At 30.0% G+C, this 124002-nt stretch overlaps 1 long non-coding RNA gene across 1 annotated transcript; it reads right to left on the reverse strand.

The window, feature by feature from the left end:
- Positions 1 to 15843: 15843 nt before the first annotated feature.
- LOC147807338 (uncharacterized) lies at positions 15844 to 104374 on the reverse strand. Its single transcript, XR_015435775.1, has 2 exons — positions 103202 to 104374; positions 15844 to 17704 (listed from the first exon to the last, which is right to left on the reverse strand). It is a non-coding gene; the product is annotated as an uncharacterized LOC147807338 (long non-coding RNA).
- Between the last annotated feature and the right edge of the window lie 19628 nt (positions 104375 to 124002).

The raw sequence follows: 124002 nt of genomic DNA on the forward strand, positions 1-124002 counted from the left end.
ATTTTATACTTTACAATTTAAATTTTTTCTTTGTCCCTTATTAATTAAAATAGTAAATATGTATTGAAATGGTTTTTGTAAGAAAGCTAAACGAATTATACAATTGTGAGCAAAAGTGTCCTTTAAAAAGTTCTTGAAATATGACGAAGAACACAAAAATTAAAATAAACATAAAGGAGTCTAGACTTAGAACCGCTCTCCTGACGAAACTATTGGGACCATATTTCCCAGGTTGCGACTACCCCCTATAATTTGGGGTTCAGATATCCGAAATTTGCTTTAAAAATATTTTATTTTCCTCCTCTTTGTTATAAATAATCTTTGGTACAATTATTTCTACTTACTTTTTTGGGCCACGAAGAAGAAAATTAAGTCATTAAAGCGGGCACAATATTATTTTATTTCTTTGTAGGTGTGGTTTTAAGTTAAAGGAACATAATTACAATATAATTAAAAAGTATCTTTAAAAAAAGCCTGCGGTAATTATTAACTGTCTTTTATTTATTCCCATATCAGGTTTTTTGTAGTAAAATTACGAAATTTAAATAAAATCTGTTTGTAATGTCGGTACTGCGGACCATTGACAAACCAGCGGAAGTGTGTTAGTATGTTTTCCTTCCGCACCGATAACTCTATATTCCGATTCACTTCTAAAAAAATTCAATATAAAACTCATTTAATAAAAAATTAAAAGTGGTGATCCTTCTTCACTTCTTTTTTTCCAACCAAAAGGATTTGCCGCTCCATCCCGCAATCAAATCATTCCAACATTATAACGCTTTCACTAAGCAAAGTTCAAATTTTTTGCTACATTTTGTACTGAAACACTGTTACATGTTTAACTTGATAAAGAGCAAACAATCGATGATTAAGTTCATCTTTTAGGATGTTCAAAATCTTGAGGAATTTTTCATCTCTATATTGGTTGCTATGTGATTTCTGATAATCATCCCTGGTTGCTATGTAGTTAATAACTGTTTAATTACTTCGCTGCTTCCTTATCGGCGAAAGCTGTGTTTAAAGATTTAGTTGATTAAGATTGGATGTCACTAGGTTTTGATTGAATCAAGTATTATAGCGATTATATTCCCAGATTGAATACATATTTTAAATCAAAGAAAGATGATTTAGTAAATTGAAACGATATGCCAGTTTTTTGTAAAGATTAGGCAAAAACAATTTCCAACTTAATTTCAAAAAACTGTAGAATGCATTGATACAAATGATATTAAATTTATATCAGAGATTTTTGAAATGATGCACATCACTTTCAAAGGACTTAAAATTTGGGAACAATAACGTTAACATCAGATAATTCTGAAATATTTTATGCAATATACAATTTATATACGCTAATCGTATATATAGTAGGCACTGGATGTTGTTATATGCACTAGATATATGTTATATGCACTAGATATATTGTATGCAAATAGATATATTTAATATGCACTAGATGTTTTTACATTCACTAGATGTATATTTTATGCACTAGACATATGTTATATGCACTAGATATTTGTTATATGCACTATATATATGTTATATGCACTGGATATATGTTCACTAGACATAATTACCGTGCTATTTCTTTTCCTTTTTTTTAATTATGCTATTAAAGAGCAATATATAAATTTTTACTTTTATCAATTTCAATTTGTTCCTTCAAGTGTTGCTTCATACTTTACTTGCCTTGTTGATTTTTTCCAGTACTTTAATGTCTCTTTTTTAAATAAAAACAACACTTATTTTTTTTCTTTTTACAGTTTTATTGCGTTAATAAGCTTTAAAGGTTTATCTCACATTTATTTAAACAATAAAACGTGATATCAAAGTAATGCGAAAATGCCTTTGTCGTATCTCCTAATTAAAAAATGCCATAAATTCTATTTTCAACCAAGAAATGAGCTGCGAGAGCAGTTCCGGGGGTTGGCGAGCGCCAGCGAGCAGGGGGCGAAGCCTCCTAGTTTTTATTTATTCTTTCAAGTGTTGCTTTATACTTTACTTGCATTGTTGTTGATATTTTCGAGTACTTTATTTGAATAAAAACAACACTTATTATTTTTTCTTTCCCATCTCTATTACGTTTCTAAGTTTTAAAAATATCTCTCACACATATTTAAAAAAAGTAAAACGCCACGCCAAATATCGCGAAAACTCCATTGTCATATTTTCTAATAAAAAAATGACATAATTTCTATTTTAAACCAAGAAAAAGCCCTAATATTTTAGTTTGTTTGCCATAAGTTGATTTACATACCATTCAAATTACATGAAGCGTATTTGACATATTGGCGCACTACGCCATCCATAATTCCAAATGCATTTGGCGAGTTTCAAATTCAACCTAATAAAATATGACAGACCTTACTTTCGTAACTATTCATACTTCAAAAAACGCACAGAACTGGAAAAAAAATGAGTCATGATTCGAATATTTAAAAAAGAATTCATATTTTGACAAAGTAAGCGGACACATTTTTTTATCGATTTTAGTTCTGATGAAAAGTAAGATATTGGATTACGGTATAATGGAAATGTTTTTCTTTGAATTTTTACTCGCAAAAAAATCGACTTTCTATAATTTTTTTTCTTTTTAAGAAGAGAAAGATATGGTTTATCGACAGTTACCACGGTAATTCAAATTGAAACTTTAAAAAGTGTATACCTTTAAATTGTCTTGAATTTTATTTAGAAAAGCGTCAAAGAGATGACTTTTAATAAAGATCAAATTTCCAATCATATCAAACTTTTCATGGCATGAAAATTGTGATTACACTTTATCTTCAAAGTACCCTGTATTTTTATTTTACTTTATCAAGGACCTTATTCCATTTTCACTTTTATATTTTTTTGTAACTTTTAATATTGTATTTTTATTTCATAATACTTTTATTTTGTATTAAATATTTCAGTTTTTTCTATAAGCGAAGCAAATGATCTTTGAAATATTTAAACTTTTGGCGCATATAGGATACTGGTGTCCTTTTCATAAATGTTTTTTACTGACGTTCCAATTACAAGTAAAAATATATTTTGGTATTTTTTTAATAAAAAACAACCGTGGTAGCTCAGGGGATAGAGCGCTCGCCTCCCAATGATGTATCCCTGGTTAGATTGACAACGATGGCTGATCGATACGAATTCCGCACCCGGCTCTCACCGACCCACAGTGCAGTGAAGAATTATTTTATATATTATTTTATATACTTTATTTTTTAAACATATATCAGATATATTTTTAAAACTTAGAAAAGTAATAAAAATGGAAAAGAAAAATATTAAGTGCTGTTTTTACTTAAAAAAAGACATTAAAATACTCGAAAAAATCAACAACAATGCAAGTAAAGTATGAAGCAACACTTAAAAGAACAAATAAAAATTGATAAAAGTAAAATTTTATGCATTGTTGTTTAGTAACATTATATCAAAAAAATAACACAGTAATTATAGCAAAACATTGGTGTTAATAATACTAATAATTCGATAAAAAAATATGTCCGCCTACTATGTCAAAATATGAATTCTTTTATAAATATTCGAATCATCACTTCCTTTTTTCCAGTTCGGTGCGTTTTTTGAAGTATGGATATTTACAAAAATAAGGTCTGTCATATTTTATTACGTTGAATTTGAAACTCGCCAAATGCATTTGGAATTATGGATGGCGTAGTGCGCCAATATGTCAAATACGCTTCATGTAATTCGAATGGTATGTAAATCAACTTATGGCAAACTAACTAAAATATTAGGTCATTTTCTTGGTTTAAAATAGGATTTATGACCTTTTTTTATTAGAAAATATGACAATGTCCTTTTTGCATTATTTTGGTGTGGTGTTTCATTTTTTTAAATATGTGTGAGATATATTTTTAAAACTTAGAAATGCAATAAAAAAGAGAAAAGAAGAAAAAAAATAAGTGTTGTTTTTACTTAAAAAAGAGATATTAAAGTACCCGAAAAAATCCATAATGCAAGTAAAGTATGAGGCAACACTTGAAAGAACAAATAAAATTTTTAAATTTTAAGTAAAACTTTATATATTGCTCTTTAATAGCATAATTCAAAAAAAGGGAAAGAAAAGAAATAGCACAGTAATCGTATCTAGTGAACATATATCTAGTGCATATAATATATATCTAGTGCATAGAACATACATCTAGTGCATAAAACATACATTTTAGTGAATGTAACATACATCTATTGCATATAAGATATATCTAGTGCATATAAAATATACCTAGTGCATATAACAACATCCAAAGCGTATAACATACGATTAGTGTATATAAATTGCATAGTGCATAAAATATTTCAGAATTATCTGATGTTAACGTTGTTTTTCCCAAACTTACTACTCAATTTTGCCCACTCTTAACCCGTATATATATATATATATATATATATATATATATATATATATATATATATATATATATATATATATAAAATATATATATATATATATATATATAAAATATATATATATATATATATATATAAAATATATATATATATATATATATATATATATATATATATATATAAAATATATATATATATATATATATATATATATATATATATATATATATATATATATAAAATATATATATATATATATAAAATATATATATATATATATAAAATATATATATATATATATAAAATATATATATATAAAATATATATATATAAAATATATATATATAAAATATATATATATAAAATATATATATATATATATAAAATATATATATATATATATATATATATATATATATATATATATATATATATATATATATATATATATATATATATATATATATATATATATATATATATATATATATATTAAAGTACATAATAATTAGAACCATTTTTGGATAATTTTCAAAAGCCAACATTTAATAAATATTTAATGTTTAAAATTCGTATTTTACAGGGACTTTGAAATGCAAATTATTTTTCATTGAAATTTTTAAGCTTAGCGTATTATGTTATTTTACTGGTTTGTCAAAATCTGTAGAATGCAAGCCAGCTTTCTATTATAAGACGAAGCTCATTTTAACTAAATTATTTAACAACAAAAAATATTTTTATAGTACATTTTACTTCAAAATATTTTATTATATATTTTCACTTCCGCCGAGAAAAGTTTAAAAATTACATTTCCTTCAGGATGCGATGGTACTAAAGATAATAACCCCTCAAATGATTTATTGGTTTTTGCTGTAAACGAATTTTTTTTATCATTTTCGAATGCAGCAAAACATAGAGTAGCTATGTCAAGCATACTTAGTTATTTCCTTACAGACTTTTTTTTGCGACTTCACATATTTTTATTTTAAAAAACAGAATCTCAAACTTATTTTCTTTACCTTAATATTCTTCATTGCCTAACTCATGAACTCAAAGAATCTTTCTGAACTTTCACGCGTTTAAGTTTGTAGCAAATTGTTTTTCTTTTAAAAATTAAGTTAAAAACATTGGGGAAAAATTTTTCTGATTTCTGCGGTTTATAAGAAGTATTTCTCTTGCCTCTGCAGAGGAAAAAGTTTTAAAAATAAATCAACTTGCCATGCATATTTAATGTTTGTTAAATTTTTAAGAAAAAAAACGTTTACCAAATAAACATAACTAAAAAAACTAAGTGTTTTTCTTTCAATTCTTTTTAAAAAGTTTTGAAAAGTTATGATGAAAAATATCATGCACATCTTTGGCTTCTTCTTTACTTGACGTTGCAGAGTTATAAAGATGGTGAGTATGGTGCAATTTTGTTTAATATGCAACTTTATTAATTTCTTAGGCATGATTTTTATCTAAGTTTAAATTTTAGATCTGGTATAAGGTAGGAAATTTTAAAACTTTTCTGGAATCAACATTTAATTGGTATCATAGATATAGTTCACAAGAGTTAATAGATAGTTCACAAGAGCTAATAGATATAGTTCACAAGAGTTAATAGTCATAGTTTACACCATGCTATGCAACAATGCTATTTTTAGACATTTTTAGTTAAAATTCGTATATTCGAGTTTTTATTTTGGATGATATGATTTTTGACCGATTCCGTTTTACAAGAAACCTTATCTAACGAACGTGGCATCAGTCCTTATATTGTAAAAAAGAAATCGGTGTGTAGTTTCCCCCACTTTTGGTGGTTAAGTAGATTAAAATGTTTTACAGTGCATGCAGTCACATTGTTATTTACTTTTCACTGTTATAGTTATGTTAAATTATTTAATTCATTTTTGTTTGTTTGTTTGTTTATTTATTGACAACACATGTTTCATGACCCTTAGAATCACGTTCTCAAAAAATTTCCTTTAAAACACAACCAAACTTTCAGTTTCACAATAATTCTTTCAAACAATTTATTTTGTTAATTTTATATAATTTTTTGCACGATAACTACAGTTCCAGATTTAAAATTGTATTAAGTTCATCTCGACGCAAAATTTGTACCAACCAGTCATCACTGGGATTCGAACTTTGGTCACCACAATGGAAGGGGAAGAATAAATGGGAGGTATCCATTGAGCCACCACGTTTCAAGCTGATTTCGTTTGATCTGAAACTGAATAGACTTGAAGCTATCACTGAGATTCGTTCACCAGTTCTTCACAACAACAGCTCAGTAACTTAACACTCCGCTATCTAGACTCAAGTTCTTTAATTATTATTTTAAAATATACTTAAGCTGGAACATTAAACTTTAATCCATCAATATAAAAGTGTATGGGCTTCAAGCCATCACAGAGGATCGAACCGTAGTCTTTCACAACAACAGCTCAGTGATTCATGGCTCCTCTATAAAGACTCAAGCTCTTTACTAAGTATTTCAAAATATATTTAAGCTAGAACATTAAACTTTAATCTATCTATCTAAAAGTGTATGAGCTTCAAGCCATCACAGAGGATCGAACCGTAGTCTTTCACAACAACAGCTCAGTGATTCATGGCTCCTCTATAAAGACTCAAGCTCTTTACTAAGTATTTCAAAATATATTTAAGCTAGAACATTAAACTTTAATCTATCTATCTAAAAGTGTATGAGCTTCAAGCCATCACAGAGGATCGAACCGTAGTCTTTCACAACAACAGCTCAGTGATTCATGGCTCCTCTATAAAGACTCAAGCTCTTTACTAAGTATTTCAAAATATATTTAAGCTAGAACATTAAACTTTAATCTATCTATCTAAAAGTGTATGAGCTTCAAGCCATCACAGAGGATCGAACCGTAGTCTTTCACAACAACAGCTCAGTGATTCATGGCTCCTCTATAAAGACTCAAGCTCTTTACTAAGTATTTCAAAATATATTTAAGCTAGAACATTAAACTTTAATCTATCTATCTAAAAGTGTATGAGCTTCAAGCCATCACAGAGGATCGAACCGTAGTCTTTCACAACAACAGCTCAGTGATTCATGGCTCCTCTATAAAGACTCAAGCTCTTTACTAAGTATTTCAAAATATATTTAAGCTAGAACATTAAACTTTAATCTATCTATCTAAAAGTGTATGAGCTTCAAGCCATCACAGAGGATCGAACCGTAGTCTTTCACAACAACAGCTCAGTGATTCATGGCTCCTCTATAAAGACTCAAGCTCTTTACTAAGTATTTCAAAATATATTTAAGCTAGAACATTAAACTTTAATCTATCTATCTAAAAGTGTATGAGCTTCAAGCCATCACAGAGGATCGAACCGTAGTCTTTCACAACAACAGCTCAGTGATTCATGGCTCCTCTATAAAGACTCAAGCTCTTTACTAAGTATTTCAAAATATATTTAAGCTAGAACATTAAACTTTAATCTATCTATCTAAAAGTGTATGAGCTTCAAGCCATCACAGAGGATCGAACCGTAGTCTTTCACAACAACAGCTCAGTGATTCATGGCTCCTCTATAAAGACTCAAGCTCTTTACTAAGTATTTCAAAATATATTTAAGCTAGAACATTAAACTTTAATCTATCTATCTAAAAGTGTATGAGCTTCAAGCCATCACAGAGGATCGAACCGTAGTCTTTCACAACAACAGCTCAGTGATTCATGGCTCCTCTATAAAGACTCAAGCTCTTTACTAAGTATTTCAAAATATATTTAAGCTAGAACATTAAACTTTAATCTATCTATCTAAAAGTGTATGAGCTTCAAGCCATCACAGAGGATCGAACCGTAGTCTTTCACAACAACAGCTCAGTGATTCATGGCTCCTCTATAAAGACTCAAGCTCTTTACTAAGTATTTCAAAATATATTTAAGCTAGAACATTAAACTTTAATCTATCTATCTAAAAGTGTATGAGCTTCAAGCCATCACAGAGGATCGAACCGTAGTCTTTCACAACAACAGCTCAGTGATTCATGGCTCCTCTATAAAGACTCAAGCTCTTTACTAAGTATTTCAAAATATATTTAAGCTAGAACATTAAACTTTAATCTATCTATCTAAAAGTGTATGAGCTTCAAGCCATCACAGAGGATCGAACCGTAGTCTTTCACAACAACAGCTCAGTGATTCATGGCTCCTCTATAAAGACTCAAGCTCTTTACTAAGTATTTCAAAATATATTTAAGCTAGAACATTAAACTTTAATCTATCTATCTAAAAGTGTATGAGCTTCAAGCCATCACAGAGGATCGAACCGTAGTCTTTCACAACAACAGCTCAGTGATTCATGGCTCCTCTATAAAGACTCAAGCTCTTTACTAAGTATTTCAAAATATATTTAAGCTAGAACATTAAACTTTAATCTATCTATCTAAAAGTGTATGAGCTTCAAGCCATCACAGAGGATCGAACCGTAGTCTTTCACAACAACAGCTCAGTGATTCATGGCTCCTCTATAAAGACTCAAGCTCTTTACTAAGTATTTCAAAATATATTTAAGCTAGAACATTAAACTTTAATCTATCTATCTAAAAGTGTATGAGCTTCAAGCCATCACAGAGGATCGAACCGTAGTCTTTCACAACAACAGCTCAGTGATTCATGGCTCCTCTATAAAGACTCAAGCTCTTTACTAAGTATTTCAAAATATATTTAAGCTAGAACATTAAACTTTAATCTATCTATCTAAAAGTGTATGAGCTTCAAGCCATCACAGAGGATCGAACCGTAGTCTTTCACAACAACAGCTCAGTGATTCATGGCTCCTCTATAAAGACTCAAGCTCTTTACTAAGTATTTCAAAATATATTTAAGCTAGAACATTAAACTTTAATCTATCTATCTAAAAGTGTATGAGCTTCAAGCCATCACAGAGGATCGAACCGTAGTCTTTCACAACAACAGCTCAGTGATTCATGGCTCCTCTATAAAGACTCAAGCTCTTTACTAAGTATTTCAAAATATATTTAAGCTAGAACATTAAACTTTAATCTATCTATCTAAAAGTGTATGGGCTTCAGGCCATCACAGAGGATCGAACCCCAGTCTTTCACAACAGCTCAGTGACTTAACACTCCTCTATAAAGACTCAAGCTCTTTACTAAGTATTTCAAAATATACTTATTCTAGAACATTAAACTTTAATCTATCTATCTAAAAGTGCATGGGCTTCAGGCCATCACTGAGGTTCGATCACCAGTCTTAACAACAACTCAGTGACTTAACACTCTGCTATCAAGACTCAAGCTCTTTAATTAGTATTTCAAAATATACTTAAGTTATAACATTAAACTTTAACCTGCCAATCTAAAGCTGGATGGATTTCAAACCACCACTGAGGATCGAACACCAGTCCTTCACACCTCTTCTTAACGAGTCATCGTGTCTCACACTCACTTATCTAATCAAAAATAGTCAAAATTATTGGGCCATACTTTAGATTGATGGGCTAAAGTTTAATGTACAAGCTTAAGTGTGCATTAAAATGTTTATTACAAAACATAAGTCGCGATGCTGGAGAAGCCAAGTTTTAGTTGCGGGGGAATAAGAAAACGTAATTTACAATTTTCAAGTATAGCATAGGAAACAAAAAGTATATGGAGAAAAAAATAATAAGATCAAAGTTCACTTAATTATTCCAAAATATTCTTTTGGTATTCAACAATTTGAAGTTAAAATCATTAATGGAAATATAGAAAGAAAAACATTAGAAGTGAAATAACTTAAAAGGGTACAGAAATATTATTTTAAACATCAAAGACTAGGAGGAGGAAGAGTGTTTTCTGATAAAAGGAAATGGAAACTGGTTTTAGAGAAAGTTTTGTCTTTCGTTAAATCAATTACCTCTATGCCACCCGGATTATTTTCATTTTGTTAATACTTCTCTAATGCTATTTTTGCCACGTGAACTGCATTTATTTATGGGAATAAAATGAATCCACAACCTAACACAATCAGATCTAAATACACTGGTTATCATAAATTAAGGAAAATTCACAAAAATCGCGATAACTCAAGAAATTACACATGGAATTTTATGAAACTTACCCACAATATACAACACATAGTAAGGTATTAAACAACATAAAAAGAAATTATCAGACATTAATAGTAGTATAGAAATTAGCACATGTATAAAATAAACAAATTGGAAGTATCGGTTTGCAATAGAAAAAGTACCTTTAATATGGAATATGATTGCCTCTAGAAGCAATACAGCACAAACAGCGATGTGTGATGCTTTCAATTATGCGGTCTATCAGTTCAATAGGAAGTGAGAGCCATTGCTCTTGTAAAGCAGTTGCAAGCGTGGCAAGGGTCTGAGGGGGCGGATTGATGGCAGATACACGCCTCCCTAGAGCATCCCAAACGTGCTCGATAGGATTCAAGTCCGGGGATCGAGCTGGCCACTCCATGCGAGTAATTGTTTCCTGTTGAAGATAATCATCAACAATGCGAGCTCTGTGTGGTCTTACATTATCGTCCTGTAACAGGAAGCAATCACCAATTGCCCCGGCATATGGGCGCACATAAGCATCAAGGATGTTGTCTCGATAAACCTGAGCATTCACGGTTCCCCTTGGAAAGACATGGAGGTATGTGCGCCCTCCTAAGGATATGCCTCCCCAAACACAGACACTGCCTCTTCCGTATGCATCTCTTTCACGGATGTTTGATGGATGATAACGGGTCCCAGGTTCTCTCCATATCAAATAACGTCTACTGTCACTTTCTAGACTAAACCTGGACTCATCCGTAAAGAGAACAGGCCTCCATTGATCTGACGTCCAGTGGACATGTTGTCGGGCCCACTGCAAACGGTCTCTCCTATGGCGTGATGTGAGCGGCACGCAAATGGCTGGTCGTCTCGCATACAGACCACCTTCGTGGAGCCTTCTGCGCACAGTTGACGTTGACACCAACCTTCCGGTGGCTGCAGCAAGAGAGGATCTAAGATGTGTCGGAGTAGCGGTTCTATTCCTGCGTGCACTTAATGTCAAATATCGGTCATCGGCACTGGTCGTAACAGTTGACCGTCCTTGACTGAACCTCCTAGATGCCGAATCTGTGGTTTGAAATTGCCTCCAAAGTCTATGAACCACAGATGGACTCACATTTAGCCATCTGGCCACTTCTGATTGACTCTGCCCTGCCTCTAGTCTCCCGATGGCTCTCCATCGTAGTTCTTCAGGCAAATGATGCCTAGAGGTCATTATTACGAATTGGCTATCTCAGATTTTCAATGTCGCAATCACAGTAAAATTTGTGTGCTTTCTCTCAAACTTGGACTTTTATGCTCCAGGCAGATGACGTAAGCCGAGTGCAGCGCCACTAATTTGCATATTGCAATTTTACTCAGCTACTCTTAGTGGACAACATATGCAAATTTTGCACGGTTTGGCTTACTTTTGAAAGAGTTATCGCTATTTTTGTGATTTTTCCTTAATTTATGATAACCAGTGTAAATGCAAATTGTAATCTAATTTAAAATATAAAATCTGAAAGACCCATTATTATACAATATAGTTTATATTTATAAAGTTATCTACAATTCATTTAATTTCATTTTGATAAAATGTTAAAGGCATTATTGACGCATAAATTTTTTTTATAATTTATTTGATCTTCAAAGTAGTGAAAGGAGCACCATGCTATTGGTATATTAATTGGATTTTCAAGTACCAGGACTGAATCTTAAGGTCTTACGGACGTAACTTAAAATTAGTTAATTTTCTAGAGCAGAAACATTTTTAAGTTACGAAATCGGGCACAAGCCTAAATGGAAGTAAACTCATAAATGCGATTAAAATTATCTTAAAATTATCTTATTTACTAAAATTTTTATTTTTAGCATTTTTTTTAAATATTGTAGATTGCTTTTACAGTGTATTTTCACATTTTGATCAAGAAACGAAATCCAAAAAAAGTTAAATAAGGAGATTTATTTGCCATAAAACTGTCCAAAATACTACTTAAATCAATTTCGTATATTTTGCAACTATAGGTTCCAACAACGTGATTAAGTGCAATTTTATTTTTAGATGAAAATCACTTTGTAAAAGCATACAAAAACAGAAGTTATAAAATATTATTTTCAAGTAATAAAAGTATAAGTAATGTAGTCAAATATATTGAACGCTAAATCTGAGGATGAAATTTTTGAATTAAAATACTTTTAAATTTAATATTAATAAAACAGCACATATACGTTATAAATAAATAAATATGCAAAATTTCGTACTATATAAAGTGACATCGCGAAAATCAGGGACTCGTTTCTGCCTTAGACGTTATTTACTATCTCTTTTTACTTTCTGTATATATAAACAAAATATCCTGATGTTCTCAAAATATTCCGTTTTTGACAGAATTCTGCTTTATAAAAAGTCATTTTTACATTGCATTTTATGAAATTTCTGTGTCCAGTTCACAATTTAATGTAAACAGGAGAGTCTGTATAGACCTGCATTTTATATCAAGATAGTAGTTCAAAATAGAAGAAAATGTGTTGATTTTATCTTCTAGTCTTTTTCATAACTATTTTAATATTTAATATTACTTTTCAATATTACATTTCAACCACAATTTTACCATCTATTGTCAATTGTCATTAAAACAGACTTTTACAGGATTTCTTTGTTTTCAGAAACACACATTTCACCAATATTGAAATGACATTTTATACCAAAAATAATGCTAATTTCTATGTCTTAAGCGATCTCATACTATCCTACAAGCTTGTTAAATCGAGGTTTGATATATAAAAAGCACGTTATTTGGGTAACAAAGAATAACTGTAAAAAAACTTATTTTGAGAAGCATATTATTAGTTTAGTTTTTCAATTTACAAACGGTTAAAATAAATATTTTTTAAAAAAACTTACTTTGGTGAAGCATATTTCTTCAGGAAATCTTTATCGAAGTATCAATTTCGTTCGATCAAATCAGTACAAAAGTTAATCAAAGTCTTGTACAAGTTTATGACCCAAGAATTTAATGGTTTAAGGATCAAGAAAAATCAAAATAACGCTTTTTAAAAAATACACTCACAAAACAAATTCAATACCGAAAAATTAGGTTTTTTTACTTATTTATATATTATTTTAAAAAAGATTTCTTCTTGAAAAAGAATTGCAGAGCAATGTTTGCAAAAAAATGTAAGTTTATTATATCTTTAACAATTCATCTCTTAAGGCTAAAATGCGATGATATAAACAAGCATGCCTGCAATCCTGATTAGGTATATTACTGTTTAAATTCCACCTATTTATTTATTTAATGTTACACATACATAAACAAGCTTGCGTGCTCATTACAAAGAACGGTTTTTAAGCCATTGTCAAGTTTAAGAACAGATAGCACAAATTAGATAGGTAGGTACTTTATTTGCGTAGCACTAGAGCTGCACACTGGGCTATTGGCGACGGTCTGGGAAACATCCCTGAGGATTATCCGAAGACATGCCATTGCAATTTTGATACTCAGCAGAGGGGATGGGTCTTCTCCTTTGATAGAACGACGACCTAAGTGCGAGGTCGAACACTTTACGGCAGAACAGTTTAACGAGGACTGATACCGCGCACTCTCGGTCCCTATGCAGACTGATTGAAGTGGTCACCCACCCTCTTACTGACAGCAGCCAGTGATGCTTGACTTCGGTGTTCCACTGGGAACCGTGTCTTTAAGATCAGTCCACTGTGAGACAGCACAAATGAGAAAAAAGCCTCATAAAGATACGTCAAGCATTACGATGGGATTCGAACCCGCAACCTCCCTGCTACTGAGCATTTGGCGGTACGGTAAGACAACTCAGTCAGGGGAGCACTCCATTTGCTCGTATGCAGACTGGTGTGCATAACAGAGGCTTTCGGTTTTTCCAATGGGTTTCCCTCTTTCATTAAATCTATCTATTTTTTATATTTGAGGAGGGTTTATAAGCCATTCTTTGTATTCAGTTCTCATCCCACATGTGCCTATGAATAAATAAATAAATTTTCACCAAGGAATGGATTATACGCCCTTGTTAAATCAAAAAGAACCATCCGCATTAATTAGAGAAAGATATCACAAAGACAAAGCCAGAGCTACAACAGAATTCGAACCCGCTACCTTCATGGCGAAAAACCCTTCATTAAGAAAGTCCCTTTAAATTTTGTTACGAAATGTTTTCAAACCTTTAGATAAGCTTTCCTTAATTTGCTCAAAAAGGTTGTGAAAAACCAGCGGGTTATATGATTTAAATCTTGTGTTCGAACAAAGTATGCAGATTCGTGCTCCAAAGTCAATAAGGAATTTTAAAGCTTACAAAAAAATTAGCATGCCAACACTTAAGTGGAATTCCATATAAAGCAACTTCACTTAAGCCAGTAACTTTTGAAAAGTTGGAAATTAGAAATTCGTCATCGTTATCAGACCTGCAGTCTCTATTATCGTTCGCACTTCTTTTAGTTTAAAAGCTTACAAGTGAATATTAAAGCAAACATGTAAATCTGAATAGTTAGATACATAATAAATATATTTACACAGTAAGGACATTCTAGTGAATCCCTAAGGATCACGGTGCCCAAGGGACATAAATACAAGTTCCTTAACTAGGCAAAAAAAAATTTAAGTGATATTTAGCGTCAAAATGATAGTACAAATATAGGTTTGAAGTGTATGCATGCGTTTAAAGTAATGCAGTAAACTTAAGTGGCCTTAATGTTTAGACATCACTTTAAGCTAAATATTCCATAAAAGTGAAGTTAGTGAACCATTTGAAGGACACTATCTGCGCATTATATTTTATATGGTACACTCAAATTCTTTTTTCACTCTGTAAGAATTGAGAATTGCATTGCAACCCATTGTTTGTCGCTTATAGCACTTCCCTATTACGATCTGGTTTCCCCTACACATATTAACCGATACTATTATTTACCTAAATTATTTTTATTTTATGTTTGCTAATAGTTGTTTTAAGAAAATAAGCTGTTTTTTTAAAGATTACTGATTTTACGGTTAACTGGCGGTGCTTGCCAACTTGATTACCAAATCAGTAAGTTAAAATAAAATATCTTAAAGCAATTTTTCTTCTAAAATAAAAATAAACGTAAAATAAAGATAATAATGAAACATGATTAATTATAATACCAGAATAAGATTACGGATAATACCTATAAAATAGATTGATGAAAAATACCCGTACAAACGCAGCATTTCTTTGTAAATGAGCTGAAAGAGTTATAAAGCACTGCTGTTAAAGAAAATAACTCTGTTTTCTGTTATATCCCTGTTGCTTACATAATGAAATGCTTGTCTAATAAATAAATTTTAAACATCAGGGGATTATTTACATCGTACAATGCAGCCAGTATATGACAAAAGTCATTTTGATATATTGACATCTGCAGTTCATAGCAAATTTTAATTATAACAAGCAAGAGAAAAAGAATCCGGTAATTCAGTTATTTATTATCCGCAAATTACGATAGGGTGCCAGAAATATTGAGTCATTATTGGTAAAACGAGATGTCCTGTCAAATCCAGTAAGTCAATGTCCGTGAATCAAGCTAGAGTATCATGTCCGGTAGCTCAATATTTGTGAGACAAAATAGAGTCTACAGTGCGTCAGCATTCATGAGAAAATGCAGGGTATATTGTACGATAAGTCGTTATTTGTGAGACAAGATAAGATGCCAATTCCTCAATTCCGGTAAGTCAATATTCGTGAGACAAAATAAAGTGCCAAATTCGGTAAGTCAATATTTGTGAAACATGATGAGGTGTAAAATCCAATACGTCGATATTCGTGAGACTTTGAGTGTCAAATCCAATAAGTCAATATTTGAGAGATGAAATAAGGAGTCAAGTCTTGACAGTCAATATTTGTGAGACTGGGTCAGGAGATAAATCCGGAAAGTTAATATCGGGAGGACAGTATAAGATGTCAAATACTGTAATCAATACTTGCAGGGCAAGGTGGAGTGTCAAGTCGGTCGAGTCAGTTTTCTTTAAAGAAAGGTTGAATATCAAGTCCGGTGAGTCAATTTTCGTGAGACAAGGTAGGATGTCTAGTTTGGTTAGTCAATAATTGTTAGACAAGGTAGAGTGTCCAGTACTGTAGGTCGATTTCAGTGAGAAAAGTAAGGTGTCAATTCCGGTAAGTCAATTTTCGTGAAACAAAGTCGGGCATCAAGTCCGGTCAGTCAATTTTCGTGAGACAAGATAGAATGTCAAGTTTGATTAGTCAATAATTGTTAGATAAGGGGGATGCGGTATTTCAATTTTCGTGTGATGAAGTCGGGTGTCAAGTCGGTTTAGTCAATTTAAGTATAAACAAAGCAAAGCTTTAAGTCTCTTAAGTCAATATTCGTAAAACAATGTATATTCAAGGTATATAACGTAAAACAAGGACAGTTCGAAAGTCACTTTTTGTGAGACAAAGTAAGGGGTCAAGTCCGGTAAGTCAATATTCGTTGAACAAGGTGGGGTGTCAAGTCCGGTAAGTCAAATTCAGTGGGACGCATTAGGGTGTCAAGTTCGGTAGGTCCATTTTCGTGAGACAAAATAGGGAGTCAAGTCCGGTAAGTCAATCTTCATGAGACAAAATAGAGTGTCAAGTCGGTAAGTCAATATTCGTAAGACAAGGTAAGATGTCAAGCTCGGTAAGTAAGTCCATTTTCGTGAGTCAAAGTAGGGTGTCAAGTCCGGTAAGTCAATCTTCGTAAGATAAAATCGGGTTAGTCAATTTCCATGAGACAAAGTAAAGTTTTAAGTCTCTTAAGTCAATATTCGTAAAACAAGGTAAGGTGTTAATTTCAGTAAGTCAATTTTCGTGAGACAAAGTAAGGTGTCAAGTCCGGTAAATCAATATTCGTAAGACAAGGTAGGGTGTTAAGTTCGGTAAGTCAATTTTCATGAGTCAAAGTAGGGAGTCAAGTCCGGTAAGTCATTATTTGTAGATATGCCGCACAGAACTATCTGCCTATATAAATGAGCTCTTAGCTCGAGTTCCATCTTGTGGCAGAAACACTTTTTTCAATTTATTTTGGAAATCAGCAGAGAAAGGCATATCTTTGATGACAGATATCACAGGAGTATTTTTTCCTGTTCCCCCATGTTCCAAAAATATTTGCTCCAAAATTACCACATCCCAATCTTTAATCTGGAACCAATCCTGCATTTCTAAATCGGCTTCAGCCTCTCTGTCAAATTCAGCCTGTAGCTCAGCATGCTTCTGTTCAGCAATAACCATATCCCAATCTCTTGTTTCAAATTCATCCTCACAACATTTTCCACTCTTCTTTCCATGCTTAAACCTAAATTAATACAAAATAATTTATCTAATTATTCACATATTAAATTATTTATAATCAACTAATCATTCAATAAGTCATCTACATTTCTTTAAAAGCTAGCACTGTTATAAAATTTTCAAAACAGTCTGCAATTATTATTTTAGCACAATTCAATAAAGTGCATATTAGAGTTGAGACTCAGCCTTGTGATATTATACATTTTTCTTAAATAATTGAAATGTTTTTCAACTTGATATTATCTTCCTTGTCCCACTAAAAGAAACGTAAAACTTCTCATTTGACTTTTTTATTTTGAAATTTTAAATTTTTTTTAATTGTTGGCTTTATTTATATTTTCTTAAGTTTTAAAGCATATGTGTTCTAATTACATTTTTGTACAATATCCACTATTTATATTTTCTATATGAAATAAGTCTAACTCGGTTTTATCTTTATAAAAACTTACAAAATATTCCTATTTACAGTTTTTAATTCCAGTGAGTTTTAGTTTGATCTTGTTTTATTTGTATGGAATAGCAATAAAATTAAAACTAAAACCATTTTTTAAAGCCAACAACAAGCAAACGTAGCGAACGAAAACGCAATTTGAGTTTCTAGTTATTGGAAAAATATAATTCTAAGTGCAAAGAAGTGCAAACTTTTACCATATATTTTAATTTTAAATATGTTAAAATTTTAAAACTCTTTTACATTGCGAGCGATCCGTTGATAATATTGCTTATAATCATGTGCAATTTTAAATTATACATAAAGATTAATATATTTTCCCGTTCGTATTTTGATGATCTTAAAATTTAGTCGTTACATTTTTTGTATTCATTCAAAAGACTGTCATTATCAGGCTAATGCTTTTGTAGATTAATTATTAATGATAACGGCTTAAAGATTTTTAGAAATAGGTGTCATATTGATTAACTAGATGTAGTGCTCACTAAATACTTATATATTTGGCTGGCTGTTGTTTAAAGCCCAATATCTTTGCCAGATATAACGCTTAAGACATTGTTAAAATGAAACAGGAATGCTTTTGATGGCAAATAATAGGCAACTAGCATGCGTAATTTATACTAGTAATACTTTTAGGAAAAAAATAGGAACGTTTTTTAAGAATTGAGTAGTTGTAACAATGAGCATCAGTTTCCTTCCGAGAGCAAACCAGTAACCTTTCGGAAAAATAAAGAAAACTTTAAACTATTAGCCAGTGCATTTCTACCTTAATGAAGAATTTAGAAGCCTTTCTAGTGAAAGCCAGTAGCATTTCTGAAATAAATCAGCAACTTTGAATTGTTGATGTGTTGTGTTTCTTCAAGTCACATCTCATGACTCGTCTTATGGTTAGTCTATCTAATCTATATAATTTGTCAGTCTACATGTGATTAATCTATTTAACCTATCGATCTATCTATGGTAAATCTATCTGATGGTGCCATCTAACACGAGATGGATAGTACTAAACTTTCTGGTTCAGTGAGTCAAATGGGGATGAGTTGCGCTATAGTGCTGCCATCTGCTTAGAAAATTGCGTTTGCTTAGAGTCTAAGTTCACCAATTGAAAAGTATAAGAAGTATACACTCTTCATGCATATAAAGAATGGAGAAAATGTGTCATGTTCTTTCGAATCGATTCTCCAATCAGGCGGTAGCTAGAATGACATTTTCGCCAACAAATTTTCTTTAGCCTAGAAATTTTTTTGTTGAAAATATAGAATCCGAGTAATTAAAATATCAATCGTAAATATATTGAGGTGTTTCCACACACACGAGGAAAAATACTTATTCACTGAATTCACGAAATTTTTCGCAAAGAAACCGTTTTTCATCGGAATCTGACGAAAATCCAAAACGTTGCTGGAAATGATGAGTGACGGCACGAAATTTGTTACAGTGAAGATTAAAGTATTTGCAAACAAGCTAGTGATCAAAATGCATGCAGAAAAATTATAACATGCACTAAATGTGTAATAAAAGTAACTTTAGTTAAACTTCTAATGCTAAATTGATTTATTGTATTTTGATTATTCTAAAAGTAAGGAAAATTACCAATTAAACATATCTACTAAAAATCTTTGTATTTTTACTTACAGCTTCTTTCTAATGTATCTGAAAACTTTCGCCATTTTTTTTCCTAATCACACTCACTCAAATAGCACTTCAAAATTCGTAAGATTTCTAAAAACTTTTCTCGCACTTTAGAATTCAAACGATTTCAGAAGAATATTTCTTTGAAATGAAACATCGTTTCAACTTTGGTAATTGTTGAAGCTAAATAACGAAAATGCTTATTGTTATATTGAATATTATTCATAACCTCAACAAAGCTTTAATTATTGTTTGAAAAACGCTTTTTAAAATTTAGCTCTTCTGCTTGTTTTGTTTGTCGCTTTTCTGTTGCTTTAAGTATTGTTGTTTAAATTTAATATTTCATTGTTTAACTAAAAAGGATACTTCTTAAAATAGTACAACATTTTAATAATTTTTTTCAACTGTTCTAAAATTCACGGTATTTTAAAAATCACACAACCTGATAATAATAAACTAATATGTTAAAAAACACATATTTGCCTGATAAGAGGTGTATTTAAAGTTTATTAATATGCGTTTGAAGTGAAAAATATTTCCTGTGTGTAATTATGCATAAGTACCTTTTGCTTTTTATGAAAACTTGTACTTCTGCCTATATGCATGAATCCAATAATGACTCAGTTATTAGGAAATATAAATAAAGAGTGTAAAATTTAAAGTACTAAGTAAACTACATTTTTCATTTAATACTAACGTTTTTCTTTAACTTTAAAGTAGACATGTTTCAGTAGTTGTTAGGCATGGAACAACATCCATAATAAATTCTCTTCTAAACTTCGTTGGTACTGCCCAAAAATGTATTACCTGACATAACATTTGATCAAATGATCAGATTCTCACAATCTTAATGGTTCAAGGGCCTGACCTCAAATTTTCTAATAAATTAATTTTGACGATATTTTAAGTTCGGAAATCAGACACTAAAACGCACTTTCGCTGAATAAACATACCTTTTTTCAACGGGTTTGGATATCTGACCTCCAAAATATAAGGAGTAGTCTCAATTTGGGAAATATGGTCCCCATAGTTTAGTCAGGTTAGTCAGGTTTAGTTTAGTACTTTCTGCGTATTTCGCCATATATAGAGAATTTTTTAAACAATTGAAAAATTTTTGCACTCAGTTATAAAATTCATTTTTCCCTAGATAATTCCATGCAAAAATTCAATTTTGGTAAATATTTACTATTTTTGATATTTTATTTAATAATAGTTTTATTTAATAAACATACGACATCTTTAAATTCGATTTCTCAGGAATTATTCAACCGATTTCATTCAAATTTCGTATTTTTCCATGCAAAATTACACACTTAAAAAAGATGTAAAAAATTTTATGCATTATATATCAAAATTTTTCAACTATTATGAACAAAAATAATAAATATTAACTAGCATTTATTTTTTTGCATTGAATAGAAGAATTTTATAATCGTGTACTTTCTTTCTTTATTTAAAATAAATTGGGTGCCTGGGCCGCGCAGCGTCCCCTAACCCATACATCATGAAATAAATTTACAGGGAATTAAAACATTTTGTGTTATGCTACATTATGGTGGCATATGAAAACATAAAATAATATAAAAAGGAAATTACAGGCATTGTATTTTGTTTTTACATATTTGAATATTATTGGAATATGTATAATTATTTATATTAATTATCTTATTTTATTTTGTAGTATTTATTGATATAACATTTATTGGTTTTTAAAGTTCTATTGAAAGTTCGGAGTTTGTATTCTTGATTTTGTATTTACAGGAGACACTGGATTATGACAAACAGGATGATGGAATTCAGGATGCATTGAAGAGTTGATGATTTTTATAATCGTGTACAAAAGTTTCAATTCACTTAAAAAGTTCTCGACATGTGGCGAAATACGCAAAAAGTAAAATTAATATTATGGGGTCCAAATTTTGATTGCTCTCCAGACCAAACTGTGGAGACAATATTTCCCATATTGCCACTACCCCCTATATTTTGAAAGTCAGAATTCCGAATCCGTTGAAAAAACTGTATGTTTATTCAGAGAGAGTAAGCGTTTGTTTCCGATTTTGAAAATTAAAAGATCATCTGCACTAATTAATCAGCATATATGAGGTCACGCTGTCGAACCATTAAGTTTGAGTCCTAGAATGTGAGGATCCAATCATTAGATCAAAAGTTTTTCAGGGAGGTCAGGGAGTTAAAAGTTTTTTTTTTTTGAACTATACATATGAACATAATAAAAAACGGAACAACCTGAATATCTAATCTCTAATCTAATGATCGGCTTTTTACGTTTTACATTATGTTAATGGTTCAGCGGCCTGAAATCACCTGATTAACGAATATGCGAATTAAATAGTGCAAGCGATAATTTAAGTTCGAACTAACTAAGATTTGTTTTGCTTTTTTTAAATTTTCTGTAACTATTTTTAGATACATATGAGTAATTTCAGAAAATACGACGCATATTTTTTAAGTACTAAGCCAGTTTAAACCAGCTTTGCAATATTAAATAAAAAAAATTAAAATTAAAGAAAATGTTGCCTTTATGTCAGCGCAGTGACAAGCAGTTGTGTGTGGATACCCGAAAAAATAAAGTGTAATATTTGGAGAGGACGAAAGGAAATTTTTCAAATTAGAAATAAAACAAAAATAGATTTGAAAATCTCTTTCCCGGATCAAAACCGCAAATAACCAACAAATCAGTATAACGAAATAATGCACAAAACTATAAGGCATACACATGCAATTCCCATTTTTAAGTTTTAATTATTTTTTGTTTACTATTCCAATCTCCTTACGTTATTGGATTAATCAAGACTTGATTTGAAAATTTGAGCTCATCAAAATATAATTTTATTTCAGTAGAGAGGGGCCTAGAATTGACAGTTTGACTTTTTTACGTCGAATGTATCTATTTAAATAAGTTCGAAATTTTATGAGAAACATATTATGTATTTTTCTATTTAATTATTTTTTGTGAACGAATACTGTGATACACTCAGACAAAAAAAATTTTAAGTGAAAAAGAAATTGTCCAAGATCCGTGTATTATCTATTATAATGTGCGTAACTATTTAAAAAATAAAAACATGTAAATCCGTTTATTCATTTGTGTTAATACAGTACAATATTTATTTTAATCAAAATATCATTTTTTTTTAATTTGATGAACAGAAAAACCAGAAAAAAATTTTTTTAGATCTTTATGTTTCCTATCAAACTGATATTATAGATAGAATGTCGTAAATAACTTTAATTAGAAACCCTTTAAACGTAGCTAAAATTGCCATCTTGATTTGAAATTTCTAGTAATTTCCCAGATACTTCTAGAAATTTAATAATCCTTTGATCGTACCTTAATTGCTCTCAGAAAACCTCGTTTGATTTGATAAGATCGTTATTAAATTCTGTTGAAACTAACATTTCAAATTACCTGGTTCCGAGATTATATGGCATGTTGTTGGAAATATATTGGTTTCTTTTTTAGTACTTAGAGTAGAACTGACGAATATTTTGAGAGAATTAATTAAATGTTTATTAAAAATATTTTTAACCATTACATTATTTTTAGAGAAAGCTATCACTTAAGTAGAGTAATAGTTAAAGAATGGAATCGAGATTTTTAAAACGCCATTTTGTTCTCTGATAATTTCCCTGCCATTATCACGCAAATATTACGTCGTTAAAACCTGTGTTTTGAAATTAATTTTTTTCCTTTCCAAACTCAACGTTCTTTTTTTTTCATTAATATTATAAAACAAATATTCTTCGGAGAACAAAAGAACTCTTCAGAAAAGTTTCATTAAGTTTTATGAGTTCCTCAAAGAACAGTAGAGCGTCTATTGTTCTTTGAAAAAATATTTGCGTGAATAAAGGCTTGGTATGACACAAAATTTTATAAATCTTTTCTCTGGTAACTACACTGTCAGTATCGTGCAAATATCAATATTATGAAAGTTAGAATCGTGGTGGCTCCGGGAATAAAGCGTTCGCCTTCCACTGAGGTGAACCGGGTTCGAATCACAGCGATCGCTGGTCGATAGGAACTCAGCTCCCGGCTCGCACTAACCACAGTGCTGTCATAAAATATCCTCAGTGGTAGGCGAATCATCGGTTAGAATCCCGTTGCCGTCAGACTAACTGTGGTTTCTTGATTTTTGTGTGTTTTCGTGGAAAGTTTCTCTTCAAGTAACGCAAATGTGAACGAAAATTCTGCAAACTTTTGACCAAATATTATACATAATAACTATAACCATCTGTATTTTTTGATTACATAAACATCTAAATCAACAGGCTATTTGATTAGAAAAATATTTTTCTTACATCAAAATTGATTAAAATTTGAACATCACCCTTGTACCTTGTTTCATTCATTCAACCATTCACTAATACCCTGATTCCCTCATTAGTTTATTCGCCTATCCACCATTCACTTATACATTGATTTACTCATTAGACCATCCATTAAAAATCTGATTCAGTCATTGGGCTATTCGCATATACCACTATTCACTTGTACACTAATTCACTAATTTGAACATTCACTATTATCCTGATTCACTCATTAGAACATTCACTAATACCCTGATTCACTCATTAGACTACTTACATAGCCACCCATTCCCTTATCCCTGATTTACTCATTAGACTATTCATTAATATTCTGATTCATTCATTGGACTTTTCACATATCCAACTACTTGTACTCTGATTCACTAATACCTTGATTCCTTCACTAATACCCTGATTCACTCATTAGACCATTCACTAATACCCTGATTCCCTCTTTAAACTATTCTCATATTCTAATACCCTGACTAATGCCCCGAATCACTAATACTCTGATTTACTCATTATACTTTTCGCATATCTAATTACTTATTTGTACACTGTTTCACTAATTAAACCATTCACTAATACCTTGATTCCTTCACTAATACCCTGATTCCCTCTTTACACTATTCTCATATTCTAATACCCTGACTAATACCCCGAATCACTAATACTCTGATTTACTCATTATACTTTTCGCATATCTAATTACTTATTTGTACACTGTTTCACTAATTAAACCATTCACTAATACCTTGATTCCTTCACTAATACCCTGATTCCCTCTTTACACTATTCTCATATTCTAATACCCTGACTAATACCCCGAATCACTAATACTCTGATTTACTCATTATACTTTTCGCATATCTAATTACTTATTTGTACACTGTTTCACTAATTAAACCATTCACTAATACCTTGATTCCTTCACTAATACCCTGATTCCCTCTTTAAACTATTCTCATATTCTAATACCCTGACTAATGCCCCGAATCACTAATACTCTGATTTACTCATTATACTTTTCGCATATCTAATTACTTATTTGTACACTGTTTCACTAATTAAACCATTCACTAATACCTTGATTCCTTCACTAATACCCTGATTCCCTCTTTACACTATTCTCATATTCTAATACCCTGACTAATACCCCGAATCACTAATACTCTGATTTACTCATTATACTTTTCGCATATCTAATTACTTATTTGTACACTGTTTCACTAATTAAACCATTCACTAATACCTTGATTCCTTCACTAATACCCTGATTCCCTCTTTAAACTATTCTCATATTCTAATACCCTGACTAATGCCCCGAATCACTAATACTCTGATTTACTCATTATACTTTTCGCATATCTAATTACTTATTTGTACACTGTTTCACTAATTAAACCATTCACTAATACCTTGATTCCTTCACTAATACCCTGATTCCCTCTTTAAACTATTCTCATATTCTAATACCCTGACTAATGCCCCGAATCACTAATACTCTGATTTACTCATTATACTTTTCGCATATCTAATTACTTATTTGTACACTGTTTCACTAATTAAACCATTCACTAATACCTTGATTCCTTCACTAATACCCTGATTCCCTCTTTAAACTATTCTCATATTCTAATACCCTGACTAATGCCCCGAATCACTAATACTCTGATTTACTCATTATACTTTTCGCATATCTAATTACTTATTTGTACACTGTTTCACTAATTAAACCATTCACTAATACCTTGATTCCTTCACTAATACCCTGATTCCCTCTTTAAACTATTCTCATATTCTAATACCCTGACTAATGCCCCGAATCACTAATACTCTGATTTACTCATTATACTTTTCGCATATCTAATTACTTATTTGTACACTGTTTCACTAATTAAACCATTCACTAATACCTTGATTCCTTCACTAATACCCTGATTCCCTCTTTAAACTATTCTCATATTCTAATACCCTGACTAATGCCCCGAATCACTAATACTCTGATTTACTCATTATACTTTTCGCATATCTAATTACTTATTTGTACACTGTTTCACTAATTAAACCATTCACTAATACCTTGATTCCTTCACTAATACCCTGATTCCCTCTTTACACTATTCTCATATTCTAATACCCTGACTAATACCCCGAATCACTAATACTCTGATTTACTCATTATACTTTTCGCATATCTAATTACTTATTTGTACACTGTTTCACTAATTAAACCATTCACTAATACCTTGATTCCTTCACTAATACCCTGATTCCCTCTTTAAACTATTCTCATATTCTAATACCCTGACTAATACCCCGAATCACTAATACTCTGATTTACTCATTATACTTTTCGCATATCTAATTACTTATTTGTACACTGTTTCACTAATTAAACCATTCACTAATACCTTGATTCCTTCACTAATACCCTGATTCCCTCTTTAAACTATTCTCATATTCTAATACCCTGACTAATGCCCCGAATCACTAATACTCTGATTTACTCATTATACTTTTCGCATATCTAATTACTTATTTGTACACTGTTTCACTAATTAAACCATTCACTAATACCTTGATTCCTTCACTAATACCCTGATTCCCTCTTTAAACTATTCTCATATTCTAATACCCTGACTAATGCCCCGAATCACTAATACTCTGATTTACTCATTATACTTTTCGCATATCTAATTACTTATTTGTACACTGTTTCACTAATTAAACCATTCACTAATACCTTGATTCCTTCACTAATACCCTGATTCCCTCTTTACACTATTCTCATATTCTAATACCCTGACTAATACCCCGAATCACTAATACTCTGATTTACTCATTAGACTTTTCGCATATCTAATTACTTATTTGTACACTGTTTCACTAATTAAACCATTCACTAATACCTTGATTCCTTCACTAATACCCTGATTCCCTCTTTACACTATTCTCATATTCTAATACCCTGACTAATACCCCGAATCACTAATACTCTGATTTACTCATTAGACTTTTCGCATATCTAATTACTTATTTGTACACTGTTTCACTAATTAAACCATTCACTAATACCTTGATTCCTTCACTAATACCCTGATTCCCTCTTTAAACTATTCTCATATTCTAATACCCTGACTAATGCCCCGAATCACTAATACTCTGATTTACTCATTATACTTTTCGCATATCTAATTACTTATTTGTACACTGTTTCACTAATTAAACCATTCACTAATACCTTGATTCCTTCACTAATACCCTGATTCCCTCTTTACACTATTCTCATATTCTAATACCCTGACTAATACCCCGAATCACTAATACTCTGATTTACTCATTAGACTTTTCGCATATCTAATTACTTATTTGTACACTGTTTCACTAATTAAACCATTCACTAATACCTTGATTCCTTCACTAATACCCTGATTCCCTCTTTACACTATTCTCATATTCTAATACCCTGACTAATACCCCGAATCACTAATACTCTGATTTACTCATTAGACTTTTCGCATATCTAATTACTTATTTGTACACTGTTTCATTAATTAAACCATTCACTAATACCTTGATTCCTTCACTAATACCCTGATTCCCTCTTTAAACTATTCTCATATTCTAATACCCTGACTAATGCCCCGAATCACTAATACTCTGATTTACTCATTATACTTTTCGCATATCTAATTACTTATTTGTACACTGTTTCACTAATTAAACCATTCACTAATACCTTGATTCCTTCACTAATACCCTGATTCCCTCTTTAAACTATTCTCATATTCTAATACCCTGACTAATGCCCCGAATCACTAATACTCTGATTTACTCATTATACTTTTCGCATATCTAATTACTTATTTGTACACTGTCTCACTAATTAAACCATTCACTAATACCTTGATTCCTTCACTAATACCCTGATTCCCTCTTTACACTATTCTCATATTCTAATACCCTGACTAATGCCCCGAATCACTAATACTCTGATTTACTCATTAGACTTTTCGCATATCTAATTACTTATTTGTACACTGTTTCACTAATTAAACCATTCACTAATACCTTGATTCCTTCACTAATACCCTGATTCCCTCTTTAAACTATTCTCATATTCTAATACCCTGACTAATGCCCCGAATCACTAATACTCTGATTTACTCATTATACTTTTCGCATATCTAATTACTTATTTGTACACTGTTTCACTAATTAAACCATTCACTAATACCTTGATTCCTTCACTAATACCCTGATTCCCTCTTTACACTATTCTCATATTCTAATACCCTGACTAATACCCCGAATCACTAATACTCTGATTTACTCATTAGACTTTTCGCATATCTAATTACTTATTTGTACACTGTTTCACTAATTAAACCATTCACTAATACCTTGATTCTTTCACTAATACCCTGATTCCCTCTTTAAACTATTCTCATATTCTAATACCCTGACTAATGCCCCGAATCACTAATACTCTGATTTACTCATTATACTTTTCGCTTATCCAATTACTCACTTGTACACTTATTTACCAATTAAAGCATTCACTAATATCGATTCACTCTTTAGATCATTCACTAATACCCTACTTCACTCATTAGACTATTCACCCATCCATTGATTCTTTGATTTCCTTTCTTCTCTTGTTATTTATGAACAATAATTCATAGTGACTTTTTGCCATAAGGCCCCATACACAAGAAAATATAATAAATTATTATAATCGCTCTTTTAATAATGATATCTAAAATGCAAATCCCCATTTCTCAATCTAATATAGGTAATAAAACTATAAATAAATAACAATTTATTCAAAACTGTATTTTAAAAAAAGGAAGTGTATCGATGCGCTATTAAGTGACTAATTAACTAAAAAATATGTGACTAATAATAATGAAAAAAATGACTAATTAACTAAAAAAATATAAATTCTTTAAAATGTTAGACGCTAAAAATTACTTATTGTTTTTATTTACTGTCAGACATTTTTATACTTTCAAATAGCAAATTGTGTATAAAAACATTGTTTCATCATATTATTTTTTTTAAAAAGAAGAGAAAAAAAAGAACATTAAATTGTCAACTTTCAAACGTTAAATATTTTGAAAAAAATATATAAAATATCTTTATTAAAATTGCGTATAGGGAGATAAACAGTTTTTGAAGTGCATTTTTTTTAACCACTGGAAAAATTTTAATAAAAGTCACGAAGACGGTTGAGTGCTTAAAATATCTTCAAAACTTTAATTACAATAACAAGTGTCACATTAATATTTTTTTCTACGAGATGATTTAATTAACAACCAATTTTTTTTTTCAGTATGATGTTTTGCAATCAGAAAATTTTAAAAGATATAAAAAATCCAAGTTAAACTAAGTTTATGCATTTTTTTCCTGAAAGAAAGCATTTTTTACCTAATCAATTATTAAAGTCTTCGTTTTCTTTCTACTCTGTTCTACTAAAAAAACATATTCTTCCCCGTTTCTTTGTTACAAAAAAATCTGAATTAATTATTAAGTAATGCTGGTTCATTATTCGTTATGTTCATTATTCTATCTTTATGTTTATTTTAGTGAATTGAGAAGTTAGAAAAAAGATATGAAGAGAAAAACTATTAAATTTTATTTTCTAATATTTAAATTTTTTGGCGTAAGTATAAAGAAAAGTAGAGTTTTTATGGTTGTTTTCCTAAAGCGTGGGATATTGAAATAGTACTAGCAATAAGAACGAGTAGTGTGATTAAAAATAATCTTAACTAATATTATTTTTGGATATTACTGATTAAACACGATAATAATTACTATACCTAATAATAAATCTCTGTATATAGAGTATTCAGTAAGGACAATCCTTAATAAACTCATGTTTGTGAAAATTGCAACACCATGAAGGAATCGTCTTAATTAAATGAAATTTAATACACAGCTGACTAGTAGTAGTATAAATAAATGATTAAATTTTCAAAGCAAACAAACAATAACAAGAGATCAAAATCAGTATTTTGTGTAACCACCACGCGCCGCAATAAGTGCTGTTACACGACGTGGCATAGAGTCAAACAAATTTTGAATGTCTGCCTGAGGAAGAGCATTTCATATTGTTTGTATGCGTACCCAAAGTTGGTCTGTAGAAGCAACAGGACGATGATCACGAGTGAGACGCCGACCAGCGAAATCCCATACATGTTCAATCGGCGATATATCTGAGGAATACGCAGGCCAAGGAAGAAGCTGTACCTGCCGCGATGCAAGGAAGGATTGCACAGTCCTAGCAATATGAGGGCGGGCATTGTCCTGTTGAAATACAGCGCCTGGCAAGGCTTGAAGGAAGGGAACAGCTTGGGGCTGTAGAACTTCACTGATGTGCCGGTTGCTGTTCAGATTACCCACAATTCGTAGCAATTGAGATCGTCCATGAAATGCTATGGCACTCCAGACCATAACTCCGGGTGTTCGTCCACTGTGGCGTTCGATAACGCACTCCGGAAGGTAGCGTTCACGGGCATAGCGTCTAACACGAATGCGGCCATCATGGTACTACAAATTAAAACGGGATTCGTCAGAAATCACAACACGCTGTTGATCAGCACTCCAGTCCCTATGCTGGTTGGCCCACTGCAGACGCAGGCGGCGATGGTTTAGCGTGAGGGGGATCCTGTATAAAGGAGTCCCTTCCGCGCAGTCCACGCTGCAGCAGACGTCTATGAATTGATGAAGCACACAATGAAACACCTGTAGCTATTGACCACTGTGCTGCCAGTTGTCTAGTGGGGGCCGCACGGTCAGTCAGCGCCATGCGGACCAGGTGTCTATAGTCGCGAGCTGACGTGACATTTCGGGGTCCACTCCCGGATTTCCAAGTTGTCTGACACTCGTACGTCCACTACTTCCAAACACGCACCACTGTGCTGCTGTTACGCTGCACACGAGCGGCATCTGCACCATAAGATAATCCAGCTTCCCGAAGGCCGATGGTTCTCTTCCGTTCAAAGTCCGTAAGTTGCTGAAAACTCGCTCTCTTTCGTCGAAGAGGCATAAGTAACGACTAAGCTAACGTTTACCACAAGCAGATTACCACCGATAACCATACACGCGTCGCTACAGCCGTCTATTTATTCGGATCCGTCAGCCGTTCAGAGGGTGCTGCTCAGCATGCGCATGAGGTACGGATCTGAAATTCTAATCATTTGCATAACATGCTCTACTTTCATTTCCTGAAAATTTCAACCATCTCGCATAAGTCCTTCATGGTGTTGCAATTTTCACAAACATGAGTTTATATACTTTTAGATCTTCCGTCAAAAGTTAAGGTTAGAAAGTATGAAATTAGAGGTTATATGCACATTATTACGGGAATTAAACTCAAAAACTCAATAAAAATCCAATAAAACACGATTAAGGAAGGTGATACTAAAATATCATGTAAAAAAATTTTCAATTACCAGAGAAAACAGGGAAGAGTTGAAAAGCGATCATTTATGAACACCTCCAAGTTTCATCAGATACTCAAACTGGTTTTAAAGTTTCTCAGACCGCCTTCCTTACAATTATTCGAGATATTTCGAAAAAGTTTTTACTTCTATCTGGCACAAATACCAATTCACAACCTCTAATGTGTATATTCTATTGAATCAATTGTCACCAAGGATTAAAAATACTATAAATAATAAAGGTGGCCGCTACGAAACAACTTGTCTTTAAGTTATAATTATAATCCACATTTTCAAATTCTTCATTGTTTAGGCAAGCTTTTCATAATAGCTTTTTTTTTAGAAAACCACTATGATTTCTATGTTGGAAAAAAGACGTATGATGTAGGTGAAAGGATGAAAGGAATTTTTAAGCACTTAATTGGAAGCAATATTAAGGAACAGTTTGATGTAAAAATGGTATAATCTCTATTTGGTCCCAAACCCTGCGATTTTTCTTGTTATGTTCGTGATTGGTACGTCAGCTTTACAAAAACAGCAAATTTTATAAATTAAATTTATAAATAAACTTTCACTGTTGGATGATAGTCAGTGGCTGTCAAAAACTGCTCCAGTCACTAACCGTAGAAAAAAATCTGTGCCCGTAAGGACATCATGACCATAAAAATATGGTTCTACCCGTAATTTTTTTGTCGTTAAATAAGTAACTACTTTCCATTGACTCGTTACGCTAAGCTCGTATAAGTTTTCTTCAGTTAGGGACTTACGTTATTTAAAAATTAAGCAATCAATTTTGCGTTGCATCAAAGCGAAATGGTGTAGCAATCCCATTTGGCGAGAAGTGAGAGAGATGCATGTTTGGTGTCGGTGCTCATCAATACAGAGACAGTGCGAGAGAAATATTCTGTGATGATGAGAAATATTCTGTTCAAACCTAGGTCTCAAAATTGTTCAAACCTAGGACCTTTGTCTTCTTAACATGATGCTGTTCCCACCATAAATAAGAGTGTAAACCCTCGGATAAAGATATTAAATTTTAATAACAGTATGAATTAACGGTTACTTAGATTTGCTTAACTTCGTTACAATTACGGGCACTGGGTTTTTTCTTTGAAGAAGGGAGCTGACTGCATAAATTAACGGCCAAATATTAGGTTTTTCATTTTAGACCGTCAGACTAATTTTTAAAAAAGTGCATCGACATTTTAGAACTCTCAATAGAAATTTTTTAAATTTTCTTCTATGGACATCAAAACATTTGAATGTAATAAGTATACTTGGTCATTGAAATTTTTCTTGTTCATCATCAATTCATTCATTTCACGAAAGAAGAAAAAAAATTCTGTCCGAAAAATTCCAAATCACTTTTCCAAAGGATTGTTTTTTTTTTTTATAAATTCATCTTAAAGTAATTTTTGGATTTTCCAAATACCAACTCAGAAATAATTATTCCACTTTTTCCTTATTTTTGTTATTTAAACTTCGATATTCAATTTCTCACCTCGCAATATAAAAAAATTAAAGAAGTTTAAAGGTATTTGCTAATTAAAATTCAGCAAAAAAAAGTACTGCAACAGCTGTTGGGAAACACAACAAGAGCCAAATCAAATCAAAAATCAGAAAAGGTGAGAAATAATTTTACGGTTGGCGGCATTTAATTAAGGATATTTTAAGCAAACTATGTCATTTTTTTTATTTTTTTAAGAACATGAAGTTTGTTTAAACAATCATGTTTTATTTTTTTATTTTCTTTAAACAGCGAAAAACTTACAAGGCAAAAAAAAATCACTTTTCCACTACATGTTAAATAAACTTCGAGATTAATATTTCTTTTGCAAAATTTACTTTCTTTCCAAGTTTCTAGAAATGTTCCTGTCGATTACATCTGCATGTTTTTTTGTAATTGATTTTTGTTGCTCTGTTTATGAACTCTTAGGTTAGAAATAGTAATAGAGAGATTATATCACTGTTAAAGCATCCAAGGACATACTTATAAGATGAATGGAGTGTATATACAAACGTAGCACGTTTGTATAAGTATTCCATATATTATATAAAGGAATACTTACGCAGTATATATAGGAATACTTGCGCATGTATTCCTTTATATACGTGCATATAAACACATGTATTGAGCAATATTAAACTTTCATTCTCGTGATGCATTGACAAAATTATCGATATCTCAACGGCATACCGTGATATTATCCATTTTAATTCATCAATATTAATTTATATTGTCTTATATTTTACCTATTAAAATGAAAAGTATCGTAAAAGATGCATGATAGTATCGAAATCGGCTATTATCGGTTAGAACAATAATTGCTACATTATGGTATTCAATATCCATCTTCGTGAATAATAATCACGATTAAATCGTATTCAACTATTGTCGTTATCAATAATGGGAGCACTTCGATATTTAAAGTTGCGTATAATAATCTCAATATTCTCGCTACCAGTAATTATTGTATATTAATATTTGTCAACATTGAATTCTCGATATATCGAAAATTATTTTCACATATTATTATCGAAATGAGCGAAAACATATCGGTATATACTTCACTATGCATCAATGCATTGTCTAGTTAAAATCGGATAAGAGAAGCTTTATTTGATAGATTTTTTTTTAAAAAAAGGGATATTTTTTATTCAAATTGTATCTTACACGAATTTCCTTTACATTCAAAAACATTTGAACAAAGAGAATAAAATAATATTAATCAAAGGAAAATAATATTGATTGTAATATTATCATGCGAAATGGTATTACTTATTATTCACTGTAAAAAAAAAAAAAAAAAAAAAAAAAAAAAAAAAAAAAAAACTTTGTAAAATTGAATTGGAGCCCCTGTTTCACATGGTTTAGGGTTTTGTGTTGTTCAGTGGAAAGACCAAGGGCGTTAGAATTTTTTTACGAAAATAAAAGCTTACTCAAACCCCATTCCACCTACACCGTAAAAATTGTGGTGTAATATCCCTCCGAATTTCAGGTTGATTCATATTGTTATGTAAAGAAACACTTTTTTTCAAGTAAAAACGCTTTCATAAACAATGTTAAAGAGTATATAGACAAGCTCAAAACACTGAAAATGCAAAAGGCTTAAAATCGAGTTCACTCGTCTTCACACCATGCGTTAAATATTTTCGTTTTTTAAAACTCCATTCTTGGCACGTTTAGATTTCATCTGCAATACTGTTTACAATCCATGAGGAGTTTGCGTCTGTCTTCAATGTTGCTTTTCCTCTGCAGAAACTTGTGCATGTTTGTTATTACTTTAGGTGCAATTTAACATTTGAAATATTTATATTTTTTCACTTAGTTAAAATCTGAGGTCCACGTATGTGTACCGAAAATTATTAGACCCCTTGCAACAAAAATTAATGTTAATTAACGACTTATGGCAGTAAAATAGAAATTCGGAACTGTAAAAAAAAAAATTGCTATATCCCTTTATACTTCAGTAGTGAAGAGGTTAAACAACACCACACATCTGCTGGACATTAAACTGTGTTATGAACTATACCTGACATAAAAAAAGAAATAACTCTGAATTACCTCTTTGATTAAAGTACTAAATATCAGTTTCAAAATGTTACATTTTATTTATTCATTGACAAAAAAAAAACTTTAGACCTTTGTTTAACCACTCTGTAAAAAACATTTCGAGTATCGGAACACCAAAAATGATGACAACTACTTCTAAACATCAAAGTGATATTTCACTAAGTGTTCCACTACACTAAAACCAAGGATAATTCTTGGTGTAGTGAAGCACCAAGTACAATTTAGTTAAAGGTAGCCACCACGATGTTTGCTATTCTGTAACACTAAATTTATAATAGCAGTAAGACATGATACAATGCGAATCATTAAAGTTACTTTCACGATGCAATCTAAAGGAAGAATCATAATTTTAGGATGCATATGTTACCGTAAATGACCGAAATCAAGAGAATGTCGACTTTCACCGGTGAATGTCAACAATCACATAATCGCTTTGACGAATGTCCGAAATATTTGTTATATCCGATTTGACATTAATTTATTAGTTGATATTATTATATGCATTCGATATTTTAATATCTGCTGAGGATAGATTAGGAGAAGAATCAGTGTTCGGAGCATCGGTAAAATGCATACTGGGCAGTGGCACTTGACCTTAAAAAAACATTGATGTAGGGCATACCGGGCAGTACCACTGAACCTTAAAAAACATCGAAGTAGGGCATATCAATTATTAACTATTCTTTATAACTATTTATTAACTATTCTTTATTAAATTATCCGTTTATTAACTATCCTTTATTAAATTAGCATTATTTATTAAGTATTATTTATTAAGTTAACATTATTTATTAACTATTTATTAAATTAGCACTTTTTACTAACTATTCTTCATTAAATTAGCATTAATTTATTAAGTACTCTTTTTTAAATTAACGTTATTTATTAACTGTTCTTTATTAAATTTATAATATTTATTAAATATTATTTATTAAATCAACATGAACTTGAAACATTCAACCGCTCTTCCGTTGTAAGCTGTTTATACCATATTTTCCAGATTCACCATATTTCCCCTCCCCATCCGTATAATATCAAGAACTCAAATCCTTTTTAAAAAAGGGTATATTCATTCAGAGAGTTTACCTTTTTTTTATCTGATTTCGTAACTTAAAACAACATTTTTACTAACTAATTTGCATAATTAAAGTCAATGCATCAAACCAATAGAACTGCATGATGGCAGGAGAAAAATTCAGTCATTAGATCAGAAATTAAAGTGATCTTTTATCGCACTGTACCTACTTGAGAGAAAGGTTTTTTTTTTAAAATAAAATTAAGATAATTTTATGGAGAAAAATAATTTAAATCAATATTTTTACCATTCTCTAAAGTTTAAAAGATAAGTTATGAATATTAGCTGGAAAAAAAATAGTACCCAAAAATAGAAATGGAAAAACAAAATACCGGAAACTTTGAATCTGATAAAATCGGATAGTCGCCATCTGTGAATTACAAAATGCTGTATAACGCAACTATTCTGATATCAGAAAACTTTTCCAACCGAACAAACACAAACTATTTATTCTTTTTTAACTCTTCGTTCGCATGAAGTGTTATCGACACATTGAAAAGAGACGAAAAAGTATGATATATTATAGTATTAATCACAATAGATTGCTTAAGTTTTCAGAGAACTTTTTAAACTTCTTTGATATTTTTGAATTTGACAAAATAGATTTAATGTGTAGGTGGATATTTTATGCCGATGGAGTTTGGAAATGAATTTTTAAAGTAAGAATTATCAATTAAAGCATTATTAATTTTCTGTTCCATTATTTGAACAAAGCACAAAAAGATTAACTGAGCACACTGAATAACTTTTGATCTAATGATCGGATCTTCGCGTTCTAGGACACCATCTGAAAGTTTCGAGGTGGTTGCAACTAGTACAGACGATATTTTAAGTTACGAAATCAGACATAAAAACGCAGTTTCTCTTACAAACATATCTCTTCGAACTATTTTCTCAGAAACATATTTTTTTTCCGACGAATTCGGATTCCTGACCCCTGTAACATAGGGGGTAGTTAATTTTACTCTTTGGATATTCCGCTACATCTTGAGAACTTCCTAAGCGAATTGAAACATTTTTTGCTCACAATTGTAAAATTCGATTATCCAAAGATTATTCCAAGCAAAAAATAACATTTAGTAAATATTTATTATTTTTTTTTTATTTAATAATACTCAAAAAAAATTGAATTGTAAGGTATACAATTTTTACATCATTTTAAGGAATGTAATTTTACATGGAAAAATACAAAATTTGAGTAAAATCGATCAAATAGTTCCTGAGAAATCAAATTTTAACACTTCAACTTTTTTTAAAAATTCAATCCACAGAAACTATTCAACCCATTTCATTCAAATTTTATATTTTTCCATGTAAAATTATCCTCTTTAAAATCATGTAAAATACCTTTTTCAATTAAATTTTTTTTTATTATTATTGAATAAAATAAAAAATATTTATTTAAAAGCAGTTTTTGCATGGAATATCGTCTACACTAATTTGCCATTTTGGAGTCACCCTCTACGAACCAATAAGATTGAGCCCAAGAACGTAAAGATCCGATCATTGGATAGTTATTTAGGGTGGTCTGATTTTTTCTTCTTTTTTGGCGCACTGTACATTAATGGATAAGTTTCCATCTTAAATAAAGAGAATTAAGGTTTTATTTATATTTGTGATTATAAAGTATCTTGTAAAGGTTGGGTCTATACAACTTCAGAAACCAAAAATATTTAAACATATATTAATATTATATTAAAACATGTGCTACGAATGTCATTCATAAAAGTAAAAACAAAATAATATTTTTATTGTTTTAGTTTTTATAAATTTCAACACGCAATTCATAAACAACATTTTGATTAACCAGAATTATGGGGGGGGGTCAGAAATGTCTTTACCATACAGTACGGTAATTTTATCAGAATTTTTCTCTGGGTTGTAAAAGAATATTCTTGGTGCCTTATTACACCAGGACCCATCCTAGGTTCTTGGTGCATTGGAAAAACCACTTTGGTATTAATAGTTGCCACCATTTTTGGTGTTACGATATTTTTATACTTTTTATGAAGTAGAAATGATCTTCCTTTTTTCTAATTTCCTTTTTCCTTTTTTATAATTAAAAACAAATGTTATGATTAATATATGCAAAAAATAAAAGAAAATTAGAATTGTCTTTCAAGATAAAAAAATTTTTTAAAAATATTATTTTAAGAATCTTAATATTCTAATTTTATAAAGGAATCTTTTTTAAATGCTCGATTTTATATTTTTCGTAAGTTTGCCCGAAAAATGAAAGAAAATGATTCACAAAATTCCAATAGATTTCTTTCTTTTTTTAAAAAGAAATTAATTTATTAAACGAATCAATATCTATAGGGTCTAAAAATAAATTTAAAATAATGTTTAAATGAGCTTCTTGGAAAATTTTAATTTTTTTTTTTTTTTAAAAAGATCATAGCGTTGTAGCATTGTAACGAGCATAAAATATTTTACGTAACTCAATTAGAAAAAGTTGTTTCCATCAAATTTTTTTTATTGGTTCATAATGACCTTTTGTTTTCAAAAAGTAAAACTGATAAATAAAAGAAAATTTAATGAAAGATTTATTCAAAATAGTTTCGTTTAAAAAAACCCGTCTCTTCTATAAAAACAAAATGTCACACTTTATTTAAAAATAAAAGAGGGGTTTGTCTTAAGGCCGAAAGAAAACTAATGTCATTGACAGATGCTTTCAATTTTGATTTCATTCAAGATTTCTTTATTTTTTTTTCTTTTCAAATGAATTATGAATTGATTGAAAATGGGATGAATTATTTTGAACATAAGCTGTATTTTCATAAAAACAAAACACTTTCAACGAAAAATTAATTACAGCTTGAGTCAAAGATTATTATTTTTATTTTGTTTATAGCACAAATTTTCCTTTGATGTTAAAGGAAATATATTTTATATTAAGATAAACTATTGCCTCGATTAATTTGATACAAAACTATTTATTTTCTTAAAATACTCAATATTGCATAACAAAATAAAAGAAATATGGTTAAAATATTAAAAAATATTTAAGATAAACTATTCTGTATATTATTGGCAAAGCAGTAAAATATTTCATAAGCACTGGTAAATATTACATAAAAAACTTTTATTAATACAAAAGAATATCGAATAAACATTTATCAAAATGAAAACTGTTATAAAATATAGATAAATCTTTGTCTAAAGCTACTTTTAAAACGGTTATTTTGTCTATAAAAATAAAAACCTATTAATACAGATAAATATCATACAAATATCTGTCAAAAACTGTTTATACAAGAAAAGAAAATTTTCAAAAGTTGTAATTAGTTGTAAAGTAATTTTCAAAAATTGTTATACATACAGATAAGTATTTTTCAAAACACCCATCAGCGCGTATAATTATTTATGAAAAACTGTAATTAATTCAGATAAATATAAGTTTTTGTCAAAAACTGTATAAATACAGATAGATATCTGTATTCAACTGGAACTATAATGAATGACATATAAATATCTTTCTAAAACTTCATTAGAAAATGCTACTCCAGCACTAAAATAAACTATAATTAACACAGATAAATATCAGTATTTGTCAAAAACTATAGGAATACAGATTATCCGTATTTGTCAAAAAATATTATGAATAACAGGTAAATATCTTTCTAAAACTTTAATAGTGAATGCTACTCCAACTCAATAAATTTCCAAATAAATTTTAGAAGACTTGAGAGTGCCTAAATACATTTCATTTTGTTGGCTTTTGGCTCTATCTTCTAGTACTTCCTAACACCAATGGCAAAAGATCATGGGCTATTTTTTATCTCCAAACTCCACATCAAAAAAAAATTAAATACTATCCCCCCCCCATTAGATCACGTTTAATTGTACTGAACAAAATTCAAAGTCAATTGATAATTTTTAGCTCAACTCTCCTACGTCAGAAAATGCAGTTTAGAAAAAACGCGTTTTATGTGTGAATAAAAAAAACATAGATTGCAGATATACAGTCCTCATACATAAAAAAAGTGGAAAAAAACTTTCTCTAAGGTACTAAACATTTCTTTTATTTTAAGTCTTTAGATAAAGTAAATGCATTTTCAAGTACAGAATTGTAGTCATCGTTCAAAAAAATTATACAAAATTGACAAAATAACAATTGGTTGAAATAAATTAAAAATGTGGTTTTGAACAAAATGCAATGAAACCATTGAATTGATTCTAATGCCCATAAAAATATATCACGTCAGTAAACATAAAGAAAAAATATTAATAAATAAAACTATAACAGAAAGAAAGTAAATAAAAAATGTAATACATGCATAATAAAAAATTTTAGTTTATGCCAACAACAAAATTAGTTGCAATTATACACCAAAACAAAAAATTTTACAGTGATTTATTTTTTACAGATCTGAGAGCAAAAAAATACTTTTAGGTGATCTAATTTATCTAAAGTGATTTAAAGAAATATTTCAATAATAAAAATTTAAATAATTATAATCCTGTAAAATATATACAATTTTTAAACAAGATAATCAGGGCAAAAAATGAAATAAGTAAAAAAATTCTATTTTCTATTTTTTCTAGTTTTAAAACTTTGTGTTAAAGAAATTCATGCGAAAAGCAATTTCGCTTATAGCAAATTATCAAATTAAGGTAAGGAAAAAACTAAGTTTAATAAATTGAAGAAACGCGTTAAAGAAATATTGCTACTATTTGAAATTCTCAAAATGTACTGTTTTCTGTATGTCATTTAACATCAACTTCTGCATTTTATTTTTGTGTGATTTACCGAATTTCATTTCGCTAATTGAAAAAAATTCATCACGCAATTATTTTTTATTGCTTACCTAAATTACTTACACTAATCTTTCTTTCCTATAAAATAGTCTTACCAAAAAAAAAAACGTATTTGCGTTTATTCGTAATTGGTAGAACTATTGCCAAACTCAGAAAAAAAGTTTTAAGTCATTATTTATACTTTGTGTAACATGCAGAATATGTAAGGATAAAGAAAAGTTCCAATTAAGAAAGTTTTAAAAAAAAATAAATAAACTACCTTTTACACCGAACTTCACCTGCGATAGTCACTGATAATCAAATACGATGGAAGCCTATCCGTATAAACTGAGTTTTTTTAGTTAAGTTTTTTTCCTTTTGAAAGAAAATAAATTGTGCTTCTCATTTGGGAATTTACTTTCTTTTGAGGCGATGTTTAATATTTATTGCTCTTTTATCAAGTTCGTAAAGTTAATACTAACGTTCGGAAAAACTTTAACTAAAAGAAGGAATTAAAAATATTCCCTTTCTCTACGATTTATCCGAATTTCAAGGCTTTATAAAATTCGAATCGAAAATAATCTAATGTTAAAATATGAATAAATGTAAAATTTTTAGTTATGGTAGCTGCTTGGCTACTAAGTTGCCACCATTTTTTTTAGTTTTAATATTTTGAATGCCTGTTATTATATGCTTTTATTCGAAGATCATTCGAAACGGAAAGTTTTGTTTTACCAGAATGTATACTTTTTTGTCGAGTTATTTTGTTAGTTTTCATGTCATTAAAATAGAATTTCCCAGTTGATAAAAATGAGCATTTTCGACACATTTTTCTTTATGCTTTTATTCAATGTTTCAAGACTTCAAAAGCTGTTTGTGGCATTTGTGCAGTGTACGGAGAGGATACCAAAGCTGAAAGAACCCCTCGTAATTAATACGCTAAGTTTTAAAATGGAAATTTTGATCGCAAAGACGCACTTTTTTCTGATCACCGAATTGAGTTCAAAGAAGAGCGATTTAAAACCAACTTTTGCACGAAAATTCGCTTTAAACGACAAAAGATAATTTCTGTCACTTAAAAATGGAACTAGCAGAGAAAATGGAATGACCTCACAATTTAAATTTGTAAAAAATGTTTATAAAAAATGGGGGAAACTTACTAGCCAACCCAATATTTTACTTTTTTTCTTAAAATAAAAGAAGTCAATACACTCGATGTCAAATCCACTCTTACATTTAGTCATTGTTTCTAAGTAGCCACGAGGGAAAAAATTTATCTACTAAATTATTAATATAATTTTTAATTAATTATTCTCAATTAATTATAATTTATTACTTAATTTATTAATTAAAATATTATATTAATGAATTATATTAATTTAAAAAATTTATATTATATAGGTAATACAAGTATATACAGGTGATGTTATTTCCTCCAAGATTTTCATACAATAGATTCACCAAGATTTTTCTTACAAGAGATTTATACAATTAATTTTAACCAATTTTAAAACAAAATACAATTATTTAGCTTCTAAAAACTACATAACAGAAAATTAAGATACCTAATCGAAAAACAATATATTGTTAAAAACAATAATAATTTCATTGTTCAATTTTAAAACTCATTAATGTTTATCAATATCACTGCTCATAAAAAATATTGTTCGTCTTAAAATGTTCGTTTTAAGAGGTTACATAGAATTGGTCATTAAAAGAGAAAGTTCAAGTACTGAATTTTGTATCATAATGTCATAAGGACATCACTACAAGTCTTTTCCGAACTCTACGGCGCTTTTTATTAATCATAATTTAACTAATTAATTAATTGGCTAATTGGTTAATTAATTAATTGACTAAATAATTGATTGAATAATTGGTTAATTAATTAATTGACTAAATAATTGATTGAATAATTAATTAAAGGACTAATTAATTAACTGAACAATTTTGCATCCTTCGCTTAGGTTTAATTTTAAAAAAAAAATTATTTTAATTCACACATGGGTTTTTTCCAAGGAAAAAGAGTTAAAATCTGGTGTGACAAGCAATAAGATCTTTTTCCGAACTATTCAGCATTTGTTATTATTTAATTAATTAATTAGCCCCTCTAAAAATAATTTTTTGATTAGTTCTTTGTTGATCTGCTCTTTGTAATGTTGCTAATTTGATTAGTTCTTCCTTGATTATTTTTTGGATAAGATATACAGGGTATAACTTATACGAACCCTGTTGGTATTTTAATACAAAAACAGGGTTTTTTTTCGCTCAAAACTAGCTAAAACCCAATAAAAGAATTCAAGAGGCTGTGGAAGGAAAATTTTCAATGTATTTAAGATAGCCCTATTTCTATATATTATAGCCAAATTTGAAAAACTGTGATTTCATGCTTATTCATTTTTTATTTTTTTGCAAAATAACTCATGTTTTTCTCTTTTTATACAAAATCATAAAATGTTCGCATAAAATGAGGCTTACACTAAATCAAATTTACTTTGCAAGGGACGCGTGGAGAATAAGATCATAAAAACTACTGCTACAAAAAACAGGCAGTTGAGGTTGAGAAGAAAAATTCCAATTACAAAAAGTCATAAAACAAATGTCATTTTCAAGATTTCTTTTTACACTGAACTGCCATTTGACTAACTTTTCATCTGCGAAAATCATACAAAATGCAAATGTGAACAAAACTTAACTCGGAGAAAGGCATTCACACTTTGTGTGTGTTTGCATTTTTAAGAGATACCGAACTACAACAAAACCTTTAGAAATGACATTATTTAAAAGAATGCTGAATGTTTAAAGCGCTTTTTTTCCAAGTTCAGAAATAAGACTGGAAAACAAACAAACGCATTTATCAAACCTCCACAAATATCACATTCCTTTGTTCGCAATTTCATACACTGTTAGAATTTTCCTTCTGAAATTATGATTAAATAACCGGCAGCAGTCGATCCGTCCAACGAACCGTAAAGTTAATGGTAAGGAACATTTTTTTTACTTTTACGGTTTTTAAGCCGTTTGTAGTTAGTTAAAAAGACATGAATACAAAAAAATGGTTAAAAAGACATGAATACAAAAAAATGGTTAAAAAGACATGAATACAAAACTGCACAGTATTTTTAACCATTTACAACTACCATGGTTTCAAAACCATAAAAAAAAAGAAATTTGGCTCGACACTGGAGATACTGGAGCAGCATAAAGCTTGGCAGCTTTATGGCACTGTAATCTATACATGAATGCGTGCATCATATTCTAACAGCCCAGGGTCACAAATTGGGGAGTGCAGGACACTAGTAACTCTTATATGTTGAAGGAAAGGGAGGAAATATTGTGGTGTCAACGTTGGGACTCGAACCCCTATTCCAATGGTCATGAGGTTGCCAGATTAGCCCTCTCGGCTATAATATGTACCCATCTGCAAGGAACGAAATGTTTTTCTTATGTGGGTCTATTTGGTGCTATAAATTTCTGGTTGTTTAAGTCAATTAAGTGAAAGCAGTTTTTGAACGGTTTTTCTCAGTTAGTTTGAATACCATCTTATTTATGGTTATTTAACTGTTTTGTTTGAATATTGTAAAATAAATTTCTAAAAAAAAGCTATTTAGCCATTTTTACGATAAAATTCTAACAGTGCAAGATCTCCATCTTGCACTTTCCTAAGGGAAAACCATTTACCTAAACATTTCCAAAAATCGAGGTTCCCTATTTTGTATCGTTAGCTAATTTATTACTTGTAAAGTATTGCATTTAAATTATTATACGAAATTTTAAGTGTTTGAAGAACTACATCAACTAACGTTAACTCTTCCTTCAGACAACACAACATTTTTCGAAATCATTAAATTCCAATTAAGTTAAACACAAAACAATATTTCTCAATTTCTCCCAGGAAAATCCTCAAAAACTAATAATCCATTATCTCCATTTTGTTTAATGAGATTATATAAAATCGAAATTGTATATTCCAATTTCATTTAAATTTTAAATTGTATCATTAATGATTGCGTGATTAAATAGGATGTCCAGTGAGCAACAAAAAAAATTTATCATTCTGAATAACTTTTGTTCAAATAATCAGATTTTCACGCACTAAAATCCAATCTTAATACAGTATGTTCCAAATAAAATGCAACTCAGAAAAGCAAAACATGCACAAGGGAGAAATAAAATGTTTATTGAACACAAATTACAAGAAATATTGAACTCTTGTAATTTGTCAATGGACAAATTAAGCACGCTTAACAAGAATATCTAAAACATGAATCAACATTTAAGGGAAAACATTTTTAATCTCTTTCCCTTCTGTTTGGGTTCTTTTCCCCTTAAGTTTGGTATTAGATGTTGAACAATCTCCGTGCCTTGCGTTTTTTTAAATATCTCCAGAAATAATAGTCCGGACTTTGGGGAGATCACAGTGCGTTGTAAATCATGCTGTCCCCAAAAATCTCGCTAAAGAAAGACACGGTTGACTCAAATTCATGGACACTGAATTTCATGTACACTGTATGTATACTATCTTTTAAAGCTCCTGGCTAGTACCGACCACAGTGCTGACAAAAATATTCTTATTGGTAGACGATCATGGGTTAGGCCGTAGGCTAACCATGGAAGATTTCCGAGGTTTTCTTCTCCATGTAGCGTAAATACCGGTAAGTTTCATCAAAATATCCTCCACGAAGGTAAATATATATATAATATATATATAATATATATATATATATATATATATATATATATATATATATATATATATATATATATATATATATATATATATATATATATATATATATATATATATATATATATATATATATATATATATATATATATATATATATATATATATATATTATCTTAAATTCATAACGGACTAGATGATGCTAATTCAAATGTACATACTTTTTCTTCATTTTTCTTCATTATAACATTCGTCATCCTTTAAAGAAAACAAAATAGCCCCCAAACACTTAAAGGAATTAAAATAAAACAAATAATCGAACAGTTAAAGAGATTTTCCGAAATTACTAATAAAAATTATAAAAGAAAATGATTAAATCATAGTCTAATAAATAGCTAAGCTTATTGCCATATCGGGGCGATTTGCACATTTGGTTATAAAGCGTTTTGCCACGCAATTTTAAAAAATATAACACACCACCTTTTTAGAAACTTTGGCAATCGAATAAAATCTCTATATATATTTCTCAGTAGCTTTTTGATCAACGGAGATACGTTTTTGTGTTCTTTTTCGTAACATGTATTATCGTCTGCTTTAATTAAATGCAGAGTCAAGAAATTGCATTCTAGTGCGTATGAATCAGATTATGAGCTTATAATCTTTTTTTCTTATTTAGCACACATCTCATCAACGAGTTGCTATCACTACTTTAATTTAAACTGCTTAACTTAGCACTCTAAAATATTTGAAAAAAGAATTAATTTAAGAGAAAACGAAAGCTTCAGTATTTTCTGTCATTTATAACTGATAATACTTGTCTTATCTTCATAAAAAATTTCTTTAAATCCATCATTTATATTCAAAGAAAACCTTAGAAAATTTCGAAATCGAAGGAGAAAAAGGAAGAAAAAAAACTCCAATCAGGAAAAGTTCCCTAAAAGGGCTGGTTTTACTTTTTCAAACTAAGGCTATTTTTCACGCAGCCTGTGGTATAGGCGTTGATAATGCAAATACGGAAGAAACATATCCCGCAGTAACGGAGACCCCTTTAATTTTTTCTGTTGAAAATAAAATAAATTGAACAGTTCGTTTTAGACTGCCTACTTTTTTAGGGGATGTTTAATATTTATTGCAGTTTTATCAGGTTCTTAAAGTAGAAAGCTAGTATGCAAACGATCTCTCTACCTTGTTTTATTTTTCTCACTAGAAACTTTCTCCAAAATAGAAAGATTCAGAATTTAAATCGATATTTCATTCTAAGTATTTTATCTTACATATGCATTGCTCATTAGTTGAAGTGAAGTTATAGTCTGAACTAGCCTAGTTAAGCTCGAGACAGAATTTCTTACAAAATATTTTTACGTGTACCCACGCATACAGTATGCTTTAGTATCTTATAAACAGGGGTCTTTTTATGAATGCAAAATTTCTAGGGACCCAGTTAGATTTTTAGAGCTGACGTCTTATGGAATAAAAAGCACCATAACAACTTTTTGTCTTTATGTTACATGTTACGAAAATATTAAGCATAAACTGCGATTGACCCTTGTCCGGCTGAGGCATTTACCTCATACCTTGGTTCATCCGATGTAGCCGCTGTTGGTTTATCAGATGTAGCCATTGTTCCCTTGGCTACATCGGATAAACCAAACGTGCTTCGAACCTTAGATTGAAGGAACGTGATTCATCATCAAGAATTCGATAATTCATTTAATGCGGCTTATTGTTGGAATCTTAATTTAAATTCGATTATGGCAATTCCATTTCTGTCACATCGGCACATATATTGATGCTCTGGAATATTGTTTCATTCCTAAGAATGCAGATTCCCTTCTTAACAATATGAGTTCCTCAACGTCCCCCCATAATGCACAGAAATGCATCCTGTTTTTATTTTCCTCTGTCGACCACCGCAGTTTTTCTAGCTTTGTTTCCTCCCCTTGATTTGTTATTTGTTTTTACCTTGTCATTAAAAGTAAGGACATTTTATTTAGTGTGCATAGAAATAACTTAATTGCAAAAATTCATATATATAATAATGAAATAATGATCTATAATAATAATCCAGCATAATAAAATAATAATAAATTAATTATCTATAATAAAATAATAATGAATTAATTATCTATAATAATGAAATAATAATAAATAATTAAATAATTATCTATAATAATGAAATAATTATCTATAATAATAAAATAGTTATCTATAATAATAAAAGAATTATCTATAATAATGAAATAATGATCTATAGTAATAATCCATTATAAAGAAATAATCTATAATAATGAAATAATTATCTATAACAATGAAATAGTAATCTTTAATAACAATTTATTATAATGAAATAATCTACAGTCATGAAATAATAATCTTTAATAATAATTCATTACAATGAAATAACATTTTATAATAATTAAGAAATGAAGTAAAATATGAAGAAAAAAATGTTAGCAAATATTAAGTTCTGAGCATAATAGACTTAATATTTTTAACCCCATAAAGTTAGAAGAAAATTATATAATGTCACTTAAATTAATTTAGACACTTAAATATCAACTAAGCACATTCTATTAAAAGATTAGTGCATAACAGTGTTCAATTAAAAACTTTAAACAACAATATGACTTCAAAACGATGACGACAAGACTAAAATTAATTTTGAATTATTAATCTTGTTGTAATTGCAAACACCCTGTTTAATTATTTCATTTCCTCAAAACTAATTACTTACCTGAAACGCAAGATTAATTAGAATTATGTTTAGCACTTTAATTTATCAGAAATAGGAATTAAACTGAAAGCAAACTTTAATTAAATAATGCTGATTGGAATTTTGCTGAGGAATGAAAATGAAGTATAAGCTTTCTAAACTCATGATTTGAAAGCTATTAGTAAAAATGAAAGCACCTTAGTTAGGATTCTAAAATGTATGTTTAATTAACAAAATACTGTTTGCTTAAATACGAGGGTTGCTATTTATATTTCTGGCCTAATAATGAAAAAACAAATATGTATGATCGAAATTGGTTTTATTGTTTTTCAAAATATTCTCCATGATGATCAATACACTTTTGCATGCGTTTGAACCAATTTTCAAAGCACTTTTTCCAGTCCGATTGAGGTAACTCCAAAACAAGCGTTTTGAATGCATCAACCGCTTCTTCGGGGGTCGAAAATCGTTGTCCACGTAACTTATTTTTGATGTGTGGGAATAAGAAGAAGTCATTGGGTGCCAAATCAGGGCTGTACGGCGGATGACCCATCAGTTCGATCTTTCGGTCCGTCAGAAATGCCTTTGTTTGAGTCGATGTGTGAGAGCTCGCAGTGTCATGATGAAGAATGATTCGCCTGTTCTTCTGCTTTTTTCGAATTTCTCCGATGACTTCTGGCAAAGAAATGGTAGTGTACCATTCAGAATTGACCGTCCTGCTTTGCTCTAACGCCACTGTTGCCACATGACCGTTAATGCCGAAGAAACAGGCAATCATTTGTTTCGATGTGCTTCTTCCTCGAACAACTTTTGTTGGTTTTGCCTCGTCTTGGAAGACCCATACAGTTGATTGCTGTTTTGTTTCCGGCTCATATGCATAGATCCATGATTCGTCACCTGTGTAGATGTTATACACAGCCTTTGATGTACCTTGAACGTATTTTTCCAACATTTCCTTGCACCAATCGACACGAGCCTTTTTTTGAGCGTTTGTCAAATTATGCAGGATCCAACGCAAACAAATTTTTTTTACGCTCAAATGTTCATGCAATACTTTATTGATGCTTGTCATACTAATGTCCAAAGACGCCTCTATCTCACGGTATGTCACATGACGATCTTGCTTTATCAGTTCACGCACAGCATCGATCTTTTCTGGCACAGCAACGGATTTTGGACGACCTGCACGGGATTCGTCCTGAATCGAACATCAACAACGATTAAATTTGTTATACCAATTTTTTACAGTGCTGTAGGATGTCGCTTTATCGCTGAATAAAGAATTAAGTTCATCGAAGCACTCTTGTCTTGACAATCCACGTCGAAAGTTATGAAAAATAATGGCACGAAAATGTTCACGATTCAATTCCATTTTTTGAAAGAGAAGAACTTTTCAATTTACTGTCAACAACACAAATGAAGCTATAATGGTAAATCGTCTGCTGAATTTATGTTTAAAAATATCAAACTTTCGATTAAAATTGTCTGCGGTCGCCTAGCAACACTTACTGTTGCCAAGGCCAGAAATATAAATAGCAACCCTCGTATTAGCATGTATTTTTTTAACGTAACATATACCTTCTTAAAGTACTCTAAAATAAATAATACCTTAAAAGGAATTTAAGTGATTTTCACTAAATAGAATCAAATATTACACTCTTTTTTTTAAACATTTCACGTAATTATTAGAAAACCATTTAAAACAAACAATACATTAGAATATATTTAAAAAGTTATTTGCAAGCGATTCTGAAAAGAAACCAATCGCCAATTATTTTTCGGTTTAGCACAGACTAAAAATAGTAGTAGTAGTAGTAGTACTTCATTTACGTAGCACTAAAGCTGACAATGCAGCGGTATGAAAAACATGTCTATAGATGATCCAAAGACACGCCATTACAATTTAGATTCTCTGCAAAGGGGATGGCTCCCCCGCATTGATAGCCCGGTGATTCGTGTGGAAAGTCGAGCACTATAAGGCCTCTTTATACGATCCAAATTCTAGGACGAAGATTGATTGAAATTGATGGAAACTTTCTTTTGCTTGGAGCTTGGAATGTGTACAGTCCGCAAAAAAAAAAAACGAATCACCCTGAATAACTTTCGTTCTAATGATCGGATTTTCACGAACTAAGTGTCAATCTTAATGGTTCCAGGGGGTGACCTCAAATATGCTAATTAATTAGTGCTAACTATTAATTAAGTTACGAAATCAGACACAAAAACGTACTTTCTCTGAATAAACATATATTTTTTTTACATATTTGGATTACTAACCTTCAAAATATAGGGGGCAGCCGCAATCTGGGAAATATGGTTCCCATAGTTTGGTCAGGAGAGCGATCCAAAGTTCGTACCCCTTAATGTTAATTTCACTTTTTACGTTTTTAGTCATATTTTTAAAACTATTAAAGCAATTCAAAGAAAATTGCACCCACTCATAAAACTCGATTACCCAAAGATAATTTCATGAAAAAAATAATTTTTAATAATTATTAATTATTTTTTATTATTTAATTAAATTGAGGATGAAAAAATTTTGAATTATAAGGTATGAATTTTTTTATACCATATTAATCTACATGTTTTTCAATTGAAAAATCTAAAGTTTCAACCGTTTTTATTTATTAGAAGCTGAGAAAAATTAAAACTAATTATTTTTAAAAAAATAATTTGGCGACAGTAAAGAAATAATTAAATGGGGCGATTAATATTAAAATGTGATGAACTTGCGAGGAACTTGACTTCACGCGCGTAGCGTAAAATTTCATTCATATTTTTTCCGCTAATAATCGTTTGCTAATCTTCTTACTTTTATTTCTTTCAAACTATAAAATAGGATATTTCTTTTTTAGTCATTTAATATTTAATTTTTCTATTTAGTAAAGAAATTTGAATAAAAAACACTTTATTCAACGAATGTCTAGTTTTATAAAAGCGTGCTTCTGATAGAATATGATTATACACCAGATTGTGCTAATTTAATGTGATTATTTTTTATTTTTTGATTTTGTTTTTCTATAACTGATACAATTTCAATAATATACATACGTATGCCTAGATTTGGAATAATATATTTATCAATTTTTTGAATATATATTTCATAAATATTAATAAAAATACGTAGTCAACATTTTTTAGCATCTCTCACAACACAACATCGCAAATTTCTCAACATCTTATAGGGTAAACTAACCAATGAAGAAACACTTAAGCTTAGCTTGCCATTAAAAAAAATCATAAAAATTTCTAAATTTGTTATTAAATGCAATTGTTTTAAGCTTTTGGTGGTTTAAATAATAAGTAGTAAGATAACCAAGTGAAGGAACAGTTCTTACCAGTGAATAAACACTAAATTTTCAAGTGAATGAATACTTAATTTTGAGAATGTTTGATGCTCGTTAGGAATCCATAGGCCACACAAATGTCTAAAAACAAGATTTTTCTTGGAATTACGACATATAACCATAGTTAATGTGGAAAATTTTTCTTTTTTTCAGTCATGGAATGGAAAGTAAAATATGTTTGAATACATAATTTTAAAAAAATGTTTTTCATTTTTTTCTCACAGTTTAATAGTCCGTTCTAAATTATGAATGCTTATCATTGTGTAATCTGATGATGTTTTTATTATTATTATAATTAGATCACTTTTTTGTTTACTCTTTTCCCCATATTTTTTGAACTTCTTTTTTATCTTAAGTATTTTTTTTCTCTTCCTCATACTTTCTGCTTTAACTTTTTTTCAGCTCTTTCAATCTCTTTAAATTTTCGTTCTTTTTCTGAAGTTAATGCAAAAAAGTAATTTATTTATTTTTCTTTTGATTTAACCTTCCTCTTTTTTCCAAATTTTTGGCCACTGTAAATGTGTCTTCCAAATTTATTTTGATTTTCCAGTACCATTTCTAGAATTTCTCACTGGATAATAAATTAGAAAAAGGAGTTTCGAAGTTTGTGTAAAATCCATCTCTCATTGACTTATATCTAGTGGGTCAACAGCAGTACTTACCATTTACTTGTGGAACCGATTGTTTTTGCAAACTAACAATGCCTCAAGAGGACTTATCTCAAAATCAATTTTCAAGATACTTTCATTATCAATGTTAGTTGTCTCAGCTTCAGTGCCAAAATTTGATTAACCAAATGTTCTTTTAGAAATAAATTCTTCAATGTTGAGAAAAGCACAGGCTATTGGATATTTGGGAGATTAAACTTTTCTGTCAGTGTTCCTTTAAAAATTTGCCACATAACTTGTGAGATTTCCATCTCAAGCTTCTGAAGAAATAGTGCATCGTTACTCTCGAAGCATGTGTTTTGTTGATAAACTGTCTCGCTCATTAACTCTTGGTGTCTGTTTTGCATGCATTCGTTAAACTCAACGTTTTCTACATCAAATGGAAAAATATCACATTTCATAAAAGCATTTTAACTTCATCAGTTGATGCTTCAAAATCTTATTTAAAAATGGATGTAAAAATTTTCTCGACATATTGTTTTACAATTCTTTTGTTTTCAAGATCTAACGGGAGATTTCAATGAATTAGGTAGAAAATTGAACCAGAAAATTTGTTTTGATAAACAAAACTTGCTCAGTTTCAAATTGATGTGAGATTTATACCTATCCAGAACAAGCGAAATAGGGAATTTCATAGCATTTTTAATTAGCCATGAGTAGAAGTATTTACAATATATTTGTAAAATGTTGCTGCCGTCATCGTTTCATTTCATGAATCGCTTTTTCCAATGAAATATATAGCAGGGACTGATTCTGTAATATCTCAAAGAATTCTTCAGTAAGGAAAAGCTACCAAGGGAGGTACTTTTTCTTTTCTGGGTACTTTAGAATATAAATCCTTATAATTTTTAGGGCCAAAAATTTTTCCCGTTTAAGGGCAGTATTCAGCTCTTACTTCGTCCGCATTGTAAATGCAATCACTTTCTAAAAGGATGCCAGGGCTACTTCCCTCCTAAAGATTCTTCTAAAGTTCTTAAAATCAGTATTTCGAATATTATTCTCTAAGGGAAGTTTTGCTTTTTGAAATTATCTTCGCATTGCACTGAGTCATCGGTGGATGTCGCCTTAAAAACCCTTTACCTGGATGATTGTCTTTAAATTGATTTTTCCTACCAGTTCCCGTTTGGACATTAAAGACCGCAATAAGATAAAAATTTGGCTAATTATTGGCACAAAAGCATGCAAAGAAATTTTCCATTCAAGCTTTTATTATTATTTTTAGTCAGTAAACATAGTTTATTAAGGTGTCTAAGGTATGATGTAATAATTATTCACTACATTTACAAAGATAATAAATAATAAAAAGATAAATTTCAATTTTAAGCGGAATTTTTTGATGTCCTTAAATTAAAATGTTAAGGCTTGTAGCAATAAAAAAAAATACTGCATTGATTTTTTTTACAAAGTAGTGAATTGTTATTTTTTCCATCTAAGAACCTGTGTCTCTAACTTATTTTAAACTTATTTTAATATAGAGTGAAATAATTTAATATGTTGTGTAACTAAATGGATAATCCCAAGAAACGGAATCGAAAATATAATAACGTCATTGCTTTAAAAAAATAATGGATGATAATAAAAATAGGCATGTTTTGAGCGTCCAATAATAGAAGTCACAAGTTATTCAAGCCTGACAAGTCTTGAGTATGGGCGATTATATTTGAACGCTCGAAACATGTTGACTTTTGCTTCCCTCTTCATATGTTTTGAAGCCAGTTGAGTTTTTATCGCCAATTATACTGTTTTACATTTGGGTCTTGATCATTATTTTGATAAGGATTTTACACTCGTTAAAGTAAGCATATGCATTTTAATATTTTAACAGGATTTATGTGGTCTTTAAAAATGTAAGAGCATCAATATTGTAAAAGTTATGTTTAACTTTAAAAGTTAAAATTTTGAGACCAGATATTTTGAGTTAATGAAATTAAATATTTTATCTTTTAAGTTTTTGTGCCCCCATTTCAGTATCTTGTACGAGCTCTGTTTAAAAAGAAAGTATCAGATATATGTAAGAAAACAAATTAATCATAGTAGCAGTATTTGGTGGTAAATGTAGCGTATCGTAATTGAAGAATATGCTGTGCGACATTTTATGGTGAATTTGCGAACGTAAGTTTCAGAATGTATCGAAACGTAAGGATGCTATTTGCTAATCATTTTTATCCAAAGAAAACCATGTAAACTAAATATCTACCAGAATGAAGCGATTTTTTAAAAAATGAATCATACAATGTGCAACATATTATTTCAATATCTTATTCTTAAACATAACGTATTTCAATGTTTTTAAAATGGCACTAAACATTCAGCAATTCCTTGAGTTATAGAAAAAGGAAACATCGTAAATTATAGAAAACCTTGTAAATGTGCATTAGAATTACTATACAATCTTTAATTTTATTTTTGAAGTACTTTTTTTTCTTCAAACTTTCTTGCTAGAAGACTCGATTAAAGCTGTAAAAATGATTATCCCTAAAATTTTGTATTCAGCTATAATAAGTTATGTTAATTTAATTTTAGTATGAAATCCTCGAATAAATATAGCAAAAACAGCATAATCTATATAATATCAGATAAAAAGTTCATGTATTTAAATTCTAAAAACTTAGAAAATCATAAATAATTTATAAATCGATACAAATTTTCTTTTCAAAGGGGATTAAAATATTATTTATTTTTTTATTTTTTTTTGCTTTTTGGACAGAAATCAGCTTAAAAATTGTCTATTGCCTAGAAACTTCGAGATATTTACTATTAACAAATAATTAAACCTTTCCCATCAGTCACAAACATTATTTCAATTTTTTTCACAGTCAGAGCGTGGTTGCCTAGCAACCTAGTAAAATTACGCATTCCTCTTTTGAATTAGTCAATGGGTTATCTTAATATATTCATTTGCGCAGGCGACTTTTTTTGGCGGTTTTCTGGACTATCGCCAAATATATAAACCTTTATTGCAACCCAATTTACCACCCAATTTTTTTAAAATTTTGTCTACCCCCCCTAATTCAAGTGTCTAGATTCCAAATATGTAAAAAAAAATATATGTTTATTCAGAGAAAGTACGTTTTTGTGTCTGATTTCGTAACTTAATTAATAGTTAGCACTAATTAATAAGCATATTTGAGATCACCCCCAAGAACCATTAAGATTGACACTTAGTTCGTGAAAATCCGATCATTAGAACGAAAGTTATTCAGGGTGATTCGTTTTTTTTTTTTTTTTTTTTGCGGACTGTACATCCAAGTTTTTTCTCCAAGTCCTTGGATAATAATAGAGCATGTTCTACTTTCCATCCAAGTTTTTCTTACCTTAACCAATCAGCTTCTTAAGTTTTGAGACGTCAACAAGCAGCCATCAGATTATGTCATTTATAATCCGTTTTCATAAATTTTAATCCAAATAAATTAATCTGTTAGGGTCTATATGTGTTATTATGAATTTCTTTGAATTTATTGAGTAATTTTGAATTCATGTAAGTATGATTTTATAATGTTGAATATAAACATTGCGCATGCACTGGTTTTGTCATTCGACCAATCAGTGACATTCAAGAACTTGGATAGTGTCGACGAATCATCCAATTTCTTGGAGAGAGAAATTCCTCCAAGTTCTCGAATTCAAGAACTTGAACCATGTAAACAGGACTTTAGGGTAGAATAGTTTAGCAAGGACCGATACTACGTATCCTCAGTCCCTTCACAAACTGATCAAAGTGATCATCCTCCCGCTCTCAGACAGCTGCCAGTGATACTTGACTTCGGTGATTTACTCGTAATCATGTCTCACAATCAGCCCCACTATTGGACAGATCAATATCAACAAACCAGTAGTGTCAATGTGACATTTATAGCACGATTCAAAGATTTCGTTATTCATATAATACGCATTAATTCGTCGATTTCTTACTCACAAAAATGCATTCAAACGTATTAAAGCCGATTTATTAGGTTGGTTTTTTGCATTCCTTGTTCTTTTTTCTCCCACTGTATCAAGAATTATTCAAAATAATGGTTGCCATAGTGGCGTGAGCATAATAAAGCATTAAAAATTAAAGCGAGACATTTATATCACGATTCAAGGATTCGCAGATTTCGTTATTCATGTAATACGCATTGATTAGTCGTTTGTCTGACTCACAAAATTGCATTTCAGCGTATTAAAGCCGATTTATTTAGTTGCTTTTTTTGAATTCTTGTTCTTTTTTCTCCGGCTGTATCAAGAATTATTCAATAATTGTTGCCATAGTGACGTGAGAATAATACAACAGTAAAAATTAAATCGAGACATTAATATCATGATTCAAGGATTCGCAGATTTCGTTATTCATGTAATACGCATTGATTAGTCGCTTGTCTGACTCACAAAAATGCACTTCAGCGTATGTATTAAAGCCGATTTATTAAGTTGCTTTTTTCAATTTTTGTTCTTTTTTCTCCGGCTGTATGAAGAATCATTCAAAATAATGGTTACCATAGTGACGCGAGCATAATGTAACACTAATTAAAATATTAAAAGCTAGGCATTTAATCACGATTCAAAGATTAACAGATTTTGTTATTCATGTAATACGCATTTATTCATCGATCTGTCGTATTGGTTGATTCACAGATGCATTTAAACGTATTAAAGCCTCCGGGAAAATAAATAGGAATTTTAAGAGAGAAATTAAAAATAAATATGACTTAAATAAGCTAATTAACCCTTTATTTCCAGACTCAATTTTATTCCACTGTGCACGACAAAAATGGTAGCTTATTTGCCTTTGAACTAAGTAGTTGTTGACTATTTTAGACAAATATAAATGTCCTAAAAGTCCCGTTTTATTCGTCACTTACATCCAAATTTGAATGTTCTATTTGATTTTTACACTGACAGTTTGACAGTTTTGATTCAAAATGGCTTCGACTAACATGACGCATAAATAGTGCAAAATATAATGTATATAAAAGTTACGAGAAACATGCTACTTTGTATCATATGTTTCACGTAATTCTACATTTATTAAAATTATCATGTAATTCTACATTTATTAAAATTATCATGGAATTCTACATTTACAAAAATTATTATGTAATTCAACATTTATTAAAATTATCATGTAATTCTACACTTATTAAAATTATGATGTAATTTTACATTTATTGAAACTAATTTTACTTAAAATTTAAATAAAATAAGCTAGAAGGAAATCGAGTGATCCTCATAAAAAAAGGAGCAAGCTTGACACAGTAATTTTTAACATTTCCCGTAAGTTCTAGAATCCAGAATGCTAACGCGCACATTAACTCATTTCGAACATTGCTTTGTGACATGCATTACTTCATTTTTGATTTAAAGTCATAGTAATATACTTTTGAAATCATAACAACTAAAATTTTGTAAGACTTACTCAAATTACAATAAAAATACCTCCCCGCCCCATGACGAAATTTTCTCCACAGCGAATCCTTCAAGTAAAAACAGTTTGTAATATAGAATTATTAATTGATTTAGTTTTTTATTTTTTAAATCCACTTTTCTCTTAAACTGCACTGCGTATTCAAAAGATAAACACTACAATAATTATTTCACAAATACAGTAGAGTGTCCATAAAATGAAGAACTGTGAATGTCTCGTTATAGCGTAATTTTTTATTGTTAAGTCAAATGACAATGCCCTCCATACAACAAAGTGGTTGTCTGAATACAGCAAATTTTTAAAATGTTTATCTTAACGATTTTCATCATTTTTCAGACGCCTGTAACCTCTAACGCCTGTATAAAGAAATGTCCTTTATATTAAATCTTTTTAATGCAACCTATCAATTTCGAAGGCAAGAAACTCTACTGTATACACTTAAGCTAATGGAATATTTAAAGAAAAACTCTATATAATCATTAAAAAAAACCTTTCTTACCATCAATTTTAAAGTCAGTAAATATATCAATTTGGCTTACCCATATATTTATCTCCCATAGCGTGAATAGAAGGCAACACAGCAAGAAATTTATCGTTCGCAATAGGGGGCCCGTTAAAAACTGTAGGCGGTGGCAATAAATTTAATTAGACACGAATACAGCGAATTCATCAATTTGTCAATGAACGCATTTCTTTTAATTCAAATTGAATGATAAAATAATAACAATTTACTGGGAAAAAATTGAAGAAGTTCATTATTCATAAACTGAAGTTGTATTTTTCGACCTTTGTTGAAATCAAATTTTCAGAACTATATTGTTAAATAGATATTTAATTTGAAATTGTTTAAAAAGAAAATACTGGAATAAAATATTTTTTTTAAAACCTTCATAAATCAAATAGAGTAAAAAGGATAAATTAATTTTCTTCTTATCAAACCTAAAGCGGAAAAAGTAAAGTGCATCACTTTCCAAACAGGTGAGGGGATATTCGGTGGTGATAGAAGATGAAAGTGATGCTGCTCATGTTTTACGTTTTATGTTAGAGGGAAAAAAACTAGTTTTTTCTTTTTCTTAATAATAGGATTGCGGAGTTTTCTAGATGTTTTCTTTTATTTTATATTTTTATTCTTTTTAGTTTTGTATCTGTCAGTTTATTTTCGTTAGAAAATGGTCAAAATTACTGTATCAGTTCATTATTGAACATCATATGAACTAATTACTGAACATCATATGAACTAATTACTGAACATCATATGAACTAATTACTGAACATCATATAAACTAATTACTGAACATCATATGAACTAATTAATGAACATCATATGAACTAATTAATGAACATCATATGAACAAATTAATGAACATCATATGAACTAATTAATGAACATCATATGAACTAATTACTGAACATCATATGAACTAAAACTATTTTAAAAAAAGTTATATGCGCTATTTTTATGTGTCTGCAGGCTTGCTTATTATTATGTGCCATATTAGAGGCAGAAAGCGTTAAAAAGCTATGTTGGGTGTTATTTAAAAAACATGCAAATTTCGATAGTTTAAGAACACAGTATGGTTGGCTTTAAACATATAATGTTAATTTGTCCTGTCATATCTTTAAATTAGGAGGTTTCGGTGTAAAAGTAATTTTCCTAATGCACTGATTTCTCAAATACTCTAAAATAGAAATAAACAAGATAGATCTTTAACTTTTTTAATTTTTAGTATGTAAGAAGTTCTGTAGATAACTTTTTCATGTATATAAGCATTCTCATAATGCACTAATTTCTCAAACTTACTAAAACATCACGTAGCATGTTCTTCCACTAACTTTTACGGTTTCGAGAGTAAAAAGATGTTTCGTTGTCAGTGAATTGATGAATCTGTACATTCCCTTGATGCCCTAATTTCTTAATCATCCCGAAAATGTTCTTCCACTTAACTTTTTTCGATTTCGAGAGTAAAAAGATATCTCGTTATCAATGAATTGGTGTATGTGTACATTCAATTTGTGCGCTAATTTCTCAAACTCACTAAAACATCACGCAACATATTCTTCCACTATTTCTTTAAATAAGAGCATAGTTTTCAAGCTACCAACCTTTATTGTAAATAATTTGCTTAAGAAATTATTTAATTTTAGGACTAAGTATAAAAAATTATTAAAAAGTGAATTTTGAAAATATTTGGACGTAACAGAAAAGCTTAAATATTATTTTTACATTTCAAAATTTATAAGTTAAGCGAACAAATAGCATTCAGGAAATAGTTCTTTTTCTTTAAAGCATACATATAAAATAAAAGGAAAACAATGGAAATTTAGCCGTTAGATATGCACAATTTGATCAATTTCAAGGAACAAAATTTAATTATATTTACTATAACAAAGCTAAGACAATCAAAATATGATTTTTAAGAGCTATGAATATTGTTAAATAAATAATTTTTAAAAAAATTAAAACTGTTCATATATATAAGCACAAACACGAATATAGTTTTTAAGTCCAAACTTTTATCGTTATCGCAAAACAATAAGAATTTTATAATTTTTAATTTTTACAATAATAAACTGATAAATTTGATGGCAAAACAAATGCAAGACACACCTTATTTATAAGCTTTATACCAAAAGAAAGTCAAAACTATTCCAAAAGGCACTTAATTTTATAAACTTATAAATATTTCTTAAAAATAATTTAAAGACATTTTCACACGATTAGTTTTTTTTTAAAAGCTCATAAGTTTTTTTTAAGAACTTTATAAAAATTCACACCACACTATAAGTTACTTTTTATAACTATATCTTCTTCAGATTTGCTTAAAAAGTACTTAAAAACAATTGCACACGATTAGTTACTTTTTCTAACTATAAGTTTGTCAGTTTTGTTGAAAAAGAATGTAAAAACACGATTAGTTAGTTTTTATAACTATAAATTCAAAGGTTTTCCTTAAGTAGAAAAATAAAACAATAACAGAATAAAATATAATATACATTATGTTTCTTATTTTTTAATTTTCATTCGATATTCAAGTAGTTTCTAAAATATTCAGATTGTTAAATAAATATTTTAACGTTTCACACATTTTTTCTCATACTTTAAACATAATAAATTTATTTAATCCGAAATAAATACAGTTATTATATTTACATTCATAAAGATTAGGGGGGAAAAACATTTCGAAATATATTATTAATATGAAAAACCACAAAATCCAATCTTTTTATTTTACAATCCGATAAAAGAATTCCATGTCATACCACAAATAGCAACAAAATACCCTGAAAATGTAACAGATTTTCCCCCCATTCAAAATGAAATCACCATCTCGAAACAAAAAACGACTCAATTTCCAAAAAACCGAATAAAAAAATAAAAAAACCTCTTATATGTATTCCACCTCAAAGATGCGGGCCCTTCTTTTTTTTTGCCCGCTTACATAAACTCGTTTTCGAGATGCAGATAGGATTCGGATTCCCTAAATCGGAGCTATCAAGATTTGAAACTTAGTGGCTACCTTTCAAGATATATCCTCGCCAAATAGATAAGGCCTACATTATTCATTTCCCCCACAACATTGCTATCGAAAGTGTAGAAATCCAATTCCTCGCCAAACTCATCTCCAAGTGAAATTGGCCACCGCTATGGCCTTTCAGAAACTCGTTATCATACACTCAGCAGGGAAGCCCCCCACATCTTAAGGATCCTCTAGGAGTTGCAAAAGGCGAGAGGCGGTTCTGTTAAAGTCTGGGGTCGTTTAGATAATCCCTCCGACTAACGAGCTGCTAAATGAAAAATCCCGAACGGCAATTACTCTTCGCAGTTAATTATTCCCTATAGAGAACAGGTGCAACTAAATAAACGTGTTCGTGAGAACTTGCCAGGGAGGTGAACTATTTCGAACTTTAAGACATATTTGTTGTGTTTTTTTTGTTTATTTTAGATCAATAAAGTCATGTTGATTCAGCCTCATTCCATTTCGAATGCTTTTAGCTTGAATTGGAATGCTGTTTAAATGGCATTTTTATTTTTAGGAATGAAACTTCTCGATGTTCGATTGGTTTGCTTTCGTTAATTGATTAAAAAAGGAGAAGACTTACCAAGTCGTTGATGTTGTTTGAAATAAATAATAAAATGACACCTAAACAAGATATATTAGGAAATCTTTTAAACAATAATGTTGCAATCTGATGCTTATTATGTATTCTTTATGCTTATTATGTAAAAAATACTTATTATGTATTCTTTATGCTTATTATGTTAAAAATGCTTAATATGCAATCAGATGCTTATTATGTAATCTTTAAAACAAATAATTAAATTACAAGTGAACAAGATATATAAAGTAAATCTTTTAAACAATAATGTTGCAATCTGATGCTTATTATGTTTTCTTTATGCTTATTGTGCAAAAAATACTTATTATGTATTCTTAATGCTGATTACTTTAAAAATTCTTAATATGCAATCAGATGCTTATTATGTAATCTTTAAAACAAATAATAAAATGACAACTGAACAAGATATATAAAGTAAATCTTTTAAACAATAATGTTGCAATCTGATGCTTATTATGTATTCTTTATGCTTATTATGTTAAAAATGCTTAATATGCAATCAGATGCTTATTATGTAATCTTTAAAACAAATAATAAAATTACAACTGAACAAGATATATAAAGTAAATCTTTTAAACAATAATGTTGCAATCTGATGCTTATTATGTTTTCTTTATGCTTATTGTGTAAAAAATACTTATTATGTATTCTTAATGCTGATTACTTTAAAAATGCTTAATATGCAATCAGATGCTTACTATGTAATCTTTAAAACAAATAATAAAATTACAAGTGAACAAGATATATTAAGTAAATCTTTTAAACAATAATGTTGCAATCTGATGCTTATTATGTTTTCTTTATGCTTATTGTGTAAAAAATACTTATTATGTATTCTTAATGCTGATTACTTTAAAAATGCTTAATATGCAATCAGATGCTTATTATGTAATCTTTAAAACAAATAATAAAATTACAAGTGAACAAGATATATAAAGTAAATCTTTTAAACAATAATGTTGCAATCTGATGCTTATTATGTTTTCTTTATGCTTATTGTGTAAAAAATACTTATTATGTATTCTTAATGCTGATTACTTTAAAAATGCTTAATATGCAATCAGATGCTTATTATGTAATCTTTAAAACAAATAATAAAATGACAACTGAACAAGATATATAAAGTAAATCTTTTAAACAATAATGTTGCAATCTGATGCTTATTATGTATTCTTTATGCTTATTGTGTAAAAAATACTTATTATGTATTCTTAATGCTGATTACTTTAAAAATGCTTAATATGCAATCAGATGCTTATTATGTAATCTTTAAAACAAATAATAAAATGACAACTGAACAAGATATATAAAGTAAATCTTTTAAACAATAATGTTGCAATCTGATGCTTATTATGTATTCTTTATGCTTATTGTGTAAAAAATACTTATTATGTATTCTTAATGCTGATTACTTTAAAAATGCTTAATATGCAATCAGATGCTTATTATGTAATCTTTAAAACAAATAATAAAATGACAACTGAACAAGATATATAAAGTAAATCTTTTAAACAATAATGTTGCAATCTGATGCTTATTATGTATTCTTTATGCTTATTATGTTAAAAATGCTTAATATGCAATCAGATGCTTATTATGTAATCTTTAAAACAAATAATAAAATTACAACTGAACAAGATATATAAAGTAAATCTTTTAAACAATAATGTTGCAATCTGATGCTTATTATGTTTTCTTTATGCTTATTGTGTAAAAAATACTTATTATGTATTCTTAATGCTGATTACTTTAAAAATGCTTAATATGCAATCAGATGCTTATTATGTAATCTTTAAAACAAATAATAAAATGACAACTGAACAAGATATATAAAGTAAATCTTTTAAACAATAATGTTGCAATCTGATGCTTATTATGTATTCTTTATGCTTATTATGTTAAAAATGCTTAATATGCAATCAGATGCTTATTATGTAATCTTTAAAACAAATAATAAAATGACAACTGAACAAGATATATAAAGTAAATCTTTTAAACAATAATGTTGCAATCTGATGCTTATTATGTATTCTTTATGCTTATTATGTTAAAAATGCTTAATATGCAATCAGATGCTTATTATGTAATCTTTAAAACAAATAATAAAATTACAACTGAACAAGATATATAAAGTAAATCTTTTAAACAATAATGTTGCAATCTGATGCTTATTATGTTTTCTTTATGCTTATTGTGTAAAAAATACTTATTATGTATTCTTAATGCTGATTACTTTAAAAATGCTTAATATGCAATCAGATGCTTATTATGTAATCTTTAAAACAAATAATAAAATGACAACTGAACAAGATATATAAAGTAAATCTTTTAAACAATAATGTTGCAATCTGATGCTTATTATGTATTCTTTATGCTTATTATGTTAAAAATGCTTAATATGCAATCAGATGCTTATTATGTAATCTTTAAAACAAATAATAAAATTACAACTGAACAAGATATATAAAGTAAATCTTTTAAACAATAATGTTGCAATCTGATGCTTATTATGTTTCCTTTATGCTTATTGTGTAAAAAATACTTATTATGTATTCTTAATGCTGATTACTTTAAAAGTGCTTAATATGCAATCAGATGCTTATTATGTAACCTTTAAAACAAATAATAAAATTACAACTGAACAAGATATATTAAGTAAATCTTTTAAACAATAATGTTGCAATCTGATGCTTATTATGTATTCTTTATGCTTATTTTGTAAAAAAATGCTTATTATGTAATCGGTTACTTATTATGTAATATCGGATACATAATAAAAATCTGATTATAATCACACGCTAACTATGTAAAAAAAAATGCTTATTATGAAAAAATGCTTAATGTGCAATTAGATATTTATTATATAATCTTCAAAACAAATAATAAAATGACAACTAAACAAGATATATTAAGTAAATCTTTTAAACAATATGTTGCAATCGGATGCTTATAATATAATAAATTTATAGGATGTTACAATATTTAATCTAGAGTTTTTCTATGTTATTTAGTTAAAAATAAGAAGACACTTGCTATCTTCGGACGGTTAAGCATGTATAAGTAATAAAAATATATTCAAATATCGGCGATTTAAATTGAGTTTTTAAACGTGATAATATATAATTAAATACCAGTCATATAACGTGATAAATATAATTGAATAAAAATATAATTAAATATCAGCCATTTAAAGTGAGTTTTAGTACTTGTTTTGACTTTTAGTAAACCTACGTAATGCTTGAAGAGCCTGGTAAAAGATGAGTTTAAATTTTAAAAATCTTTACAAACAGTCTTAAGACTATTAATTCAATACAGTGAAACCTGCAAAGTTTATCATCTTTATAAGAAACCCTCCGTTCTCAAGAACCAAATTTATTGTATTTATGAAAGAGAGACGATTCGTTGTAACTTAACCCCCTGTCTACCCTGTTGACCACTAAAATAAATTAAATTTATCTTAGGAATGTTATTAAATTCGATTCTAAACCCTTCCATAAATTGACCTAAACAAAACCTTCAATAAATTTGCCATGCATTATTTTATGCATTAAAATTTTCCTGGATTTGTAAAATAGTATTAAAAGCTAACCAAAACCCTTTACAAAATGATCATATGGGAGATCAAATTATTAAAGGAACTGTGGTGAATAGGTTTTTAAATATTACAATAGATTTTAAAATGGAAATAAATGTTTTCTAATTACATTCTAAATATTCCGTTTTATTAATATTTTATAAAGGTATTCATAGTAATTATAACTGGTATGCACCATAAACAAAATATGTAAATTACTATTTGTTTCATAAACGAATCACCAGTTTGTTATTAATTATTATAATTAATAATTCATTCTCTCGATAAAAGTTAAAAATGCAAAGAAAATATGGGGGGGGGGGGGGAATTATAAATTTTTTAAAGAAAAGAAAAAAAACTATTAATAAATAAAATATTTCTTAAAAAAATATTTTTAAAAACTTTACAAAAATTTTAAAAAAATTAAAAAGGCAGAAAGCTAAATAAGGAAAAGATATAATCTCTTCATCAGCTCACACGATTATATCAGCTAAAAAGAGTGCTTTCTAATATTGTATTAATATAGATGAAGCAAAATACAACAATACAATAGTGTGAGGAGCACTAAAAAAATTTAAACAAAAATAAAACAAATTAATCAAAAAAAATGCAAAATAAAGCAAATAAAGCAAAAAATAGAAACTAAAAAAGTGAAGAAATGAATTAAATGATCTCGCAATAAGCTAAAAGCATCATTTATGGTAATTAAAAAGCCTTGTCTAAATAGAAAAATTTACGCTTAAACTCGATGTTTAATGTTGTTTTTTTAGTAGATATAGTAGATATCATTTTTATGTGATGTTATTTTCTATTTTAAGCTCATGGCTGCTCATTCACTTGATACTTCAGTTTTCCGCCTATCTAAAGTGACCACAAAAACAGAGCACCACAAGTGATCAACTTACTCAGATTTCACTTTACCAGGAGTCAGACATGCAGAGAAAGAAATGTGGCATCTTCATAAAATAAAGCATTCACAGAAATGTGAGATTTTTTTTCTCACCAATGCGAAAAGGGATTTAGTTATGGACAGGTTTAAGCATGCTTTAATGGTTGTATCCTAAAGCTCCGGTCTGTCAAGGGGACCACCTAAGCGGCTATGTATACAGTTAAAATTTATCAATGTAAAAATGAACTTTAACTTTCTTTGCAGGTACACTATAAAAAATTCTGGATCAAATTACGGTGTAAAGTACCGTCACTTTAAGTGCATTGTCCATATAATACATTGTACCGTAAAATAGTACACCGTCAGTTTTACAGTAATATTTATTCTGTTGAAGTGATTCAGTAATTTTACAGTAATTATTACTGTAAATATTACGATTTATTAGATTTTTTGTTCCGTAACATGTTCCGGTAAAAATGGATTTTACAGTTAAACGTATCGACACCCTGACTACCAATACTTCTTACTGTAATTTTTTACAGTGTACGAACTATGCTAAATTTGAATTGTATGCCAAGTACGAAAAGAAAGAAAACTCAGGATTGTATGCCAATCAGGATTGTATTGAATTGTAAGTAAGCCAAGTAAGAAAAAAAAAACAAAATTAAATGCAATTTAAATACAATAAATTTGCATTTAAATTGCATTTAATTTTGTTCACAATAAATAGGTCACACATGCCTAGCTATAGGTCAAACTTCCTTCAACAAATGAAATTCTGACTCAGTAAGTTTCAACTATGACTTTTTGAAAATTGTTTTTTAAAAGTAATAACTCAAAATATTTATCTATTTTAATTAGGGACAAAAGTATGTATTCGCAGACGTATACATCATAAAATTCTTAAGACAAACGCTGCAAATTTGTTTCAATTTTTTAAGAAACATTAAAATTCGGTTTTCTTTTTTTTTTTTAAAAAACTGTCAAATTTTCTAGTGCCTATCAAGATTAATCCTTTGACGTAGATGGGATACATTTTACGTATATATTTTTTCTGGCGTTTTAATTAACAACTAAAAATACATTTTGGTATTTTTTAATTATAATAAACAGTCTAATAGTTACGTAAAAAATCGGTTGGATTACAACAATTACATTTGTACTAAAATATAAAATCCCAAAAAAGTCGTTTGAAAAATATTTTTTTTATTCATGTTTAAAAATTTGCAAATAATTGATTTTGTAAATTAAAAAAATTGCAATTATGAATGACTGTTTCCCTTAGATAGAAGCTATAAATGAGTGGAAATTTGAAAAATAAGTTGCCGAGTTTGGAAGATTTTACCTTTAACACCAAAAAAAAAAAGACACCGGTGTTTCATGCTGTATTTCATTACCATAAATTAATAAAATGCTAATCTTTCACTTATTTTGACCCAAATTAATACAAAATAATGAAGGATGAGAGAAAAATATGCTTAAAAATTCTGCGTCAAAGGGTTAAAATAATCTGTTACTTTATAAACAACATTTTTTTACGTTCTGAAGCTATATATCTCAATTTCACTTAAAGGCCACTTAACAAGTTTTAACAGTAAGCTCGTCAACTGTAATTAAGAGTTATAACGCATTCTTTTCCAGAACGCTTAACATAGTTATACTTAACACTTTTTGAATCGTCAATCATATCCTTGACTTCTTTTTTAAAAAATAAATTCCTTCATTCTTACTAGACAGTAGTATTAATTTACATTATATCTTACTTTGCGTTAACCACGATAAACCTATTTCAATCTTAATCGGTCAACTTAAAGTCTTTTACAAAGTATGCAGATTAAATAACACTTTTTCTTTGCATTATCTTTGACATGACGTCAGTTTACAAGGCTGGTAATTAATGTTTACCACGACTTTATCTTCATTTTAGTGAGCTCGTTTATTCGCTTCCTCAAGAAAAAGGTTTTCTAACAGTTGACTTTGCAGTGCAATTCATCCTGTCTTTCTCAAAATTATCTCTAAGAGATGATGAGGATGGTGGCAGGCTCTGTTTTAAAATAAAATGTCTCGGAAAGGGAACATTTCTAACAGTTTTAGGAATTTAGAACTTTACTCTGCTCAACTTTAATTCTTTTATATACTTGACTCACTTAGGATTGTGACTTAAGCAAAACAACGAGAATATAAAGAACACATAAATCCAAAAAAAATGGATAAGTAAAGAGAACCAACGGGAATAAATCACACATAAACGCAAAAAATAGATAAATAAAGCAAAACAAAGTGAATAAATCACATATAAATCCAAAAAAATTAATAAATAAAGAGAACCGACATGAATGAGGTACATATAAATGCAAAAAATAGACAAATAAAGCAAAACAATGAGAATAAGGCTGTCACAAAGGTGCAAAAATGGACAAATAAAGAGAAACAACGTGTAGAAAGTTCACATGAAGGAAAAGAAATTGACAAATAAAGCAAAACAACGTGAAAAGCACAGAAATGGAAATCTTTTGATTTATTCATTTTATTTTGTCTACTCGTGAGTAGCACACGACGTACCATTTCTTCATTTGAACACTAAGAATCAATTACCAAATTGGTGGTTTGAATCATTTAAAAAGATTCTAAGCAATTCTAATAATTCTAAACAATTTATTCCTGATTCCGCTAGTACAGTTACTACACATCAGTTCAATCAAATCGATGAATAGCTTGATTAGAATCACTTGTAATCAATTGATGCCATTAATAAATAATTCAGTTTATTATTGCCCGCTTACAAGATATAATCAATAAGATTTCAGAATAATAATTCAAAAATAATGTGGTAAACTGGTCTAGAACTTGTATAAGTTTATGTCTGACAATTCATTTTCTATTTCTTTTATTTGCGTTTGTTAACTAAGATACAATGATGCAAATTTTCAAGTCAGTTTTAAATCATAACTCAAAAAGTGAATTAATGTTACTTTGATGATGATTTTATTGATGTGAATTGATTGAATTGACGGTTATTTAAATGATTCACTAAATTCTGTTTTCACGTGCGCTATTATAAGTAAGCTGAACTTCAGATCTCAAGTTTACTATTTATAATTTTAAATATGAATGCCAAAATCTACGAAATCTAAAAAAATATAGAAAGTTTAACCAATCCTTCGATATAATCAATCCTTAGATCATTAATTAAACAGAAGATATCTTTTTTTGGCGAAATGTTTTTATGCTTTCTTTATTCTCAATAGATAAATCACATTTCAAACTTCAAAGATAAACAAATAGTTTTAGAGCAATAATCATACACTCATTTAAATAAAACGATTATTAGGGCTTCTCTCACCTTGCTAATAGTATTCCATAAAATGATAAAAATATCATTTAACTAAAATACCATTGAAACCAAAAACAGAAATGGAAGCAAAATGTGTTTAAATAATGTTAATAGATAATTTATTTTATCGGAACATATTTCATTAACAATATTAATGATTCAAATCGCTTTTGAAACGACATAAAAAAACAACATAAATTGAATTATTTTATCTTCAAATGCATCTTTATAATAAATGATCGACATCAAAAGTGATGAAGATCAAAAAACAATTTGGTAGCAAATAAAATATGGGAGAAATGTTTTAGTTTATCAGCTATTATATTGACTATGTAAAAAGGAATATTTCTATAATTTGCGATCTGTCTATAACCATGGTAGTTTATTCAAAACTATTTCAGCTTTCGCAGCTAATTCAAGATAGTTAAACTAACATTAGAGAATCCTAACTATATTCCTGTCGGGAAATTTTGTAGTTGTTCAAATTGAAAATACTTAAGAAGCAGTATTTGGATAAATTGCATTTTAAAAGTAGAGTCAGAAGAAAATTAAAAAGTTAAAAGTCGCAGTTTAGGATTTATAATCTTACAATATATTTCAGTTACTTACTTGCTCTCTGAAATGAAAAGTATAAATTTCAGTGATAGCAAATAAACTGTAACTGGATTATTTTCCCTCGTAAAATTCATAAAGAACATTCTTTTGAAGCTAAGTTGGAAAGAAGAATGTAAAATCTAGCGTCCTGCTAAAACTACCTCATATTTTTCAAAACTTTTTCATCTATAGCTAGATTTATTATAAGTTTCGTTCAAGTAAAACAAATATATTGAGAAATTTATGTGATTAATTCGATAAACAAAAATTTATACATTTATACGATTTCATAATAGTACTCATACAAGAAAACGCTATACTATCTGTCCACTCTATCCACACTACAGACAATCCCCTCTGATGTCATCATGAGGCTTTTCTTAAAGTTTCTTCCTGCCGCACGGGCCACTGCGCCCTCTAGAAATACTAAAAAGAAACGGTTAGTCGATGCTGTAAGTTTGAATAGTTTAATATCTATGTCACATAGTTTAATATCTTTGTAATATTTTTGTTTACTCCTGTATGATTATGATTATATTTAGAACAAGTTTAGTAACAGTTTCATAGTTGCTTTATTTATATACAATTTACTGAATCAAGACTGAATTGCGATAATTTCTGTTAGAATAAATTCTTTTATGTTATTCATTTGTGTAAGAACATAAAATGTTTTTATCTTAGATATCAGTTTTATTATTCGTAACAAGTCTTCTCTAATATTTGTATTTGTTTCAGTTTATTTCCTTCGCTGATATGATAAATTCAACTATTAACGGACAAAAGACCAATTTTATTATTATTAATTTATCGAAGAGCATTTAGGTAGTAATTATGAGAATAACGCTTTTCCGCATTTATTCTTCCATAACTTTAAAAAGATTAATACCTGTCGCACGCTTAAATATGTATTTTTTTTTTCAACTTAAAAGTTATATAAGAACAAGAAGAATGGTGGGAAATTAAATCGATGTTAATTTGCTTTACAAAATATTTTCTAAAACGAATCTTAATTTCCTTTACAAAATGTACTTTTGTCTTTATTAACACACTGCATCCTTAATGAATTAACATCTAGAAGCATTTTATAGAACTTAAACAAGACAAATAACAAAACGATTATAAAGAACTCCATATATTCAATGAAAACTGATAAATGAAAGCATTGGAACTAAAACAAAACAAATAACAAACGATTATATAGAACTTCATATATTCAATGATAAATGAAAGCGATAAACTAGATGTAAACTCTTTGTCTAATTAATAGTTAAGCTTTTTACCGTAGCGGGGAGCTGCATTCATTTTAGTGAGAATATTGCCATTTTGCCGCCTTTTGAAGAAAAGAAGAAAAAAACGCTTCGTCTTTTTACATACTCAAGCATTAGAGTGGAAACTCTTTATAAAGTTTTCAAAGACTGCACTGTTTAAACTTAATTGCTGAAACATTCGTAATATATTATGGTTTGGAAATTTCTAAACATGTAAATTTAAATGTTGCCAATAAATTTAATGTTATTATCATAATAACTTGATACTTTGATTTCTCTTCAATAATAAATAACATCATAAAAAATTTATCCTTATAAAGTGGTTGTTACAAAGAAGGGATTTGATTATGGTAATTTTTTTTTCTTCAAAATTTCAAATAAATTCTTTTGTTTGGGTGCCACGAAACTTTCTAAAGCTAATTAAGCTGAAATTACAACACAAAAGCCTTTTCCACACCAACACTTTGGAATTCATCTTTTAGAACAAGCGAAGCGTGTTTTAAACACAAAAGAATATATATTGTTATTATTATTATCCTATAAAAGGGAGTGAAAAAAAAGCATGAATGAATAGCCTTCAGGAAGTCGCTTAAAGTGTAAAATGCTGTAACGATTTTTTATAGAATTTTCATAAAATCTTAATCGATTCTTTGTTTTATTTACTCGATGAATAAATGAATATGTTAAAAAACGCATTAAATAAATAATCCCTTATAAAGTGAGCAGACGATTTACAGAAGCCGTAAGCTGTAAAAACCATTACTGATAAAGTAACGTAAGAAATTATATATTTAAGAAGTTCATAAAAAAAAACTTTTCGTTTTTTTTTTTTTTTTTTTTTTTTCATCGCAACTTTAAGACAAATTTTATGAAAAAAAATGGGACTTAAAAAAATTTGCGTAAGAAATTATTAATGACTAATTTGAGCTTATAAAAATATAAAATTTATTTGATTCGATAGATTATTAATATGAGATATGTAGCTATATATTCATAAGGGTAATTTACGATGTGTTTTTATTTAGTTCTTTTTAATTCGGAAAAATGTAAAAATAGTATTTAACACTAGATTGCCTAAGGAACTCATATTGACTGTTTTTAATTTCAATTGGAAAAACAATGATGTATATAGTGACACAATTTCTTAGAATTTTGTGACGTTCATAATTATTTTTATTGTTGATATTTACTAATAACTTGTTATACAACTGTAAATAATATAAAAAATGTTAAAAATTAATTTTAACCAAATTTATTTGCGCATTCACAATCCAGTCATTTTGTCTGCTTTTTAGGCAATATAGGTATATATTAATTTTCCGTCTTTCTAGTGTTAATCTCACAAGGAACGAAACCGACAAATGCTGCAACAGCTTGGTTTTTACAACAGTTATAATACATCTAGATTAACTAATAATTTTAAATCATGCGAAGTAATAAAAGTTAGTTAGAAATTAACACCTTAACCTTAACGTTCTTCCCTAAATAGGCCTCAACCAGTTTACCCATATGCTTCTTTTGCCATTATTTCTGATTTAAAAAAAATTTCCAGTTGAGGGATTAAATAATAAACTGCATTTGGTAAAAGGAGAGTTAAAACCAAGTATCATTTTCTCCTGGTAAAATTGAATTTAGTTTATTACGGTTTGCATTATAAAAAGAAATCGTGTGTGCCGTACGCAAACAAAACGGACCACCCTGCATAACTTTTGATCTAATAATCGGATCTTCACGTTCTAGAACTCATTGATTCAAGAGGGTAACCTCAAATATGCTAATTTATTAGTGCAGACGATATAAGTTACGAAATCAGACATAAAAACGTATTTTCTGTGAGTAAACATACCTTTTTTAGACGAATTCAAATTTTTGACCCCCAAAATATAAGAGGTATCCGCAATCTGGAAAATATGGTCCCCATAATTTGGTAATTGGGAGAGTGGCCGAAAGTTTGGACCCCTTAATGTTAATTTTATTTTTGCATGTTTCCCCATATCTGGTGAACTTTTGTAAGCGAATTGAAAAATTTTTGCAACAACTATAAAATTTGTTTATCCAAAGATATTTCCATGAAAAATATAACTTTTAGTAAATATTTATTCTATTTTATCATTTCTTTTATAATGGATAAAAAAATTTTGATTTCTAAGTTTTCGTATATATCGTTATAAAGAATGTAATTTTGCATGGCAATATGGAAAATTTGAGAGAAATCAGTCGAATAGTTCCTGAGAAATCGAATTTTAATAAAACCATCTTTTTAAGTAAAACAAATATCATCTGCACTAATAAATTAGCATTTTTGAGGTCACCCTCTTGAATCATTAAGAATCGAGTCCTAGAACGTGAAGATCCGATCATTAGATCAAAGAGCTATTCAGGGTGGTCCGAATTTAATTTTGAGCGCTATACATATAAAATGTATTTAGGGAGAAGATATTTCCTTTCATAATTAGAATGTCAAGACTGAATAACATGGCAAAAATTACTGTAATTTGTGAATTTTAAAATCTAATTTCTATTTTTGAAATGTACCTTTTCTTTAGGTAAACGGAAGAAAGATAGTAGAGAAAACAGCACTGAGAAAAAGCAACAAGAAAGAAGCGCCTCATGAAATAAACAACTGATTCAATTCTGGCAGTTTGGTCGAAATTTAACATAATTAAATATTTATTTGAATAAAATGTGATATTTTTATCACATTGATATATTTACGCTTATTATCCTGTAAAAAGAAATACTATTCTAGAGTAAAGTAAATCTAAAAATGAATAAATCTGAGGTAAACATATTAATACTCAAATTGAACTTTTAATGAATCTTTGAACATTAACAAAACTATATTTAAACTCCTAATGACTACTAATGAAAGCTTTCTACATGAATGCAAAGAATATATCCTTTTCACCCTATTAATAACTTCAACTTCAATAATGAAAGAAGTAATGCTGCTTTGTAGAAGATAAATTTCAAAGCATTGATTTGTTTTTGATGGTAAAAGCTACGGAGTTCGAACTTTATTCCAATTATTCGGAACAAACTCTATTTATCTCGAACTTTGAATACTTCTACAGCAAAGTCTGTAATTAACCTTGCGATTAATAATTTTTATTCAGAATTCTAAAAGATACCATTAACAAATCATTTATTCCAAAAGAAATTATTTGAATAGTTTGCTTGATATTTGTATATATTTTCATATTATGTGCTCTAAAGGAAAAAACAATCATTTAATATTTAACTTACTTTAATATTAAAAAGTATTAGTTTAATATCACTAACTAAAACTAATTATAATTTTTAGACCTATTTAGTATATTAGATTGTGTTATATATAACTTTCTGTGATAAACTATAGCGTTTTGAACTGTAATTAATAAATTATACAATCCTAAATTTGCAAAGTAATACAGATTTAAAGTAATACAGATTTACATACTGTAATCAGGATGTAATTTCCAAATTACATACTGTAATCAGGATGTAATTTCCAAATTACATCCTGATGAATTCGAAATAATACAGACCTTAATTTACTGCACAGTAATTTCGAAAAACAACAGATCTAAATCTACGGCCTAATAGGAGCGAAATCAAACACACCTAAATTTACATGATGAAATTCGAATAATAATAGATCTAAGCCCGCTGCATAATAAAATCGAAAAAGTAGAAGTTCTACTACATAATAAGCTCGATAGAATAAAAAGACAAATCTACATAATGAAGCTGGAAATAATACAAACCTGAATCTACATAATGAAGCACGAAGTGTAAGCCTAAATCGATAGCCTGATAAACTCGAAATGATACAAACCAAAATCTATGCAATAAAGCTCAAAATGTAGACCTAAATCAGTGGCCTATTAAACTCGAAATAATACTAATATAAATCTACCGCTTAATAAGTTTGAAATATTACGAAACTATATAAATCAACATAAAGCTCAAAATAATACAGATTTAAATTTATATCGCAATAAGCACGAAATAATGCAGACCTAAATTATATGCCTAATAAGCTCAAAATAATACAAAACTAAATCTACATAATGAAGATCGAAATATACATCTAAATCCACAGCCTGATCTAAATGATACAGATTTAAATCTGCATCTTAATAAATAATACAGTTCAAATAATACAGTTTTAATTCTATATCATAAGTAAGCTAGAAATAACACAAAACTGAAGTTACATAACAAAGCTCGAAATAATCCACAGCCTGATAAGTTCAAAATAATACAGAACTAAATCGACAGCCTAATTATTCGAAATAATACTGAACTGAATCCACAACTAATTTCTCGAAATAATACTGACCTAAATTCACAGGTTACAATTACTCGGAAAAAAATATATATCTAAATTCAAAGCCTAATAACTTGAAATAATATTGGCCTAAATCCACAGTTAATAATTACTCGAAGTAACACTGAACTAAATACACTGCCTAATTTCTCGAAATAACACTGAACTAAATCCACAGCCTAATTACTTGAAATAATACTGAACAAAATACGCAACTAATTTCTCGAAATAATACTGACCTAACTCCTCAGATTATAATTACTCAATAAAATATATGCTTAAATTCAATGCCTAATTGCTTGAAATAATGTTGGTCTAAATCCACACCTTATTATTACTCGAAATAACACTGAACTAAATGCTTTGCCTAATTACTCGAAATAATACTGGACTAAATCCACAGTCTTATTACTCAAAATAATACGGTATAAAATACACAACTAATTACTCGAAATAATACTGAACTAAATCCCCAACTTATTATTACTCGATATTATACATAACTAAATCCACAGCCTATTTATTCGACATAATACTGAACTAAATCGACTACGTAACTATTCAAACTATTGGCTTAAATCCACAGCCTATAATTACTCGATATAATACTAAACTGAAGTCACAGCCAAAGAAATTCAAAACACATTTAGTTTTTATCGAAGATTAATTATTAATATCTTAAAATTAAAAACTTGTTTGCTTGAAACATAAAAATACAAATAGATAAAGTAACTATTGATGAATCAAATAATTCTTTATCTATAATTTTTTTTCTCGTTATTTAGAATTATTTGAAGAATGTGTAAAATTAACATTTGACCATTTAATTCAAAACATTTTTTTTTCTGGAAGTTGAGCGTTTTCTTTATATATTAAGGTAGAAATTTGATTTTAATACGAATGTATTCATCTCCATGTTCTAATGACATTCTATTAGCATACTTTTAACGCTACGTCTAGAACAACCTTATGATTCCGGGGGGAAATTAAAGCTGAAAAATAGATAAATATTTCATTAATAACAAATTTACAACTCAATGAATATGGAACATTAATAAAAGATTGTTTAAGCTTCCTTTGTTATTCTGAGAACATTAAATATTTAATGAATGCTAATGAAAACTTTCCAAATAAATGCAAGATGGAATATATCATTTGACCTAATTAATAACTTTTTCGTTGGTAATAGAAGAATAATTCTGATTTATTCAAAATGCGAAACATTGATTTGTTTGTGGAGATAAAATCTACAAATATCATTTTTCGTAATTTATGTTAATTATTCGAAACAGCCTCTATCTATCTTGAATTTTCCTGCTACTCTAATTCGTTATTAAGCGAAATACGTAATTGATCTTGCAATTAATATTTAAAAGGAACTCATTAATTAATCGTTTGTTATGAACTAAATATCTTTTTTAAGATTTCTATTTGCGCTAGAATATATTTTTAATACTTTTTATAGTATTGTTTAATGTGAGGCTTTAAAATATTTCGTATTCGGTTAGTAATATGGTTATGGCAGCGTTTTTGCTTTTGTTAAAACTAAGGAAAGTTTAAAGGAAATGTCTAAACATAGTAACGCTTGTACTTAGATTATCATTTAAAAAAACGTGTAAAATATGCTCTTTAGTTGTTATGCATTACATTACATCCAGCACGCTCCCTTAAATTTAAAAGTAAATCGTGTCGGTGAAGAACGCACATTGGCTAAGTTAACGAGCATGCGCAATTACTTCAAAATTTACAAACAAAAGTCTGCGGGATGCAACGTAATAACTGTATAATCACAAGAATTTAAGGAAGACAGTGACGTAACTTAATGCTAGTTTTCAAAGAACAAACAAAAATTTTCTTGTAAACTTAACACGAAGCGTACCTTCACTCAATAAAATCATTCTTCTTAATTTAAAAATTAATCCTAACTATTCAAGACAATTAATGTACAAAAAAATAATTTTAAATAACTAGATATTTTATGAAATAATAAGCTTTATAAACTACAAAAACTGTACCTGATACTTTAATCAAGATATTTTATTCCAAATAAGCTTTATTTTTATAAAATTGAAAATGATTGATATTTAGACTGATTAGAAAATTTAATAACCTTTAAAATTAAAATGTTTGATAACTTAAACTTGCGGTCCATTTTAAAATCCAAACCGTTCTTTACAGCTAGAAAGCACATATAGTTTAGAACTATAACTTATCTTCAAATTAAGAAGCCCAAAATAAGGCTTTTTTTTTCCTTGGCGAAAGAGCTTCAAAAGAAAATCAAATTTTAGAGAATATCCACCAAGTGTGATAACCAACTTCGAATAGTTATGAAGTTGCATGATGTTCTCTAACTATGTTAGATACTGGGATTCTTGTTAATCTAAATAAAGACTAAATTGTCCGACCAAACATGATATTTTTTGTTTCTTTTCGTTAACTCTGTTTTTCGAAGCTTTCTCGCCAAGGAAAATAAAAGACCGTAGTTTAAGTACCTTACACATGAAGCAGTGCGATGATTTTAAACTATATATATGTTTTTATTTCATAACCGTCATTGAACAGCAGATTCAATTTTTGGGTTTACGACTACTAATGTTCAACTCCGTAACTTTGTACCTTTGAACACAATCCAGACGACAAGGTAACTCCTGGATCAAGCATTGGGAGAAATTTGCCTTCGTGGAGGAACTAACCCGCATTTGCGTTACATGGAGAGGAAAACCACTAAAACTTCTCACGATTAGCCTTACGGCAAGGATACTCTAACCCAGGGGTCCCCAACCCTATGCCCGCGGGCACCATGGCACCCGTCGATCGATCTAGGTGCGCCCACTGCTTGTGCCCAACGATAAAATATTTCAGTTTCAAATTGTATGCTATGCAAATACATACTGAGTTACTCTGGCTCAGTAAAGGTAAAGTACTTGATAGATTTCTACATTTAATTGGAGAAATAAAAAATTACCTTGCAGCCAAAAATCAAACATTTTTAGAACTAAGAGATCCTCTTTGGCCAGCAGATTTGTCTTTTAGAACGGACATAATGGAAAAACTAAATAATTTAAACTTGGAGCTGCAGGGAAAGATCAAACATAAAACAAAAATGATAGAGGCTATAAACTCATTCAGAGCTAAGCTAGTTTTGTGGATATCACAGTTGAAAATGAAGTCTCTTGTGCATTTTCCAAACATGAAAAAAATGATAGGTGACAGTGAAATTGACTTATCATCATTTGTCATCAACCTCCAATTGCTTCAAGATCAATTTAAAAAGCGCTTTCAACAATTTAATATTGAGCCTTTGATAACTTTTTTGTTAATCCTTTTACCAACCAAATAAACGTAACCGTAATGGCAACATACGTTTCAGAATTTCTTCAAGTAAAGCGAGAAGAATTGGATAGAAATTGTGGATCTTCGGAATGACATTATTCTCAAAACTATTGTATCACATGAGAAATTCTGGAATATAGTTGAAGGAATAAATTTCATTTTTAAAAAGAGCATCATATTCTCCCAATTATATAGCGCTTGCCAGCGAAATGCCATGCCAAACACCGCATTGACTGCATTTTATAAATAATTTTTATACTTCGTATGTTTTGAAAACAATTTAGTAATCATTTATTTTACACAAGAATATTAATACTAATTATATTCATATGCTAAATTAATTTTTAAAATAAAATTTTTTGTGCCCTATATGTAGTGTGTATTATTACCTTCTACCAACTATAAATTTATCTTGAAAAAATAAATGGTGCCCGCCATTCGACCGATATTCTGGTATTTGCTCTTAGGTACAAAAAGGTTGGGGACCCCTGCTCTAACCCATGATCCGTGTGCCACTGAGATATTTTACGTCAGTACTGTGGTCGGCGCAAGCTGGATGCGGAATTCGTATCGTCCAGCCATCGGAGGGATTCGAATCCGGTCACCTCATTGGAAGGCGAACTCTCTATTCCCTGAGCCATCGTCGCTCAAATATATATAAACTTGCCGTGAAGAATTATGTGGCCTTTAGAACAGACAAATAACTTAAATATTTTAAAAGTTAAAAAAAAACGTTTTGTTTTAAAAAATCGCCAATTTGGTAATAATTTTCCACCTAAATGAAAATTATAAAAATCATTGCTGTATTCTCAGTTCTTGCAAATTTTTATGAGCCTAGATAATGCAGCATTGGAGTAAGGTTTTATATATTGAAAAATTAGACTACAAACGCTTTTCATTTTCACTAAACTGTGACTTTTCCCCATATTCACGTTTTGCACCATTTTCAAAATAAGTGCGCTAGTTTTAGATGGGCTAAACTTGACCTAACAGTCATGAGTAACAGTTGCAAACTCACAACAGTTATAAAAACAGCATATTAATCACACAAAAACATCATTTCATATTACGACGGAGCCTTCAAAAAACAGCCTTAAACAAGCAAAAAAATTGAGTAAATTATGTTCTCTATTTACTTATTTAAGGAAGAAAATGATGTTACTTACAACGATAAAGGCTGGAAAAAAATTTTGTTTTTCTAGAAAATGTAATTTTAAAGTAAATGTGTGTTAGAAGTACTTGATATGGATGAAATATTAAATGTATGGCGTTATGAAAAGTTACAAAATTACGACAACAATTAGTTTTTATTCACTGCTGAAGTTTTACATAATTAGCTCTTTCAGCAGAAAAATAATTAAACAATACTTAAGTCGCAATGAAAAAAAAATCACAATTTGAAACAAATGACTTTTACATTTTTTCCTTAACTCTTGATTGTACACATAATTCATAATTAATGAAAATGTGCATTAATTTTGCAAAATAATTTCGAAGAAATACGAAAAGAAAAAAACAATTAGATATGTAATAATAGCTCTAACTTATCAGGCTGTAGAAAAAAAATTGTGTGATAGCTGTGACTAATAGAGTCTGAACAATTTACTTTTTTCTGTTAACTATTAAATATTTGGTAACAGCTTGTATTAATATCAAGAAACGGTTCATAATTGATTTTTTTGTCGCAGCTGTATTTTCGATATTGATCATTGCTGAATATTAGAGGTTTTATTAGAATTTTAGCTGACTTTGATTTAGAACTTAAAGACATTTTTTAACAACATTAATTTGAATATTTCCGTATCGATACCTATTGATGCCAACTATAATCGCCAAGACACCAATAGGTTTTTAAACTCCCAGAAATTTTTTTAAAAAAATTAACAAATACAAGGGTTTGCAAGGGGGTGGCTATGAGTTATACCCATCAATATGGTCATTTCTATGAATTGTTTCCCCCCTTAGTTTAGTTTGCAGTCTGATTCTCGCCGGGCTTTCATATGGAGAGCGCCAGGTACCCGTTACCACCAAAACAACACCATTGAACGACACCGTTACGGTGGTGCAGGATGGCTCGTTTGGGGAGGAATTATTCTTGGTTCCAGAACTGACCTGCATGTTCAGAGTGTAACGATGACAGGCCATATCTATAGGGATGTCATTCTGGAACAACATGTACGTTTGTTTCGGGGTGCCACGGGTGCTGAATTTCTGTTTATGGACGACAACGCCCGCACTCACCGTGCAAACATTGTAGACGAATGCCTTCAATCGGAGGATATTACCCGTATGGATTGGCCAGCATACTCACCGAACTTGAATCCAATAGAGCATGTGTGGGATATGCTTGGCTGACGAATTGCAGCCCGTCAACCCCCTCCCACCTGTCTATCGGACTTTCGGAGGGCATTGCTTGATGAGTGGTGTAATATTCCCCAAGATCAGATTGATAATTTGATACTCAGCATGCCTAGGCGTTGTACGGCCTGTATTGCATCGTCCGGGAAAAATACTCCGTATTAACCATCATACTAACCATGTTATACTGTTTTTTGTAAATAGGTTCTTTTTTTAAATTTGCTCCAGGGAGTAAAAATCGCACTTTTTATTAATTATGTCAAACATATAGCATATTTTTTGCTCTTTACCTTTTGTTTAATACATAGACTTTACAAATAAGTCAAATTTGTTTGGCTTGTGTCTCTTTCTGTGCCTGAACTTCATTATCCTCAATTTATGGACATGAGTGCATTTTAAAAAATATATAATTTCTCTTATAACAATATCTTATCTACCTTTAAAAAACGGCTCCCAATAAACACTATAATATCAGGATTACAATAAAAAATTCTCACACATAGGAAAAGTACTCTTTTGGTATCTAAAATAATATTTTTATGTCTAATATTTCGATGTTAGTAAATTTACTTCACTCAAAACTGATTGATTTTATGAAAAGAGGTAAATATTTTCTTCATTCCATAAAAATAAATTCATTCGACTAAAAAAAAAGGAATTAATTTTTAGTATTTTAACTCTTGTATCCTGATAATAATAGAGAACTTTTTTTAAAAGAACAAACTTTAGAAATTCAAAATATATTAAACGAAAAATATCAGGATTACAATGGAAACATTTCTTTCTTTAAAATCTGAGAGATAGAAGATTATTTTTCATTGTTTATCAGCTTTTATTTCTAACTTTTCCCCTGAAATCGCATCGTAAAATAACAAAGAAAAAAAAAGAATCCTTTTCTAAAACTATTTCTCCATACAAAAGAACCACGATTACATTTAAAGAAAAAGAAAAAAAAGCATCTAATCCTCTTTCGTTACAAAGCTTATTTTTTAAAAAAATAAAACAAAATAATGTTTAAAAAAAAGGGGGAATAATCCGAAGTATTCTATTTTCTTGTCGTTTCTGACAAACAGGAACTGGAACTAGTAAAGATTATCATTTTGATAAATAAACGCATCGCATATTAAAGTAATCAGCAACCAATGAAAAGTTTAAAAATAAAACACTGTAAACTGATATAATTCCGTTTTCCTATGTGTATTGTTTCTTTTTTAATTTTTAAATTGATTAAATAAAAATATATACAAAGCTCGATGGGGAAAATAATTGTTTAAAGACTATTATGTTGGGACTAGAGGAATAAAAGGGGAAAACAACTGGAATTAAATGCTTTAATTTATTTTGACTCTAATATTGTGAAAAAAAATATTCTACGTTTCTTAAAACAGCAGTTCCCAATTTTTTTTTTCAGCTAACAGAACCCTAAAGGATCGAACTTCTTTTGGCGGAATCCTAACTTATAAAAAAATTCATTAGCAGGTGTATATACTAACAAAAAAAAACACTACACATTAATTTGATGTGAAAAATTAAATTTTTGTTAATGTATATCTCAAAATTAGGCTTCATGTTAGTCAGTTGTTTTCTCGAGTCTGCAGCGGTTTTCAGTTTTTGACGTTTGCATAAATCAAATTGAATAAAACAAAATAAATTATGGTTTTTGAAAAAGAAATCGTATAAACTGTGAGAATGGTTATCGAAGAAAAGTAATCCTTTATTATTGAAATTGATTATTTTATTTTGAACTTTAAAGTTCGATGAGAAATACTGATGCAATCATTTGTAAATGCATATCGTTTTAGCAATTATTGTTGTTGGAAAAAATATCTCTCACAATTTGCTATTACTCTTAATTAATATATTACTTAAATAACTTTATAAAAATTACCTAAATATTAATATAAAATCGATTATAATATTTGTTGGATACAAACCTATTTTGTTTTATTTTATTTTATAATCGTCGTAGAACAGCTGATCCAATTTTGGGTTTATAACTACCGATGTTCAACTCTATAGCCTTGTAGTTTTGAACCCAATCCAGAAGACAAGGGAACTCCTGAATCAAGTATTGGGAAAAAGTTGCCTTCGTGGAGGACTTTTTGATGAAGCAAACACACATTTGCGTTAAATGGAGAGGAAAACCACGAAAACCTCGCACTGTTAGGCTGACAGCAAGGGGACTTTAGCTCATTATCCATCTACCACAGAGGATATTTTATGGTTCATGAGGATATTTCACTGTGGTCAGTGCAAGCCACGTACGGTACTCTAATCGACCACTCATCGCTGGGATTCGAATCCGGGTTACCTCAATAAAATGCTAGCGTCTATCCCCTGAGCCACCGCGACTCATACAAACCAATTACAGGTTCAAAAACTAATTACTTGTTAAAAAGAAATTTTAACTCACGGAAACCTGTGACCTTCCCACGGAACCCTAGGGTTCTGCAGAACACATTTTGGGAATCGCTGACTAAGAACATCATCGTTCTAAAAGTCAATATCTCATTAATTCTTCTACTAATTTATTATTAGATTTTCATTTAAAAGGGAAAAAGTTCAACCACCCCGTTTTATTTCAAATGAAGAATAAGGGGATCATTGTAGCTGAATCGACCTCTATACTCGTAGTGTTAAAAAGTACCATTTTTACGTAACATTTTCAAAGAATTTACAATATATACGGGAACACATTGGTTAGTTTTTAGTAATAATTGCACATCTTTATTAATTTAAAGAAAATTTATTATTTTTAGAAGATATTTGTCTGGCATTATGCGAGGAGTTTCGGAAGAAAAAAAAAGCATCACACAATTATTGCACCACTTTCTGCTCAAGTTGCAAATATCGACAGCCATCGGCGAGATAAGTCATTGAGTTATTTGTTGGCCTTAAAGTTAAAATGATTTGAAATGAATAATTTATCTGAAATTTTAGGCTATTACCCAAAATTTTGTAATGTGGCTTTTCACATTTTAATTACATTCCCATGCTCATGTATGATTCAATCTGGCTTTAGTCATGTTAATTCTATTTCAATAAAGCAGTGAAATAAATTAAATGACAAACTCTGAGGCAATTCGAACAAAACATTTATGGCCTATGCAAAAGGGCCTGAATAGCCTCGTTGGCAGGACGCTATGCTCGTGTTCGTGAGTTCGAATCCAGCCAGCTTTAGAATCCCCGTGTATTAAATGGTGACTGGTGCACGTTAAATTTGTCGGGATCACAAAGTCCTTCAAGTTCCCATAGCAAATCAATACCTTTCGGGGTACTGAATAGGAGATGGATCGTTCTATGGTTCAGGTCAAAATTATGATCTGTGGATGAATGAATGGATTATGATTGGGTCCGCCCTGTAAAATGGGCTATGACTGATGTGTGGCTGAAGTAGTATTCCTGACCGTAGATGGCGCCCCTGAAAAAACAAGAAACGCACCCACTGTCTAGAAAATTCACTTGATTTCAAGCAGTCTTGAATCAGGCTGATATTGGCAAGTGCCATAAGTAACAACAACAAGATATACAGGGTGTTTATAAAGTCCCGGACCCATTTTGATGTTTAATAACTCATAAAATAATAAAGATAGATTAAAATTAATAACATAAATGGTTAGATATACTCAAAAAGTTTCATGATCCTTGTCAATGAACTTCCACGCTTGTCCCCTTTGTCGCACAGAGAATATCGCCATCTACGATAGTCAACTTCAGTCGATAGTCAATTTCACGCCAGGTAGCGGCAAGCATGTCGGCATTCACAGAGGCTATTGCAATTTTCTGAAGCACATAATGTTCTCCGACGAAGCATCCTTTCATGTTTCTGGTATTGTTAATCGCCATAATGTGCGCATATGGGGATCTGAAAACCCCCATGAATACCGTGAGACACAAAGGGATTCCCCAAAGATGTGAGCTAATGCACGACCGAGTCATTGGGTCTTTCTTTTTTACAGAAAAGACGGTCTCATCAGTCGTATACTTAGACGTGTTGGAAAACTTCGTATTTCCACAACTAGAAGAGCTTCAGCCACATGTCTCTTTGCAACAAGGTGATGCACCACCTCATTGGGGTTTCATCGTTCGTAGTTCTTTGAATGACCATTTTACAGGAAGATTGATTGGGCGAGGAGGTCCAATTCCTTGGTCACCCAGTTCACCTGATATAACGCCACTGGACTTTTTTCTTTGAGGATTTATAAAGGACAATGTTTACAGGAGGATCGTGTCGAACATTGATTACCTAAAAGCCAGAATCACAACCGCAATAGCCTCTGTGGATGCCGACATGCTTGCCGCTACCTGGCGTGAAATTGATTATCGACTTGATATTCTCCGTGCGACGAAGGGGGCACACTTGGAAGTTCATTGACAAGGGTCATGAAACTATTTGAGTATATCTAACCAATTATGTTATTAATTTTAATCTATCTTTATTATTTTATGAGTTATTAAACATCAAAATGGGTCCGAGACTTTATAAACACCCTGTATATAATTGATTTGTCTAGGATAATTGATTTGTGTTGATTGATTTGTGTTTGTCTAGGATAATTGATTTGTGTTGAAATTCTATTTTTTTTTTTAAATAATAATTTTAAAAGAAATAGGTACATTTTTTCTTTCTTTTTTATCGTTACCTATAGAGGAAATCTATAAGAAAATTATTTAACTTTTGGGATTGGATGATCGAAAAAGTTTGACGGCTCCTGCTTTAAGCCATTAACTATTCAAATCTAATACAGACCTAAAAATAGAAGTATATAATTCTAAGACAAAAAGAACACGAAACATCTATTTTATAAATCGAATAAAATTGAATTGAATAACCGTTAGCTCCCGAATCAGATAATCAACTTATTCTTTAAAAAATGACCTTTTCACGAGTTGTTATTGTTCTGAATTATCCAATAAAACCAAACGATGCAAATATTTTCAATGGGGATTACAAATCCTCTAGGTATTTGTAAGTAAGTAAATGTTGTTATTGTGTTTTATTTTATTTTTTAAATTAAACGAGTAATTTGATTAAAGGCAAAGCTCTTTAACACAGAAAATAAATATAGAGAAAGCTAGTATGAGGTTAATTCTTGCATATTAAATCGCAATGAATTCATCGAAAATGTAAATTATAATTTTTCTGTCCTCGTGAAATGTTTGTTTTTCTAGAATTCTTAACAAAAGAAGGGAGAAATTTAAATCCAGGATTCTTTTCCATTCAAAATGCTATGAAATACGTCGAACATTCATATTAAAGTAAGGTACTCAATTCGTATGTATTAATGATCCAATTTTGACAAAAAGCGTTTACTATTACAATTATTAGAAGCAAAAATGTTCGAGAATAATTCTTGTTTATCCAAGTCATAGACTATTCGGAACAAGTACAGATCCAAATAGAAAGAAATATGTACGGTATCCCGTGATGCATTGCAAATAGACAAAACGAATGAAGAACATATATTAGAAGATCGAATAAAATTAAATTAAATGGTAAGATCCCAGACTTGGTAATAAACTGATTCTCAAAGAAATATCCTTTTCTCTCTTTTGTTGTGTTCTTTACAATTCAATAAAACTAAACAAAAATACTATTTTGAATTGGGATTTAGAAATCCTGTGATAATTTCACGATAAACTATTAAATTCCGATGGTTATTAAATTTGAAAGAAAATGCTTGATATTCTTTTATGGAGGCAAAACGGAATAGAATCTCTTTTAAAAAAAATAAAAAAAATAAAATTTAAAAAAAAAAAAGAAAAACCTTGGAAAATATTTGTAAATAAATAGAAAAATATTTGTAAACAAATGTGGCTCATTAAATTTGAAAAAAAAAATCTGTTCGATGTTTTTTTTTCTTACCTGTATGTAGGTGAAACAATCGAAATATAATCTCTTCATAAAAAATAAAAAAATATATAAAAAAGAAGGAACATCTAAAAAAACATTGAAAAAATATTTGCAAATAAATCGAAAAATAATATGTATCTATATTCTTATTCGAGAGAAATCCTAATTCCTGAGAAATCGAATGCATGGAGAATTATCGTACCTTAAATTCTTGAAAAATGCATTATTGCACCTTAAAACGTCGAAATTTCACAGAAATACGAGTAGAAATATGACGCAAATTCTCGCATCTGAAATAAATTCATAGTTGAAATAAATTTATAGAAAATAATCAGATAAGGGTAGTTCTTACCCTTAAATCGTAATAAATCTACAGAAAATGTTTATGTGAAGATAATACTAGCACATAAAATCACAATTAATTCATAAAAAAAATTTTATCATTATTTTCCTGTCCTCAGGAAAAAATAGTTTTTCTAGAATCCTGAAAGGGGGGGGGGGAGGTGTTGTACACTAGGGTGCACTGCAAGCTCTTTACTGTCTATACTTCTGGGTTACTGTTTCCGGTATATTTTGAAGTGATTTGGCTCACAACGGGATCATTGTGTTTTGAGATTCTCTTGAGTAGTATTCTTGTATACGTGCGTTCACTACCTGATTTATTATTTGTATTTTAAAAAAGAATTGTCATTTGAAGACCTAATTTCATTTCAAGACGCAAGAAATATCATTTAAAAAAATCGCTATAAAACACTTCTTGTCACCAATATACTAACTTCAAAATTTAAATCTAAATGATAATATATGAAATGAACTTAATTTCGCTGCTCGAACATTATGCTAACACTCAGGGGCGTACGCAAGGGGGGGGGTTAGGGGCTTAAACCCCCCCTTGAGCTCAGACAAAGTGAATTTACAAAATAATACAGACAAAAATAAAAATTTTAGTAGAAATTATGCGGGTTATTATTTTTTAAGACTATATATTTTTATTTGCCTTATGCCTACTTTTTTTTTCTCACGGTATTTCTCAGAATACTGATAAAACATTTACTATAATAGGGTTGTATTTTTGAAACCAAATTCACGTGATACTGTTACGGGCGAGCTCCGATCACTGGCTCTTTTCTGACCTGCCAGTCGCGATAGTTTTCGAGACTGGCTGGCATTCGCGAGGTCTGGAATCCTAGACGTTCTGTCGTCTTTGAGACAATTCGAGAATTTTGTAGATGCGGTTTAAAAAAATTATATGAAAGGGGGTTACATTTATTTTCGATTTTAGTCAGACTAAGAGTTATCTCTGCCGCTTGTCCTTCGGAGTTTGTTTCTAAATCTGTTTTGTTTTGGAGACTCTGTGCTCGTTGAAGTTATTCATTCCAGCTCGAAACTTTGAGATCGTAGCTTAGTGGATATTTCTGTGCCAATATATATGTATATATTTTTGCTGTTCTTGGATCTTTAGGATGTCTAAACGCAAGAATTTAACAATTTTTAATTACTTTGAGAAAAAATCACGACCTGAAATTAGTGAGGTGACAGCATCTAGTACCAATGTAAGTTTTTCGGTTGAACAGAAATGTGATACTTCCGTTGAAGAAAACGTTTCTAGCGTAACAGAATCTGATGAATGTGAAAGCGGCCCTCAAAGTGTTACTTCCCACCCATATGACATTGGACTTTTTTCAGAAGATAATACATGCGAGGATAAAAAACTGGATATACTTAAAAATGTTTGGGAACCCAATCCAGCATTTGTTTTTCCTGAAAAAGGAAAAAGAAAATTGAAATTTCAGTACAAATGGCTTTATCGCTGGAAATGGCTTGCATATTCAGAGGTTAAGGGTGGTGCTTTTTGCAAATTTTGTGTACTTTTCGCCCCAAGTGGTGCCGGTTCTGGAAAGCAACCTTCAGGCCAACTGTGCAATGTAAAATTTGACAACTGGAAAAATGCTGTAGAGCGATTTTCTGAACACGAGAAATGTCTTTATCACAAAAAATCGATCGAAACTGCTGGGACATTAAACGATATTTTATTTGGAAAGATGAAACCTGTGGATGAACAAGTTGACAGTGCAGCAAGCAGAAGAAAATTAGAAAATAGAAAAAACATTACTCCAATCATTGAAACCATCCTATTTTGTGGAAATCAAGGTCTCGCTCTAAGAGGACATAAGGATTCGGGAATAATTGCTGAACAACCAGGTGAAGAGAACGACGGAAATTTTCGGGCATTGCTTCGTTTCCGGAGTAAGAACGATTCGACTCTTAAGAACATTTTAGAGTCAAGCAGAAAAAATGCTCAGTATACCAGCCCTCGATTTCAGAACGAAGTTATTGAGGTTTGAAATATTTTAATCCTGCAAAAACTAGTCAGCAAGATTAATGATGCAACTTGCTTTTCCATTCTTGCAGATGAAACAAATGATATTGCAGGTATAGAGCAATTATCGTTATGCGTTCGATATGTCGATAAAGAAAATTTTAACATCACCGAACAGTTTTTGCAATTCATTCCGGTGCATGACTTAACCGGAAAAGCAATAGCAACAACAATATTAGACCAATTACAGTCTATGAAAGTTGATATAAAAAAGTTACGTGGACAGGGGTACGATGGTGCTGCATAAATGAGTGGAAAAATTAATGGTGTACAAGCCCACGTAAGAAGTATTGTCCCATCAGCACTCTATGTACATTGCTCTGCTCATAGCCTCAATTTGGCTGTATCAAATGCATGCGAAATAACTGGCATTAGAAATTGCTTAGGGACAATTAAAACATTATACGACTTTTTAAATACGCCAAAAAGACAGTATGTCCTATCTTCAGCAATAGAGGAGATGGAAACCAGCTCTAAGAGGGAGAAAATTAAACAGCTATGTGCAACCCGTTGGATGGAAAGATACGACTCAGTAACCGCTGTGGTGGAACTTTTCGAGCCTATCGCCGAAACACTACAAAAAATATCAGAATGGAAGGATAAGGAATCAGCTACCCAGGCTAATTCTTTACTGTGCACAGTATCTAATTGCCAGTTCGTAATATCTCTTTTGTGCATTTACAAAGTTTTCACCATAACAATCCATCTCTGTAGATACCTACAAAAAACAAGCATGGATTTGATAGAGGCAGTGAGTCTTGCAGAAGATGTCATTAAAGATCTAAAATTAATGCGTGAAAATGCCACTGAAACATTCTCTGAAATATTCAGCTCTTCTTCTCAAGCATTGGATCTTCCACTTCCATGCAAATCCCTAGAATAACAGGAAGACAGAAAAATCACGATAATTTTCCCTCATCGACACCGGAAACATATTTCAGAGTTAGTGTTTTTATTCCATTCATAGAAAATTTTATAACAGAATTAAACTTAAGATTTGTATCGCATCGTGATATTTTGAAAGGATTTCAGTGTCTTCTACCTGCCGATCCTTTCATTTGCCAACCTTCAAACAAAAAGGCTTTTGAAGCATTAGTGGAATTTTACGCTGGAGATTTGGATACCTGTAAAGAAAGCCTTAAGTCTGAACTAAAACTCTGGTATAAAAGATTAAAAAGGATTAGTGAAGACGGAGGTAGTGTTCCAAAAACTGCGGCGGATGCTCTTGGAATGTGCAATAAAGATATAACACCAAACATTTTCAAACTCCTAGAAATATTGGTCATTCTACCTGTTTCAACGAGTGCAAACGAAAGATCCTTTTCGACTTTGCGCCGTTTGAAGACTTATTTACGCAACTCAACGGGAAATAATAGAATGAATGGATTGGCGCTCTTAAGCATTCATAGAAAATTTACCCCAGCTGTCGAAGACATTTTAAACGAACTTGCAAAAAAAAACCCGTCGTTTGGATATTACAGTATAAATCAATAAATTTTTAGCGTGTTTGTATACTGGTTTAATTCCCTATTTGTTGGTAAGTCATTTTTTAGTTAAATTCATTGGTTTTCTATGGAATATTCACATTTATATGGTTATTATTTAGGTAGCTGTTACAGTATGAGTAGTTTTTTCTGGCTTGATTTATTCCTACTTTTTAATAAAAATAAAATATTTTACCTCTTATAAAAAAAATTATATTCTTAAACTTAAAAAATAAAAACAAAATTTAACTAAACAATGTTGTCGAAATAAAAAGTCAAAATTGTCTAGCTGTCTAAATTAGGGAAGTAATAGTGCTTTATTACATACTCGAATTTCTTTTAGTAATTTCTGAAAATTATGAACCCTTGAAAAGATTCTGCGTACGCCACTGCTAACACTAACGTATAATGGTGTACGGCTTGCAACAAGAACAAACAGTTATAAACAAGTAAAAAGGAGCCAAATCAGGACTGCCGAAAAAACGAGTTCTTTCTAAATCTAGCAATCATGTCAACTTCTTTAACAATACATTCATTAATATCTAAAACGAATTTTCACTTCAAACTCACCAGAATTACTTAATATCATTAATGTCTTATGAAATAAAGCAGATGTGAGTACAGAAATTATATAATTTACTTATTTTATTCAAAACAAAATTATCTGTTTGAAAATATAGCCTCTCAGAATAAGCTGTAGTAAGCAGCTCTATACTTTCTAACCGGAAGTAGAGCAGATCAAAAGCTCAAGATTGCTGCTGTTGACATTTATTTTGAAGACATTATCCAGAGGGAAAGAAACCGGTGTCTACGGTTCCTTGCACTTCAAATTGTTATGCGAGTTGGAGTGCCAAAATTCGAAAAGTCACATTCATACTAGAAACTAGATTCTTACATATTAAGAGCAAAATCCGAACTTGACAAAACGGATTCATTATTATACTTATTTGAAGCAAAACTATTTTAGATTAATTCTTGTTTGCCAATGCCATGAACTGTTTTAGAACAAATACAGACCCAAAATAAAATATGGTATATTTCAATAATGCATTGCAAGTAAACAAAAAGTACACAAAACATCCGTTAGAAGATCGAATAAAATTAAACTAAATCGAAAGCTCCCAATCAATGCACTCGATGAATTCATGGAAAATTCGAAAAGGGGGACTTTCTTGCATCTTAAATCGTGATGAATTCATAAAAAATGTGAACATGAAGAGAATTCATAGAGAATAAATTCATAGAAAATGTTGATCATTTTTCTTTCCACCCGAAAAAAAAAACAGTTTTTCCAGAATACTAAAATGTCGAAGAGATAAAGGAGAGAAATCGAAGTCAGTTACTTTTTCTAATTGAAAATGTTCTAAAATGAATCGAACATTCATATTACTGTCAGAAACTAAACTCTTGTATATTAAGAGCGATGATTCAAAGTACACCAAAAGCATTCATTATTATACTCATTAGAAGCAAACCTATTCGAGATTAATCCTTGTTTGTCCGAACCATTGACTATTCAGAACAAATACAAACCTGAAAGGAAGGAAATCTGAATGAGTATATTCCCGTGATGCATTGCAAGTAGACAAAAAGAACACGGAACATCCATTAGAAGATCGAATAGAATTGAATTAAATCGTAAGCTCTCAGACCAGATAATAAACTGATTCTCAAAGAAATAGCCTTTTCACTCTTTTGTAGTGTTCTAAACTATCCAATAAAACTAAGCGATGCAACTATTTTCAGTTGGGAATTCGAAATCCTTGAGTTATGTATGCATTCCCATATTTTTATCGTTCTTTATTTCATTTTATTTTTTTAAGAAACCGAGCAATTTGATTTTAGAATGAAGATTTGTTCCTTTTTTTTTCAAACAAAGGGTGTATAAATTATTACTATAGACCTCCTTTCCCCCATAAAATATTGGCATAAAAGATTTTCTTTACTTATTTTAATAGACTCGGCGTTGGCGAAAAGTAATGGCTGGATAAAACGAAATAAATGTATTATGTTTACTATAAAAATGAAGTAGTTTGGCACAAATTTGTTTCATCGCGTTTTTAAATGATAATGAGACTGGGGAAGAGATGCATTTTTTTTTTTTTAAGATTATTAACTTGATTTAATCCTTTCCTACTAAAAAAGAAATTGGGTTTCTTAGAAAGGCGATAGATTGGATATTTATCGAAGATTAGGGGAGAATTTAGAATATTTATGTGTAAACTAATGGCGGTGGTAATAAGGAATGTTCTAGTTTTATCTTATATCCGATTTGGAAAAAAAAACAAGGAAATGTGATATTACTGCTGTCGATAGAACGTAATGATCGGATAATATTTCATATCTTTACAGATAAGTGTGAATGAAGATTTCAAGGATTGATTAAATCAATCATTCATATTAATATTCAGCATGAATGCATATTAAGAGCTTATTTCAATACAATGACGAGCCACGGATGTGAATAATGATAAACGACAAGCAAAGTAATTATGTGCTGCAAAAATTTTAATAAAAATCTGTTTATTAGGAAACAGTGATTAACATAATTTTATAACAATATTTATTTATAATATTCGCGAACACAATGAACTATAGAGGGCGCTGTTATTTGAGGCGAATCACTGCTAGCTGAACAACAAACTCAGTAGGAGATTTCTCTCTCATACTCTGTGGCTTATTGAATTTGCTCTCATACTCTGTGGCCTGTGGCTTATTGAATTTGAAAAAAAATGTGTTTGATATTTTTTTTCATACGCAGGCGAAAACTTAATAGAATCTCTTTTTTTTCTTTTTTAAAAAAAGAAGAAATGTCTAAATAACATTGGAAAAATATTTGTATATAAATAGGAAAATATTTGTAAATAAATGTGGCTTGTTAAATTTAAAAAAAAAAATGTGTTTGATATTTCTTTCTTATGCAGGTAAAAACGAAATAGAATATTTTTTCTAAAAAAAAGAAGGAACATCTGAATAACATTGGAAAAATATTTGTAAAGAAGTAGAACAATAAAATGTATATATATTCTTATTCGATAAAAAACCTAATCCTTGAGAAATCGCTCTACTAAATTTGAAGAGTTGAAATACGAAGAGTCTATTTAAACTTTACATCCCATAATTTTCTGAATCAAATTACTTCAAAAAAAGTATACAGTAATGTACACAAATGTATACAGTAATGTACATAATGCAAATTGTTCATTAAATATGTAAAGTATACGTTACATATGCAAAGTATACAGAAACACGTTATGTTATATCATTTAATTCTGAAGAATAAGTTTTTTGACAAATTTCTTCAAACAATTTAAATTATCTATAAAAAAAATCATTATTTATTAACTAAAAAACATAAAATAAAAAATGCAGGCAATAAAAAAATGATTCTACAAATTCCTCACATTGAAAGGAAAAACTTTCATATCGAGTTGATTTTTGTTTCTCTTAATTAAGTTCTTCTTGTTGTTGTTTCTAATAGCACTTGCCACACGGTCAAGCCTGCTTGGTAAGACCGAGTAAATTTAAGGTAGAGAGTGCGTTTCTTATTTTTCAGTGGCTCCATCTATGGCCAAGAATTCGACTTCTGCCACACCATACGTCGCACCCGTTTATAGGGCGGACCCATTCATACATCCATTCACTCATCCACAGATCGTAATTCTGACCTGAATCAGAGAACGATCGGTCTCCAATCCAGTACCCCCAGAGGTATTGATTTGTTATGGGAACATGAAGGACTTTTACGACTCGACAATTTAAGTTCCTAATCAGACGTAGAAAACCAGTTTCAACAGAACTATCATCAAATTAGAAAGAAAAAAAATTTACAAATGAGCAACCAGACTTTTAATAAACAGGGTTAACTCAAAGGAATGATCGGAATTTTTAAACACTGGGATGGCGCAAATGAATAACAAGATTTTAAAATACAAGATTAGCAAAAATTAGTGACCAGATTTTCAAAATCAATATTTTCGAAAGTATTACACACATTACAATAAGTAATACTCAAAATTGGAGAGCAAATATACTTTTTTTAATGTTAGAAATATTCGGGGTGTGATCCTTTTGTTACACAGCATTCAAGTAATCTGTAATCAAGTTCGTACAAAACATTTTGGAGTTTATTAATGGTGCCTAAAACTGCACAAATGTGTTTTTTTAAGCTCACGTAGGGTCTTTGGTGACATGCCATGGAAAGAAATCACATGGCATAAAGTCCGGTGATCAAGGTGGCCATGCGATTAACTGCAAACTCATTCCTCACCAGCATGCCTAAGATGCTTTTATAAAACCTTGGTGCCGAAAACACAACAAGAACTTAAAAACGCATTTACTCAGCATTAGGAACCTTAAGCAGTGTATATAAACGAATTATATTACAGTTAAGATGTTTGTCAGGTAAAAAAATATAATTGAGCGTCAAACATTAGTGGCTGAAAAAAACGTAGATATTTTTTCTTTAATTTTTGTACATCATTTATTGTAATATGTGTAATAATTTCAAAAATATTATTTTTTTGAAATTTAGCCATTCATTCAGGCTAATTAGTCATGATTTTATATTGGATTAATTTGTTGATAATTTGAAATTTCTATTCAACAAATATCTGTGCTAAAGCCTTTACTCTAAATAAGGAGGGGGGAAATCAACTGAATAAGTTTTTTTGCCAGCAAAGAACAAAAAAATTTGCTCGTGTAATCATGCTGCCAGAGAGTTGGCAAAAGGTATTGTGTGTGATTGGACAATATATGATTCATTAAAATATTTATCACTCTAAAAAAATCATCTTTCATTTTTATTTTTAAAAAAGAAACGAAAATACTTTCCGAACTACCCAATATTTTGAAGGAACAATATACTTGTGGGGAGAGTGGTTATCGATAATGTCAACCTTCATCTATGAAAAAGTACCCCACCACAGAATCGCGTTAACATGCCCTATATACTAATGAATTGGAATTGTATTTTTTGTAGTGGTACAGTAGGGGAGAGTGGGGTCAATTGTAACAGGGTACGATTGTAACAGAGCAAAAATTTCGAGTGTCGTGTTCTAGATTTGGTTCCTAGGTGGTGCACAAGGTGTATTTAACAAATCTACATGTACACCCCTGATGGCAACCATTTTTATGTACTTTTGAAAGAGTTACATCACAAAAGATATTTTCACGTCACGCAAGTACTTTTTTTGGTATTAGAATATTTTATTGTAACAAAGTAATTTTGTTCAAACAAATAAAAATTAGTAACCGAATATGTAAGTGGACACCTTAATTAACATTTCAATAAAAAAAAAGATTAGTTTTGCTAATTAACTAGCATTGTTTTTAACAAATGAAGCTGAAATGGCGTCTTGGGGACAATTGTAACAATAAGTAAAGGGACGATTGTAACAGCTGAAAATAAATAATCTTATGTTTACAAACCATTACTTAACTCTTTAAGAACCACCAATAGTTTCTTATAGCATTTATATTATGCTGCATGTGCATTATTTTATTTGTCACCTTTCACAGCATAAATTAAAATTTTTAACCCCTTAAAGTTAAAAGTTTAACCCTTTAGGTCTCTGCTCATTATTATTTTTACTCCTAAAATATCACTACTATTTTGATCAATAATAAAATATATCACGACTATGATAATATGTATAATTAACTATGTTTTAGTTGAATTTATGAACTGTTACAATTGACCCCGTAAGTGGGGACAATTGTAACAAGTGCACGACTGTCAAAAAATTTTAATAACTAATATAATAATATTTAAAATCAGGTATTTAATTTTTTTTCTAGTAGAGGATAGTCTACTTTACTCGTCTGTCAATTAATACTAATAATATATTGGATTTTTTGTTAGTAAAAAATAGTTAAGTAAAAAATGTTACAATTGACACCACTCTCCCCTACTCCCCCACCAGAATTATAACTGCGATAGAATTCGACGAACGGATACCACTAGTTGATCCATTGCTTTTTGTGAGATGACGGGAGAGCTGTATTGAGATCACCGTATTTTTTGAGTGCTGAACTTGAGAGCTGTATTAAGTTCACGGTCATGGTCTCTCCTGTGTTGCCATTAGCAGTCGAGTGGGTACAGGTCGAAGTTGTGTGCATTCGAGATTGAGTAGCAGCAGCGCGAGGAGGTGGATAATGTCGCAGAGAGAAGTAGCAAGTCAACTGTTCAATGTGGTAGAAGTAGACGTGTTCAAATCGAAGTGGGAGTTTCTGACAAGGCAGGCATGTTCACATCACGTCCGCAAGTCACCAATGGGGGGAGAGTTGTTATCGACAATGTCAACCTTCATCTATGAAAAGGTACACCCCACCATAGAATCGAGTTAACATGTCTTATATACTAGTGAATTGGAATCATATTTATTGTAGTGGTAGATACACTACATACTTATTAAAATTAGAAACGCTGTTTAATGCACAGAAAAACTTTATTTACTCAAATCCAATAAAGTTTTAACTGCTATTTCAAAACGTCAAAGATGTAAAACATAAAAGAGAAAAAGAAAATAATGGATGTTTTTACATTTTTGTAGATTATTTTTATTGGTTTTCAGCGCATTCCTTATTTTGCAACACGACTATTTTTCACTCAATTTCACTTGATTTTTTTCCAACCCACACATTACTTGATTTTTTCCATCTCCCCTTTTACTCCAGATCCTTAGAATACCGATTAACAAATCACAACATCGTAAAAGCTAATCCCCAATCATACTTTAGTTTAAAATGTTTCCCGAACGAAAAGTATTAAGAATAAAGACCCTCGTACCACTTGGAGAAAAAAAATCCGGAAAAAAATATGTTAACCCCTTAATTTGCAAGATTCCCATAATGTCGAATAAACGGTCAGGAAATAAAAGGATCAGTAAAATTCATTCCTTGGGGGTGGGGAGGAACTGTAAAATCTTTATAGGGAGCCCTTGTTTTAAATTGAGTGGATTTCAAATTTGAGGCCTTTTTTATGTCTAACAAAAGAATATATTTTTATTATAGAATTCAATAATCTGTTGGCTTAGGTGTTTGTGATTTCCTAAAAAACATACGATTATGAGTAATAATAAGAATTTGACAAACATTTTATTTTCTATAAATTTCAAACAAAAAGCAATTCTCGAAAATAGGCAGTACAAAATGACAAAGTAAAGTTAATTTTTTTATACCAATTTTCAATAAGTCAAAGAACTTCAAAACACTTACTAGGTATTTTATAAAATGTATTTGTAATATATCTAGAAGATATCTTTGATTGTTTTTTTTTCCTTTATTTATTTTAGTTCTTTGCTACACATTCTTTTGTGTTGTCCGAGAGAAATGTCCGATCTGTTACTGTCGCTTCTGTTACCATAAATAATCATTTTTAAAATTACTCAGCAGATGATACTAACACTTTACTATATTGCTTTCATAATTCAGTATGTGAGAATTATGATTTTAAAAAAGAAACTTACGATGAAAACTAGGGCCGGAATAGTCTGGTCGGTAGGGCGCTGGGTCCATGTTCCAGTTCGAGGGTTCGAACCCCGCCAGTCGAAGATTCCCCGTGTAGTAAAGTGACTGATGTACGTTAAATCTGTCGAGTCGGTACTGGATTGGAGATCGATCGTTCTCTGATTCAGGTCAAAATTACGATCTGTGGATGAATGAATGGGTCCGCCCTATAAAGGGAAAAGACATATGGCTGTGGCAGAAGTCGATTTTTGGCCATAGATGGAGCCACTGGAAACCAAGAACAATCGCACCCCCTCTGCCTAAACAGGCATACTTCAACAACAACACGATGAAAGCTTTTTTTTTTTAAAGATTTTTTTTCTGTTTAATGATAAATTAAAAGATCACAAATCTAAATTTTAGTTAAATCTTGATATTAACTATAATAAAACACGTGCAAGATAATAACAAGAACCAATGTTAAAATCCCCATCAATCACTAATTTTAGTACTCTTTTTAACACGTTGATTGCCGCGTCACCTATATTCGTGGGACAGCAAAGTTTCTGATATGCCCGGGTCACCCATATTGGAGTGACGTTTATTTGACTACTTGCGAAGGATATTCGCATGTATTTGAAAAGATATTTCACAGGAAGTAATAAAACTATTGAATTGTTATAAAAGTAACACAAAAATGATTTGTAAAGAAAATTATTGAGAGCCTCGTAAAAGCTTTCTTGTTCACTGCTATTTGACTCACTCAGAAATAAATTTTCCATTTTTCTTTTCGAACTTTCAACGAATTAGGGTAAAGATTTTAAGTTATTTTCTTCTTTACTCGGAAAAGATTCAAACCGATCGTGCAAAGTGGCGAGATGCGAAGCAACGGACACAAATAAACAGACATGATATACCATGGAAACAAACGGAGCGAGATATTATTCTTGTGACCACCAGAGTCTCGCATTTCTAAAATATCGGGAGTACTTAGAATACGCTTCGTACAGCGGTACTCGTGGCCTGAAGGAGATTTCAATGTAAACGCGTGCTGCAGTCAACGTGTTAAAACGCTTGAGTTTCAAAAATGCCTTAAATTTGAAAATCACCCAATTGCTGATTTGGATAGCCCAGAAAAAATGTACTCCAAGCAGACAACTCTTTGCCTTTAGATTTATAAATCGCACTGTAATTGCAAAATGAAACTGTTTAAAATCGAAATATCAGCAGAAAGGCATGCATGTCGAAAAATAAAATAAAAATGATATTGTTTGATACTTAGAAAAACCTTACAAATTATACTAAACTAGATTCTCATTCCCAACACCGAAGGCATGGGTAGGGTTGGGTATAAATGATATCGTAACATTTTTTTTTTCTTCTTCGATTCGACAGCCCTTGGTGAGTCCCTGCCCTTAAGAATCTTATTTCAGACTTTTTATACAAAATAGCAGTACACGCTTTTCTAAGGCATCTGGCTGCCTCAAATTTGGTCTTGTTTCTTCTTCAATTGCCTATTAGCCTGGCATTGAATTTTTTTTTTTTAGTGGTCCAGTCTTTATACACCCGTATGACAAGGACTGTAAATTTAATTATTTGCAGTTTGAATCATAACACTTTATAATTAAGCAAGAAGAAACTTTCAAAAAAAGTTTTCAGGTTCAGAACCTTAAAACTTAGTTTCTTTAAAGTCAAGTATTGAAAGATTACCATTTGAAAGAAAAAAGATTCTATGTAGAAACAATTTTTCTTTTTAATAATGATAAAAAAAGAACTTTTTAAGTACATGATCGTGCCATTAATATGTAAATTGCACACTCATATTAAATGAATATTTTAGCAAAGAACGAATATAACATTTTGTCTTCCCATGAATTAGAATCTCTTAAAAGAGCTTCTAAGAAAAAAATAAATAAATAAAACTCCATGAAAGTTACAATTTATTTTAGCTTCATTCAATTCTGTTTTCTCTTCACAAATAGTTTTCCAATTTCCCGATGGCTGGGCAAATTTTTCGTCTTATAAATATGCTTGGAGCAGTTTTGTTGTCACATTTTTCACAAATATGGAGCACAGTTTATTCACAAAGTGCAATTTATTTTTGCTATAATGTCGCATATTTTGTCAGCAAGATATATTTTGTTCCATGCTAAATCCTCGAAGCTTTATGTCACTTCTAATTCGCGGATCTTTTTTTTTCCCTTACCATAAAGCAATTTTTTTTCCCTTTCACAAAATACGTAAATAAATTAATATTCTTTTGGTAGAAGTACTTCGACAAAAGATTAATAAAATATGAGACTCTTAAAGCAAAATGAAAAATTGTTTTGATTGCTCTCAAAAGCATTGTTTTCATCAAAAACTTTATGTTTTATTTTATTTTACCAAATAGTTTTAACACCTATTATCATTGGCCGGGAGAGCCTGGTCGGTAGGGCGCTGGGCCCATGTCCGAGAGTTCGTGGGTTCGAACCCAGCCGGCCGAAGACCGTGTAGTAAAGGGTGACTGATGCACGTTAAATCTGTCGAGTCGCAAAGTCCTCCATGTTCCCATAACAAATCAATACCTCTGGGGGTACTGGATTGGAGTTCGATCGTTCTCGAATTCAGGTCAAAATTAAGATCTTTGGATGAATGAATGGGTGTATGAATGGGTCCGCCCTATAAACGGGTGTGACGTATGGGTAAGGCAGAAGTCGAATTCTTGGCCGTAGATGGCGCCACTGGATAAGAAGCACAATCGCACCCCTCTGCCGAAACAGACATACTCGTATGCCTGTTTTCATTAAAAAACGCACATTTTGATACTACATATTTATATTCATATCTGTCGCTATACTAATAATACTTCTACACATAAGATTTCGTAATACAGCTTATGAATAATGAAAGAATAGAACAATTGAGGAAAGAAAGCGTCTCAGTACATCAGTAATGATATGAATCACTTAATAGGCGAATCTGTGAATTGACGAATCGGGATAGAAGCGGATATGTAAACAGGAGAATCTGTGAACAGGTGAATCTCTGAATTGGCTAATCTCCAAGCGGAATTGCGAACCGATGAATCAATGAATAGGGGAGATGTTGAATAGGTTAATCAGGGAATATGCGAATCAAGGAATTGGCAAAGCACTGAATAGGCGAATTAGGAAACTGGCTAATTTGAGAACAGGCGAATCTGAAGCACCTTCAGCAGGCGACTTTCAATGACTGGCGACTCAAAGAATAGTCAAATCAGGAAATTTTCGAATCTGTGAATTGTCGAATCTATGAATTGGGAACTGCTGTGGCTCAGGGGATAGAGCCTTCGTCTCCCAATAAGATAACCCAAACTCGAATCCCAAGTGTCGCTGATTTATATGGATTCTGCTCCCGGCTCGCACCGACCACAGTGGTGACGTAACATATCCTCAGTAGAAGACGGATCCTGGGTTAGAGTCCCCCTGCCACCGGGTTAACCGTAGATGGTCTTCTGGGTTTTCCTCACCACATAACGCAAGTATGGGTTAGTTTCATAAAAAAAAGTTCTCCACGGAGGCTAAATTGTCCCAATGCCTGATCCAGAAGTTCCCTTTTCTTCTGGGTTGAGTTCAAAATTTCAAGGATACAGATTTGATCATTGATAGTCATAAACTCAGAATTGGGTCTGATGCTCAATGCCGGCTTTATATAAAAAGAAATTTAAAAATCTGTAAATTTGTGAATTGGTGAATTGACGAATTAGTAAATCTAAAAATATCTATAAATCTATAACTTGCAGGTCAGCAGTCAACGGTCATAGTATTTTTTTTTAAAATTTTATACAATAATTTTTTATTAAAAAGTAACATAATAACATTTAAAAGTAAAATTTTTTTAAAAAGTCAATATAAGTTTAAAAAAATTACTAGCCTTGGTATTACTCTAAAGCAGCTAATATTTTTGCTTCATGTTCTGTTACCTTTCAAAGAAGAATGTTAAGCAGCTAACTCTTAATTACTAAACTTGTTTTGAGGTCTGATTCCGGAATTTAGTTAATAGTTACCACTAATTAATTAACATATTTGAGTACTCTTTGAAAAGTTTAAGATTGAGTTTTTGGGATTTTAATGGGTGAAATTCCTGCCATTAGAGCTAAAGCAATTCAGCTTGATTTTTTTTTATTTATTTATTTACTGAACAATCTGTAACATAAAATATATATTACACTTAATTTGCGATTCGTAAATGAATATTCTCACATTTTTTTTTTCTTTTACAATTCTTGTTCATTAAGACTCATGGTATTTTCTTAATAATTAAATCGAAAAAAAAAAGTTGTACACTAAATACACTTCATATAGTTACATAAATAGTTATACACTTCAAAAAAATAGTTATACACTAAATACACTTCATATAGTTATATAAATAGTTATACGCTTCAAAAAAATAGTTATACACTAAATACACTTCTTATAGTTATATAAATAGTTATACACCAAAATATAATTTTAAATGACTTACGAGTTTCCTTTGAAAACATCTTCAACCCAAGGAACATAACTTACGATTATTTTTTATTTACTTTTGCGAATTCTTATTGTGCGTACAAAACATACGCAAACAATACATTACCATAGCATCATTATTTATTTTCACAAATTCTAGCTTTGTATACAAAACATACGATAACAATACGCCTTTTTCGTGAAAGTATAACAAATTTTTGCAATTAAGTACTTGTAGGTAGTAACATATTAATATGGTCCATTATATACTGATGCATATATCTGCAGATTTGAATGATTATTTACTTATTTTTATTTATTAATTTTTGTTTATTTATTTATAGTTGCACATACATATGCAGGCTTGTGAAATAAAAAGAATGACTTTGACCACACATTACACTTTGGTGGCCTGCCAGACCGAGTAACCTCACCATTTTACCAAATGCCTGTGTCGTGGAGGAAGCGGGTTCGAGTCCCACATAAACCTGGTATTATCTTAGTGATTTAATTCCCTAACTTGTTCTGTCTGTTCGTAATCTTGACTAGGGAGCCACAGATCGTAAAACACGGTTCCCTGTAGATGATCAAACATCACTGGCTGTGGTCAGTAAGCGGGAAACCACTTTGATCAGCCTGTGTTGGGACCGAAGGTGCGCAATATCAGTCCTCGTTAAACTGTTCTACTTTAAAGTGCTCGACTTCGCTTGCAGGTCGTCGGCTGACTGCTATCGGTAAGCAGGTGGGTGACTACTTTGATCATACTGCGGAAATGTGCGGTTTCGGTCCTCGTTAAACTCTTCTTCCAGAAAATGCTCAACGATGCGTGCTGGTCATAGGGCTACCAAAGAAGAGGAGTCATCACCTCCACAGAGAATTAAAATTGTGATGGTGTGCCGTCAGATCATCCTTCGTCGCCAATAACCCACTGTGCAGCTCAAGAGTGACATAAATAAAGTACTACTACTACTAAACTTGACACGGGCTGACAACCCACAGTTCGTACTGAGCCCACACGTATGCGTACGTATACAATAAAATAAAATAAACATATACTTCATCAAGTTGAAAAACAGATAACATAAATTAGAGAAGGAAAACACAAGATACATCTAGGGTTACAGCTGGATTCGAACTCGCTACTTTCTCGCATCAGGAATTTTTAAGCGAAAGAACAATGTCAAGCAGATCTCGCACGTAAAGGTACTCTTCTACAGCAAACAAATTTCTGGCAGAGTTTAGTGCGTTGAGGAAATGCTAAGCAAGCATAAAGAAAAAGTCATCTTTGAACTAACAAGAATTTTTATTAAGAAATAAAAATCATAACTAAACTTAAACATCATAAAAGATTATAAAAGAAAACAATCCTCGAGAGTAATTTATTCCCCATAACATGAAGTAACTAAATTCACTCCATACAATCATGAAAATCACCAAATCTAATCTTGATTTGTCATATATATACAAGCATATTTATCATCCAATCAAGAAAATAACACTTGCATAATGAGGCTAGAAAACGTAACACTCAAAATTAATAATATGCAAATTCTGTCTTTAAATTATTTTTAAATGTTTGAACTCCCTCTTTCAGTGGTTTTTCGATCTCGTGATCTCTGACTCACAGTTCTTCTTACTCGAACCTTGTTCTTTGAAATTCATAGTCTGACACAAATGATTCTGGGTTGTCCTTTTACTCGAAAAAGCTGTTCTGGAAACAAGCTTTGAAGTCGAGATTCAAAGTACAAATACAAGATAGGATTAAATCCAAGACCTGGAGTAGTGAAGATCTTGCTAATATACCCGGTTGCCCAAGACGTGAGGCAGTGGCATTGTTCCGGCTGGTTACGGGACACGACTGCATGAGTGAACATCTCCATACAATTGGTTCTTTTGACTCCCCTCTTTGTTCATTATGCGATGTGGGAGAACCTCTGAATAGAGCTCATCTGCGTCGAGGCGACTCTGATTAGTGTGGTGGGGTAAGTCTTCTCCTTTCATTGGCTTGATTCTCTGAGACGTTTTCAGACTGCACGCTCTCCGATCTCGTCTTAGTAGTTCGAAATCCGCTTTAATATTCCCCACGTTTTAAAAGTTATAAAAGTTTACAAAGTTATAAAAATTAAAAAAGTCCACATACAGTTGAGTGGCTGATGCAGAGATAGGAGATTACTATCACCATCTAATTTTTGATCCAAATTGTGGCAGGGTAAAGCCCCAAAAGCCATTATTTTCTTCTATACAACATTAAAATATGACTACTAAACCATCGCCAACAGCTTATTGGTGTTGCTCTAGTGTGACGTCAGCAACAAAACCAAAACACTTTTAGAGTGTAAAATATATATTTTGTTTTAGTTTGTTTTTACAAATAGAGTAACTTTTATTTAAAAATTACTTCCATTTCGAGCAGAGATGCTTTAAGTTGCGGATAGAATGTTCACTTTTCATTGCAGTGTTCCTGATTCGTATCCCAACAAGAGCATTTCGGTTTGTTTAGAAAATAAGACTAAAGTAAAATGTTCTTAATGGTATGTGGATCATTAGTTAGAATCCTATTGAAATGTTTTTATGATTTTCCTCTCCTTGTAACGTAAATGAGGATAAGTATTGCTCAAAAAGTTCCCCGTGAAGGAGACTTTGATCCAATGTTTGATCCGGAATTATCTTGTCCTTTGGGTCCCGTAGAAGAAGAAAAAAAAACGAATAAAACTTCTACAAAAAATATATGAATTGAACACTAAAAGCGATTAGTGCCAGTAGAATCTGCTGTTCAGTACATATAATAAATAATTATTTTTTTTCTTATAGTAATTTTTTATACTTGATTTAAAAATTATATGACAGAAAATAACATTGCGTGAATCCAGAAACAGAATTCCTTTGTGAAAACGGATAAAAAAACAAGTAAATAAAATTTTTGAAAAAGAAACAATTTCAAAACAGAAAAACACTTTTGAAATATAAATATCCGTGTTATATCTATCACATTCAAGTGACAAAATTCGAAAAATAGCAACGCTAATAATATCGCATTCAAAATATTTCTACATAGCAATCGAATTTTACAATATCCGTCAATAAAGCGAATTTTCATTCCTTTTACTTTCTTAATCAATTGATCAACTAAACAATTATTTTTTCACAATTTGGATATAACCCCTTCTCTATCAATATTAATTAGTTTTGAGTATCCAGCCACATTCATATCATCTTATCTTGAACATAAGAGGGGATCTACTCTCTATGATTTCAAAGAGTCGGTCTTGGTTAACTGACAGTAGATCACGGAACTATCGCTATTTCTCGTCGCATCTCAAAGATCGAATACGCCTTTCGTTGATAATGTGTCACGCAGCTAACTCTGACGATTCGATATGGTTACAGTTAAACTTTATTTTTTACGAGAAAAAGTTTTCCGGACTAATGAAATACAAAGATAAGAAATTAATTAAGAACAACTGATACAGTTCGGGAAATTATATCTATTATGGTTCTTAAGGTTATTGTCTAATGTACTAGGAACTGTTTTAATTTCATAGTTTCTATTTAAAAAATATATATATATTTATAGATTTCATAGAATTTTCACATTTCGGCTGATCCGAATCTATTCCTTACTAATGTGTTTTACTTTATTCAAAAATAAGAGTTTAAAATGATATTTTTAGAAAGCGATTTCGAAAAGCTGACATCTAGCATTATCGTTTTCTTATTTCTTTTGAGAAAACGATGTTTTTATAGTGTATTCTTTTTCTCACAGCAAGTTTTTATTTTTGATTTCAATAAGGCATATACGAAATGATTTTATGCCTCACAAATTTTGTTACAACCATAGATTACGCAATATTTTATAACGCTGTGCAATATTTGAAAGCTAATTAATTGCATTTATATTAGCCAGAACGATCTTTTAAAATTTTAAATCGAAGAAATTTTGAGTGACTTGTGAAAAAGATAATGTTTATCAATCGTTTCTAAATCTCAATATAACACAAATTTAAATAAGACTTCATTAAATTACTGAGTTAAAATAATTTATTTTTACCTATTTTTACACAGTTTTAACCATTTTTTCTACAGCATGAAAAACGTTTTATAACAATTGGTTTTTTTTTAGACAATGTACTTGTTTGGTAGTTTTATCAGAATATTTTATAATATATATATATTTCTAAAACATTAACTATTAAATTTTTTCATTAAATATATAGTTAACCTTCTCCAGAAATCTTTAATGACCGCAGATTACGGAAATCTATACTTTTATTTTGTTAATTTAGTTTTTACATTTATTTCCAAAAAAGGAATAAACATAAATTAGAAACACATTTTTCCTCAAGTAGAGTCCATAAATACCATTTTTCTTACAATTAAAAAGGTAGGTTTAAGTTTTTATTTACATACATTTAAGTAATGTTCCCACAACGAGTTTTGTATCATTAATTTAAATTAAACCCGTCCGTTATAGTAAAGAAACAAGTATTTTTTGTCACTAAGTCGTTGCCATTAATAATTTAAATTAATCTAAATAAAAAGAGAGTAAGGCACAAACTTAATTGAAAATAATGATTTCTTAGTAAGTTTTTAATAATTATAAATTGAAATGTTTCCTCAAACTATGGAACATTAATTTGAAAAGGAATGAGTGGAGGAAAAAATTGTGTGTGTATGTTCTTTTATAAATGATTTCAAAGGAGACTTTTTTTTCTTAAATTCCAAGTTCTTAACTGCTCTTTATTTCTTTAATGTTCTTAGTAAAGTAGAAAATATAAAGGCTTTTTATCTATCATTTTGTATAGCACAACAAAAATTTAGAACATAATTTATCCTTTCTAAACAGTATTCAAAACTTTTCCAAAAATTTGCAATAAAATGATGGCTTAAAACCCATCATGTTTTCATTTTGCGATAAAATCCCGAATAAAAGAAATTATATTTTTATTTCTCTATTAAATCACGAATAAAAATCAGAAATATTTTTGACATAGGTACAATGAAGCATATCAAAATTTTTAGCATTATTATGAAAAGATAAATTTGCGAATTTTATAGAATACTTGTTACCGGTGATAAAAATGTTATTGATTTTTATTTGGGATTTTATAGCAGAATAAAAATATAATTACTTTTAACCGTCTTTTTTCAACAAAATAAAAATATGATGGATTTTATCCGTAATTGTACAGCAATTGTACGAAAAAGTTTTTAGGGCAATTGTGAAAGAATAACTCCTAAAATATTTCTAAAACATTAAAAAAAATTAAAATGTTTTAATTTTATAAAACTTTTCAACATATTTTATTTTTTTAGATACAATCGGAAAATTAATCAAAATCCTATGAACATAACTTTTAATTTAATAATCAAATTTTTAAGTACTTTTTATCCATCATTTCGTATGTGCTTAGTAACAAGCTTAGTAAAAAAATTTCGCATTATTATAAAATGAGTTTGAGAAACATATCGAGTATTTGTAACTTGTGTCGAAATTATTACACATTTTTAATTCGCGATTTTCCGTCATTTTTTATCGAAATATGTTGGTTTTTTTATCCGTCATTGTAATGCAATTTTTTATAAAAGTCTTCAGTAGTATTATGAAAGAATAATTCTTAAATTTAAATAATATTAAGAAATTTTTTAGATGTTTAATTTTATTGAACCTTTTGATTATATTTTATTTATTTAGATATAACCCGAAACTTAAACCGCAACCAGTTAATATTTTTTTATTTTTAACAATTAGATTTCCACGTACCATTATAGTTTGTTTTCTTATTATAATTTTTTTCTAATAAACGTACACCATTAATAATTTCTTTATATTGTAACCGGATTTCCTCGAACTAGGACTTAATAGTTCAATAGAAATTAACTAGGGGGCTCCGCCCCCTGCTCGCTACGCTCGCCAACCCCCAGAACTGCTTCGCAGTTCCATTGCATATTGCTTCGCAATCTTATAAAAACATTTTAACAAATTTAAATTTTAAAATAAAAATGCCAGATAATGAAATCAATTACTTAATGAAATTTATACGCTTCTCTGCCCCCTTCACAATTTGATTATCTTTTCTTCATGTAGCTGAGAAATTTGGAGCTGTAGCAGAGAATATATCTCAATAAGAAATGCTTTCCCGTTTAGAATTCCGCCATTCATTTCTCTGACGTCTGCCAGAGATATTTCGACGCCTGATAGCAGGCATTTTATTTAGGCAGCAGGCACTAAATAAATAAAAATAGAACTAAATAACTAAGATATCGTTTTAAATCTCAAATCAAAATAATTGCTTGTAGAAAGTTTGTTTTGGTTTGAATATTCGCACGCTTGTTTAGGTTTGAATATTCGCACGATGCCATTGCCATTCTATTGTAACGAAACAAAAAATTTATCATGAGACTAAAAATTTATCAAAGGAACTAAAGATATTGAATTCTTTTTTTAAGAAATTCAGTTCCGTTTTTTTTTATCCACTCTTATTTTTATTTATCAATCTATTAATTCAGAAATGCTTTAAATCAAACGATGCTTACGGAAACAATGCTTATGCGAACCACCCGAAAAATGATTTGCTGAATTCTCATTGGTTGAAACTAAATTATTAATTTTATTAATTAATTAAAGGAAATTTTCATAATTTAGGACCTTATTGCACATCTACATAACAATACCTTTAAAACGACACCTTATTTGTTTAATTCTGTTGCGTAGTTTGGGAGTTTTTAGCGAGACAAAATATTGCTAGCCTATTAATATATAGATTTGTGCAGGCTATATATTTCAAGTTACGAAATCACACATGAAAACTCATTTACTACTGAAACAATTTCTCACAACTATTTTTAAAAAACAGCACAGTCTTTGCAACACGTTATTATCGATTCGCGATCGCAACGAACTACAGGGGGCGTTGTTGTATGAGACTAATACCTGCGATTTCTATATGAACAGTCATTCAGTTACTCAAGAGACGTCGCTAATGTAGCACGTAGCATTGCAACGTTCCTTCTTTATTGTGGCTAATTAAATTTAAAAAAGAAAAATGCTTGATATTCTTTCTTATGCAAACGAAAACAAAATGGTATCTCTTTTTATTAGAGAAGGAATATCCAAAACACATCGGAAAAATATTTGTACATTAACAGAAAAAAATATGTATATTCTTATAAGAGTTAAAACCTAATGCCCGAGAAATAGTTTGACTAAATTTAATGATATAACATGAAAGGCCCATTTAAACTTTACATTCTATAGTTTTAAGAATCATATTACTTCAAAAATTAAAATGAACAAAAAGTATACATAAGCCTCATAATTTAATGAAATTTAATTTTGTAAACAAAGTTTTTTGACAACAATTTTTATCAAAACATTTCAAGTTTCAATAAAAATCATTATTTAGAAACTAAGAAACGTAAAATAAAGAATGCTGACGAAACAAAAACAAAGAAACAATACTTTTTTCTCGCCATTTTTAGTGCTACGAAAATTCGTCTTTGGGATTTGCCAAAAACAAAACAAGATGCAATTTTATTTTTTCAGGAGGGAAATATTTTACCGAAAAAACGAAAATGTGCCAATTCCCACAACATAAAACTTTATCTTGGTAAACGTACGTTTTGGAAATGTTATTTCATTTAGAATCTTATTTACCAGAGTTCATATGGCGATATGATTGTTTTCAATCTATGCTAAACTCTATATCGGCTCATTTTCCACTGAAATCCGATTGACTATTTTGATTTTAAATAAAGTGTTTTATTTTATGATTTGTCGCAATGATTTTAAGTGTAGATTAGCGGCACTTAAAAACCGCCAAATCTGTAGCGGCGGTGGCGTTAATACGTATGTACCGAATTTTTATTCCATACTTTTCTGAATCATATTACTTCAAACATTAGAATATACAAGAAGTATACATAAACACATAATGTTATACCATTTAATTTTTCAAAAAAAGTATTTTGAGAACAATTTTTATCAAAAAATTATAAACTAAAAAACGGAAAATAAAGAATTCTTAGGATAAAAAAACGATTTTAAAAATTCTTTACATTGAAATAAAAACTTTCATATTGTTTCTTTTTTTATTATTCTTATAGTTCTTAATCAGACGTAAAAAACCATTCTGTAGAGAACCATCATCAAATGAAAAAAAAATATTTACAAGCAAATTTTTTATTGTAAAAATCATTGCACTTACCTGATTTATAATTCCCCGAGAATTCCAAAATGATAAGTTCCTTGTTTGAAAACTTTATTCTCAAATAATAGATACATAGTTTATCCCTTCATTACTTTTAGATAACATACTACACAGCAAAATTTTATAATTGATATTAATTTGAATATGTAGCTTAAAACAGAATAGCTGAATTCTAGTTGAACTTATTCTTTCAAAACTAAAAAATACTTACCAAGAAAACGATTAAAATTAATTAAGAATCAGCACAAATGGCACTATTTCAAGTAACTTGGATAATTTTTTATTGTCGTTTTCCGAATTATATGGATACAGAAATATATACTATTCTATAACGAAGAAGAATATGCTATAACTATTACAATTCTGTATGTTCTGAATTCATATTTATTCACTGGAATGACGAAAGCAATGTTGACTTCACTTTAACTCGTAATGAATTGAAGACAGAAGAAATGCATTTTACCTTAATACACACATCTGTAACAGTATCCGAAATCGGAAGTCATCAGTTGCAAGCTTGTTGATAATAGAAATTAAAAATTATTGAGGAATTTTTCTTCAAATGTTTGGCGTGTTCTGTTCCTGAAAGATTTACTAATATTCTGGAGATTTTTTTCAAGTTCTTCGGCCTTTTCCTTAGGGAAATTTTGTTTCTTATTAGCTGCTAAAAAATGGCGTCTGATTCTGTCAATGATTTCGATGGAACTAAATGAAAACGTGATAAATTAATGTCTGATATTTACAGGCTCCCGCTAGACGGCGTACTCGAGCGTTGCGATCGCGAATTGGGAAAATGAGTATTGTTTTAGGTTTTCATGTCCGCACACTTTTCAACTTTATCTACTGAATCAACTTTGACGCCATAATAACAACAAAAGTGTTGCACAAGTCCCAAAAAAATCAGATTAACATAAGCATTGCTAAAAACAATAATATCTATTAGGAAAATCTGTGTTGTTTTTGGTTTTTCATGTCCGCACGCTTTACAAATTCATCGACTGGATCAACTTTGTCACAGCAAAAGAGTTAAAAAAATCAGATTAACATAAGCATTGCTAAAAAACAGCGCAAGATCAAATAAAAAAAAGCAGAAGATAATTTTGGAACTTCTTTGAATTGTTTTCCAGACTGAGTTTTTTCTTTTTCTTTTCATTAGAGGGCGTTTTTAATATTTTTACAAGATAATAATTCAAAGTATTTTATGTTCTTTTTATGATTAATTTACTCATAATTATTGCCTGGACAGCAATTTTAGAATTAAATATGAATACTGAAGAAGAGAAGGAATTTTGTGAAGTCTTAAGAAACGTATATTAGCTGGTATTGAAAACCAATCCAGCCCGGTTCGAATCTCACTCAGGGCATGGATGTTTCTCTCTCTCTCTCTGTTGTGTGAATGTGGCTCACCCTATAAACGGGTATCTGTGGTGTAGGGGCGGAGTTATCGACCATGCTAACCTTCATCTATCAAAAGGTACCTCGTGATTGAATCAAGTTAGCGTGTCTTATATACCAGTGAATTGATGTTTAATATTCGTAGTGGTAGTTACGTCACAGTGACAGTATGGCGTGAGTAATGTTGCTCGCCTCCGTGACTTAGGTTCACAGGTGCCCACTGGGTAACTATAAATGAGAAACACTTATGGCATCTTCCTAGGCGAAGAACAAAAGTTCAATACCTGCCATAAAAAAAATTATTTAAATGTATTATTTATAAAATAATGCATATTTTGATATAAAAATAATTATTTCACTTCATAGAAAATTAGAAATATTACTTTCATAAAATGTAACTGCTGCCATTATCAATTTAAAGGAAAAAAAGAATGTTTACCTGTAACAGTCTCACATTTCCTAGTAAGTTTTTTTTTAATTTCCTAGTAAGAATTACAAGTCATGTAAAGTCATTTATTTTATTAATTACTTGCTCAGTAAAATCTGTGAATAGAGATTAATTATCTTGTGGAAATCTTAAACTGGAAATATCATCCGAAATGGATAGGTTAGTTTCATTTAAAATATTTATCTAGATTTCAATCATATATCGACATAAAATTCTCTGATAATATCCTCCAAAATGGATAGATTAATTTAATTTAAAATATTTGTCTAAATTCTGATCATTTATCAACGTAAGAAAATCCATTAAAAATAGCATCCGAAGATTTTAAGTAGATATTCAAATATCTACATAAAATCTAAGTCAGACGGAACAAGACAACTTGATCGTTAGAATAGGAACAAAGTATAACAAGGCATATACAATTTAACACACGCGTCACGAAATTAGGCAATTTATTCTAAATTGGCTAGATTTTCCTCGAGAGAAGTTGTTAATTATTTTCGCCTAATGAAGCTTTAAATCTTCGTTAATCAGAGGCTAATTACCTCAAAGGAACATTCAAAGCTGTGAATTAGGATTTGTCTAATGAAAATGCATTGGAAGAAATTAACGAAGAGATGTGTTCTTAAGAATGGAGAAAGGGATAAATAAAGATTGAAACGTTGGAAATTATAAAATATTACCATATCAACTTAAAGAAAGAATAAAAATGCCTGCAACGTAACAAGAAAATATAAAGCTTTAATTCTTATTCGTGCGCATAATCTGAGCTTAAAAGTTATTTCGGAATAAAATAACCATGTATAATAGCTCGTGTTTTTTTTTAATTTTTTTTTACGATATTTAAGGGAAGAACCTATTGGAAGAATGTATTGAAATAGTAAAGGGTTAAGGAATAAATAAAGATTGATTCATTGAAAACTACAAAACTATATTATATCAGGTAGCGAAAAAAATAATAATAATTTCTGTAATGTAGTAGAAAAAAATATAAGCATTCAATTCTTATGTTTTAATTCTTTATTAAAAAGCTATAATAGAAAAAAATCTCTAAAAAACTCGTTATTTTTTTATTACTATATTTAATGGAAGAATGTATTAAAGTAGTATAAGATTAAGGAATAAATAAAATGGAATCGTTGAAAATTACAAAATTATATCAGATTAAGAAAAAACTAATAATTTCTGTAATGGAGGAAATATATAAACCTTCAATTCATATTTGTGGATTTTATCTTTACTTAAAAGTTACTTTAGAAAAAAAATTCTGGGAATAATTAAGAACTCAAGTTTTTTACAATATTTTATTGAAGACCTCAGTAGAATGTTTTAAAGTATATAATCAAAGAATAAAAAAACGTTTGAATATGCAAATTACAAAATATTAGTACATCAGCTTAAGAATTATAAATCTTCTAATACTGATTTAAAGTGTTCGTGTAAATGGTTTTTATAAAAAATCATTTTTTAAAAAAATAGATTTAGTTTTTTGCAAAGAGTCTATCCATTTATTTTTTAACATCCCTTTTAAATTGTAAAAATGTCCTAAAAAAATACGTTAAGAAGAAAATCCTGCAGTTAATCAATATTTTCAGCTTTCAACAATTTCGCCATATAAACGTTCATAGCTTACACGAAATATTATATATGATTTCTTTACTAAAACTTCTCACGTTCCTTTTTTTTACCTTCTTTTTTCTTAATGAATTCTTTAACTTTTTTGAAGACTCGCTTGTAAAAACAGTAGGAGCTTCTGCCAAGATACTTAATTTGTCCCCTTAAATTTTCATTAAATGCTTTGAAATAACTTCTTATCTCTTTTTCTATAAGAAAAAGTAATTCTTATTCGAGAGGAGTTAGAACTCAAGTTCACCCAGAGAGCGCAATAAATCCGGTTAAAGAAGACATATATATTTTGTAATTTCTTTTCCTGCCGATGTAACAAGAGCAATCCTTTTAAGCGCTTTCTTAATTTCCGAAAAACCCACGCGAATACTTTTTTTTCCCCTTCAAGATTTCACGCTAATCTAAGAATGGACTAAAGACATTATTTTTTCACTTCACTTCTTTTCTTACAACACTTTTTTAAAGGCATCTCACTTGCTGATTGCATTCCAAACTAAAGTATATACACCGATCATTTTACTTAGATAGTAACCCACTGTTTATGATTCTTCAGGGTGTTTTTCCCATGAATGTTTAAAGTCATTCGTGGCACCGAGCTTTTCGCTCCCTCTTTCCACTTTACGAATGCAAACGATAAATTTCGAATGTTATTTTTACCCCATCATACTGCCTCCAGAACACTTTAAATGAATCATAGAAAAATGTCCGCTTTGATTCATTGCCATTATTTTTTATATTCCCTTTTCTTCCCCATTCAAACTTCCTAACTATGAAAAAGATATGTTTTGACCTTTACTTGAAACCCAATAACGCTGAAGCGCGATAGAATTATATCACTTTTCCCTTGTTAACAGTACTTCCGGGATTTTGCAAAAAGAAAAGCATTTGATAGTTACTGAAAATGTTAAATTGGTTAGTTTCAAAGTAATTTATTGCTCTGTCAAGACGTTTATGAGTATAAAATATTATTTGAATTAACTTCAAGAATTCTTCATAGAAATAAATTATAGCGTTAATAAAAATGTCGTTTGCAATATCTTATAAATGACAGTTGTGATTATCGTTTGAAAAAATGAATTTTTACACAAATTTCAACAACAAAAAATTTTTAAAGTAAAAATAAATGTCATATTCATAATGATTTTTATAATTTTAAACAATAATTGGGTATAATATTAAAAAAACACAACTACTTCCACTTAGTAGGAATAACATTTACCATGACGCAATGCTAAATTCTATGCCACTATCCACATAAATGCCACTATCCACATAAATCAATTATTAATCAAAAATCGAATATCAATTACTTTTCTTTATCTATATACATAATAATAAACGCGGCTGTGTGTGTGTCTGTAATGACAATATATCGCCCCAGAAGCCTCGCCCAGGCACGAAACTCGGCACATAATTGTGTTTTGACATAATGAAGAAGTATTTTTTTTCTTTTTCAAAAATTTGGATTAGTTTCTTAGTTATCAGTCATTTTGTAAGAAAATCTATGCTTTTTCGTCTTCAAAGAGCCATATTCAAGAAACTATTAAAAAATGCATATACTTTTCTCCACTCTTATAAATGTATGCTAATGCGAACCTTACAATTGAAATATTAATTTTCGACAACTTAAACCAATAATATACGAAGGAATTAATAATTTAATTGTAAGGTTCGCATTAGTTTACATTTATCAAAGTGGATAAAACTTTAACTTTTGTACTAAAAATGTGGCAACATATTAGATACGTAAATAGAACGCTACGCTTTGATATATTTATCGCTGTTCATAATTGTTATAATAAGTTTTTCTTCTTCTTTCCACGCTCTTTTTTTTTTCTTAAGCGAAGACGATAAGGGAAAATTATACTTGAGGATGCCCCTTGGCGAAATTGGTGACTTATGTTTGGCGCTATTCCTGTTTGCGCGGAACACCGTGGTAACAGAAATAACGGCCAAAACATAATGATATTTTAAAAAACATTGGAAAATTTCAACAAAACATCGGATAAAGCTTGCAATGAACCCAATAAAAGCAAAATTAATAAATCCAATAAAAAGGATTTTGAATCGAAGCAAAAATTAATGGAGTAGGTGCAGAAAGAAAAGGAAAAAAAACAACTCACTTCTTCATTAAGCTTGAATATACTCAGATTTAGGTGCACAGAATTATCTAATAACAATTAGATACTGTCTAAATTTATCGTGAATAGAATCTGTGTACCTCCATCGTCACATAAATTCGGCGAAATATGAATCGAAAATGGCGTTTGTGGTACCGAACTGGTGATGACATTTTTTTATAAAGTCCCTTTTTATGACTGCCAACATACCTTCGATTTTATTGACCAGAAGTAAAAGTAACCTTACCAGCCGGTATCTAACGAAGAACTAATGGACCTCTGAAATTACGTATACCGTTGAACATTAATAACGCTAAAATCTAAACCGTTGAGAATCACGATTGGGTTTCAACATCGCCCAGCTTGGCGATCAACCGCGATCACAACTTGGCGAGAATCAAGGGGCACCCTCAAATATAGTCTACCCGACGTTAATTTTTGTAGCGATATAGAAATAGAAATTGATACCATAAAAAAATTATAGAGAAATAGATACCATAAAAAATTAATTCGTTTTCGTGTTCTTTTCATGTATTTAAAGCAACTTTTGTATGCTTTTACAATTTCTGAGGCCTTCTTTTAAGAAAAAAAAACAAGTCTCCACCTGATAGTTATATTATAGGTTAGGTTACCATAGCAAAGTTACATCTTCAAACATCCTCAAGAGCTATAACACATCTGCAGCAGAACTGGATATGAAGACAAAATTGCAGGACAGGAACACTTTAATTGTCCACTAATCTTCAGATTTCCTGCTATGTTTTAAAAAAACTTTATTTGTGGAAACCTTTAGCGTGGCGGACAGCTGGCCGCCTTAGGCGGCTAGTAATGCAATAAAATCTGGCGAGCAGCTATTTAAACGATCAAACACTTCGTTTGTTTATTTGTGGCTTGAAGTTAGGCTCGCAGAAAATGCCGTTCATGGGTTAAATTTAGTAGGAATAACACAACCTGTGACGTAGGCTATAGTATACCCAATTACCTTAGTTGCCAATTTAAGAAACTGCTGGCATTTAAAATAATAATAATAGTTACAATATATATTTTAAGACACTAAGAATTCTTTGTTCACACAATTTTTTTTCCAACTTATATGATAGTCTTCTTACATCTTACAAAAATAAGATTTTTAAAAATACTTTTTCAAACTTAGTTCAGATTTTTTAATTTTAATAATTTATAATATTTTAAACATAAGGAATATTACCTAAAGAATTTTATTCAAAATATACGCATACAAAGTATCTAAGTCGATAAAACCAGTACTCCCCCACTTTCTCATCGCCGAGGACCGGTTAACGATTGATAACTTCACGCTGAGGGGGAGGGGAGAGGCACAATTTTAATTTAATTTTATTTAAAAATGTCTCCAAATTTAATTCAATTACTTGTGCAGTATTGGTGCAGCCTTAAGCGACATCTCTCAACATCCGGTTAACCTCTCGTCCATAGAAAGTCGCACGAATTCGAAAGGAATACACCACAGTAAATAAAAGGGAAATACAGTCTGACTTCTATTTAACGAACTTTCATTTAACGAATTTCTCTATTTTGCGATTTTTTTCAAGGAACCAAGAACATTTTGGAAATTTCTTCGTAAAATGACTTCTAAATAGCGAAGTGAATTTTCTATTTAACGAACTTTTCTTTGAGATCCACATTCCCTATTTCCCAAAATATTTCAAACTTGCTAACGCATTTTATGAGGGAAATGAATTTCAATTGATTATCGAAGTCAATTAACTTTAGAGAAAGCAGTAAAATTCCTTTTTGTTTGCATTTCAAAACTTAGACAAAATTAACGAATTTTATCAGCAGCAATTAAACTTAAAATAGCATGCGGTAATGTATGTTTAAAATTACTTTTATAACAAATACAGCTATAATTTTATACATAAATTTAGCTTTTTTAGTTAAAAATGCATGTAGCATGATAGTGTAACACTGGATAATGTTTTGTTCTATACTTGCTTTCCTTGCAAATTTATGTTGTGGTTAAGATTTATATAATAAATAGATTTATATAACAAATAGATTTATATAATAAATAGATTTATATAATAAATAGATTTATATAATAAATAGATTTATATAATAAATAGATTTATAAAATCAATTGCTATTTTAATTACATCTAGTGTTTATGAATTTATAACCTGTTTTGTGTTGTTTAAGTATTTCAAAAGGTTATTTTCGATTAATTTTCCATGTAACGAACTTATTGTCGGGATTTAGCAACTTCGTTAAATAGAGGTCCGGCAATTTAATGTTCGTAGGGTCCAGTACCATTTGATCCACGGACCAGTACCAGTTCAGGGACTGCGGGACACTAGAGCTGGAGACCACTGGATTAAAAGATTGAGAACACCCAATTTGAAGTAAGTTGTAGTCATACATAATTTTTATTATAAGTAGTTTCTTAAAAACAGAAAAATCAAAATGTAAATATTATACCCATAAACAGATGAAAGAAATAAAATTAAACAAATTTATATTACCTGATTTAACAGAAACATATGAAGTGGTGCACTTCCAGAAACAAAAGAATAAATAAAGTGGCACCATACCGCTTCGTGTTGCTTCTTACATTTTTTGGTTCAGTCATACGTTTTTCAAGAGATTCTTCATATTTTTTCATTACTTTCTTATTCCATGTTTTTACAATTACCATTTTCCAAGTAATTCGCCAACAGGAATAAAAGTTGAAGTAATAGACGCAAGCAAGAAGCAACAAAACTCATAATCATCTTTAAGTAATTTTTGTCCAAAGTCTCTTGTAATGCCATGCAAGTAATTTCTCAGATGCAACAGTAATAAAATAAAAATAATATAAAAACAAATTGAGAATTACTGCAGAATTCATTTAAACAATTGAAACTCGATTAAATTCTGAAACAATATCTGATATTAAGGAAAAAATATTTTACAAATACTGTAGAAGTTGATAATAGCTTTATTTATTTATATATTTTTTTTTTGGAATCTAATGATGAAATTTCTATTAAAAACATGTAGAAAAATTTTTTTAGGTGAACACATTAAACATGGCACACAATTAAAATAGGTTTTAGTTTTGAGGTATAAAATATATTCACCTTATTCCTGACTGTGTTTCATGTTCTCCACGGTAGGTGGCAGTATTTGTAGAGGTTGCTTCAACTTTCAGTAGAAGAATTTCTGCTAGTGTAAACTAAATTGCGTAGAATTCGCATCTGAACGATCAAGTAATTGCATATCTATATATTATAATTGTTCAAAGTACTTTTTTTTCATATCTTCATCTGATATTTTAAAATATGAAGACCATATTTTTTCGCAAAAACACGACACAAAACGTAAATCCTGAACCAGAGAGTAATCCGAGTATATAATACAAGCAAACCCGGAACGTCAAAAAGAAAAATAGTTTCGTCAATGCTATGACGTCAGAAGAGGACCTCAAGACTTCCGGTAGAGGGTTTTTTTTAGGATAGATGGTGAATTAAAACATAGTTGTCATATCGAATTGAGTACTGACAACTCGAGAAAAATACCACTGGAATCACATGATTGTGTCTAATCACGTGGTTATACATAGCGTGTTAACGTTACAGCTAATAGGCTTGGTTTATTGCCACGCTGAATCAATTTTCGGATCAGACTTCGGATCTGTAAGTGACGCTACGCGCATGTGTTAAACCTAATTGGCTTTTGAATCGAGGTATTAAGGAATTACCCCCAATTACCCAAGCGTGACGTCACTTAAATTTTCGTTGGAAATGAAAAATTCTGTTTTTTAATTTCTGTTTTTTTATTTGTATTAAAAAATAAAAGAGATTAACGAAAAATAATAAGTTTTATAAGTACATAGAACCCATAAAAAAAAGTTAAAAATACAATGAAGACATGGAAAAAAAATTTAAAAAAAAACTATTTTTTAAAAAATTAAAAAACAGGAAAACAAAATATGGTAACGATATAATCTCGTCATTAGCTCGCACGATTGTACTCGCAAAAAAGAGAGCTTTGTAATATTTTATTAATATAACCAAAACAAAATATTTCGATACAATAGTTAAAACAACATCAATACAAAGCAAAATATAAAATATATTGCATTGATATATAGTTCATTGGCTATATTAATACAATATTAGAAAGCACGCTTTTCTTTTCAATGGATATAATTGTGTGAGTTGATGACGAGATTATATCTTTTCCTTTTTTTCAAACTTTTAATTTTTTAAAAATACTTTATTTCCTAATAATAATAATAATAATAATAATATATATATATATATATATATATATATATATATATATATATATATATATATATATATATATATATATATATATATATATATATATATATATATATATATATATATATATATATATATATATATATATATATATATATATATATATATATATATATATATATAGATATAGATAGATATAGATAGATAACTTCATAAGACAAAAACTATCTTCAATAATAATATAAGATGCATGCAAAAGTAATTCATATTTCAAATACTTTTGAAACTCTTGATTTTATATTGTGGTTTTTCATACCATTATTTTGAAATATGGGCCTATTATGAATATCAAAGAAATAAATAAACAAATCTTGAAAGACAATACGATGATATTCGAAATTTTTGAAAGAGGAAAATTTCTTAAATTCTGCGAAATTCGGATGAAGAATGGGGTAATACATATTTTATTTCCCAAAACCAATTTCATCTTCATGAAATATCCCTATTCTATTTCAAATTGCGTAAAAATACTTTTAGAAATGTTTCATCTTTCAGAATTAAAAAAATTGCTTGAATTGAAATGTTGCTTTTATGAAATGAAATTCTACTCATTCAAATTGCTACTTTCCCATTATTTGTCGAGATTAGAAAAACTTTGATGAAAAAGAATACGATGCAACAATAATATTTTTGAAAATATAATTCAGAGTTACATTCGAAATTTACATTTAGTTAGGGTTTTATTATTTTACCAAAAATAGTTAAAATGTAATTTTGAATAAATGAAAAGTATTAACTTCAATATTTCTCTTTTAAAAAAATGGTGGATCCAATCATTCTAACATTAACATTTCTTAACCTCGTTTTACATTTCTAACATTCCTACATTTCTAAACCTCATTTCTAAACATTTCTAAAACCTCAATGAAAATAGTACGTGGTTACAACATATAAATTAACCCTCTGCCCAAGTTAGAGATTCAATTATTTTGTTTACTGAACTATTAGAGATTATCAATTCAGATAGTACTAATTTTAAATTGGTTTTTTGATTTTTTTTTTCTTTTACATACAACCGTCGTTGAAAATTCCTTGATCAAGTATTGGGAGACTTTTGCCTTCGTGGAAGACTTTTTGATGAAACTAGCCGGCATTTACATGGGGAAGAAAACCACGAAAACCTCCCACGGTTAGCTTACGGCAGGGGAACTCTAACCATGATCGTCTTCAACTGAGGATGTTTTCGTCAGTGCGGGGTTCGATTCAACCAGCTATCGCTGGGATTCGTACACGAATCATCTCATTGGTAAATTACATTTATACACATGATTACGGTCTGCACTTTGCGCATCAGGTAAATGTAGCCTTTAGATTGAATAAATCATAATTGACACAGGGTGCGTAGGTAAATCTTTCAACAAAAAACAAGCACCTTTTAAATACTTTTTAAGCACTCAAAAATATTTTTAAGCACCATAGTATACTTTAACAAAATGCAAAATAATATTCAAAGACTTAAGATAACTAGTTTTTGACAAGGAACTCTTTTCTTGATTATATTAACCATTAAAAATTATTTTTCTGTTCGATTTCAGGGGGTGAAAATGAAGCTTAAAATTGAGAATATCTTGCAAAATGCAGCAGAGTTGCACAGGAGAGTGCAATAATCACACTGAACCCACCACACAATACAGCACAAGCAGACTTGCAAGTATTTCATCAAACCTGTAAAATGATTTGCGCTTTCATACGCTGTGGACCGGCGGTACGATGAAATAGATTATGGTTGAATGAATTGTGAAACGTAACGATTGTTGTAGAATTGTGAAATAAAACAATGTGAAAGCACGCTTTTGCATAAGACGTGGCGAAAATTGACATGGTAAAGAAAAAGAACTCATTTTCGAAAAGGGAAAATTAAGAACTTTTTAGAAACACCCAATGAAAAAAGCACCTTTAAGGGCTTTTAAAAAACGAAAATAAGCACTTTTTAAAAACGCTACGCTTCATGAGACACTTTTTTGCGGTATAAAAATTAAGACTTCTGAGTGTAAATTATAATGTGAGAATTTAATGAATCAACAAAGGCACAATCTAGAATAAAGTATGAAATCGAAAAATCCTTAAATTGAAATCTGTTAATATTAATCTGTTAAATATTAACACTAAAAATTCTGAACATTGCTGCATACCTAGTGAGACTAAAGATGGCAGTTAAGCCCTTCCCAGATTATTTGTGTGTAGATCAATTAGACATCCAAAATCCTGAAATATAATCCTAAATAATTTAATTAAAACATATTATAGACTTAATCACCGAAATTCTATGGTTTTTGATATAAAGGAGCATTGGCTTTTCAATTATGCACATACACCGAAGAGCCATTACATTATGACCACCCTGCTAATAACATGTAGGACCACCTTTAGCCCTCAAAACTGCTAGCACCCGCCGTAGCATTGATTCCACAAGGTGCTGATAGGTAGTCTGAGGTATCTGGTACCAAGCACTCACCAACTGGTCCCGCAATTCCCTCACATTGCGAGGGGGTAGCGTGGCAGCTCGAATTTGGTTTTCCAAATGCTCTATTGGATTAAGGTCAGGTGAATTTGGGGGCCAAGACATGACTTGAAAGTCACTGGAATGTTCCTCGAACCAATCCATGACGATTCGACCCTTATGACATGGTGCATTACCCTGTTGATAAACATCATCCCCCGCTGGAAAAACTGTTGCCATGAATGGGTAAACCTGGTCTGAAACTATGTTCAAAATG

Source organism: Parasteatoda tepidariorum, chromosome 7 (genome assembly GCF_982258835.1).
Source record: "Parasteatoda tepidariorum strain Cologne lab strain chromosome 7, Ptep-v5.0, whole genome shotgun sequence".
In the NCBI taxonomy this organism is placed as follows: domain Eukaryota; kingdom Metazoa; phylum Arthropoda; class Arachnida; order Araneae; family Theridiidae; genus Parasteatoda; species Parasteatoda tepidariorum.